General features: G+C 44.3%; 2 protein-coding genes across 3 annotated transcripts; both read right to left on the reverse strand.

The window, feature by feature from the left end:
* Positions 1 to 394: 394 nt before the first annotated feature.
* On the reverse strand, positions 395 to 67801 carry LOC134344617 (poly(U)-binding-splicing factor PUF60-like). Of its 2 annotated transcripts, none has more exons than XM_063044738.1 (11): positions 67724 to 67775; positions 51894 to 51980; positions 48061 to 48150; positions 41315 to 41380; positions 39962 to 40123; positions 31172 to 31264; positions 27466 to 27679; positions 14549 to 14739; positions 7568 to 7709; positions 2283 to 2521; positions 395 to 1255 (listed from the first exon to the last, which is right to left on the reverse strand). In XM_063044738.1, the coding sequence occupies exons 1-11, from the start codon at positions 67748 to 67750 to the stop codon at positions 956 to 958; spliced, it is 1611 nt and encodes a 536-aa protein (XP_062900808.1). In that variant the 5' UTR covers positions 67751 to 67775; the 3' UTR covers positions 395 to 955. The 2 variants fall into 2 exon arrangements, with proteins under 2 accessions (XP_062900808.1, XP_062900807.1); XM_063044737.1 differs by lacking the exon at positions 41315 to 41380 and adding an exon at positions 66600 to 66641 and having other exon boundaries at positions 396 to 1255; positions 67724 to 67801.
* Positions 67802 to 121237: 53436 nt separating this feature from the next.
* LOC134344619 (zona pellucida sperm-binding protein 4-like) lies at positions 121238 to 124116 on the reverse strand. Its single transcript, XM_063044740.1, has 9 exons — positions 123748 to 124116; positions 123387 to 123577; positions 123205 to 123302; positions 123001 to 123134; positions 122732 to 122921; positions 122514 to 122661; positions 122313 to 122385; positions 121520 to 121630; positions 121238 to 121447 (listed from the first exon to the last, which is right to left on the reverse strand). Exons 1-9 carry the CDS (start codon positions 123968 to 123970, stop codon positions 121296 to 121298), a joined length of 1320 nt encoding a protein of 439 aa, XP_062900810.1. The 5' UTR covers positions 123971 to 124116; the 3' UTR covers positions 121238 to 121295.
* Positions 124117 to 144179: the final 20063 nt, after the last annotated feature.

Raw genomic sequence — 144179 nt, forward strand, 5'->3', positions numbered from 1 at the left:
GGCCTGATCTGCACTGTTTGTAACAATAAAAACTTAACAATATTGTAACAATAAAAATTTTAACTCTCAATTATACCTGCTTCATCTACTTCCTCTGTCAGCTTATTCCACATAGCTCTCACCCTCCTAAGTTGCTCCTCGGGTCCCCTCACCTTCATCCTATGCCCTCATGTTTGCATTCCTTTCCTGGAGAAAAAGGCTGAGCGTATGCCCCTCGTGATTTTATATACCTCTAAGGCCATGCTCAGTCCTCCACACTCCAAGGAATAAAGTCCTAACCTGTCCAAACTCTCGCTGTACCTCAGTCCTGGCAAAATCTTCATAAATCTTCTTTCCATTCTTTCCAGTTACTGCCAGAACAGACAAGGCAATCACTGCAAGTGTTTTTATTCAATAATTTCTTTAATAGAAATGAAACAGTAACTTGCCTACAATGTCCACATCTTTGCAGCCAAAACAGAGTTTTAAAAAAAAAATACACTCATACTGAATTAACCACCTGGAGAGCAGTCTGTGAATCTAGGCCAAATCCACATGTTCTGTGCTGACGCCATGGACCTGAACTCTGCGTCAAAAATCACCAGAGAACCCAAGTCCATAGCTTCATCTAGGGCAACAAACCCTAAACATTCTGTGATTCTCACCCACTGAAATAATTCATCCAACCAGTGACACGTTCACCAGGATAAACTGGGTGGTCCGGGCTGAGCTCCACATTGTTACAAGTCTGCACCTTGGTCCACCGGGTTTTGAGGCTGAGTGGAGAAACAGCAGAGTGTAACAAGGAGGCAAACACAGCACTGTGTCAGTTGACGAAGTGGAAACGCATTGGGTCCATGTGCAGTAGCCCGAGGTCCCAGCTTCGAGTGGGTGATGGGACATCAGCTGCTGAATGTGGTCCCTGAACCACAGCTGAGCCCACATCTTTTCACCACAGTTCGCCATGCCCTCGAGTTCATGCAGACAGGTCACTGTTATCAAACCGATCCTGATCATAGATTTCTGCAACCACCTTCCGTCCTCCAAACCACCGCCCATTAAGAGCCTGGATGGCTTTGTGCATCTCCGTAGCCATGGAAAATTCCACAAAGATCTTAACAATCACCTCGGCATCCTCCTCCTCGCCCTGCTTCTCCTGGTAGATGATCACACGGTTCACAGCCCCGAATTTACCACATTCCTCCGTTACTTCGCCCTCCAGATCATCATCAATGTCCTCGGGACCCACCATATTCCGCAAGACCATCACTGTAGACTGAAACAAGAAGCACCAGTTATTGTAGGCTACAATGTCATGGCATGGACCTGACTGTACCCTCCAAGCCCAGCACCAGTACAGTAACACAAAAACAAGTTTCCTGGACCCCAACGCTACTTCTCAAGGTAACGGGTTATCTGCAAATAGATGAATTCCTCTTTAAACCCTCATTCCGTCTCATCCGGAAGACCACAATTACTGGTTGCATTACTGCCAAGCATGGATGTGCTGCACTGGATCACACGGGGCTACACTCAACCAGCTCCAGGATGGGTACAACATTCCTTACCAATGATCATCTTCAAAAGGTGGTGCCTCAAGGGAGACATCTATTGTAAAGAACTATCACCATCCAAGGAAAAGCCCTCTTCTTGTTGCTACCATCAGGGAGGTGGTACAGGAGCCTGAACACTTTAGAAACAGCTTCTTCCCAACCACCCCCACGGCATCAGATTTCTGAACTCCATAAACGCTACCTCGTTTTTCTTTCAGCACCATTTATTTTTGTGGTAATTTGTAGCAATGTGTTTGCACTGCACTGTTGCACCCAAAGCAACAAATTTCACATCATGTCAGTGATGACAAATGGGATGACAAGGATGGACAAGAGTTCCAGTTTCTGATTTCAAGATGATGCCTCCCCATTCTGAACTACCCAGAGAAATCCTCTTCATCTTCCCAATTTAAGTACTTTCCGCTCATAGACAAGGCCAGTTTGTGCACCCTCCAATTCAACCTTTCAATTCCTTCCAAGACCAATTTTCCTGCCTGGTACAGTATCAAGAACTGGGGTGTGGCTCCAAGCAGGGCCCAGTCAGAAATGAGGCACCACACTGTTTCCCTTGCATCCAAGCCTGCCTGACATCATGGCTAACATCTCTGTACTGCTCACCGGTTCTCACTGACAGTTACTTCAACCCCACTCTCTCCTTCCTACTTCTTATCTTACTAATATCTTCACACTGCTCACTGGCTCTTAATGCTCTAGATTTCGGTGACGTTACCTCCAGCCGATTTTGCTCACCTCCTGTTTGCGCAACAGCTTCTGCATCACCATGTGCCTGGCATTGCTGCCGGAAATGCTCATATGCTCCTGCTCACTCAACATTTCCAGCCGCTCAGTGTCCAGCAACTTCTCTTCATCTTCCTTCTTCACTTCTGCTGTACCAGTAGTTGCTGGAGGTGTGGCAAGGACAGGGTTAACCACCCCCACCTGCGGGATACTGACTGGCAAAGACACAGCTGGACGAGTTGGAGTCACACCTGCAAGAGACAATGGTCCTCACTGTTACACTGAAAAGTGAAAATCTGCCTGAGTGATATCATAACAACCACTTACTCAAATGTCAGCAAGACCAAGGAGCTGATTGTGGACTGCAGAAGGAAAGCAGAGGTCCATGAGCCAGTCCTCATTCGTGGATAACATTTGCAGAGGGTCAGTAACTTTAAAATTCCTAGTGTTATTATTTCTAAGGACCAGTCCTGTGTTCCTCAAGGGTCAGCATTGAACCACTACCTTTTCACAGTGTTTGTCAATGATTTAGATAATGGAACTGATGGCTTTGTGGCAATTTGCAGATGATATGAAGATAAGTGGAGGGGTAGGTAGTGCTGAGGAAGCAATGCCCGAATCCACAGAGCCCCAATCTCAACATCATAGAGGCTGTCTGGGTTTATCTGGAGAAACAAAAGCAGGCAAGACAGCCAAAGTCTACAAGTTCTCCAAGATGCTGGAGAGGTAGTAATGGGTGACAAAAAAATGACGGCAACTTAATAATTGTTTTGCACCTTCTCTGTGGAAGACACCTGCAGAATGCCAGAAATGCAAGAGTGGCAGGGGACAGATGTGAGTGTCATTGCTATTACTGAGAGGGTGCTTGGAAAGGTGAACAGTCTGAAGACTGAGGACACCCGGCCCAGCCTGTCTACACCCAAGGTTCTGAGAGAGGTGGCTAAAGAGATTATGAAGGCATTTTTCAAGAATCACTAGCTACTCGCATGGTTCCTGAGGAAAAGAAAATTGCAAATGTCACTCCATTCTTTAAGATGGGAGGGAGGCAGAAGAAAGAAAATTATAGGCCGGTTAGCCTTACCTCAATGGTTGGAAGGACGATGGAGTCCATTATTAAGGATGAGGTTTCAGGGTACATGGAGAAACATGCAAAATAGGCCAAACTCAGCATGGTTTCCTACAGGGAAAACCTTGCCTAACAAATCTGTTGGAATTCTTTGAGGAAAAAAACAGGCAGGATACACATTGGCAAGTCAGTGGATGTTGTTCACCTAGACTTTCAGACAGCTTTTCACAAGCCACTGTATGTGAAGCTGCTTAACAAGGCAAGTGTCCATGGTATTACAAGAAAGATGCTAGCATAGACAGAAGATTGGCTGACTGGCAGGAAGCAAAGAGTAGAAATAAAGGAGGCCTTTTCCGGTTGGCTACTGGCGACTCGTGATGTGCTGCAGGTATGCATTTAATATTTCAGTAATATTTAAGCATTCATGCTTTATTTTAATAATTCATAAACAGAGAACATAGAAAACCTATACCACAATACAGGCCCTTTGGCCCACAAAGCTGTGCCGAACATGTCCTCACCTTAGAAATTACCTAGGGTTACCCATAGCCCTCTATTTTTCGAAGCTCCATGTACCTATCCAGGAGTCTCTTCAAAGACCCTATCGTATCCACCTCCGCCACTGTCGCCGGCAGCCCATTCCACGTACTCACCACCTTCTGCGTAAAAAACTTAACTCTGACATCTCCTCTGTACCTAGTACCAAGCACCTTAACTGTGCCCTCTCGTGCTAGCCATTTTAGCCTGGAAAAATCCTGACTATCCACACGATCAATGCCTCTCATCATCATCTACCAGGTCACCTCTCATCCTCCGTCGCTCCAAGGAGAAAAGGCCAAGTTCACCCAACCTGTCTTCATAAGGCATGCTCCCCAATCCAGGCAACATCCTTGTAAAACTCCTATGCACCCTTTCTATGATTTCCACATCCTTCCTGTAGTGAGGTGACCAGAACTGAGCACAGTACTCCAAGTGGGGCCTGACCAGGGTCCTATATAGCTGCAACGTTACCTCTCGGCTTTTAAACTCAATCCCACAACTAATGAAGGCCAATGCACCGTATGCCTTCTTAACCACAGAGTCAACCTCGCAGCAGCCTTGAATATCCTATGGACTCGGACCCCAAGATCCCTCTGATCCTCCACACTGCCAAGAGTCTTACCATTAATACTATATTCTGTCATCATATTTGACCTACCAAAATGAACCACTTCACACTTATCTGGGTTGAACTCCATCTGCCACTTCTCAGCCTATTTTTGCATGCTATCAATGTCCCGCTATAACCTCTGACAGCCCTCCACACTATCCACAACATCTCCAACCTTTGTGTCATTAGCAAATTTACTAACCCATCCCTCCACTTCTTCATTCAGGTAATTTATAAAAATCACAAAGAATAGGGGTCCCAGGACAGATCCCTGAGGCACACCACCGGTGACCCGACCTCCATGCAGAATATGACCCATCTACAACCACTCTTTGCCTTCTGTGGGCAAGCCAGTTCATTATGGGTTATATGCAAAAATGAGAAATCCATACCACATGATGCACGCATGCCTTGCTTAAAGTAAAACAAAGTTAGAATCACACTTCGGACTCACTTGTTCTTCTTCCGAATAGTTCTATGATTCGGTGTTACAAGATGTAACAGCAGGGGTCAGTGTTGAGACCACTTTCATACGTCAATGATTTAGATGATGCTCTGTGGCCAACTTTGCCGATGACACAAAGATAGGTGGAGGGACAGGTAGTGTTGAGGAAACAAACTGAAGGAGGGCTTAGACAAATTGGGAGAACAGGCAAAATATCAGACGGACTATAGAATAGGGAAGTGCATGGTCACGTACTTTGGTAGTAGGAATAGGGTAATAAGCTATTTTCAAAATGGGGAGAAAACTCAGAAATCAGAAAAAAGAATGTAAGATTCTCTACAAGTTAACTTGCAGTTTGGGTCAGAAGAGAGGAAGGCAAATGCAATGTTAGTATTCAGTCCGGAGACAGATAAGTGGGTAGCAGTCAGGAGAGGGAAGGGCAAGAGTCAGATACTAGAGAGTAGCCCAATGGCTGCCCCCCCCCTTAAATATAAGTACTCCTGTTTGAGTACTATTGGGGGAGGGACGACCTACATGGGGGAAGTAACAGTGGCGCAGAGTCTGGCCCTGTGGCTCAGAAAGGTAGGGAAAGGAAGAGGATGGCAGCAGTGATATGGGACTCTGTAGTTAAGGGAGTCAGACAGGTGATTCTGTGGACGCAGGAAACAAACATGGATGGTAGTTTGCCTCCCAGGTGCCAGGGTCCGGGATGTTTTTAATCACATCTGCAATATCCTCAAGTGTGACGGTGAACTACCAAAGGTCGTGATACATATTGGTACCAACAACATAAGAAGGAAAAGGGAGGAGGTCCTGAAAACAGACTACAGACAGTTAGAAAAGAAGCTTGAGAAGCAGGATCTCAAAGGTAGTAATCTTAGGATTGTTGCCTGTGCCACGCGACAGTGAGTATTGGAATAGAGTGAGGTGGGGAATAAATGCATGGCTGAGGGATTGGAGCAGGGGGCAGAGATTCAGATTTCTGGATCATTGGGACCTCTTTCGGGGCAGGCATCACCTGTACAAAAAAAGACAGGTTGCACTTGAATCCCAAGGGAACCAATATCCTGGCAGGGAGGTTTGCTAAGGCTGTTGGGGAGAGTTTAAACTATAAATGCTGGGGGGGTGGGAACCGAACTGAAGAGACACAGGAAGGGGCAGTTGGCTAACAAATAGAGAGGGTTCAAAGCAGGTTCACAAAAATGATAGATAAGGGATACGCTCAGACTGATGGTCTGAGATGTGTTTATTTTAATGCAAGGTCAGGTGTCAGGTCTCTCAGTGGGAGAGCATTTTGGAGATAGTGCTCACAATTCTACCCCTATTACCACAGCATTGGAGAGGGATAGGAACAGACAAGTTGGGAAAGGAGTAAGGGGAAATATGAAGCTATCAGGCCGGAACTTCGAAGGACAAATTGGGAACAGATGTTCTCAGGGAAATGTATGGCAGAAATATGGCAAATGTTCAGGGGATATTTGCGTGATGTTCTGCATAGGTATGTTCCAATGAGACAGGGAAAGGATGGTAGGGTACAGGAACCGTAGTGTACAAAGGCAATTGAAAATCTAGTCAAGAACAAAAGCTTATGAAAGATTCAAAAAACTAGGTAATGATAGAGATCTAGAAAATTATACGGCTAGGAGGAAGGAGCTTGGAAGTAGGTACAGAGGAGATGTCAGGGGTAAGTGCTGCCAGCAGCTGTGGTGGAGGCGGATACGATAGGGTCTTTCAAGAGACTCCTGGGTAGGTACATGGAGCTTAGAAAAATAGAGAGCAATGGGTAACCCGAGGTAACTTCTAAAGTAAGGACATGTTCAGCACAGCATTGTGGGCCGAGGGGCCTGTATTGTGCTGTAGGTTTTCTATGTTTTCTACAACTAGAGTACAAAAGGATGTAACATTGAGGCTTTATAAAGCACTGCCTCACTTGAACTGCATGAGCAGTTTGGGGCTCCTCATCTAAGAAATGTTGTTCTCAAACTGGAGAGAGTTCAAAGCAGGTTCACAAAAATGATTCCAGGATTGAAGGGCTTGCCATATGAAAAGCATTTGTTGGCTCTGGGCCTGTATTCACTAGAATTCAAAAGAATGATGTGTGACTTCATTGAAACCTGTTGAATGGTGAAAGGACTTGGATGCAGAGAGGATATTTCCAATAGTGGGGAGAAAGACAGCTATTTAGATCAGAAATAAGGGAAAATTATTTAGCCAAAAGGTGGTGAATCTGGAATTCATTACCACAGACAGTTGTGCAGACTAAGTCATTTTGTATACTTAAGACAGAACTTGCAGGTTCTTGATCCTATGGTTTTTAACATGAGGGGCAGATTCAGGGCAGGTGGCCAATGTCTTTTCTGTAGGATAGAAACGTTAGACACTTCAAGGCATAGCTTCAAAATGAGAGGAAAGGTTTAAGATTTATGAGGCTTTTGCTTGGTTTTGATAGGTGCATGGAAAACACTGCCAGGGAAAGTGATGGAAGTAGAGATAATTAGGCATCTTATAAACTTCTTGTAAGATCTTATAAGATATAACCAACATCTTATTAAACAATAAAACATTTTATAAGATAAAATCAGCTCAGTAACCAGTTAAAAAATACCCCACAGCTGTAGTGAACATATGTTACTGACCTGTAATGACACCTGGGGCCTGGGCTGCCATGACCGCTTGTGGCAATGCACCCAGTGGTTGTGCAAGGGTAAGTGCTGGAGTAACCAGCCCTGGCGCTGAAAGACCACTAACACCGAGCACCGCTGCCCCAGCCACAGCCTCCTGCAGGCAAGACAAGACAAGACAGACATCACGAGAACAGCCCAAACTACTGCCTCAATTGGATTACTAAAATTGGCAGTTCAGTTAACATTGCCAGGTTACTGAAACATGCTGCAATCGGGCTGCGGCAGTAACTAAAGTATTTCTGACTATAACAATAACTGAAACATTGACACCAAAACAAACTGTCAGACATAACTGTCCCTTCAGGCTCAGCATCTAATCACCCGCCTGGGAAATGTCCAGAATCTTGTGTCTCTTGTAATAGCTCTGAAAAAGGATACAAGTAGTAATCCATCAGGCTCCACTATTTACAGCTAATTTTCTATGCTTGTACCACTTTCCTGCACCAACTCAATCTCCTGCCTGCCTTAACATCCCTCCTGTGAACATACTCACCGACAGCTGTCACAGCCCAAGTATAGTGCTTCACTCGCCTCAGTGCGGAACTCGCTTCCACAGTTGTCGATTCACTTTTGGGGACTCTGTGGTTCTTGTTCTGTGTATTTTTTGTTTGCATGATTTGTTTTTTTTCCCCCCCACACATTGGGTGTTTGACAGTCTTTGTCAAATGTTTTTTTTAAAAATGGGTTCTATTGTGTTTCTTTGTTTTGTGCCTGCCTGCAAATAAACAAGTCTAAAAGTTGTATATATACACCTGATATTAAATGTACTTTGCACTTTGAAGAAACCTCTTTGCATCCTTGTTCTGAATCAACAGTCTATGACTTAGAGAACTGATATCTAGAAACACACACACCAGCCAGGTGACATACAAATTCCACATCAAGCCTATCAGTCCCATTCTGTTTCACTGAGATCACATCTTACTCCTCTAAACTCACCATGACACAACAGCCTGCTTAACCTCGTTGAATATGACCAGTCCTAGCATCAGTCTGTTGAATCTCAGCTGCACCTGATCTTATGAAATCTTTACTAATCACAATCTGAAAACTTCCCCCAGTCTCATCTCAAACAAGAGAAAATCTGCAGATGCTGGAAATCCAAGCAACACACACACAAAAAGCTGGAGGAACCTAGCAGGCCAGGCAGCATCTATGGAAAAGAGTAGTCGACATTTTGGCCGAGACCCTTCGGCAGGACTGGGAAAACAAAAGATGAGGGGTAGAGTTAAAAGGTGAGGGGAGGGAAGAGAGAAACAAGGTGATAGGTGAAGCCAGGAGGGGGATAGGGAAGGAGAAGGAGGAGTGAAGGAAAGAGCTGGGAAGTTGATTAGTGAAAGAGATACAGGGCTGGAGAAGGAAGAATCTGATAGGAGAAGACAGAAGGCAACTGGAAGAATGAAAAGGGGTTGGAGCAGCAGAGGGAGGCGATGGGCAGGTAAGGCGATAAAGTGCGAGGAAAAAGAGGGATGGGGAATGGTGGAGGGAAGGGATGAGCCATTATCAGAAGTTCAAGAAATCAATGTTCGTGCTGTCAGGTTGGAGGCTACCCAGAGGGAATACAAGGCGTTGTAAAAACACGATCCCCTTCTCTCAACTCCTGCATCTCCATCACATCTGCTCTCAGGATGAGGCTTTTCATTCCAGAACGAAGGATATGTCCTCCTTCTTCAAAGAAAGGGGCTTCCCTTCCTCCACCATCAACAATACCCTCAACCGCAACTCTCATTTCACACACGTCTGCTCTCATCCCAACCTCCCAGGGACAGGGTTCCTCATCCTCACCTACCACCCCACCAGCCTGTGTCCAGCACATAGTTCTCCAAAACTTCCGCCATCTCCAAAGGGATCCCACCACCAAGCACAACTTTCTTCCCCCAGCCCCCCCCCACCACCACACACAATGTTTGCTTCCCGCGGAGACTGCTTCCCAACCCCCTTCCCACTGATCTCCCTCCTGGCACTTATCCCTGCAAGATGAACACTACCTCACTCACCACCATTCAGGACCCCAAAAAGTCCTTCCAGGTGAGGTGACACTTTACTTGAGTCTGTTGGGGTCATATACTGTGTCCGGTGCTCCTGATATGGCCGATATACAGGAGTATATCAATGAAACCAGATGTAGATTGAAAAACCGCTTCACCGAGAAAAAGCAGAGATCCCAGCAACCACCCATTTTAATTCCACTTCCCATACGTCTATCCATGGCCTCCCCCACTGTCACACTGTCACAATCAGGTCACATTCAGGTTGGAAGAACAACACTTATATTCCATCTGGGCGGCCTCCAACCTGATAGCATGAACATCGATTTCTCGAACTTCCGGTAATGGCCCATCCTCCACCATTCCCATCCCCTTTTCCCCCTCTCACCTCCATCACCCTTGCCTGTCCATCAGCTCCCTTGGTGCTGCTCTCCCCTTTTCTTCCACGGCTTTCTGTCCTCCCCTACAAGATTTCCCTTCTCTCTAGCCCTGTATCTCTTTCACCAATCAACTTCCCAGATCTTTACTTCAGCCCCCCCTCCCAGTTTCACTTATCACCTTGTGCTTTGCCCTCCCTCCCCTCCTCCCACCTTTTAACTCTAATCATTTTATTTTTCCTCCAGTCCTGTTGAAGGGCCTTGGCCCGCCTGGCCTGCTGAATTCCTCCAATATTTTGTGTGTATTGCTCCGTCTCAGCTCATTCATCGACAAGGATGCTGTTTCACCTATCACAGGGAGCACAAAGACCCCCTGCAGACTGATTCCAGTGAGTATTTGGCCAAATAGCAAGCCACCCTTGCCTAACAAGATGGGAAGGAGAAAAGAGCTTCCTCCTCCCCCATCCCCAGTGGGCAGAAGACACAAAAGCCTGAAAACACATACCAGTGGGCTCAAGGACAGCTTCTACCACTGTTACAAGACTATTGAACAGTCCCCTGGTATAAGATAGAGTCTTGACATCACAATATACATCATTATGGCCTTGCACCCTAGTGTCTCTCAGCACTGCACTTTCTCTGTAACACTTCATTGTTATTATACCTTATACTATCTCACTACACTGATGTGATGAGAAGATAAACACAAGAGATGCTGGAAATCCAGAGCAACACCCACCAAACACTGGAGGAACTTAGCAGGTCATGCAACATTGACTGAAATGAATAAACAGTTGACATTTCCGACAAGATGGCAGCATAACTGTTTGCAGTGGCTTCTACTGGTCAACAAAAGGTGCTACTGTTCTACTTAAACAGATTTCTAATGATCACAAGATCCTGCTATACAGTAAAAACTTAAAAGCGCTGCAGGTCCACACCATCAGGAAGTTGCTCGCTGGTGGAGCTAATCAAGGAGCTGTGCAACACGCTGCTGCCTGAGTCGATGGAGGCTTAAGGTCAAACAGTGAGTGGCTGTCATGATCGCAAGACCTCTTTGGACATTATCTGGTATGACACAAGTTCAATTCACTGATTTATTAGATGAGTGCAGGGTTGAAAGGAGGGAGTTTGGTCCTCGGTCATAGTGAGGACTAGGCCTGAAGCCGTTGCACTTCACCAGGAGTGGTGTGGCACGGTATGCAGAACAGAATCGGAGCTGCCTTCCCAGGGATTCACTTGGCAGAAGACAAGCTTTGTTGTTGCTGACTGCAGATTTTTCTTTTTTGGCTGCACTCAGTGGACTCCCGGCCTCAAGCTGCAGGGCCACATGCTTTTCAGCTGCCAGAGGAGAGGCGTCCAAACCAGCATGTTCTACTGGGGCAGCGTAGCGCAGTTATGGTGACTACAGACTTCAAATGGACCCAGTCCTCTGGACTATATACATATATATTTGTGTGGTTGCGTCTTTACTAATATTCTATACATGCCTGTATATGCAAGGACAAGGTCTCAAAGCCGCAGATCCACCTTGAGGGCGTCGGTGGCCGGTCAACAGATATTATCAGTGTGCTGGGTGATTTGGACTACGTATCCATATTCTGCATCGTAGATTTACTGAGATTCGATATAGGTTTGTTGACTTGTACGTGCAAGGACTGGGCATGAAGTCTAGGGTGGGGGGGTGTGGCATGCTCTTATTATGTGATGGGGATCTTGTGTGTGCTTATTGTTGGGTGTGTCTTTGCAACATGACTCCGTAATAACATCGACTTATTTGGCTTTATCCATGAGTATTCATGTACGGTTAAATAACAATTAAACTTCAATCGAATTTCAGGCCGAGATCCTTCATCAGGACTGGAAAGGAAGGGGGAAGATGCCAGAATGAGATGGGGGGAAGGGGGAAGATGCCAGAATGAGATGGGGGGAAGGGGGAAGGGGGAAGCCAGGTGGGTGGAAAAGGTCAACGGCTGAAGGAGGAGGAATCTGAGAGGAGAGAAGAGTGGATCACGGGAGAAAGGAAAAGAGGGGGAGGTGACTGGTAGGTCAGAAAAGGTAAAGGGGGGCACCCGAGTGGGGAAATGAAGAAAGGGAAGGGAGGGGAAAATTCTTTTTACTGGCAGTTGGAGAAATTTAGCATAGCTGTATGTGCAACGCTATTGCAGCTTAGGGCATCGAAGTCTGATTCCAGCATCCTCTGTGAGGAGTTTGCACATCCTCTCTGTGGAACAGGTTTCTTCCAGGTGTTGCTGTTTCCTCCCACAGTCGAATGCCATACTGAGTAGTAGGTTAATTTATCATGGTAAGTTGTCCCATACTGAGTAGTAGAAACATAGAAACATAGAAAATAGGTGCAGGAGTAGGCCATTCGGCCCTTCGAGCCTGCACCGCCATTTATTGTGATCATGGCTGATCATCCAACTCAGAACCCAGCCTTCCCTCCACACCCGCTGACCCCTGTAGCCACAAGGGCCATATCTAACTCCCTCTTAAGTATAGCCAATGAACTGGCCTCAACAGTTTGCTGTGGCAGAGAATTCCACAGATTCACCACTCTCTGTGTGAAGAAGTTTTTCCTAATCTCGGTCCTAAAAGGCTTCCCCTCTATCCTCAAACTGTGACCCCTCGTTCTGGACCTCCCCAACATCGGGAACAATCTTCCCGCATCTAGCCTGTCCAATCCCTTTAGGATCTTATACGTTTCAATCAGAACCCCCTCAATCTTCTAAATTCCAACGAGTACAAGCCCAGTTCATCCAGTCTTTCTTCATATGAAAGACCTGCCATCCCAGGAATCAATCTGGTGAACCTTCTTTGTACTCCCTCTATGGCAAAGATGTCTTTCCTCAGATTAGGGGACCAAAACTGCACACAATACTCCAGGTGTGGTCTCACCAAGGCCTTGTACAACTGCAGTAGTACCTCCCTGCTCCTGTACTCGAATCCTCTCGCTATAAATGCCAGCATACCATTCGCCTTTTTCACCGCCTGCTGTACCTGCATGCCCACTTTCAATGACTGGTGTATAATGACACCCAGGTCTCGTTGCACCTCCCCTTTTCCTAATCGGCCACCATTCAGATAATAATCTGTTTTCCTATTTTTGCCACCAAAGTGGATAACTTCACATTTATCCACATTAAATTGCATCTGCCATGAATTTGCCCACTCACCCAACCTATCCAAGTCACCCTGCATCCTCTTAGCATCCTCCTCACTGCTAACACTGCCACCCAGCTTCGTGTCATCCGCAAACTTGGAGATGCTGCATTTAATTCCCTCATCCAAGTCATTAATATATATTGTAAACAACTGGGGTCCCAGCACTGAGCCTTGCGGTACCCCACTAGTTACCGCCTGCCATTCTGAAAAGGTCCCGTTTATTCCCACTCTTTGCTTCCTGTCTGCTAACCAATTCTCCACCCACACCAATACCTTACCCCCAATACCGTGTGCTTTAAGTTTGCACACTAATCTCCTGTGTGGGACCTTGTCAAAAGCCTTTTGAAAATCCAAATATACCACATCCACTGGTTCTCCCCTATCCACTCTACTAGTTACATCCTCAAAAAATTCTATGAGATTCGTCAGACATGATTTTCCTTTCACAAATCCATGCTGACTTTGTTCGATCATTTCACCGCTTTCCAAATGTGCTGTTATCACATCCTTGATAACTGACTCCAGCAGTTTCCCCACCACCGACGTTAGGCTAACCGGCCTATAATTCCCCGGTTTCTCTCTCCCTCCTTTTTTAAAAAGTGGGGTTACATTAGCCACCCTCCAATCCTCAGGAACTAGTCCAGAATCTAACGAGTTTTGAAAAATTATCACTAATGCATCCACTATTTCTTGGGCTACTTCCTTAAACACTCTAGGATGCAGACCATCTGGCCCTGGGGATTTATCTGCCTTCAATCCCTTCAATTTACCTAACACCACTTCCCTACTAACATGTATTTCACTCAGTTCCTCCATCTCACTGGACCCTCTGTCCCTTACTATTTCTGGAAGATTATTTATGTCCTCCTTAATGAAGACAGAACCAAAGTAATTATTCAATTGGTCTGCCATGTCCTTGCTCCCCATAATTAATTCACCTGTTTCTGTCTGCAGGGGACCTACATTTGTCAGAAACAGGTGAATTGATTATGGGGAGCAAGGACATGGCAGACCAATTGAATAGGTTAATTTATCATGGTAAATTGTCCCATAATTAGGCTAGGGTTAAATCCGAGTTTGTTGGGGGTTGAAGGGCCACAAGGGTCTATTCTGCACTGCATCTCTAAATATAAACTTTTAAAAAATCAATCATGCCATCTATAAGGGTGTTTCTATAGATGTTGCCCAACTTGCTGAGCTCTGCCAATATTTTATATGTTGAAATGATCTGTATTGAAGGCACAGAGAACAAGGTTTATCCGGTACACTTCGGTATGTGTGACAGTAACAAACCGACGTTTTTACAAACAGCCCCGATGAGAGCTCTGCCACTGCCCAGCTCCAGCTCAGAAGCCTCTGAGCTAGAAAAGGAAGCCGACTACAGCTCACCCACCCTCACCAACCTGAGCTGTGATCTTGGCTGTTGCTGCGGCTGCTGCCACAGCTGCAGCAGGAGGCAATCCACCCGGCGCAGCAGGAGTCATCAATGGCATCGGAGGGGTCACCGCTTTCCCAACTCGTAGGAACTGTCCGCCAAGGTCAAAGAGGTTCATGGAGGAAACGGCATCCTGCGAGGACTGGGCCTTCTCGTATTCTGCACAAGGGAACAGGTTCAGTGTTCACGTACAGACAGGGCCCTCTGAGACAACACCCAGCACCTGCCATCACAAAGCCCAAGAATGGGCACCATGCTCTATCCCACAACACCCTGTCAGAGGTTCTCCATTCCCCACCCCTCTCAAGCCCACCCCTAACCATTCTCCATATATACTCCGTTATTACAGCTACTCCCCCCCCCCGCCAAACACTCTCCTCATCATCATCCTCCCAGCAGAGTCCCTGAACCTCTTCCCACCTCCACCCCCAGGCTCTCCCAATCCCCGCCACCACTATACACACCCATTTCAAGTGTGGCCACTAACATTCTCCTTGGCAGCCCTCTGCCCTTACGACACAACTCCAGGGCATTTACCCATCCACACAAAATGCAAGCCGGCCTCTCTTACCTTTGTCATGTCTCTTTCATTTCCAATGCGGTCCTCACACAGGTGGGAGTGTGAAATTCAGTTACTTGCGCCAGGCTGCACCTCTTTAGGCTGCAGTAGGCTTCTGCAAACGTGTATTGTTTTGTACAGACTTTGAAAGGTGCAGAGAGCTGATCCATGGGGACTGTATGTGGAGGCAGAAAGAAACTCTGCAGGAAGGTGGTGTCTGGCCCACCAGGACACCAAAAGGGTGGGACTCAAACAAGGATCAATGATGCATCCCCCTGTACCCATTGGTGTGAACTGCACACCGCACTGGCCGGCAGCCTGTTGCTGTGGGGTCTAGCAGCAGCTGTTTGTCCCAGATTAGGGGCCACAGTATTTTCCAACGCTGGCAAAGATTAGACACCAAGAACCTTAAACCTCCACCTGTCGATCACACTTCACTGGGCTTTGAGTATTGTCCATTGTGTTAAAAATTAACCGATTAAACTGTACTGTGGCAGAATACCACTCAGCATGTTTGTACTTCTTCCAGTAGTGGTGACATTAAAAACATTGCAATGAAGTCATTATCATTGTATGCCTACCGACCAAGCATGAAAACAAACTTGCACCAAACCAATTACTTGCACCAAACCAATTTTTACCTGTACGATCGAGTGCAAGGAGGACACTAACAAATCAAAAAGCCATTTCACCTCTGGGACCCAAGTTCAAATCCAGCCCAAACAAATAGCATGAAAACTTCCTTTCCAAATTTCAATCAAGGTGAAACAAGTACACTGGTTAGCTTTGGTCAAAGGTCTTCGCAACGCAGCAGGCATAGTTCGGCAGTGATTATGTTCGTCTGTCTCAATGAAAGAACTTGAGTTAGGGGTCAGGCAAATAACAAATATGCTGGCTCGCCACCAAGTGGCGAAACTCTATATTCAGCCTGTGCATTGCAAATACCAGATTTTAAATCCATACATGCACAGCTACACAGTGCTCCTCACTCAAGCAATTACTGCCATCAGAAGATACCAATCAGTCCCCCAACCATCTCCTAATCAGTCAGCTCTTCTGAAGGCAGATTAAAGCAATTAACATACTGTACCCACTAACCGAGTCAGAACCACTGAAATGAGGGTGATGGCAAAAGATCTAGAGATGACTGACACAAGAATCTAATAATAAACTCATCATCATTGGTACCCTGAAAGACTGACTGACATCTTTCAAAAGGGACAATGAAATAAACTGCACAGCTATGGAGTAAGAGTTGTGACAGAAAGATCACCAGCCTGAAACGTTAGTCATTTCTATGCAGATGCTGTCTGACCTGCTGAGTATTTGCAGACTACTCTTTAAATTCCAGAAGTTTTCATGTTTTATTGTTTTACAACACAACCACAGTAGATTTAATTTGGCTTTTTTTGACACTGATCAACAGAAAAAGACTCTTTCGTGTCTCAAAGTGAAAACAGATTTCTACAAAGTGATCCAAATTAATTATCAATACAAAGTAATTGATTACATTAAGTATTCACCCCACTAATACGACATACCAAATTATCACTGGTGTAGCCAATTGGATTTAGAAGTCACATAATTAGTTAAATGGAGATCACTGCGTGCAGTCAAGGTGTTTCAACTGGTTGTAGTAAAAACACACCTGTATCTGGAAAGTCTGGTGAGTAAGTATCCTGGCAAAAACTACTCCATGAAGACAAAAGTTCACTCCAAGCAACTCTGCAAAAAGGTTGTTGGAAAGCACTTCGGGAGATGGATACAAGAAAATTTCCAAATCATTGAATATCCATTGGAGTACAGTTAAGTCACTCAGCAAGAAGTGGAAAGAATATGGCACAAGCTTCAGCGGCTGAAATGGGAGAGACGGCATATACTTTGCAGAGACCTGCTTTCACATGAAAGAGTCTTTCTGTTAATCGATGCCAAAAAAACAAAATTAAATCCATCGTGATTCAATGTTGTAAAATAGTAAAACATGAAAACTTCCAAGGGAGGTGAATACTTTTTATAGGCACGGTAAATAAGTGATGGCTTGTGGAAAAATGTATCACTTCTTGCCTGAGAATCGACTCGGATCTGCTCCAATTTGCCTATCGTCTCCAGGTCAACAGCAGACTCCATTTCATTACCTCTCCACTCAAGCCTGGAACACCTGGTCTTCAAAGATACATACGTCAGGATGCTCTTCATTAACTAAAGCTCAGCATTCAATACAATCATACCCTCAAAACTAATCAATAAACCCCAAGATCTTGGCCTCAATACATCCTTCTGCAATTGGATCCTCAACATTGTCACTTGCAACCCCCAGTCAGTTCGGACTGGCAACATCTTTTGAAGACCCTGATCTGGAGTTACACGCAGACTTCGGCTCTTTGTGGGAACAGGACCCTTTCTCAGGGTTTCAGGCACACCAAGGTTCAGCCTGAGAGTCTGCCTTGTGTTTGGAAGCCTAAGATCTCAGAGCCCTGGAGACGGGCAGATCGAGGGTCACTGTCACAGCAGGAGACACGTCTGTCGTTGGGGAGGCTAGAAAATCTTTCACTGTTGGCCCGAAGGCCCTTGATCTTTGCGATCTTTGGGCATAGAGCTTGTGAAAAGTGACGAAATGGACTTTTTAACATCATAAACCAGCGGGTTGTTGTTAGGTCTCCTGCTCGCTGTGAAAATGGGGGACACCTCCCTCTTCTTTATTAGGGAGAGAGAGAACCTGTGGTTTGTCGAATGCCGGATGAAATGCAATAGTCTTTGGGATAACTGCAAGGTCTGTGTCTTTGCTATCGCCTAGCTCACGTTTGTTTGTGCTTGGTAGCGGGGAGCTGGGGGAGGGGACTTTGGGGTTCTCACGTTTAACTACCATTCATTCTTTGGGGCACGTCTCTGTTTTTGTGGATGTTTTGCAAAGAAAAAGCATTTCAGGGTGTCAGGGTGTATTTCGTAAACATTTGCCTGACACTAAATTGGACCTTTGAACCTCTGATCTTCACAATCAGCAGGTGCACCACAAGGCTGTGCGCTTAGCCCCATGCTCTACTCACTTATGACGTAGTTAAGAGCTTAAAGGATATACTTTGTATTGAAAGGATAGGACAGGCGGTGCCGTGACTGTTGGTAAGAGATGGAATTACATAGAAATAGAAACATAGAAACATAGAAAATAGGTGCAGGAGTAGGCCATTCGGCCCTTTGAGCCTGCACCGCCATTTATTATGATCATGGCTGATCATCCAACTCAGAACCCAGCCTTCCCTCCATACCCCCTGACCCCTGTAGCCACAAGGGCCATATCTAACTTCCTTTTAAACATAGCTAATGAACTGGCCTCAACAGTTTGCTGTGGCAGAGAATTCCACAGATTCACCACTCTCTGTGTGAAGAAGTTTTTCCTAATTTCGGTCCTAAAAGGCTTCCCCTCTATCCTCAAACTGTGACCCCTCGTTCTGGACCTCCCCAACATCGGGAACAATCTTCCCGCATCTAGCCTGTCCAATCCCTTTAGGATCTTATACGTTTCAATCAGATCCCCCCTCAATCTTCTAAATTCCAACGAGTACAAGCCCAGTTCATCCAGTCTTTCTTCATATGAAAGACCTGCCATCCCAGGAATCAATCTGGTGAACCTTCTTTGTACTCCCTCTATGGCAAAGATGTCTTTCCTCAGATTAGGGGACCAAAACTGCACACAATACTCCAGGTGTGGTCTCACCAAGGCCTTGTACAACTGCAGTAGTACCTCCCTGCTCCTGTACTCGAATCCTCTCGCTATAAATCTTTAGAAAGAGGTGACAAGAGTAAGAGAATGTTGAATCTTTGTGGGTGGAGTTAAGAAACTGCAAGGGTAAAAAAAAATATTATGGGAATCATATATAGGTCTCCAAATAGTAGCCAAGATGTGAGGTTGAGATTGCAAAGGAAACTGGAAAAGGTATGTAATAAGGGTAATGAGACAATTGTCATGGGGGACGTCAATATACAAGGGGATTGGCAAATCACAAGAGAGGGAATTTGTTTAATGCTTGTGAGATGACTTAAAGCAGCTTATGCTCGAGCCTGATATCTTAGATTGGGCATTGTATAATAACCCTGATCTTATTAGGACCTTAATGTAAAGGAACACTTAGGAGGCAGTGATCATAATATAATTGAATCTGTACTGCAATTTGAAAGAAAGAAGCACAAGTGGAACAAAGGGAATTGCCTGGGTGGATTGGAGGAGGACATTGGCGAGGATGATGGCAGAGCTGAGGTGGCTGAAGTTTCTGGGAATATTTCACAAGATGCAGGATAGGTATGTCCCACAGAAGTAGTTCTCAAATGTTAGGGGTAGGCAAACAAGGGAAGGTAAAGACTACATAAAAGCCAAGGAAAGGGCATATAAGGTAGCAGAGAAGTGAGTGGGAGGTTGGATGATTGGGAAGCTCTTAAAATCCACCAAAAGACAACTAAAAAAAGGTATAAAAAGGGAAAAGGTGAAATATGAGGGGAAACTAGCCAATAATATAAAGCAAGATACTAAAAGATTTTTTTTCCAGTTATATAAAGAGTAAAAGAGAGGTGAGAGTTCATATTGGACCACTGGAAAATAATGCTGGTAAGTTAGTAACAGGGGACAAAGAAATGGCAGATGAACCTAACGAGCACTCTGCATCAGTCTTCATTGCGGAAGATACTAGCAGTGTGCCAAAGGTCCGTGAGTGACAGGGAGCAGGAGCGCCATGGCTATTGCAAAGGAAAAAGTGCTAGGCAAGCTCAAAGGTCTTCAGGTGGATAAGTTATCTGGACCAGACGGACCACATCCTAGAGTCCTGAGAGAGGTTGCTGAAGACATAACAGATGCCATTGGTCATGATCTTTCAAGAATCAGTTGATTCTGACATGGTTCCCAAAGACTGGAAGATTGCAAATGTCACTCCACTCTTAGAAAGGAGTAAGGCAAAAGAAAGGAAATTATAGTCCAGTTAGCCTAACCTCAGTGGCTGGGGAAGTGTTGGAGTCTTTCATCAAGGATGAAGGTTTTTGGTAGTTAGAGACTAAGGATAAAATAAGTCAAAGTCAGCATAATTTCTGTCAAGGGAAATTTTGCATGACGAATCTAGTAGAGTTCTTTGAGAAAGTAACAAGCATAGTGGACAAAGCAGAGGCAATGCATGTCATTTACTTGGATTTTCAGAAGGCATTTGATAAGGTGCCACACGAGGCTACTTTACAAGATAAAATCCTATGGCATTACAGAAAAGATACTGGCATGAATAGAGGAATGGCTGACAGGCAGAAGGCAGCGAGTGGGAAAAGGGGTCCTTTTCTGGTTAGCTGCCAGTGACCAGTGTTTCTCAAGGGTCAGTATTGGGACCGCTACTTTACACATTGTTTGTCATTGATTTAGATAATGGAATTGACAGCTTTGTGGCAAAGTTTGTGAATGATACGAAGATAGGTAGAGGGATAGGTAGTGCTGAAGAAGCAATATGATTGCAGCAGGAATTAGACAAATTGGAATAATGGGCAAAAAAGTGGTAGGTGGAATAGTGTTGGGAAATGTATGATAATGCATTTTGGTAAAGGGAACAATAGCACAGGAAAGTAACATTCATCATCAAGGAACACTACCATCCAAGGCCATGCTCTCTTCTCGCTGCTGCCATAAGAAAGGTGGTACAGGAACCCGAGGACCCACACCAACAGCTTCAGAAACAGTTATCATCAACTACTAGTCTCTTAAACCAGAGGGGATAACTTCACTCGCCTCATCACTGAACTTTCCCCACAACCTATGGATTTATTTTTGAGGACTCTCCATCTTACCTTCTTGATATTTATTGCTTATTTATTATCATTATTTCTTTATCTTTGTATTTGCACAGTCCATTGTATTTTTTTTTGCAGTGGTTGTTATCAGTCCTATTGGGTGTAGTCTTTCATTAATTCTATTGTGTTTCTTGCATTTACCATGATTTCTTGCAAAAATATGAATCTCAGGGCTGTATATGGTGGCAAAATGTACTCTGATGATAAACTTACTATGAACTTTGAAAGTTTCATTCTTGTATTCAAAGCTTTGAAAGCCTAGCTTTCTCCAGTTCTTCCATCCCAACCTGTCATCTCATCTTGTCAATCTAAATTTCTTTTCAGTCCTCACATTGTGAGCCAGCAAGTAAAATTATAGTGCTGTTCATTTTTACATAGAAAGTGAACTGCACTGCGATAGTTCTGAGCCCACAGACACGTGGGGAGACACGTTGTCAGGATGGGATGTGTAATTCTGCAAAGCACAACCACCAGTCTAGCCCACTTTCTCACCTTTATTTACCTTCTGTACCGAGTTCACTTCTTTGCTGAGCTTTATCACTTCCAGACCCTCTCCCTCCAATAGTCGCTCTGCACACCACTCTATCACAGGCACTTCGTGAAGCAGGCCTTGCAGTCACTTCAACATTTGATCTCAACTTCCTCTGCAAATTCCACTGCTCAGCTAGAAGCTCAGGTGAGGTGAGGTGAGGTGGGGGTGAGAGTGGGAGCATCATACAGTTGTAATAATGCCGAAGATGAGGTAGTTGGTTAACAAACAGACAATGTGTACTGAGACTCCTAGCAAGGAGATCCTGATGATAGGACAAAACCGCAGTCAACAGGATGAGGTGCAATGTAAAAGGTGGACAATATTTTAAAGGGTGAATACAGATCTGAAGGTGTTATATTTGAATACACACAGTATACGGAATAAGGTATATGAACTTGTGGCACAGTTACAGATTGGCATGTATGATGTTGTAGGTATCACTGAATCGTGGCTGAAAGAAGATTATAGCTGGGAGCTTAATGTCTAAGGGGTACAATTGTATCAAAAGGACAGGCAGGAAGGCAAAGGGGGTGGTGTTGCTCTATTGGTAAAAATTGAAATCAAGTCATAAGAAAGAGGTGACACACAGTCAGAAGGTGCTGAATTGTTGTGGATAGAGCTAAGGAACTGCAAGGGTAAAAAGACCCTGGTGAGTGTTATATACAGAACCCCCAAACAGTAGTAAGGATGTGCGGGAGGAGAAGATAGCAGCGCGACGCACACGTGCAGCTCTCCAGTGAAAGTGATATCGTTTCTGTTAAATAGGTGCCATGGACAATTCTGATTTGATGGAGACAGACGTGAAAGCACAGTGGAACATCTGGAGAAATTTCTGAAACGCCGGTTCGCTGCCGCTGTTACTGGGCGATCGAGAAACTTCCGGAGGGAAGGCCTCAAAATCCCTGGCTTTGCCTGCTGCTGGCGACCGAGGCTGAGGTCGAATCGTTCGGATAGAGATGGTGCTCGGCACTCGGTGTCGGAGGGCTGATCGGAGGCTCGAAGTTTTCGGACGACTCAGAGTCGGACTGTGGTCGGGCATGGCAGGGAGAGTTTTCTTCCTTCTCCCGTCTGCGTGAGATGTGGGACATTGGAGAGACTTTGAACTCTTTTACTGTGCCATGGACTGTTCTTCATCAAGTTATGGTATTGTTGCACTGTTGTAACTATATGCTATAATTATGTGGTTTTGTTAGTTTTTCAGTCTTGGTCTGTCCTGTGTTTTTCTGCTATCACATGGAGAAATATTGTATCATTTCTTAATGCATACATTACTAAATGACAATAAAAGAGGACTGCGTATCTTCATAATCTAATCTAATGTGGTTTACAAATTAGAAAGGGATATAAAAAAATGCATGCCAAAAGCGCAATGTTACAATAGAAATGGGAGATTTCAATATGCAGGTAGATTGGGAAAATCAGGGTGGTTCTGGATTCCAGGAGGGAGAATTTCTAGAGTGCCTATGAGATGGTTTTTTAGATCAACTGTTCTGGATTGGGTGTTATGCAATGAACCAGAAGGAATTAGAAAGCTTAAGGTAAAATAACCCTTAGAGAAATAGGTAATATGATCAAATTCACCCTGAAATTTGAGAAGGAGAAGCTAAAGTCAGATGTATCAGTATTACAGTGGAGTAAAGGGAAATACAGAGGCATGAGAGGGGAGTTGGCCAGAATTGATTGGAAAAGAACACTGGCAGGGATGATGGTAGAGTAGCAATGGCTGGAATTTCTGGAAAGAATTTGGAAGGCAAACGAAATATACATCCCAAAGAGGAATAGGAAGAACTGTTCTAAAGGCAAGACAACCGTGGCTAACAACAGAAGTCAAAGCCAACATAAAAGCCAAAGAGAGGACATTTAATAGAGCAAAAATCAGAGGATACAGAAGCTTTCAAATACCAACAGAAGACAACTAAAGATGAAAGTAAGCAAGCCAATAATATTAAAGTGGATACCAAAAGTTTTTTCAGGTACATAAGTGTAAAAGAGATGCAAGAGTGGGTATCGGGCCATTGGAAAATTATGCTGGAGAGGTAGTAATGAGGGAAAAGGAAATGGCGGATGAATTGACTAAAGTATTTTGCATCAGTCATCTCTGTGGAAGACGCTAGCAGTATGGTGATAGTTCCAGGTGTCAGGGGTCATGAGGTGTGTGAAGTTACCATTACTAGGGAGAAGGTTCTTTGGAAACTGAAAAGTCAGAAAGTAGATAGCTCACCTGGACCAGATGGTGTACGCCCCAGAGTCCTGAAAGAGGTGGCTGAAGAGATTGTGGAGGCAATAGTAATGATCTTTCAAGAATGACTAGATTCTGGAATGATTCCGGAAGACTGGAAAATTGCAACTGTCACTCCACTCTTCAATAAGGGAGGGAGGCAGAAGAAAGTACATTTCTGACCAGTTAGTCTGACCTCAGTGGTTGGGAAGATGTTGGAGTTGATTGTTAAGGATGTAGTTTTGGGGTACTTGAATAGGCCATAGTCAGCATCGTTTCTTCAAGAGAAAATCCTGCCTGATAAATCTTTCAGAATTCTTTGAAGAAATAACAAGCGGGATAGACTAAAGAAAATCAGTTGATGTTGTGTATTGGGTTTTCAGAAGGCTTCTGACAAAGTGCCACATGAGGCTACTTAGCAAGCTACGAGCCCATGGTACTACAGGGAAAATTCTAGCATGGATAAAGCTGTGGCTGATTGGCAGGAGGCAAAAGAGTGGGAATAAAAGGAGCCTTTTCTAGTCAGCTGTCGGTGACTAGTGGTGTTCCACAGGGATCTGTGTTTTTGGATTGATTCTTTTTACGTTATATGTTAATGATTTGGATAATGGAACTGATGTAGGGGCAGGTGGTTTTGAGGAAGTGGAGAGGCTACAAGAAGACTTAGATTTGGAGAATGGACAAAGAAGTGGCAGACAGAATACAGTATTGGGAAGTGTATTGGTCAAACACTTTGGTAGAATAAATGAAAGGGTTGACTATTTTCTAAATGGAGAGAAAATATGAAAAACTGAGGCGCAAAGGGACTTGGGAGTCCTTCTGCAGGATTCGCTAAAGCCCGTTATCTTAAAAAGGATGTGCTGAACTAGAAACGGTTCAAAGAAGGTTCACGAAAATGATTCCAGGTTTAAACAGCTTGTCATATGAAGAGTGTACGATGGCTCTGTGCCTGTATTCACCGGAATTTAGAAGAATGAGGGGTGACCTCATTGAAACCTATCGAATGGTGAAAGGCCTCGATACAGTGGATGTGGAGAGGATGTTTCCTATGGTGGGAGAGTCTAAGACCAGAGGACACAGCCTCAGAATAGAGGGGCATCCTTTCAGGACAGAGGAATGGAGGAATTTCTGTAGCCAGAGTGGTGAATCTGTGAAATTCTTTGCCACTGGCAGCTGTGGAGGCAAAGTCTACATGTATATTTAAGGCAGAGGTTGATAGATGCTTAATTGGTCAGGTCATGAAGGGATATAGGAAGACGGTAGGAGATTGGGGTTGGAAAATGGAGCAACCATGATGAAATGGTAGAGCAGACTCAATGAGCCTAATGGCCTAATTCTGCTCCTATATCTTACAGTAATGGGTGAAACAGAACCATACTGTACTCATCCACAAAGCCTCCAGCTTGATATCAATGTGTAATGCCTAGGAGTCATAATTCATAGCAGGGAACAGTCTGTCTGAAACCAACTCACATGGCCAGACCAAAAATTGAAGCAGAAATCCACAGTTCACAGCCCAACACCAAGTCCAGAGGTGCTATCATCACCAGCCAGTTCTCAATGGTTAAATGTTTACTGCGTAGACTATGTGGTCTTGGGACTGCACCAATTCTGCAAGTTCAACTCAAGTTAGTACCCTCTCCCACATCCCACTGAATTCCTTCCTCCTAAAATCCTAATCCTTCCTCTTGAACAAGGAAATCTGACTCCACTACAGCCTTCCATAGTGCAGTTAACACTGAATCCACTCATCTATCATTCATCTTCATTCTCCGCCCCAGTCCTTGACCTCCACTGATAAGTTCCTCTCCCTCCTCACAACCTCATCTGTCCCAAGAGGGGATCTGAAGGCTAAATGATGCCACACATACGTAGTTGGTAACTGGAAGGAGATGCTGTTGGAGGCAGGAACAGCACCTTGAGAGTTATTTGAATGAGCGAGGCATAGAGGGATATGGAATTAAAGGCGACAATAAGGATTAGTTTAGATAAACATCAGAGGGTTTAAAATGACTGATCTACACTTACAGGTTTGTCACAGCTCTGCAGCATCCTTGCATTTTTAAGGCACCTAGCGCCCAGTCAATGGATTTTTAGGAGAGAATGGTCAGGCCTCAGTAGTGTCATAGTACAGTCCTCCCTTTGCTCCCTCAGAAATTAGGATGCATCTCATTCAGACCAGGTAACTGATTTCCTCTCTGCTAACTCATCCATAAAAGCATCACTTTGCGTGAGATAGAAGTCCATTTAGCCTAACAAGTCTAACTGTACAGTTAAAATAATCACAATTCCATCCACCAAATTCTCTTACCAACCCAAAATGGTGAGATCAGATAATCTTCCTGAAGCTGTAAAACATCGGAATCATCAATGCAAGCACCCAGCTTCACCATTCAGTATCCAGGGTATGATCAGTACTGCACATAAGTCATCTTGGTCAACCGATGCTGTTTTCTACTGACACTGCAGACAATACAGAAATTTTTAAATGGAACCAACTACTTAGTACATCCAGGCTAGAAGCGTTGGCATGGTCAACCTGCAACTGGATATAGTGCCCACTTTTGCAACACATTCATTTCATGCTCAACTCTCAAGTTTGGCTGACAACTTTTTCCCAGTTGCTGGTTCATTTTCCTTCTGAACTGCAACAGGAATTATCTGAAGTCAGGACACTGCAGGATATCAAATTGACCACTAGCATCCTGGTAGCTGTAAAGGTAGTAGTTGACTAATCACAACAATCAGTTCATCTACAACTGCTACAGAAAGACAAGGAAAGCTTGGAAAACTTAGGAACTACAAGCCCCCCTCCCCATTCACCCTGGATTCTAGGTTTCAAGACAAGTGCTGTGTTTAGACAGAACGTACAATACATATCTGTAGTTAGCTAGCAATAACTGATACATTATGTAACAGTCAAACAGGAATGGTCAACAGCAGTATCGAAGTGTCAGAGATTAAGGATTGCTTACATATCACTCTGTAGTGGCAGCACAGATGAAGAATGCCCGACTCCACAAGTTCCAGATAACAGAGCTGGCACAAGTCTTGGATTACAGTGACGACGAAAACCTGGATGTTAAAAATGCAGCATCCTTGCACAGTGGCTGTGCCCATGGCACAAAAGTGTCTGTGTGACCTATATCGACAAGTCAGCTTGCCAGCCTGCATACACGTGCATAAAGATCTATACTTTAAGCAGTACTAGTTGAAGCAGCATCAACTAATAGGAGGAAAGGAAAAGGGCTGATGGCACTAAGGAATAAATATGTTCCCACTGTTACCAGCTCTGGCAGTGGTTACGATGAAATGCACAGCTTGTCCTCTGTGATTCTAACAATCAGCCTTTTCTTCCAGGAGTTATTCCCACTCCATCAGACAACGCTTCCAATTCTGACGTACTATCCTGATGGCTTTTCAATGCTGAGTGACTGGCAGTCTGGTTAAATTTAGAGGTAGCATGGTGCTTTAGCATGGGGAAAAACAAGGTAGGAAGAAAATAAAATCAAACAGCAAAAGGAAATTAGATGGAGAGTGTTTAAACTTGATACAGAGGATCTGAAAGGAAGCAGAGAGCAGTCCTTCACACCATCTACTTGGGCTGCAAAGGTCGCGAAAGTCCCTGAGGTGAAAGGCTATTACTCTGTCCAACTCCACTTTACAAAAATGACAGGCCCTGTATTTTTTTAATTTTATAAATGTGTGTTCCTCTCTTTCTGCACAATACTGTCAAGAAACTAGTTTTACCAACAGAACACTCACCAATGAATCCATATCCTTTGTGCTTCCCCGTTGTGGGGTCTCGGGCCAAGGTGCAGGATTTAATCTTTCCAAAGGCCTCGAACACACTTTTAATGTCATCATCCGACAGATCCGGGTGAACGGACGCGACATAAATTCTGTTAAACGCCCTGGCTTCCTCTGCAAGCTGGTCTATGATTGGTTGAGCTTGTCCTATGTTACTCGGTCTGCCAACCTGTAACAAAAGAAACCCCCGCCAATTACAGACCAAGCTAGAAATTAATACGAACCATGCCACTTCTCCTGAAAAACACAGGCTAAGAACTGAGATGCTAACTGGAATCTTCCTAGGACATTGTAAGTGCCCCAGAAATATTTGCAAAAGGTGCCCATCAGTAATGGGAGTGAGTGGGTCTCTGAGTCTACTTCCATTGGGAAGAGACTTGCTTTCAAAGCTCATTTATTTTTCCAGACCACTCAAAGAACACTGGCCTCCAGTATTCACAAAGAAAACCATAGTGTTTTCCAGGAGAGTATGTAGCATGCTGGCACATCTAATTAAAGGGAAACTACACCTCATTTAAAAAACAGTAAATTTCCTGCTCCCACACACAATCCCCTGCCAAGTGCTCCGAGCCACACGTTGTGGTACTGCGGAGAAATCCACCCCGTCACCTCGCGTTTGTTCACCACCGGGAAAGGGCATGTATAGGGAGTGAGGGGGGGGAAGGAAGAGTTAGGCAGCCCACACACCTCCCTGGGGTGCATTCTGGGTAGAATGACATCACTGCAGCTGCACTGTACAAAACCTTCCACAGAAATCATTCAGCTGTGGATGATTTGTACAGGACAGCTACAGAACAAGCAGACCGGAGTGATGTCACCCCACCCAGAATACGCCACAGGTAGGAGCACAAGCAGCGACACCAGGCAGTGGGAGAAAAAGCAACGTCACGAGCTGGATTTCTCTCCAACACAGCAGCACGTGATTCGGAACTATTGGCAGAGGATTGTGCCTGACAGCAAGCTGTTGAAACTTACCACTTTTTAAATGGGCTGAAGGCCCCTTTAACAGATACCAAACACAAGCTGACATCTGAGTCTATGTTTACTGGGACGGCCCTGACTTGTCCCCCCAGCCAATCGCAGAACATAGAGGCATGACAATGTAAATCAGAAGCTAAGTGCAACCTGCTGTGGAGACAGGACAGAACCATTGCAGTAAACACGGAGGGTGGTTGGAAAGAAGAGATCGGAGACTGGTTTCAAAACTTATGCATTTATTATTTGGAAGTTGAATTACAAGCTGATTTGCTAGTAGGTGGGAAACTAAAACGATGCAGGTTCCTCATTGTCCAGTTGATGTAAAATGTCCAACACATTGAGGATGCACAGGGGAAGTGAGCAGAGAGTGCCTTCCTTCACAGTACAGGACGCACTGATATTTTAAATCAATAAAGATTTAAACTAGATCTGCAGCACGAAACAAGAAAAAAATACTTGAAGTGCAGGCTAGCAAGAGTTCCAACTAACTTTTTGTGCACATAACTATCAAGGGTCCAACTCCAAGCACAGCGTTGCCATTCTTTACAAGAAAAAAGCGAACATGGGATTGTGACCCCAATGAGCAGAACAATGAGAACATCCAGAGGTGCAGATGGCACAGTGAACAACAAGCAAAGTGTCAGCACACAGAATGGATGTCCAGAGATCACTGTAGTGTCTGGTTATAATTAAGGGTCCAGACAGAGTCGGTTAATGCCGCCCTTCTCTATGATCCAGTCAGTTCCGTGTATAATCTTCCAACTACTTTTACAAAAGGGATCTTTCACTTGATTGAAAACAGTCAAGCATTGTCAAGTGAAGCACAGCTCCACAGATTTCACTGGCAGGTAACTAAGCCAAACCCACAGTTCCTGCTCAAAGTCTCCCCTGTACTCCACACAAAACAAAGATATGGTCAGAGCCAGCTGCCAACAGGACAAGCCAAGAATAGATGCTATGTAATTTTTTTAAAACAAAACTCCAGTCTAATGTCCTGCAATTGCTTTTCATGAAAACATCACTAGAAAAAATATTGCAGAGGGAAGATAGGCAAAACCCAGCCCAGTCTGCCTGGCTCCCTCCCTCCAAACCCCAGGATGGTCCTGGGAGGTGCAGTCACTCAGAATGCCGTGTGCTCCTGGCTGTGGCACCTTAATGCTGGAATTTATAGCTGCTGCTTCTTCTGAACAGACAGGCTGCTTGGCTGGCGAGGAGGGCGCTCTGCAGCCGAATCCTGCTCTATATGAAAGCTTGGAAGAGACACAAAGAAAAGAGGTCGTTTCTAATCACATCATAGGAACCGTTATGGCAGCATTCATAAAAATTAGTAAAATCCTAGAGATTAAACATGGGCACAAAAACGCTGCTTTAATGAGGACTGGAGGAACTGAGGTTAAACTCGGGATCCATTGTAAAGTCACCAAGGTTTTTGCTCTCCACAAACCCAGCTCAGGAAGCTCAAACAGTTAACACTCACTATTCACTATTATCAATACCTTTCCACAAGACCAATCAGGACACTAAATATTGTGCACTCTGTCTGATGATCTTCTGTCCCAGAACATTTAACCTCATCTGCTCTCTCTCTCTCTACCTTGCATTATTATGTTCTTCACTCCATTCACATGTCTACCCTATCCCAAATCTCCCCCTCGCAACATCTTTAAACCATATTAATCTAGGAACAACTTGCAGCACTGCACCCACCGTCTGGAATACACATATTCAACATATTCACGGCACCCAACTACCCTAAACTCCTCACAGCTCAGCTATCCCTGCTTTCCACAATGCTATGATTTCAGTGACAGTCTTTAGCCTTCATGGTAGACACAAACAAGTGACCAAGCCCAATGTTTCGGATTTTCTTGCAATGAAACCTGTGCCCAAAACAGTTAGATCTCTAACCTTGTGTAAATCTAGCTCCCCTCAGAAGTCTACTTAAGCCATACAAGATGTGCAATTCTCTCAACGCTCAATAGCCAATTGTGCATCATCATTAGCACATCAGTTCCTCTATTTACCAGCTATCCCTAAATTTACTTACCAGTTGTTGGATGGTTAACAAGTTAGAGCAGTGACAAGTGTCTCAAATGGACGGTCCTATTGTCACATTTGATCATGTGTTGAAGCATATCCCTGATCAGTTGCTGAGGCATGCATTAATATACAGTATGCCTGTGACACCCCTTAACCAATGAATCCAGAACATCTCTGTCTACTATAAATAAACCTACAAGTCGAGACGTAACCTGTAATGTGAAAATTGCTACATCATACGGCACCTGAATATCTGCTGGGGTGCTTTGGTTGTTTGAGGGAAGGGGTTAGGGGTGGAGTGACCACCCAAATCACATCAAGATAAGTGAAGCAGCACTTGACCAGTGCACATTAATTATTAAAAATATAACTGAATCAAGTTGTGAATTGCAGAGGAACATCTAGCTGTCTACAACACTACCAAATAGATGACAACAAAATGAGCTTTTCCCATTACCACAGATAGCCACAGCCACTTACAACCACCAATTTCACAACCACAATCCATTTATCACCAACTACATCTGCTTCAATGCTTCATTTCTTTCATATACCACAGATACATTTCACATTGATGCAATCGAAAGGACCTTAGTCTGCTGTGGTCGCACAGCCCACACATTAATGTATTTGAGTGACTTACCTTGATATTTCTGCCTCCCAACATCACCGAGTTCATCTGCTCAAGGGCAAGTTGAGCTGCCTCTGGAACCTCGTACTCCACAAAGGCAAACCCCTGCGAGTAAAAGGAAGGGCCTCACTTTCTAGTCCACTAGAGCACAGTGCAATCTATAGCGCCAGTTAACCAGCAGCGGCCCCAGTCATCACAAAAACACACAATAAAACTTCAACGAACTGACAAACCTGTACAGCAGGTTGGAGGCTGCATAAGCTTTTCCCAATTAATCACTGCACTCTTCCACCTTTGTTTCTAAGGCAACCATTTAGGGAGGGTTGCTGCTCCTCATTATTGAGAAATTTGAAAGGACGTTGGTCTACCGTGGTGTTGCCACAGTTCCAATGCCCTGTCTCTCAATCTTAAAACAGCTTGTCTTCCCACCTCGACTTCAATGACTAGATGAAGCCATTCAATTTGTCCTTGGGTTAACCTAACACCCAAGGCACCTTTCTGAAATCATCCCACACATTACAACATGCAACCATTCTATAGTTAGAACACTTTTGGCCCCAGCTTCCCTCAGATAATTCTCCTGAAAAACAAATACATTTTGCAGTGCAGATTCTCACTGAGTAATCAAAATGACTCTCGGCTCCATGCAACTAAAACTGTACTTTTGAATTCAAACTCCCATGAAATTAAAAAGATTCTACTTATTCAATAATGCGCATCCCAGGTTAGCTTTTTGCTGCATTAGAAAGGATGCTAAAATTCCATGTCTCTGGCCAAATCCTCACCCAATTTGCCTCTCCATCGTAGTCACTCAAGTAGATAGGGCAGGGGGGTGGGAACCAGAGTGAAGGAACTCAGGATAGGACAGATGGTAAAAAATTAAAGATACTGTGCAGTCAGACTGTCAGAAAGGACAGGCAGTTGATGGGACTTAGTTGCAGCCAACAGGCTGAGTATCAAAACATTAGGGATGCAGAATCAGAAAGGAGAGCAAATACAGTAGTCAAGGTGTTTGGGTAGTCTCCAACCTGATGGCGTGACATCGATTTCTCAAACTTCCAGTAATGCCTCCACCCTTCCCCTCACCATTTCCCATTCCCTTGTCCCTCTCTCATGTTGCCCATCACCTTGGCTGCCCATCACCTCCCTCTGGTGCTCCTCTGCCCCCTTCCTTCTTTCTTCTCTCTTCCATGGCCTTCTCTTTCACCCATCAACTTCCTAGCTCTTTGCTTCATCCCACCCCAACCAAGTTTCACCCATCGTCTAGTGTTTTTCTCTTTGAAAAAGGAGGACATTGAGGCTTTGATCGTGTGGATAGTCAGAGGCTTTTTCCCAGGGCTGAAATGGCTAGCACAAGAAGGCACAGTTTTAAGGTGCTTAGAAGTAGGTACAGAGATGTCAGGGTAAGTTTTTTTTAAAAACGCAGAAAGTGGTGAGTGCGTGGAATGGGCTGCCGGCGACAGTGGTGGAGGCGGATACAATAGGATCTTTTAAGAGACTATTGGAAAGGTACTTGGAGCTTCAAAAAAAATAGAGGGCTATGGGTAACCATAGGTAATTTCTAAGACAGGGATTATGTTCAGCACAGCATTGTGGGCCGAAGAGTCTGTATTGTGCTGCAGATTTTCAATGTTTCTAGGTTTCTATCTCCTTCGCTCTAGAATGAAAAGCTTCATGCTGAGAGCAAATGTGGCAGAGATGGAGGAATTAAGCGAGGGAGATGGCATTTTGCTACACGGCAGGGTGGGATGAGGTATAGTCCAGGTAGCTGTGAGAGTCCATTGGTTTATCTTAGACATGCTTTCACCAATCAACTTCCTAGCTCTTTGCTTCATCCCTCACCTTCCAAGTTTCAGCTATTGCCTGGTGTTTCTCTCTTCCCTCCACCACCTTTCAAATCTACTCCTCAGCTTTTTTACTCCAGTCCTACCGAAGGGTTTCGGCCTGAAACATTGACTGTATTTTTTTTCCATAGATGCTGCCTGGCCGCTGAATTCCTCCAACATTTTGTGTACGTTGCTCAAATTTCCAGCACCTGCAGATTTTCTCTTGTTTGTGACATAAACCAATAGGGTGGTGGTGAAGTCATATTTATTATCATAGGTGAGGGCACAGAAAAATTGGGCTGCAATATTGCAAGTTTAAAAGACACTTTCAGAACTTAATAATTCTCCCTACAAAGCATAAATTTTGGAGAAATTCAGGAGGCTAAAGATGGACAAGTTATCAGGATCTGATGGATTGCGTGATAGGGATTTAAAGGAAATGGCTACAGATAGTGGACATGCTGGTTGACATTTTTTTTGTAGCTCTGAGAGGATACCAGATTGTAAACTAACCAAAGATTCCACTGTTGGAAAAAAAAGGGGAAAAAAGAAAATGGCAAGGACCTGCCATTAGTTTAATAGCTACTAATGGAAAAATGCTGGAGTCAATAATCAAAGAAAGTAGCTAATCATTTTGGGAAACTGAATATAAATTAAACCCAGTTAACAGCTTAATCAAAATAAATCATGCTTGACAACTCCGCTGAAACTGTTTTAAGGATGTAACAAGAGCAATTGACAAGAAGGGAACGGGAGTAAATTCAGATTTCCAAAAAGCATCCGACAAGGTGCCATGTAGAAGGCTGAAGTATAAATGTATCAGAAGAACTGTGTTAAGAGTGGATTGAGACATAAAACATGAATGAAATAAATGGCCCTTTACACACTCAGTGTAAGCAAAAAAGCACATATCATGATGACCTTGGGGCCCTAGCAGAGATATTCAAATCATCCTCAGTGACAGGAGAGGTAGCAGAGGATTCGAGGATAGTCAATGTTGTTCAACTGTTTAAGAAAGGCTCTAAAAACTAACCAGGAAGTAATACGCCAGTGAGTCAGTGGGAAAGTTATTGGAAGGTGTTCTAAGTGACCAGATACGAGTATTTGGATAGACATGGAATGATTAAGAATACTCAGCATGGCTTCATGCATGGTAAGTCATATCTAACCAATCTTATAGTTTTTCAAGGAAGTTACCAGGAAAGAGGACGAAGGCAGGCAGGGATGTTGTCTACATGGACCATCGCAAGGCATTTGACAAGGTATCGCATGGGAGGTTAGTCAAGAGGGTTCAGTCACTCGGCATTCACAATGAAGTAGTAAAGTGGATTAGACATTGGCTTTGTCAGAGAAGCCAGAGAGAGGTGGTAGAGGGTTGCCCTCTGACTGGAGGCCTGTGACTAGTGGTGTGCCCCAAGGATCAATCCTGGGTCCAATGTCTTTTGTCAACTCTAACAATGATTTGGATGATAATGTGGTTAACTGGATCAGCATGTTTGCAGATGACAGCAAGATTGGGGCTGTAGTCAACAGCAAGGAAGACTATCAAAGCCTGCATCAGGATCTGGACCAGCTGGACTGAAAAATGGCAGATGGAATTTAATGCAGACAAGTGCAAGGTGTTTCACTTCAGAAGGACCAACGAGGGCAAGCCTTACACAGTGAATGCTGAGTGTGGTAGAACAAAGGGATCTGGGAATACAGGACTATAGTTCATTGAAAGTGACAGCACAGGTAGATAGGGTTTAAAAGAAAGATTTTGGCACATTGGCCTTTATAAATCAATGTACTGAATACAGGAGATCGGATGTTATGTTGAAGTTATACAAGCCATTAGTGAGGCCCAATTTGGTGTATTGTGAGCAGTTTCAGTCACCTACTACAATAAAGATGTAAATAAGATTGAAAGAGAACAGAGAAAATTTACAAGGATGTCGTCAGCTCTGGAGGACCTGAGTTATAAGGAAAGATTGAACAGGTTAAGACTTTATTCCTTGGAACATACAAGATTGAGAGGAGATTCAATAGAGGTATACAGAATAATGAGGGGTATACATGGGGTAAACGCAAGCAGACTTTTTCCATTCAGTTTGGGTGGGACTACAGCCGAAGGTCATGGGTTAAAGGTGAAAGGTGAAAAGTTTAAGGGGAGCATGAGGGGAAACTTCACTCAGAGGGTCATGAGAGTGTGGAACAAGCTGCCAGCACAAATAGCAAGCTCAATTTCAACGTTCAAGTCTGGGTAGGTACACAGATGGTAGGAACATGGAAGGCAGGTCGATGGCAGTACTCAGTTTAAATAGTTCAGCACAGACTAGATGTGCCGAAAGTTTATGCTTCTGTGCTGTTCTTTTCTGATTATGAAATTATCTGAATTTTATAAACTGTATATAACAGAAAACGTGAATGAATGGACATTTAATACGAAGAGGTTTGAAGCCATGCAGCACTCCAGCCCTCCAGCCCATAGCAATTGCTGACTACAAAGCCATATGAAACTGACCCCATCTACACGCACAATTCATATCCCTCCATTCTCTACCCATCCACATGGTTGTCGAAATACATCTTAAATGCTGCTATCATTAAGTTATAATGAATGGGAACAGGCCCTTTGGCCCAACTGGTCCATACAACCACAGCAGCCTCCCTGCTAGCCCCAGTCACAAATCTTCAACCCATAACCCTCTAAGCCTGCCCCCCCCTATTTACCTATCCAAATGCCTCATGAAATCACAATTTGTACCAGTTAACCAGTTTCTCAGGCAGCTCATTCCCCACACTCACCACTCAGTGTAAACAGCTCTCTTGAATCCCTATCCTCTCACCTTGTATCCATGTCCTCTCATTTTGGACTCCCAACCCTGGGGGAGAAAACGATAGCCAACCACTTATCCATACCCTCATGAACTTCTGAGGTCACCCCTCAGTCTGCTATACTTCAAGGAACAAAGATCCAGCATGGCCAACCTCTCCCTGTAACTCGGGCCCTCTAATCCAGCTATCCTCAAAAAGCTCTTCTACACCCTCTCTCGCTTGACAATGCTTTATATAACAAGGTGACTAAAACTTTACAATACTCCAAGTGCAATCTCTCCAATGATTTATATAACTGCAACATAACATCCCTCCTCCTAAACTTGATATTTGTCTCCTGGCAAATTGAGGGGAAAGGTTTAGGATAAGAGGCAGTTTAGATGGCATCTAAATACTTCTTCACTGACAGAATGGTGGTAATTTGCAGTTCACTGGGTGGTGGCACCAATGACAAACACCTGAATCACCATGAAAAAGGCAATGTAGCAAGTGTTAGAACTGAAGGGGTTAGTGCGACTAAGCTCAAAGACAGGATATTCCTCAGGTCCGTTTCTGCACCATAAATATATAAAAATCACCAAGGAGAGTAGAGGATTTTAGCTACAAGGACAAGTTTCGCAAACATAGGATATTTTCTCTGGAGCTAAGACAAAGACCTGTTAGAAGCAAATAAAATTAGAGGCATGAATAGGATAGATAGTTGGAATCTTTCTTCCAGGAAGGATATATCAAATATTAGAGGAACACAAGGATATGCATTTAAGAATATGTTTTAGCAAAGATAGACAGGAAGGTGGGGGGGGGGGCGGGGAGGCAGTTTGAATGCAGCTATGATATTGTCCCTAATTCCGAGGAACATAATGGAGCGTTCATCCACTGAGTCTACATGGGTAGACCTCAAAAACGGAAATCACTGATGGGATTATACTACAGGAACCACCCCCAATAGCCACCAGGACTTGTGGGAAAAGTACACCAGCAGATTAAGGAGAGGTCTAAAAACAACAGGATTGCTGTCATGGGGGAAAGAGGGAACTTAAACTTTGTTAATATAAAAAGGGACCTTCTCAGCACACATGGGGGCAGAATATGTTAGGTCTATCCAGGAGGGTTTCTTAAATCAACTTGTAGACAGTCTAAGAGGGGCTGTACTGCATCTGGTGTTGGGTAATGAGCCTGCCAAGTGACCAACACTGACAATTCCTGAGGTGTTAAGATTACTAGAGATAAGGACACGCATGGACCTTATGGGAGTGTATTAAGTTGGAGCAGAGCAAATTACAAAAGCATTAGGCATGAATTAGGGAGAGTTAATTGGGAACAGCTGCTTTTGGGCAAGTTCACATCTGACATATGGAGGGCGTTTAAAGAGGAAGACTGCTGAGTACAGGACAAGCATGTTCCAGTCAGGAAGGACAAGGATGGCAAGGCAAGAGAATCTCAGATGTTGAGAAGTCATTGTTTTAGTGCGGAAGAAAAAGGTATATAAAGCTTAGGAAGTAAGAATCAAACAGAGTCCTTGAGGATTATAAAAAAGCCAAAGAGAATTAGGAAAGCCAGCAGAAAGGATGAAAAGTCCTTGCAAGTAGAATTAAAGAAAATCCCAAGACATTCCATATTTCCAACAGCAGTATAACCAGGGAGAAAGTGGGAACACTCAAGTATAAAGGGGGAACATTTGCTTCGATGGGAAGGATATGGGGGAGGCCTTGTCTTAAAGAACATTAACGTGGATGTCCCCAAGGCTGATGGAATATATCCCAGGTTATTCAGGAGACAAGTGAAGAAATTGCTGGGTCTTTGACCAATATATTCGTATCCTCTATAAACAAAGGTGAAGTCTCAAGAGAGCTGGCAAGTAGCTAATGTTGTTCCATTATTCAAGAAGGGAACCAGGAATAACCATGGAAACTATAGACCAGTGACTAGGGAAGTCAATGGTAGGGAAGTTACTGAAGAGAATACTTAGGGATAGAATCATTTGGAAAATCGTAGCCAGCATAGCTTTGTGTGAGGCAAGTCATGACCGACTAACTTGAGTGTTTTTTTGATGAGGTGATGAGGGTAATGAAGGCAGAGCTGTGGATGTTGTCTACATGGACCTTAAGACACTTGGCAAGGTCCCTCTGAGAGGCTCATCCATAAGATTAAGATGCACGGGATCCATGGTGAATTGGCTGTTTGGATTTAGAACTGACTTGCCCATATTAGACAGAGGGTTCTGATTGAAGGGTTGGAGAGGCCTAAGATTCGTGGTGTTCTGCAGGTACTGAGAACTCCACTGTTTGTGATAGATATTATATATATATTTATATATATATATATATACACACACACACACACACACATATACATATACACACATATACATATATACACATATACATATATACACATATACATATATACATTATACATATATACATATACATGTAGGTAACAGGCTGCATCACTGTCTGATATTGGGGGGGGGCTACTGCACACAACTGAAAGAAGCTGCAGAGGGTTGTAAATTTAGTCGGCTCCATCTTGGGTACTAGCCTACAAAGTACCAAGGACATCTTCAGGGAGCAGTGTCTCAGAAAGGCAGCGTCCATTATTAAGGATCTCCAGCACCCAGGGCATGCCCTTTTCTCACTATTACCATCAGGTAGGAGGTACAGAAGCCTGAAGGCACACACTCAGCAATTCAGGAACACCTTCTTCTCTTCTAAATGGACACTGAACACCCTTGGACACCACCTCACTTTTTTTTAATATACAGTATTTGTTTTTTTTTAATCTGTTCAATATACGTATTCTGTAATTGATTTACTTGTTATTACTTTTATTTCATTTATTTATTTTTTCTCTTTGTATTTCATTGAACTGCTGCTAAGTTAATAAATTTTACGTCACTTGAGGTGATAATAAACCTGATTCTGGTTCTGACTTAACTGCACATGGTATGCTTCCCTTTGCTCATCAAGGCCGAGTTCAAAAGTCAAGTTATAGCTTTATACAACTCCAGTTAGGCCGCATCTGGAGTATTGCATACATTTATGGTTGCTTCATTATTGGAAGGATGTTGGGGCTTTGGAGAGGGTACAGAAGAGGTTTAACATGATATCGTCTTGATTAGAGGCCACGTGCTGTAACTTGGGTGGTTCCCTCTGATAGAGGTTTAAGATTATGAGACACATAGACAGACAATATCTTTATTAAACAATGTCTAATATCAAATGGCATGCATTTAAGGGGAGAGAAGAGATGTGAGGGGGGATGCCTGGAAGGCACTGCCCAGGGTAGTGTAGAAGCAGATACATTAAGGGATGTGCAGATAGGCACATGAAAGTAAGTATATGGACATTAAGGGATTAATTTAGTTGGCTATTTGATTAGTAATTTATTTGGTACAGTGCAACATTGTGGGCTGAAGAGCCTGTTGCTGTGCTGTACTGTTCTTTGTTCTATTTGAGGGAGGGGGAGAGAAAAGAAAGAAGGTGCGTTGGGCAATATACTAGATATCAGCAGTAGTGATGGAAGTAGATACAATAGTGGGATTTTAGAGGCTTTAAACATACTGATGAATATGCAGGAAATGGAGAGATTTGGATCACGTGCAAGCAGACAAAATAATTAATTTGGCACCTTCAGGTCTTACTCTGTGCTGTACTGCTCTATGCACAGGAAAACTGCGCAAATGGTTCAAGGAATGAATTACATCAGCTGTTAGTTTAGACCGGAGAAGCTAGGGCTGCTTGGCTTACAGTAGAAATGTTGAAGATACAAAGGGAACTGAATCAGAAAGTGGCAGATTTTAATGGGGATATGTCAATATACAAGGTCCATTCGAGGAATAATAGCCAAAATCTCAAATTAATGATATCACATTCATCAGTAATTTGGTTATCGTGATCTCATCCAGGGCACTGTGACCTGTACAAGCACAAGTTGTACCTCCACAGAAGGGAGACTTATATCTTTGCAGACAAGGAGAGATGGGACCCAGAATGACAATGCACCGGTTGGGGAGGCAGAATCAAGTCCAGAGGGATTAGATGTCAGCATTAGCACATATTGTTTCACAGAGCATCCACTGGGACTATTAGCTGTTAACAGGGCTTAAAGTTACCCAAAAATACAACCCAATACATAGAAAGGTGATGGAAATTAGAACCTTGTGCTTCATCGTAACAGAGTCCCATGACATATCGATGCTTTTAATTGGTCCAAAGGGAGCAAAGGCCTGACGAATGGTATCTTCTCCCAGCTCATAGTAAATCGATCCAACGTAAACTCGGCACATAATCGCCAACGCCCGCTGCCTCTGTGCTGCCATCTGATCCAGACAGAGAGAAAAAAACCAGTAAGTACATACTATCAAATAACCCATACTATCACAACACCCTAACAGAGGCTCTGGACAACGAGACAAGTAACAGAGCATTATTGTATGCGGTTAAGTATCAGGCCACATCTTTCTGGCAACTCTACTGTATGCAGATCTCAGTAACAAGTGCAGTTTAAAAAGAGCTTAATGGAGGGAGAATATCTAGCACTTACTGTGGTTCATACTATCTGAAACAAGCAGAGGTTGGCTTGGAAGCCTTTTGAAGTTTGGCTTTAACTTTTTTTAATTATGCCTGGAATGTCAAACTACCCACTTATACAACAGTTGGGTGTCCTCATTAAAATGCAGAGTTTGTTCAGTGCATGCTCCAATAGGATGAAAGTGGAGGGGGGGGAGCGTGCTGCAGGAGATCTTAGCTGCAGTCCCACATCCAAATGTGCTGGTTAATGGGTAGTCTAACATCAATTTTACTCTCAGGCAGGAAGGGCATCCACAGCCACTCAATACCTGGAATCAAAATCTTCAGCTGCTGGTCAGGCTGGGGAAAGGAGAAAAAGAGGCAAACAACGTCCCAAGGACAATGTTCCCTTTATCAAGCAAAAAGTAACATCTTCAGAAACAGTTAATCAGACAACTTTGATGATCAATGAGAAAGCAGAGGCTAGGCCACTTCCCAGTGGTGGGAAGCAGGCAAAATTCGGAAAAGAAACAAGAGTAAAAGGAGCAACAAAGAAAGAACTAAAGGGGAAAAAGAATTAAAAACTTTCTCTCCACACACATCTCTACTTCCAGAGTGCTGCCAAAACAGCTATGGAAATTGTTCAGCAGATCAGATGTGATGAGAAGCACAAAGAGACATGGAAACATCGCCTATCATGGCAAGTTTCCTCAGATCAGCAGCTTCAGTTTCAAAATATACGCAACAGGCTGAACAACTTCCAAATAAAACGTTCAACAGGGAAAGGGCTGAAACTAGCTTTATAATGGATTTAAACTCCCACCTCTTTCTTCCACTCCATCTTAACATGACAGATCGGAATCTGCAATCAACTACCTGCACTGGTGTTTCTGCATCGCTCCTGCAGATGGGCTACCTTTGTGGGCTTTTAACCAGAACAAATCAAATAGCTCACAACATTTTCAAAACTCTGTCAGTGCTTTTGTGGTAAGAGTCCCTACCTGATCTTTGGAGTCGAGACAATCGCACAGTTCCCAGCATCCCCATTTCCGAAAGGAACCCAGTGTCTGATGAGAGGAAGTCACTTATGAAAAAAATCTAATAAAGGCTTCTTTTAAATTTGAGGTGACAGTGTTATGGATGTGGGTATGCCAGAGTTCCCTCCAAGATTTAAAAAGGTTAAGACCTCACTATTTGAAAATGTTTACAAGTGATATAAAACCACAGTGGATTTCTGTTTCAGGACATGAGCCCTAAGCAAAACCCGTGTATACTGAACTCACTGCATTGACTTTGTGTATCTGCCTACATACAATGAAGCCCCTTTATTGTTACTACTCCTACAAGCCGTACCTCCCACTAACAAGTTCTGCAGTTTACATCAGTGTATTTAATAATGTCACACTGTCTGACTTCATTCCCTCTCCATAAGCTACATCCCCTTCCCCAAGGCTACCTGAACATGCAAAAGGAAAAGACCGCACACAATGAAGATCGCAAAATTGGCCACAGAATTACAAACAGGACATGGGAGGAGAAGACTGAATGTATATCAAGATACCACAAGTAGAAGCAGCAAGAGGCCATTCAGGCTCTCATGCCTGCTCCATGATAAAAACCAAGGTTAAGCTCCCTCAACCCATTTTCCTGCACTGACTACATACCCCTCAATTCCCTTAACAGCTAAAAATCTATCAATGGCTGCCTGCTCCCTGACAGTCCAACCCCTGGATCTAGACACTGTAGGTAATGTAAGAACACTGCTCCAATCAACGAGATCACCTTTCATTCTACTAAACGTAGGACAGAATAGGTCCAGTCTACTTCATAAAACAACCTTCGTGGTCCTCACCCAATCTCCTGTACAAGCGTTCCCAGCTATCAATTCACTATATTCCCTCTGCTGCAAGAATTTGGCCAGTCCACAATATTCTACACTGCCTCATTAGGGCCTAAGCAGCAGTAGTACACCTAACTCTTACCCTTTGCGTTCTAATTGCTTGTTGTACAATCTTGAGTAATTTCTATACAAAAGATACCCAGGTCCCTCTGACAGCATCATCCATCCATTTCAGTTTTAAAAAGTATAGGCAACACATACAAAGTGCTGGAGGAACTCAGCAGGCCAAGCAACATGTATGGAAAGCGTACAATTGATGTTTCGGTCTGTGAAGTGTTGACTGTACTTTTTCATAGATGCTGCCTGGCCTGCTGAGTTCCTCCAGCATTTTGTGTGTGTTGCTTGGATTTCCAGCATCTGCAGATTTTCTCTTGTTTGTGATTTAAGCAGCACAGTCTTATTGCCAGTTTGCCACCAAAGGAAGACCTCAATTTTCTACATTACATTGAACCTGCCTACCACATTCCTGTCCACTCACTCTGCCTGTCTCTATCCCTCAAACTCCACTGGAACTCTTGGTCAATGGACCTGGCCCCATTCCAGATCACTGAACCCCACCATTCACATCCTCACAACCCATACTCAATCCACACCAGTATATTATTCACAATATAGTAATTTTCTGTTAAGTAACCTGGAGGTGAACAAAATGTGAAAGGACATATAAATCACAGAACAAAGATTCAGACTGGTGAGGTGAGGCCTCTGTCGGTCAGAGCTGAACACGGATATTGTGTCCTAGCTGTCTAGATGCACAAGCCTGAACAGTACAATATGGACAGCAAGCTGTTGCCCATGTAGCAAGCTCCCCCCTCCATGCACCTGATGAGCCCAAACATTAGAGACCAATAGAGTTTGGTACCAGCAGCATTGCAGGAGTTGCCAGCCAGCATTGAACTCAATATAGGACTGCCTTGGGGGCTCCAACTCCGGATTTTTCCTCAGGGGTTTACTCCTGAAGCCTTCCCCATGAGTGGGTATAGCCACAAGGCAGTGGAGGTTTGAGATGAGTTTTCCTTCTCCTAGATGATCTGCCCAAAAAGCAACTGGTGCCAGCAAGCCACCTTTGCCCCTTCTCCTGTCAGTACAAGCGGTTCCACCAGTATTAGTAGCTAAGCCACATGTGAAGGCCCGGAGCTAGACTTGGTTGTCAGAGGTTATTTGAGGCGCACGCCATTGGAAGCACTTAATAGGTAGTGGGAGTTTGTCCCCATTACCACCCCTGGCTATGACAACCTCCAGCCAGATGCAATCAAATCAGATCCAAGGCTGCTCCTTGCTGTACAATAAGCAGCCAACAATAAAAGGGCTTCCAAACAAAAGGTTTTCACTATGAGATCTCTTGGGATTTTGTTATGGTGCCACTCACCCCTTTTCAACTTTTAATCTAACCTATGATTAGGGGCAGAACAAAGTACACAAAATGTCAAATTAACTGGAGCCCTGACGTACATGCATACAGTTTCAAGTAAGCTCAATTTCTTTTTAAATAAAGGAACTCACTCTAATCAGAGACAGGCCTGATATTACTGATGCAACAAATAAGGATGTGTACATGTAAGGGAGAATTTCATGCAACTGAAAAGACCGAGAACCTAGTACTTCAATTAAGAGTAAAGTAACTTTAAACCAGAGGAAAATGGATGATGAACTGGCCAACCAGCTAACCACCCATCAAGCACTTAGATTCTGCTCTACAGTGTAGGTTTCAGTTTATTGCAGCCCAATCTGGAATCCAGTTCACAAAGCAACACTCCAATCTCTGAAATCACAACAGTTATTTGACTCAGATTCCAGCTGGCCTCCTGCACTACCAGCTTCCACCACCATCCTTGACAGCACATTCTGGACACCCAGCACCGTAAAAAAAAACGGTCTCGAATACCTCCTTTAAATTTTCTCCCACTTGCCATTAACTTAGTTCTAATATTTGACAATTCTATCCCAGGGAAGACTATGTCTCTCATTAATTTATATGTAGTTTAGTAAAACTCCCTTCAGCAACTTCCCCAGAAAAAAAACAAAAGAAATTAATCCTATCATGCTGGAAGAATTTAGCAGGTCAGGCAGTACCAATCGAAAAGAGTACAGTTGACATTTCAGGCAAAGACTCTTCATCTTTACAGGGCCTCAGCCTGAAACGTCGACAGTACTTTGTTCCAGAGATGTTGCCTGGCCTGCTGAGTTCCTCCAGCAGTTTGTGTGTGGCAGAAATTAATCTAATCTCTTTACAGTTTATCTTTAATCCAGGCAACACCGAGAATATTTTCTGCACCCTCTCCAAAGCCTCGAGAAAACAGAAGGGTCACCTGCCGTTTGCTTAAAATCTGTGGCCCTTGTTCCTGAAAAGTTATTGGGAACAGCTTTTCTCCACATTCCCTGAACCAGTCACGATCTTGCCCCCTTAACCAAATCAACTCTCAATTTTGCCCTCCTCTAGGTACACATCACTAGCTGTCCCAATCCAAGCACACACCTGAAATCTAGCATCCAAGTTATCCTAGGGCATCTCCCTCTACACTCTCTCTGACCTGCACATCCTAAATTGTGAATAGAAGCAAGCAATTTTCTGTACAGAAACAAGCAAGCTTCGTGGCTTTTGCCAATAACATTAAACCTAATTCTGGTTCAATAGTCTAGTCCTGATCTAAAGTGGCCAACACTAATTGTTAGTTACTGAGCAGTAATCTGAAAAGCATACAATGCAGCTCAGCAGCAAATATCCCAAGTGCATACTTAGACTCAGTGAATTAGTCCCAAGCAGCTACATTACAGTTCAAAGGGGAATTAATCCAGGATTCATAAATTTGGCACAGGGCTACACATATCAGCATCTATATACAGGAGAATGAACTGTTGGCCAAGGCTATGATGCTCAACTATCATGTTTTCTACTAATTTTTCCAATAAAATTTTCTTCCCACATTCCCATCAAATGGGGAGCGGAAGCCACATGGTCACAGGAAAACACTAGAACAGTACTATACAGGGAGCTATGAACTTGCATCCAAGTTCTCTTTGTATATCAACACCCCCAAGGTCCTACCCACAGATATTTGTCTTGCATTTGAACCCCTGAAGTGCAAGACTTCATGTCACCCATATTTAAATTATTATAACCTGCCCACACATCTGTTCCTCACCTCTCACTGGTAACTTGGAAGCTCACCCTACAATCCCATCACAGTGAATGAATATTATTACTCAGCTTTACTCAGTCACTCCACCAGCCTCTCATATTCAATAACCCATGCTGCTGCTTGGTAAGCCAATGGCTTTATTTTAAAATTTCCACTACATCTATATTTTTAAGCATCTCTCCATGGGCTGATGTGCATTCCCACTTGTACTTGCTACATTCTGCTTTCAGCTTCTATATCCTCAGTCCTGAAACTCATGACCTAATTCTTCTGATCAACCTCAGATGTTTTGCAAGTAAATTTCTGTCAATAAAACCAAGGCTTTGATCAACTGTTATAAAACTATGTGCCACAGTCAGCATTTGCTACTGCTCGTGAGATGCAGCCCAAGAACACACTAAACAGAACATTCTGATTTTCTAGTTCACTATGTGTGCAAGTTACATGTGCAAGAGTTGGTCCAGGAAGCTACTCTGCACTCACATACCCAGGATGCATAGACCTTACAAGTCAGATGTACCTCCAGCAGTCTGCACCATTATTACACTCCATTTTGATTCATCTTCCACTAAACCCAGTGAACTGTGCTCAATGCCACAGTGTAGCTGTTTAGAATACCCAGCATTCTAAGGATAGCAGCAATTCCAAAGTTATTATCCATAATTCTTTCAATCCCGAAGAGCTTGCTTTGGCAGTGTCTAGAACTCTTTAGCCTCAACATTATGCCACTACCTGGCAGCAGCTGAAGATGCTTCAAGCTAAAATCACAGTAATGCACCTTCAGAAGTCTTCATACATTTAGCTGGTAACGTTTCATTGGGAGGCTTTTGCTGACTGGCCCTTACCCTGTCGGGATATATTGCCAGCTGTCACAGGTGAGAAACAGACCAAGAACTTGAACATAGTATCCAAGTGGAAATCTCACTGTTTAAACTTTAAAGTTGAACCATTTGAAGTTACTGACAAAACACATCAATTATGAATGACAGACAGGTGTCCGGGAAGGGTGAAACACAGAAAATAAGTGGAAATCATAGTAGGAATGTACTGTCAAGCCAAAAATGGCAGGTACTTGCTTAATAATCTGCAACTCTAAGCCGATCCTTCATCATACAGTTTCAGGCAGGAATGAGCTCACATCAGATTCATACAGCATTGGAAAAGGCAATCTCTCAACTACCCAACACTACCAGCCTATAGCAAATGCTACCATCTAATCTAAATATGCCTCTGTGATGCAGCAGTGAATTCACATAATTGGAAAATACAGAAATGAAGAGGAGAAATCATAAAAATGTACAGAAGTCTATATAAATTTTCAGCATATGAAACACCAGTACAAACCATCTATGTATTGAGAGTATGTTCCTGATAAGACATATTCTAAAACCACAAGACATTTGGAAATTGTTTGGCGTCTTTATTTCAACCAGACACCATCATTGTTCAGAAAAGCAGTAACTACAACAAGAAAATATAATTGAAGTTTAACAGTGCATTATGAATGGTAATGAGAGTAGCTGAGTACTGAATGTTCTGCCATGAGGCATCTGTTGCACTGCCAATGAAACTGGAGAGCTCACCACAAACCTCCCGTTACAAATGTCCAGTAGTTCAAAACCAACTGACAAATCCAGGACTCACGCAGGATACACTGGAATTAGTGAAACAAAGTGTTAAATATGCTGAACTGCACACAAACAGGAATACCACCATCCATTGTTATAATCCACACGTGCTCATGGGTAATTCTCAGGCACAGAGGGCAGGTGACACCACTAATGTCACTGTTTCACAAGCACTCTGGCAAAAAATAATGGAGACACTCCAAAAGTAGCAAAATTGTAATTCTGGGCAGAGGAAAATATAAACCCCTCCCCTTCAACAAGAAATTAGTGCATCTTTCAGCAATCTACTTTTACAACACTCCACCAGTAAACAGCAAAGCCTAAAAATTGCTCAAGTCGCTCAGAACCTTAGAAAATCCATTCCCAGAGTAAGTATTTTAAAGGATGATGATGATAACAACAAATTGACATTTATAGCTAAAACAGAAACCCAATCACTCCCAGGGATCCAACCACACACTGTGGAAAACAGTGCTAAATGAAAACTATTAACAGATGAGGAACAATGTTATACACAGAATTTCACACCACAGAGGCGACAGTGGGCCAAAGAGACCGTTTCCTTGTCGTATAACTGCAACTGTCTCAGGTACTGTACAGGTACCCTTGCAATGCACTACAGCAGCCTCTGTCTGCATTTTCTACTCTCTAGCAATATGACGCCATTGCATGGCATTTGGGAACAGTGCACTGAACCTTCATTACAGGGGAGCAAGGATACACACACCAAACAAACAAAGTCTTAAAATGCTGGAAATGGTCAGCAGGTCAGGCCAGATCTGTGCGAAGATAAATCTTGTCAACATTTCTGGTCAGTAAACCCTTCATCAGTTCTGATGAACAGTCTCCAATCCTAAACATTAATTCTGCTTCTCCTCCCAGCAATGCTGCCTCTCTGAGTATATCCAGCATTTTATTATTATTCTAGATTTCCATCATCTGCTGTTTTATTTTGATTTAGACTCGCATATCAACATGATCCACAATGTACATACAGTAGGTTACAGGTGGTATCCACTGGGGACACAGCACTGACTGGTACTGCCATGGTAGCACAGTGGGGCCCACCTGGAACTCACCTGCAGGTTAGTGAGCTGTTGCTGCTGGTGGGCGATCGTCTGCTTCACTAACACACTCTTGATGCTTTGTTCCATTGCATACTTCTTGGCCTGGAAAAGAAAAGAAACTAGAATAAAGGTTTTGTCTGTCATATGCTATGGTTCCATGCTTGCTGGATACAGAACAAACAACAGTGAAGGCTCACAGAATAGGGCTGATATGTGGCATTGGCACCATAATTCATATGGGCAAATGTGGGCTGCATGGGCAGAATGAATGATTTCACTCTTTACCAGAAGGAATGTGGTGTCACCGTAAGGAGTTTGTACACTCGCCCTGTGACCGTGTGAGTTTCCTCTGGGTGCTCCGGTTTCCTCCCACAGTCCAAAGGTGTACAGGTTAGTAGGTTAATTAGTCACATGGGTGTAATTGGATAGTACATTTCCACTGGGCCTTAAGCAGCTGCTACCACGCTGCATCTCAAAAAATTTGTTAGCCTCCTGCACAATACTTGCATCCTTCACGTTCACTACTTCAGTATACATGCTCCAGTTGTGATTCAACAATACTCTTAACTAAGAGGCAAAACACTACAGATCTGAGATGAAATGTGCCTGATACTAAACAAGACAGACACCACCTATTTGTCTAAAACACAGGCCTAAAATGATGAGAGGTTTAAAGGAGATTGGAGGAGTAAATTTTTCCCCACGCAAAAGCAGTCAGCATCTGGGATAAACTGCTAGAGGAGGTGATGGTAACCAAACTTAAGTAACTTCTAGACAGATACCTGAATGAACAGCTCAAAGGATATGGAATTAATACAGGCATGGGGTTAACATAAATAGACATGATAATCATCACACGAGATGGGCCAAAGCACCTATTTCTACGCAGCAGAAGTCTTAAGAATCTATGCCCCCATCTATTTTTTCTAATTGGCAAGTCTCAAATAAGTGGGATATAGTCATGGGATAAGGGGGTGGGTATTTAAAGTAGAGGCACGCAGGAAGTTCTACTCCCAGAGTGATGAATCTCTGGAATTCACTGCCCCAGACAGATACAAGTCAATAGAAATATTTACTGCAAAAATAGATAAATATTTTAGACAGGTCAGCGTATCATTTTATAGCGTTTGCGGTCCAGGTTCAATTCCCACAAGTGTAAGGAGTTTATACCTTCTCCATAACCGTGTACTGGTTTGGTCTCCGGTTTCCTCACAGTCCAAAGACTACAGATTAACAGGTTAGTTGGGCACATGGGTATAATTGGGCAATGCCCCTATTGGGCCAGAAGATCCTATTACTGTGCTGTATCTCCCCAAATAAAAATAAAATAATTTTAAGGTGATTTGAGGTAAGTGTGGGGGAAACGCCAGAGGCAAGTATTCTTTTTACAGAGTGGTGAGTGCGTGAAACGCTCTGCCAGCAGCGATGAAAGAGGCAGATAGATATATTAGGAGCATTTAAGACACTCTTTGATAGGCACATGGATGAGAGAAAAATAGAGGGATATGCATGAGGAAAGGGTTAGAATGATCCCAGAGTAGGTTAAAAGGGCCTATACTATGTTGTAATGTTCTCTTGGTGTATGTTTTTCTTTGTTCAATCAAGTTATTTTGCGACATCAGGGCCTTGCCACCACTACCCCTCCAAACCCAATATGCCAAGGAAAACACTGAAGTCCATCTCTGCTGCTAACCATCATTCTCCAGCCTTGGTTCCATTCTTGTGCATCTCTCGTTAACCTGTATAGTCCAGTGTTATACAACAATCACATCACATTTACAAACAGTACTCCAGTTGTGGCAAAATCTTTTAAAGCTAACCACTCGTAATCTTGTGATCGTTTCTTTCTTTTCATTTCTCAGAGCTGCTTCAGAGGACAAACACTAAATGCTGGTATGCAGGTCCATGATTCAGAAAACTAATGAACTTCACTGCAATCAGCCTGAAGTAAACTGGCAGGGAGACTTCTCCGCAACTTCACAGGGAGCTGATTGGGCCACACTTAGGGAACTGCGTATCGGTTGGTCTCCATAGTGAAAGAATGGCATACATTAGAGGCAATGCACAGCAGCTTCACTGGGTTGATTCTTGAAGGTTTAATAGGTTGGGTCAACTTCTTCTCTGAGCAGTAAACCTGTGGAATACACTACCACAATAAGCATTTAAAATAAAGTCATTAAATAAAATCAAGTTAAGTTTTATTCTGATGGCTAGATGAATCAAGGGAGATTGGAGGAAAATTCGAACAGGGATTGATTTGGTTGATCAGTCATTATTATATTGAATGTAAGGTAGTTTTGAACAGCTGAATAGTTCATTTCTGCTCCTGTTTTCTATGTTTCTAAGCCGAGACCCACTGATTTTTATTTTTTTTATTTACAGACAACAGCAGTGGTCTCTGTTGCTGTGCCCTTTCTGAGCTGAACCCATCAAACATACAAAGAGCAAGCAGCCCTAAGAATCCCTGCACAGAACCTGCAGTCAGTGATCACCCAGTTGACCACTATCACTCATTTTGCACGATTAAAATCTTGCCACAATCTTTGCAAACATTACTTTCCCATCAAGCTTCCTTTCTCCCTTCAAAACCTCATTTTACGTCAGTCAGGTACAACGATGCTTACCAAATACTGATTGGTACACAATCTTTAACTTTTCTCAAACACTGAAAAGTATTATGAGGGGCTGAGAGAAATTATGGAGAAACAGACTACACATGCTGGAATGTAGAGCAAAACAAAAAATCATGCCTGGAAGAAGTTGCAGGGCAGGGATCATCTGTGGAGGTACAGGTGATGTGTTAACATCTGAGCTCAAGACACTGCATATGGAGAGGGTGTTTCCTGTGGTGAGGATATCCAGAACTAGAGGGCACAGCCTCAAAATTGAGTTGCAACCCTTTAGAACCAATGTTAGGAGGTATTATTTTACCCAGACAGTTGCAAATCTGTGGAATGATCTGCCACACAATGCTGTGGCGGCCAAATCTGTGGGTATATTTAAGAAGGAAGCTGTTTGATTCCTGATTGATCAGGGTATCAAAGGATATAGCGAGAGGCAGGTGAATGGGGTTGAGTGGGATCTGGGATCAGCCATGATCGAGTAGTGGAGCAAACTTGATGGACTGAATGGCCTAATTCTGCTCCTATGTCTTATGGTCCTGTGCATCGAGATAGTCAAGTGTTTTTCCATGGTAAATAAGAAAGCATAGGTTTAAGCTGAGGGGAAAGAGTTTTAAAGGGGAAAGTTGTTTAATTTTTTTTTTGAGGTCAAATCCTGTAACATGGTGCCAGAGGAGCTGAAGGAATGTTTCTGATTTTCACATTTCTGCATTTAAGAGGCATTTAAACAGTTACGTAGGAAAGACATATAGGGATATTTCATGCAAATAGTTAATGTGGATGAGCAAGATTGGCGTGGACGTGGTTGGCTGAAGAGCTTGTTTTTTCAGTCTATGATATTTGCCTTTTGCTGATATTAGCCTAAGTTTCTTGATCACATCCTTCAGCCTAAAAACACCACGCCGCAATTTAAAAAGTAATGTATGATAGCACAATGTACCAGTGGTACAGAAGCAGAAGATCAGTGCTTAGCTCCCTATAACCAAAGTAGTTGAAGCTTCCCTGCCCCACTCCATGTAAATTTCTGTGCCCCCCCATACACACTGTCTGAATGCACTGACGCACCTCCCCCACTCTCAGACATTCCTGCTCATTGACCTTACCTCCAAATCGCTGTGGCCCTGCTCTCTTAGCATTGTAAAAATTACCTTTCCAAAGACAGCATGGATACAGGCTTTTGGATCCACTAAGTTGAGGGTCACGACCTTTCAGCTCTTTGCTTACCTTCTGCAGTGCCTCCTGCTGCTCTGGGTTGAGTGGTGGCAAGCCCAGCTTTGTCTGCCCATTTTCCAGCTTCATAATGTCACCACCCTGTATGGAAGCAGAGGGAGTTTAGTTTGCTACAGAATCAGACCCATCGAAACGGACCAAAACATGTAAGTGAATACCAAGTAGTCATATGGATCTTTTATGCCTTTTACCTTATCTGCTGAAGATATCCAACTGTGGAATAAGGCCAGCAATGATCACTTTGAATGGCAGAGTTGCACCCAAGAGCCTGATGGACTAACCTGCTACTAATTTCCTGTGCTCTTGTGAATCTTCAAGATTAAGGCTATGATGCAAATACTGGAAATTAGGACTAAAGCATCAAAAGAGAAATCTTTCTGAATTTTGGGAGCCCTGTGACCCCCAACCCTAATCAAAGGGCCCGATATGCCAGGCTGTGACAGAAAACACAGCCGGTGTTTGCTGGATCTGGAGATTATTAAAGGGCAAATGGAAACAATCACAGATCAAAGTGACTCCCTGAGTTAGTCCTATTTCCCTGTATTTGTCTCTTATCCTTAAACTTATGCAAACGTCTTAACTGCTGTAGAGGTCAGTAAAGTTACAACTTCCTCTAGCAACTCGTTCACAGACTCACTATCTTGTAACATAACTTGCCCCTCAGCTCCCTTTTAAATCTTTTCCCTCTCACCTTAAAACTATGCTCTGTAGTTACTGATTCCTCTACCCCAAGATACAAAAGGCATAGATAGGGTAGACAGTTGGTGTCCGAGGGTAGGGAAGTCTAAAACTAGAACAGAACAGCACAGCTCAGGAACAGGCCCTTCAGCCCACAATGTTTGTGCCAACTACAATGCTAACTTTAGCTATACACCTACCTTCACATTGCCTGCTCTTACCATTGTCATATCTGCTTCCACCATTCCCCCAGAACCAGTAACAAAAACACTGACTTATAAATCTCCTTTCAACATCCTCCTTCTCACCTTAAAGCTCTAACCTCTAGAGTTTCACACTTCACTTTGGGGAGAAGATGTCATTTACCCTATGACTTCCAATTATAATAAACTTTAAAGTTGTGTTTTTTTTACAAAGTGTTGGATCTTTGCAACATCCTACATGTAGTGGAGGTAGAGGCAGATACAGTTGCAAGAAAAAGTTTGTGAACCCTTTGCAATTACCTGGTTTTCTACGATATTTATTCATAAAATGTGGTCTGATCTTCATCTCAGTCACAAGAACACAATCTGTCTAAACTAATGACACACACACACAACTGTACCTTTCAAGTCTTTTTTGAACACATTGTTTCATCATTAACAACCCAGGCTGGAAAAAGTATATGAACTCCTGCATTTAATATCTGGTGGAACCTCCTCTAGCAGCAATAACCTCTACCAATTCCTGGGGCTACTGATTAGATTTGCACAACAGTGAGGAGGAATTTTAGACCATTCCTCCAGACAAAACTGTTTCAGTTCATCAACATTTCAGTGATACCTAACACAAACAGCCCTCTTCAGGTCATGCATCAGAATCTCAATTGGGTTAAGGTCAGGACTCAGACTTGGCCATTCCAAACCATGAATTTTCTTCCTTTTAAACCATTGTTGATTTACTCATGTTTTGGATCATTGTCTTGTTGCATTATCCAACTGCTATTAAGCTTCAGGTGACAGACCACTACCCTGACATTCTCCTGCAAAAAGCCTTGATTCATTTTTAAATTCATTGTTCCCTCAATCAATGATTGGAAGCTGTCCAGGCTCTGAGGCAGCAAAGCAGCCCAAACCATGATGCTCCTTCCATCGTGCTTCATAGTTAGGATGAGGTTTTGGTGTTGTTGTGCAGTGCCCTTGTGTATTTCTGCCAAAGAGTTCAACTTTTGCCTTATCTTTCCACACAACACTGTCCAGAAGCATTGTGGAACATCCAGGTGGTGCTTTGCAAACTTGAGACATGCAGCATCTGTTAGAGAGCAGTGGCTTCCTCCATGGTGTCCTTCCATTAACACTATTCTTGTTCAGTGTTTTTCTTAGAGTGGACACACGAACGGAGACTTTAGCAAGCTGTGGAGATTTCTGCATGTCTTTTGCTGTTACCCTTGGGTTCTTTTTCACCTCCTTCAGCATTACTCTTGGTTTGATCTTTCCAGGACACCCACTCCTAGGGAGAGTAGCAACAGTACTGAATTTCTTCCTTATAGACAATTTCTCTTGCCGTAGACTGATGAACACTCAGCTCTTTAGAAATGCTTTCGTAGCCTTTTCCAGCTTCATGCATCTCTACAATTCTTCTTCTAAGGCCCTCTGAAAGTTGTTTTGATCGAGGCATGGTGCACATAAACAAATCTTAAGAGCAATCTCCGTCAGTAATTTTTTTTATTATTATTATATAGAGCAGGGCATCTCTACAAACCACACCTCCAATCTCAGCTCATTGACTGAAACACCCGACTCCAAATAGCTTTAGTGAAACGGCATTACACCAGAGGTTCAGAGACTTTTTTGAACCAAGACTGTGATTGTTTAAATAGTATACGCAGTATTGACAAGTAGTACAATGGTCTGTGTGTTATTTGTTTAGATCAGACCACATATTGTGAATAATTAATGCAGAAAACCAGGTTCACAAACCTCTCCTTGCAACTGTACATTAGGGGAATTTAAGATAAAGTGCAATACTTGTCAAGAGTAAACTCCATCTGCCATTAGAGGTTCATCATGGTACACATCAATTCCAACCTCCTAAACAAACTCAAACTGCAATTCTCCTACAGCAAAAACAGGTCCACCTCCCTGCACGCATCCCCGAAGCATCCGAGACACCCATGTCGGACCACAAGACCATCAGATATAGGAGCAGAATCAGGCCGTTTTGCCATCGAGTCTACTCCAACATGGCTGAACCAATTTTCTTCACAACCCTAATCTCCTGCCTTCTCCCTTCATGCCAACTAAACAAATAGACCCAATAACCTGGCCTCCAAAGCCACCTGTGGCACCAAATTCCAGATTCTCACCACTCTCTGGCTAAAGAAATTCCTCATCTCAGTTGAAAAAGGCCCTTCTATTCTGAGGCTGCCCTCTGGTCTTAGACTCTCCCACCATAGAAAGCATATTCTCCACATCCACTTTATCAAGGGTTTTCAACATTTGATAGGTTTCAATGAGGACACCCCTCATTTTTCTGAATTTGACTTATAAACTATCATTTATTGACAACTCTGCCTTCAATATTAGAATTCCAAGCAAACATCTCCAAATTTCTAGATCTGGGACTCAACAGCTTTTTTTTTTGCAGATGGACCTGTGACTTCCCGACTAACAAACTGCAAACAGGATCAGCAGCAACACCACAACTATCCTCTACGCTATTCTCTCAAAATACTGAGTCCTCAGCTCTCCACTCCAATCCCTACAAGGATGCTCACAACTGCATAGCCAAATTCTCCTCTCAGTTTGCAGATGACACCACCAAATCTCAGCTAACAATGAGTCAGTATACAGGACAGAAATAGAGAGCACAGTAGCATGGTGCCATGGCAATGTTTCCCTCAATTATTAAGAAACCAAGAGCTTGTCATTGATTTCAGGAAAGGTGGTGGTTTACACTTATGGTACTGAGGTTGATCAGATTGCGAGCTTCACATTCTTGGGAATGAACACCACATCCAACCACCACACATGTGCTGGCAAAGGCGGCACAGTAGCTCTGGTACTGCCTCAGGTGGCTTAACAAATTTGGATTGCCCTCTTTTATGCTCAAGTCATATCCCTTTATCATAGGAAGAGTCCTTTATGAATGCATCACAGCTTGGTATGACAACTGCACTTCCCAAGACCACAAGAAATTGCAGTTGTAGGCACAGCTCAGAACAACATTAAAATCAGCTGCCCCCTCCATGGACTCTGTCTATATTTCTCCTTGCCTCAATAAACCAGCGAACATAATCAAAGATCACACCCACACTGAACATTCTCTCTTCTGCCCCCTTCCCATCTGGCAGAAAGATGCAAAAACCTGAAAGCACATACCACCAAGCTAAAGGACAGCTTCTAGTCCACTCATGTAAGAGTCTTGAATGAGCCCTTCATGGCTACCAAGTGTATCTGCCATAGTCACTGATCCCATTTTTTAACCTCTGACTCTATATTTCTAAAATATTGAAATCCTAGAACATTAAGGATGTTTTTTTTTCTCCCTCTCTGTAATGGCCACCCTTACCTTTAACACTTCTAGCATTAAAATACAGTTGAATCTGCTCAATCCATCATTGTCTAGCTCCTGCTTGTCCTTCCTTCCAGAATTGCTGGTCATAGAAACATAGGAAGCCTACAACACAATACAAGCCCTTCGGCCCACAAAGCTGTGCTGCACATGTCCTTACCTTGCAATTTACCTAGGGTTACCCATAGCCCTCCATTCTTCTAAGCTCCATATACCTACCCAGAAGTCTCTTAAACCACCCTATCGTATCCGCCTCCACCACTGTCGCCGGTAGCCCATTCCACGTATTCACTGCTCTCTGCGTAAAAAACATCTCCTCTGTAGATGTCTCCTCTGTACCTACTTCCAAGCACCTTAAAACTGTGCCCTCTCGTGTTAGACATTTCAGCCCTGGGAAAAAGCCTCTGACTATCCACACGATCAATGCCTCTCATCATCTTATACACCTCTATCAGGCCACCTCTCATCCTCCATCGCTCCAAGGAGAAAAGGCCGAGTTCACTCAACCTATTCTCATAAGGCATGCTCCCCAATCCAGGCAACATCCTTGTAAATCTCCTCTGCACCCTTTCTATGGCTTCCACATCCTTCCTATAGGGAGGCGACCAGAACTGCACAGTGGGGTCTGACCAGGGTCCTATATCGCTACCTCTCGGCTCCTAAACTCAATCCCATGATTGATGAAGGCCAATGCACCGTATGCCTTCTTAACCACAGAGTCAACCTGCATAGCAGCTTTGAGTGTCCAATGTTCAGACCCCAAGATCCCTCTGATCCTCCACACTGCCAAGAGTCTTACCATTAGTACTAAATACTGCCATCATATTTGATCTACCAAAATGAACCACCTCACACTTATCTGGGATGAACTCCACCTGCCCTTTTTCAGCCCAGTTTTACTTCCTATCAATGTCCCGCCGTAACCTCTGACAGACCTCCACACTATCGACAACACCCCCAACCTTTGGGCCATCAGCAAGTTTACTAACCCATCCAGGTCATTAATAAAAATCATTAAGAGTAAGGGTCCCAGAACATATCCCTGTGACACACCACTGGTTACCTGCCTCCATGTAGAATAAGACCGTCTACAACCACTCTTTGCCTTCTGTGGGCAAGACAATTCTGGATCCACAAAACAATGTCCCCTTAGATCCCATGCCTCCTTACTTTCTCAATAAGCCTTGCATGGGGTACCTTATCAAATGCCTTGCTGAAATCCATATACATCTACTGCCCAACCTTCATCAACGTGTTTAGTCACATCCTCAAAAAATTCAGTCAGGTTCATAAGGCACAACCTGCCTTTGGCAAAGCCATGCTGACTATTCCTAATCATATTATACGTCTCCAAATGTTCATAAATCCTGCCTCTCAGGATCTTTTCCATCAACTTGCCAACCACTGAAGTAAAACTTACTGGTCTATAATTTCCTGGGCTATCTCTACTCCCTTTCTTGAATAAGGGGACAACATCCACAACCCTCCAATCTTCCGGAACCTCTCCTGTCCCCACTGATGATGCAAAAATGTCATGACATCAACGTTCCTGATGTGCTCTAGTTCCCATAGCCTTCAAATCGAAGTTGCTCAAGGCTCACCCTGAAGTTCGGTCTGTTCGCCAGGAGAGTGCAGTTGTGGGGCAGTGTTATTCTGAGTGGAGCTCTCTGAACACTGATGTTCTGTGCTGGGGCCTCTAATTTGTGATTATGAATGATTTGGACAAAAATCTCAGTCGGCTATGTAAGTTTGCAGACAACAAAGATTGTCAGTTGCAGACAATGAAAGTTGATGAAGAAAACAGCAGGTTATAGCTGAGCTGGAATGTGGTGATTTGTCTATTAGTCACACAAGTACTTATGTGCAGTGAAAATCTTTGTTTTGCATGACATTTTATTGCTGTTAGTGCAATGAGGTGGAACAAGGGAGAGTGATAAAAGAATGCAAATTAAAGGGTCACTGTTACAGAGAAATCACAGAGCAGACAGACAAGGTGCAAGGCCAAAATGGAGAACTTGAAGAAAAGTATCAAACTGGAGTGACACAGATTAAAGATATTACGCAGGTACTAAGGGAGAGTTAATTGGAAACAGTTGCCTTTGGGCAAGTTCCCATCAGCATATAGAGGTTGTTAAAAGACTAAATGCAGAGCATAGGACAGGTCCTCAACTGAATTTAGTCCTCAACTGAATTTACAAGGATGGAAAGCTAAGAGAACACTGGATGTTGAAAGTGGTGGTGACTTTAGTCAAGATAACAGTGTACACAAGGTTCAGGGAACTAAAAATCAATCTAGCCCTTGAGGACTATAAAGAAGCCAGGAAAGAACTTAAGGAAAGAATTAGGAAAGCCAGGGGGGCATGAAAAGTCCTTGACAGGTGTGATTAAAGAGAATTCCACAGCACTATATACATAAATCCAAGATCAAGGATAACTACTGAGAGGGAAAAACCTCACAAGGATAAAAGAGGAGGGGGAGGATGTTAGTGAGGTCTTAAATAAGTACTTTGCTTAGGTATTTATCAAGGTTAGTGAAGGACAGCAAGAGATCAATGTAGAGCATGCTAATACGTCAAGGCATATTGAGATAAAGAAAGATGTGATGTTGAGTCTCTTAAAGAATAAGCGGATGTCCCTACAGCCTAAGGGGATGGATATATCTCTCGTTGTTGAGGCAAGTTAGAATGCTGGAGCCCTGACCAAATTCTTTGCATCACATCTAGTTACAAGCAAAGTCCCAAGTAACTGATGTTGTTCTGTTGGTCAAGGAGGAAAATAGCGACAATCCTGGAAACTAAAGACCGCTGAGTCTCACGTCAGTTATAGGAAAGCTATTGGAAAGGATTCTTTGGGAATAGGATTGATAAGCATTTGGAAAACCATGGCCTATTTAGAGAGAGCTGTGAATACTGGCTACATAAATAGTAGAAAGGCATTTGACATGGTCCCTGATGAAAGGCTCATCAGAAGATTAAGGCACATGGTGAGTTGGGAGTTACCATTTTGGATTTAGAATTGGATTGCCCATAGATGACAAAGGGTAGTAATTGAAAGGACTCATTCTGGTTGGAGGTCAATAACAAGCGGTGTTCCACTGGGATCCGTACTGAGACTTCTGCTGTTTGGGATATAAATATCTTGATAAACAAAAATGACCTGGATGAAAATGTGGATGGGTGAGATAGTTCGGTTCAGACAATACAAATATCAGAGGATACAGCAGAATATTGATCTGTTAGAGACGAGTGAAAAATGGCAAACAGTGGCCAAATTTATGTTGCACTTTGGAACATCAAATGTAAAGAGACAGCACACTGTTAATAAGAGACACTTAAGTTTTGATGCAGAGCTGGATCTTGGAGTCCAAGTCTACAGCTCCCTGAAGATAGCTGCAGATGTTGATAAAGTAATAAAAGCTTCCATCTGGAGTTCAAAAATCAAGAAGTTATGTTGCAGCTTTATAACACTGTTTGATCAAACCTGGAGTGTTGCATTCAGTTCTGGTTGCCGCATTATAGGATGGATATGGAGGCATTGAAGAGGTTGCAGAAGAGGTTTATCAGGATGTTTTCTGGATTAAAGAGCAAATACCACAAGGAGGTTGGACAAACAGTTTGTTTTCTCCAGAGCAGCAGAGACTGAGAGGAGATCTGACAGAAGTTTCTAAGATTATGAGAGGCATAGATATTAGACAGCTGACATCTTTATCCCTAGAGTGTCTAAAGCTAGAAGGCATGCATTTCAAGTGAGCCTAAGTTCAAAGGGAATGTACAAAGCAATTTCCACCCACACACATGCACAGACGGGATGGTGGTAGAGGCAAATACTAAAGTGGCATTCGGGAGGCTTAGATAGGCGCATGAATGCATACAGAATGGAGGGTTATGGACAGAGTGCAGACAGAAGGAATTAGCTTCGTTAGTCAATTAATTACTACAATTAGTAGTCCAGCACAACACTACGGGTTGAATGGCCTGTTCCGGTTCTGAGTAGTTGTGTATCCCATGTTCTTTGATTCCACACATGCCTTCAATACCATACATTCCTCATGGCTGGGGGGAGGGGGGGAGAATCCATTCCATGTAGGATGGCACTTCCATTGTATCCTGGATAATGGACTATCTGACTGGCAGACCAGAGTATGTGCAGCTTCAGAGCTGTGTGTCAGACATGCAGCACTGGAACTCCACAGGGGACCGTACTGGCTCCCTTCCTGTTTACCCTGTATACCTCGGGCCTCAGATACACCACTGAGTCACGCCATCTGCAGAAACTCTCTGATGACTCAATAATACTTGGGTGTATAAAGGGAGGATGAACACAGGGCCCTGGTCAAATGGTACAAGCTAAATCATCAACAGCTCTATCAGATCCTGACAGACTTTAAGGAGATTAAGCCTGCATTGTTCCCTGTTATTATTGATGATGAGGACCTACAAGTAATTGGATGACAGTCTTGAGTGCAACAGCAACAGAGGCTGTGTACAAGGAGGACCAGAGTCACCTCTACTTCTTGAGGAGACTGAGGTCCTTTGGAGTATGCAGGTCTCTCCTTCACATGTTCTACCAGTCTGTTGTCACCTGTACAACTTTCTATGCAGTAGTGGGCCGGGGCAATGGCATCAACACAGGTGATGCCAACAGGTTCAATAAACTGACTAGAAAGGCTGGCACGAGGAATTCTGCAGGTGCTGGAAATTCAAGCAACACACATCAAGGTTGCTGGTGAACGCAGCAGGCCAGGCAGCATCTCTAGGAAGAGGAAAGCAACACATCATCAAAAGTTCTGACAAAGGGTCTCGGCCTGAAACGTCGACTGTACCTCTTCCTAGACATGCTGCCTGGCCTGCTGCGTTCACCAGCAACTTACGTGTGTTGCTAGAAATGCTGGCTCTGTTATTGGAGTCAAATTGGAAACACTGGAGGATGTGGTAGAACAAAGAACCCTACGGAAAATCCTGGCAATACTGGACAATGCTTCTCATCCTCTTCATGCTGCCTTGACTGAACAGAGGAGCACTTTTAGTAATAGACCAAGACAACTGCGCTACCCCAAAGAGCGATATGTGAGGTCATTCTTGTCCTCGGCCATTAGGCTCTATCATGAGTCAACCTATAGCTGGGGAAGTGACGACCCCCTCCTGTTAGACTGTTGAGGATCACTTTTTTTTATTCCTTCTTACTTCTCTTCTAATATTTGTATTTCTTTGCACTTAGACTATAAGACGCAGGAGCAGAATTCGGCCATTCAGTCCATCGAGTCTGCTCCACCATTTCACCACAGCTGTTCCCGGATATCACTCAACCCCATAGACCTGCCTTCTCGCCATATCCTTTGATGCCCTGACCAATCAGGAAAACGATCAACTTCCTCCTTAAATATACTCATGGACTTGGCCTCCACTGCAATCTGTGGCAGTGCATTCCATCCTCCTTGTTACTTCCTCGAAGAACTAAGATTTGTGAGGCACGATTTCCCTTCACAGAAACCATGCTGACTTCCACTTATTTCATCATTAGTCTCCAAGTATCTAAATTTCATCCTTAATAATAGACCTCACTTTCCCAACCTGAGGGTAGGCTAACTAGCCTGTAATTTCTTTTCCTTGGCCTTCTTCCCTTCTTGAAGAGTGGAGTGCCATTTGTAATTTTCCAGTCCTCCAGGGCCACACCAAAAATCAAGTGTTTCTTGAAAGATCATTACCAATGCACAAGTTATCTCTTCAGCAACCTCTCTCAGAACTCTGGGATATAGTCCATCTGGGCCAGGTGACTTATCCATCTTCAGAACTTTGAGTTTGCATAGCCCTTTTTCCTTTGTAATAGCAATGCCACTTACAGACCTCTGACAACCTGTTAGTGTATTCACAGTGAAGGCTGATGCAAAGTACCCATTAAGATCATCTGCCATTTCTTTGTCCCCCATTACTACCTCACCAGCATCATTTTCCAGTGGTCCAATATCAGCTCTTTACATAACTGAAAAAACTTTTGATATCCTGCTTTATATTATTGTCTAGTTAGCCCTCATTATCAGTGAGGTATATCCTTATCAGACCTCATATTTCATGTTTTCCCTTGTGATGGCTTTTCTCATTGCCTTGTTGGACTTGACAAGCTTCCCAATCATCGAACTTACCACTCACTTTTGACACCTTGTGTCCCCTTTCCTTGGCTTTTATACAGTCCTTAACTTCCCTTGTCAGCCACAGTTGCCCACCCCTGCCATGTTGAGAACTACTACTTCTATGAGACACACCTATCCTGTGCCTTGTGAACTATTCCCAGAAACTTCAGCCATCTCTGCTCTGTCATCATTCCCACCAGTGTCCTCCTCCAATCCACCTGGGAAGCTCCCCTCCTGTGCCTCTGTAATTCCCTTTATTCCATTGTGATACTGATACGTGTGACTTACAAATTGCAGTATGAATTCAATCATTTTATGATCACTGCCTTATAAGGCTCCTTTACATTAAGCTCCATAATAAGATCTGGGTTATTACACAACACCCAATTCAAGACAGCCTTCCCCCGAGTAGGCTCAAGCACAAGCTGCTCTTAAAGGCCATCTCGTAGGCATTCAACAAATTCCCTCTCTTGCGATCCGACACCAACCTAATTTTCCCAATCCCCTTGCATATTGAACTCCCCCCCCCCCATTACAATTGTGTCATTACCCTTATTACTTGCCTTTTCCAGCTCCCTTTGCAATCTCAACCTCACATCTTGGCTACTATTAAGACCTATATATGATTCCCATAATAGATTCTTTTCTCCTTGCAGTTTCTTAACTCCACCCACAAAGATTCAACATTCTATGACCTCTTTCTAAAGATGTAATTCCATTTCTAACCAACAGAGCCACACTACCTCCTTTGCCTTCCTGCCTGTCCTTCCAATACAAAGTATATCCTTTGATGTTAAGCACCCAACTATGGTCTTCTTTCAGTCGCAACTCTGAAGCCCAGAATGTCATAATGACCAATCTTCAACAGCGCCACTAGTTCGTCCACCTTATTGCAAATGCTATGTGCATTTAAATACAGCACCTTCAGTCCTGCATTCTTTGCCCTTTTGAATTTTGCCTGTGGTACAATTTAACTCTTTGCTGTCTGCATTTGTACCCAATCATTGGCTTGTCCTTCCTTACATTCATGTTACATCCATCACCTACTTGTAAACCTCCTCGCTCATCCTCAGCTGGTTTCCATCCCACTGCCACGTTATCTTACACCACTCCCAACAGCTCTAGTAAACCAGCCCACAAGAATATTGGTCCTCAAGTGCAACCCGTCTCTTTTGTACAGGTTCCACTTACCCCAGAAGAGGCTCCAATTAGTCAGAAATCTGAATCACTCCCCCCCGCTCCAATTCTTCAGCCACGCATTTATCTGCCACCTCAATCTATTCCTATCCTCACTGTCGCGTGGCACAGGCAGCAATCCCGAGATTACTACCCTTGAGATCCTGCTTCTCAGCTTTCTTCCCAACTCCCTTTATTCTTTTTTCAGGACCTCCTTCCTTTTTCTACCCCTATCGTTGGTATTAGTATGTACCACGATATCTGGCTGCTTACCCTACCTTTTCAGGAAACATCGCAGAGCTTGGCACCCAGGAGGCAAACTACCATCCATGTCTCTTTTTGGATCCACAGAATCGCCTACCTGTCCCCCTAACTATAGAGTCCCCTAGTACTGCTGCCATCCTCTCCAGTTCCCTACCCTTCTGAGCCACAGGGCCAGACTCAGTGCCAGAAGCATGGCCGCTGTTCCTTCCGCCAGATAAGTCATTCTCCACACACCCACCCCTGTGGGGAGCTTTCCACTATCTAACATTCTCCCTTCCCTTTCCTGACAGTCATCCATTTATCTGATACTTGTAGCCTTGGGGTGACTACCTCACTGTAGCTCCTGGCTATCACCTCTTCACTTTCTCTAACAAGCCAAAGATTGAGCCGCAGGTCCAGTTCTATAACAGTTAGTCTCTAAGGAGCTGAATCTCAATGCACCTGGTGCAGATAAGGCCAGAGAGGCTGGTAGTCTCCTGGAAATCCCACATCTCACACACAGAACAGAACACTGGCCATGTAGACATACCCCCTATTCTCTCGTGTTAACTAAGCAAGTAATAAGAAACAAGAAATTAACTTACCCACTTACCTTGCCTCAGCTGAAGCCCTTGTACTGCTACTGTGACACTATAATTTCCTTTGGGATCAATAAAGTATCTACTTATCTGGATAGCTTCTAAGATATCAACTCAAGAGTCAGGCTTCCTTTAAAAGCCTTTGCCCTGGTCATTCTTTCTTAGATTCCAGTTCTGGCCCCAACATTGTATCAGCATCCTAAACAATGCCAACTGCAATTGGCTTACAAAATCTGCAGATGACAAGGCAAGCCCTAAAAAAAAATCATGTGATTCAAGACCACAATTGCTGCCTACACCTCAGAGATTCATTTGCAGGAATTCAAGACCAGGACAGAGACCAGAGATGGGCATGGGCAGGAGTAAGGAACTGATCAATATAAACACAGCACTCTGCACACAAATTAACAGTGATACATTGTCTTAAGCAAAGATTTAGAATGCAGCTTGTAATATGAGCAGTATTTTTCTAGGGTTAAATTCTATGCAAATATACACATTTGGTCACTTCTCATGAGGTTCATGCTTAGACATGGTGGTCATCTTGAGGAAGGTCGAAACAGATTGGATGAACATCAGAATAGGGCATCGTATTAAATCACAAACTGTGACAAGGTAGATGCAGATAAGTCATTGTTCTGCCAAGGAAAAATTGTATACCCAAAGGCACAGAAAAAATCTCATGAGCCAGAGTGTATTTGAATCTTTGTAATTACAGAACCACTCACTTGATGCCAAGAAATTTATTTGTACCAATATCAAAGCAGACAAGCCATCGATCAGACCAAGACTCCAAAGTTGAACAAGTCACTCCCAGTGCAGGCAAGCTTGTAAAACTCTCAATTTTTACTGAGTTTTTTTAAAACTCTCATCGGAACTGGAGTTTCAAATAGAAGGGGGAAATTGAGAGGAATAATAGATCAATACCCTCAATCTTCACACATCTGTCATGGAGAAAATAAACTATCTGTCCCCATTATAATTCTGCATAACTCAACTCTAAACCTCCCCAACTCCAAGAAAAATAAACCCAGTCTAGCCAGCGCCTCCTCATAAGTGAAATGCTCCATTTTAAGAAACATCCTGATGAATCTCTTGGGAGTCCTCAACATTGACTCTAGATTCCATGAAGTCTCCACGGCATTCAAATAGACACAGGCAAAGAAAATTCTTCATCACCACCAGTTCTTCCTCAATTAAACAGAACATTATACAATAGTACAGCCCCTTCGGCCCACAATGTTGGGCCAACCTTATAACCTATTCTAAAAATCTATCTAATGCTACCCTCCTCATAGGCACCTGGATGATAGAAAACTGGAGAGCAATCTAATAACACACATCAAAGTTGCCGGTGAACGCAGCAGGCCAAGCAGCATCTATAGGAAGAGGCGCAGTCGACGTTTCAGGCCGAGACCCTTCGTCAGGACTAACTGAAGGAAGAGTGAGTAAGGGATTTGAAAAAGCATCTGCAGAATTCCTGTTGTTTGAGCAATCTAATAAGAGTTTCTAACACACCCACCCCTAATGCATCTCTCCCTCTACCACCACCAGCAGCACAATCTGCAGACCAACCACTATAAAAACTTACCTCTGATAACCCTCAATACTTCCCTCCAATCATCTTACATTTATGCCCATTTCCATTCTGGGAAAACATCTCTGGCTATCCACTCATGCCTCATCACCTTGTACACCTCAATCAAGTCACCTCTCATCCTCCTTCGCTCCAAAGAGAAAAGCCCTAACTCACTCAATCGTAAGACATACTCGCGAATCCATGCCTGGTAAATATCCTCCGCACACTAAAGCTTCTACACCCTTCCTACAATGAGCTGACCAGAATTGAACACAATATTCCATGTCTAACCTGGGTTTTATAGCACTGTAACATCACCTCATGGCCCCTGAACTCCATCCACCAACTAATGAAGGACAACGCACCATACACTCTATCAACCTGCATGGCAAATTTGAAGATAAGATGTTAAATGATACCACACTATCACTGCAGATTTTAATCCTGGAACTGTCTGCCAAGCAACTGTGTCAAGGTAACTTCAACAGAAGGACCACAGCTGTTCAAGGCTCACCACCAACTTGGTATTTAAAGAGGAGTAAGAAATAATGGCTATGCCAGCAATATCCACACTCTAGGAATTAAATGCAGCAGTAGCAGAGTATACCAGCTTCCTCCATCAGCAATACAGCCTATAAAAGGTAGACCAGGGTCCTCAATCCTCAAGATACCTCGATCTCTTACACAGATTCCCTACTGGCAAAATGAACATAGCATGCAGCAATGAAGCATCTTCAAAAACCTACCAGCATCATCTGTAACGTGGGGCTTCCCAAGGGTTCCAGCATCTATTGGATTGAACAAAGAGCACCATGACTGTAAAGGGCAATAAATGGCCTCACTCACCTACCTGCATAAGACATACTGTACAAGCCATCGAGTCAAGACCAAGAACTCCTTTCAATCAATCAAGCTCCAATCAATGCCCTTACTAAAGATGCCACAAAGTTAACACCTTCACCATCGTTTATATAGTGAATTCAAATCGAGCTGAATAATAGACCCAAAACTGAATTGCAATGTCACACAAACAGGTTTAGAGCAGACCCATTTGTAAAGCAAAAGCCAGTATCCTCCCCAAGATCAATTGTCAGCGCGCTGTACACCACTCATAAACATCAGCAAGCCCAGCTTCTTCCTGCTGCTCTCCAGCAGATCTCCCTCTCCCGTCCATCCACTTCACCCTTCCCAATCTTTCATCTCTATTCTGAGTCAACCCCACAGAACACATAAAGGTACAGGCCCTCCAGTCCGTGACGTTGTGTAAACCTTTTAACTTACTCTAACATCAATTTAACCCTCCCTCCCCAGTAACCCTTTATTTTTCTATCATCCATGCACCTATCTAAGAGCCTCTTAAATGGCCCGAATAACTCCCCACCTTCCGCCCCTCCCCCACCCCTCAATCCCGCTGCCCCCTCCCTCCTTGCCCCAACCCTCTCCCCTCGATCCCGCTCCTCTCCCTTCCCACCCCACCCCTCGATCCCGCTGCCCCCTCCCCACCCCTCTCCTTGATCACACTCCCCACTCCTTACCTCCCCCAACCCTCTCCCCTCCCCTCGATCACACTCCCTCCTCCCAACCCTCTCCATCTCCCCGTCGCCCTCCACCCTCTATTGTCTACCTCCTCCCAGTGCCCCCCTACCTCCCTACCCCCTCCCCAGGTCCCACTGCCCTATTCCGCCCACACTCCCCCCCCCCGGCCGACTTCAGGCGGAGACAGAGGCGCCGACCTCGTGGTTGCACACGAGCTATACGAGGGTCTCGTGTTTGACACCACATTTTTCCGCTCCCGCTACCACCCTGTTCAGGACAGGCCCGGCGCCTCGATCCGCCCCAGAAGCCGACTACCGACCGCGGCCGCCGTTACCTGAGGAAAGCTAGCCAGCGACGCCATCCACCCGCCGAGCCCACTATCGCGAGACTCATGCATCCCACTCCCGCGAGATATCGACCGTACACCGGCATAGCGGAGCAAAGGATCTCGCGAGAGGTGTGCCGTGCCGTTCACTCACGTGGGACGAAGCCCCGCTCTCCGCCATCTTGTGGGGCTCCGGGCAGGGCTGCAGTCAGACGGCCGCTGTGCCTTCTCAAAATTCATTAATCAGTTAATATCAAGATAGCTAACATCATATATTTTGAAATAAATTGTGTCATTTGTCATAAATTCAGGAGACTCTACATGAGTACTTTTGCTATTTTCTAGCTGCCACGTTTGCAATTGTTTGTCAACAGATTTTTAAACTATTAATGGCAGACTAACAAGCCTATGCTTCTCTCTTTCCTTCCAGAACAAAATAAGTTTGCCCTGATTGAATGGTCAAATAGGCACGGTGGGCCAATTGGGCAAGTTCTGCGTTTAAATCTTTTGATCATAGAGCGTGGGGTTGTAAAGCTTTCTTACATCTGTGAGAATCATTTGGTGTTCCTGATACAGCAGTTGAGCAGTTCTCTTTTCTTCATTATTCATATTCAGGTTTAACATATGTATGGTGAATGATGCAGTGAAATGTGCCAATTACATCAATGAACAGCAGACTATGCTGAGCAGCCCGTAAGTGTCACCACACCTTCTGGCTCCAGCATTGTACACACACGCGATCCTTCGCAAAACATAACGAGCAACTAAACAACGTCAAAACAAGCTGCCTCCTGCATGTCCTGACTGTCATGACGAAGGCTCTCAGCTCAAAACATCAAACTGTTCACTACTCTCCCTAGATGCTGCCTGAACTGCTGAATTCCTTCAGCATTCCGTGGGTATCACTCGTCAAAATAGCACTTGTGATACACAGCAATATTTTTTAGTACAACGCTACTGAAACTTCTACATATGCTGCCAACTGTACTCTTTTCCATTGATGATGCCTGGCCTGATGAGTTCTTTCAGCATTTTGTATGTGTTGCTCGGATTTCCAGCATCTGAAGGTTTTCTTTTGTTAGAAATTCTACAAATATATTTCTTCTGAACTACGAATACTGCTTGTAATTTCCCATTAAGTAGTATACCATTGAACTACACAAACCAGCCATTTTATGATCTGAAGGAAAATGGATGAAGGCAGGGCAGTGGATGTTGTTTAAAGGGACTTTAGAAAGGCATTTGGTGAGGTCCCAAAAGGTCAAGAAAGTTCAGTCGCTCAGCATTTAGGGTGACATACAAAATTGGATTAGTCATTGGCTTTGCAGGTGAAGCCAGAGCATGGGAGCAGAGGGTTGCCTCAGTGACTGGTGGTGCCCCACAGAGATCGGTGGTGGGTGCTTTGTTGTTTGTCATCTACATCAGCCTGAGAGGCGGACAGGTCTGCGAGTCAAAAATTGGCGCTGAAGCAAAGCCGAGGAGACAGACTTCAGGCAGAGCCATGATAGTAGGGGACTCCATAGTGGGAGGTACAGAAAGGGGTTTCTGCAGCAACAGGCGAGATTTAAGGATGGTGTGTTGCCTCCCTGGTGCCAGGATCCAGGACATCATAGTCATAGTCATAGTCATACTTTATTGATCCTGGGGGAAATTGGTTTTCGTTATGGTTGCACCATAAATAATAAATAGTAATAAAACCATAAATAGTTAAATAGTAATACGTAAATTATGCCAGGAAATAAGTCCAGGACCAGCCTATTGGCTCAGGGTGTCACGGACTGCGTGCAGGGAATCCTCAAGGGTGAAGGTGAACATCCGGAACTGGTGGTGCATGTCGGCACAAATGACGTGGGGAAGAAGAGGAAAGACATTCTACAGAGTGACTTCAGAGAACTCAGAAGAAGGATGAAAAGCAGGACCTCCAGGGTGGTATCTCCGGTTTGCTTCCAGTTCCTCGTGCTGGAGAGGGCAGGAAGAGGGAGATGTGTGGCTGAGGAACTGGTGCAGGAAGCAAGGATTTACATTCTTGGACCACTGGGGTATGTTTCGGGGTAAGGATGAAGTGTACAAAAGGGATGGGTTGCACCTCAATAGGCGGGGCACCAGCATTCTGGCAGGCAGGTTTGCCACTGCAACATGGGGTGTGTTTAAACCAAGTAGTGGGGGGAGGGGACGAACTGGAAACATAAGGATGGAGATAAAGGGAAAATGAGAATAAGAAAAGTTAAGAAAGACAACAGAATCAACGGAGCAGAAAGCTCAAGAAGGGATCGTACAGTATGGCCAAGTGAAATGGGAATTGATATGAAAGGTGAGGGGAGTAATGAATTAAAAGTATTATATATAAGGGAGGGGAGGAGAAGGTGGCAGCGTGACGCAGCGCGCGCGGCCGCTCCGAAATGATATTATTTGTAAGTAGGTACCATGCACAATCCTGATTTGATGGAGACGGACGTGAGTAGCACGGAGGAACACCTGGAGAAACTTCTGAAATGCCCGCTTCGCTGCCGCTGCTACTGTGCAATCGAGAATCTCCGGAGGGGAGGACCCCAAATCCTTGGCTTTGCCTATGCCCTGTTGCCGGGGCTGGGGTTGAAACGCTCAGCAGAGATGGTGCTCGGTGTCGGAGGCTCAAAGTTTTTGGATGGACTCAAGAGTCGGCTGTAGTTGGGTGCTTCCAGGGTGCTGCATCAGCAAGTTTGCGGTGCTGGAAGCTCATGGCATGAAGAGTTTTTCTTCCTTCTACCGTCTGTGTGAGATGATGGGACTTTCGAGAGACCTTGAGACTTCTTTTTATTGTGCCCATGGTCTGATCTTTATCAAATTACGGCATTGCTTTGCACTGTTGTAACTATATGTTATAATTATGTGGTTTTTGTCAGTTTTTCAGTCTTGGTTTGTCTTGTGTTTCTGTGATATCATTCTGGAGGAACATTGTATCATTTCTTAATGCATGCATTACTAAATGACAATAAAAGAGGACTGCGTGCCCACATAATCTAATCTAATGAATGCACGGAGTATAAGAAATAAAGTGGATGTGCTTGAGGCTCAGTTGGAAATTGGTAAGTATGATGCTGTGGGAATAACAGAGACATGGCTTCAAGTGGACAGGGCCTGGGAAATGAATATTCAAGTGTATACGTCCTATCGAAAGGACAGACTGATGGGCAGAGGGGGTGGGGTGGCTCTGTTGGTGAGGAATGATATTCAGTCCCTTGCGAGATGGGACATAGAATCAGGAGACGTAGAGTCAGTATGGATAGAACTGAGAAATTCTAAGGGTAGAAAGACCCTAATGGGAGTTATCTACAGGACCCCAAACAGTAGTCTGGATGTAGGGTGTAAGTTGAATCAAGAGTTAAAATTGGCATGTCGCAAAGGTAATGCTACGGTTGTTATGGGGTTTTAACATGCAGGTAGACTGGAAGAATCAGGTTGGGACTGGATCCCAAGAAAGGGAGTCTGTGGAGTCCCCCTCAGATGGATTCTTAGAGCAGCTTGTACTGGAGCCTATCAGAGAGAACGCAATTCTAGATTTAGTGTTGTGCAATGAACCGGATTTTATCAGGGACCTCGAGGTAAAGGAGCCATCAGGAGGTAGTGACCATAATATGATAAAATTTAATCTACACACGTTTGTACAAATTGAGAGGGAGAAGGGAAAATCGGAAGTATCAGTATTACAGTTGAACAAAGGGAACTATGGTGCTATGAGGGAGGAGCTGGCCAAAGTTCAATGGAACAATACCCTAGCAGGGATGACAGTGGAACAACAATGGCAAGTGTTTCTGGGAATAATGCGGAAGGTGCAGGATCAGTTCATTCCAAAGAGGAAGAAAGATCCTAAGGGGAGTAAGGGGAGGCCATAGCTGACAAGGGAAGTAATGGACAGAATAAAAATAAAAGAGAAGTATAACATAGCAAAGACGAGTGGGAAGCCGGAGGATTGGAAAACTTTTAAAGAGCAACAGAAGATAACTAAAAAGGCAATATGCGGAGAAAAAAATGAGGTACGAAGGTAAACTAGCCAAGAATGTAAAGGAGGATAGTAAAAGCCTTTTTAGATATGAGAAAAGGAAAAAAATAGTTAAGACCAAAATTGGGCCCTTGAAGACAGAAGCGGGTGAATTCATTATGGGGAACAAGGAAATGGCAGATGAGTTGAACAGGTACTTTGGATCTGTCTTCACTAGAGAAGACACAAACAATCTCCCAGATATAATAGTGGCCAAAGGACTTAGGGTAATGGATGAACTGAAGGAAATTTATATTAGGCAGGAAATGGTGTTAGATAGACTGTTGGGTCTGAAGGCTGATAAGTCCCCGGGACCTGATGGTCTGCATGCCAGGGTACTTAAGGAGGTGGCTTTAGAAATTGTGGACGCATTGGTAATCATTTTCCAATGTTCTATAGATTCAGGATCAGTTCCTGTGGATTGGAGGGTGGCTAATGTTGTCCCACTTTCAAGAAGGGAGGAAGAGAGAAAACAGGGAATTATAGACCAGTTAGCCTGACGTCGGTGGTGGGAAAGATGCTGGAGTCAATTATAAAAGATGAAATTACGACACATCTGGATAGCAGTAACAGGATCGGTCCGAGTCAGCATGGATTTACGAAGGGGAAATCGTGCTTGACTAATCTTCTGGAATTTTTTGAGGATATAACTTTGAAAATGGACAAGGGAGAGCCAGTGGATGTAGTGTACCTGGACTTTCAGAAAGCCTTTGATAAAGTCCCACATAGGAAATTAGTGGGCAAAATTAGGGCACATGGTATTGGGGGCAGAGTACTGACATGGATTGAAAATTGGCTGGCTGACAGGAAACAAAGAGTAGCGATTCATGGGTCCCTTTCGGAATGGCAGGCGGTGACCAGTGGGGTACCGCAGGGTTCAGTGCTGGGACGGCAGCTGTTTACAATATACGTTAATGATTTAGATGAAGGGATTAAATGTAACATTAGCAAATTTGCAGATGATACAAAACTGGGTGGCAGTGTAAAATCTGAGGAGGATGTTATGAGAATGCAGGGTGACTTGGACAGGCTGGGTGAGTGGGCGGATGCATGGCAGATGCAGTTTAATGTGGATAAATGTGAGGTTATCCACCTTGGTGGTAAGAACAGGAAGGCAAATTATTATCTAAATGGAGTCAAGTTAGGAAAAGGGGAAGTACAACGAGATCTAGGTGTTCTTGTACACCAGTCACTGAAAGCAAGCATGCAAGTACAGCAGGCAGTAAAGAAAGCTAATGGAATGCTGGCCTTCATAACAAGGGGAATTGAGTATAAGAGCAAAGAGGTCCTTCTGCAGCTGTACAGGGCCCTGGTGAGACCACACCTGGAGTACTGTGTGCAGTTTTGGTCTCCAAATTTGAGGAAGGACATTCTTGCTATTGAGGGAGTGCAGCGTAGGTTCACAAGGTTAATTCCTGGGATGGCGGGACTGTCATATGTTGAAAGATTGGAGCGACTGGGCTTGTATACATTGGAATTTAGAAGGATGAGAGGGGATCTGATTGTAACATATAAGATTATTAAGCGATTGGACACGCTGGAGGCAGGAAGCATGCTCCCGCTGATGGATGAGTCCAGAACCAGAGGCCACAGTTTAAGAATAAGGGGTAGGCCATTTAGAACAGAGTTAAGGAAAAGCTTTTTCACCCAGAGAGTAGTAGATATGTGGAATGCTCTGCCCCAGAAGGCTGTGGAGGCCACGAATCTGGATGTTTTCAAGAAAGAGATGGATAGAGCTCTTAATAGTCATAGTCATAGTCATAGTCATACTTTATTGATCCCGGGGGAAATTGGTTTTCGTTACAGTTGCACCATAAATAATAAATAGTAATAGAACCATAAATAGTTAAATAGTAATATGTAAATTATGCCAGTAAATTATGAAATAAGTCCAGGACCAGCCTATTGGCTCAGGGTGTCTGACACTCCAAGGGAGGAGTTGTAAAGTTTGATGGCCACAGGCAGGAATGACTTCCTATGACGCTCTGTGTTGCATCTCGGTGGAATGAGTCTCTGGCTGAATGTACTCCTGTGCCCACCCAGTACATTATGTAGTGGATGGGAGACATTGTCCAAGATGGCATGCAACTTGGACAGCATCCTCTTTTCAGACACCACCGTCAGAGAGTCCAGTTCCATCCCCACAACATCACTGGCCTTACGAATGAGCTTGTTGATTCTGTTGGTGTCTGCTACCCTCAGCCTGCTGCCCCAGCACACAACAGCAAACATGATAGCACTGGTCACCACAGACTTGTAGAACATCCTCAGCATCGTCCAGCAGATGTTAAAGGACCTCAGTCTCCTCAGGAAATAGAGACGGCTCTGACCCTTCTTGTAGACAGCTCAGTGTTCTTTGACCAGTCCAGTTTATTGTCAATTCGTATCCCCAGGTATTTGTAATCCTCCACTATGTCCACACTGACCCCCTGGATGGAAACAGGGGTCACCGGTACCTTAGCTCTCCTCAGGTCTACCACCAGCTCCTTAGTCTCTTTCACATTAAGCTGCAGATAATTCTGCTCACACCATGTGACAAAGTTTCCTACCGTAGCCCTGTACTCAGCCTTATCTCCCTTGCTGATGCATCCAAATATGGCAGAGTCATCCGAAAACTTCTGAAGATGACAAGACTCTGTGCAGTAGTTGAAGTCCGAGGTGTAAATGGTGAAGAGAAAGGGAGACAAGACAGTCCCCTGTGGAGCCCCAGTGCTGCTGATCACTCTGTCGAACACACAGTGTTGCAAGCACACGTACTGTGGTCTGCCAGTCAGGTAATCAAGAATCCATGATACCAGGGAAGCATCCACCTGCATTGCTGTCAGCTTCTCCCCCAGCAGAGCAGGGCGGATGGTGTTGAACGCACTGGAGAAGTCAAAAAACATGACCCTCACAGTGCTGGCTGGCTTGTCCAGGTGGGTGTAGACACGGTTCAGCAGGTAGATGATGGCATCCTCAACTCCTAGTCGGGGCTGGTAGGCGAACTGGAGGGGATCTAAGTGTGACCTGACCATAGGCCGGAGCAGCTCCAGAACAAGTCTCTCCAGGGTCTTCATGATGTGGGAGGTCAATGCCACCGGTCTGTAGTCATTGAGGCCGCTGGGGCACGGCGTCTTCGGCACAGGGACGAGGCAGGATGTCTTCCACAGTACAGGAACCCTCCGGAGCCTCAGGCTCATGTTGAATACATGGCGAAGTACTCCACATAGCTGAGGGGCACAGGCTTTGAGCACCCTGGTACTGACACCATCCGGTCTTGCAGCCTTGCTTGAGTTGAGACGTTTCAACTGTCTTCTCAAATGTTCAACCGTGAAGCCCACCATGGTGGTTTGGTGTAGGGGAGGGGTATAGTCATGAGAGCAGGGTGGGGGACTGTGTGGAGGGTTAGAAGGAGAGAGTGGAATATGTGTTGGTTGGGGGACGACAACAGATGGCTCATGTGGGGGATGGGCAGGGGCCACAATGTCAGATCTGTTAAAGAACAGGTTAAGTTCATTGGCCCTGTCCACACTGCCTTCAGCTCCTCTGTTGCTAGTTCGCCGGAACCCAGTGATGGTCCTCATCCCCCTCCAGACCTCTCTCATGTTGTTCTGCTGGAGTTTCCACTCAAGCTTCCTCCTGTACCTGTCTTTAGCCTTCCTGATCCTGGCTTTCAGGTCCCTCTGTATTGCCCTCAGCTCCTCCCTATTTCCATCTCTAAACGCCCTCTTTTTAGCGTTCAGGATGTCCTTAATGTCCTTCGTCACCCATGGCTTGTTATTTGAATAACAAAGGACAGTTCTTGTCGGAACATTGCAGTCCACACAGAAGTTGATGTAATCAGTGATGCATTCTGTGAGCCCATCAATATCCTCTCCATGTGGCTCACAGACTGCCTGCCAGTCTGTCACCTCAAAACAACCATAAGCCTCCTCCGACCATTTTCTCACTGTCCTCGAGGTTGCAGGTTTACTCTTCACCAGAGACACGTCGCAGGGTTTTAGATGCACCAGGTTGTGATCTGACCTTCCCAGTAGTGGGAGGGGAGAGGAGCTGTATGCATCCTTAATGTTAGCGTACATCAAATCCAGAGTCCTCTCCCCTCTGGTTGTACAGCTCACATACTGCATGAAGTTGGGCAGTGTTCTAGCCATGGTAACCTGGTTGAAGTCACCCGAGATGGTAATGAGGGCACTCGGGTGCTCGGGCACTGACAGATTCTTCATCGTCAGTACGTGAAGGGATTTGGGGAGAAGGCAGGAGATTGGGACTGAGAAGGAAATTGGATCAGCCATGATGAAATGGCGTAGCAGGTTCGACGGGCCAAATGGCCTTATTCTGTTCTATATCTTATGGTCGTTCTGTTCCACATGCAGTGTCGTCATCCTTCCAGCAGATGGAGAAGCTACCTCAGCCTGCTCAAATCAATGAGCTTGGGATGGGGGTTGGTGGCAGATCTGACTGAAACCTGTCAGAAGTGGTGGTTTACGCCTGAACCGGAAGGGGACTAATATCCTAGTGGGAAGGTTTCTTCATGCTGTACAGGGGGGTTGGGGGGCTGATGTTAGGTGGGATGGGAACCAGACTGCTAGAACAGATAGCGGAGTGGTTGTGAAGACAGATTTTAAGACGTCAGACAAAGTCGGGAATCAAAAGGTTGAACCTGGTGTGACTAATATCCTGAGATGTGTATATTTCAATGCAAGAAGTATCATAGGAAAGGCAGATAGGCTCAGGGCGTGGTCAACACCTGGAATTATAATATTGTGGCCATTAGTGAGACTTGGTTGCACGGGGGGCAGGACTGGCAGATCAATATTCCAACGTTCCATTGTTTTAGATGCAACAGAGCACGAGAGTGAGGGGAGGGATTAAAGGGGGAGAGGTAGCATTACTAGTCAAGGAAAACATCACAGCAGTGTTCGGTCAGGATAGAGTGGAGAACTCATCTAATGAGGCATTATGGGTGGAACTGAGAAATAAGAAAGGTATGACCATGTTTATGGTGCTGTATTACAGACCATCCAACAGTCAGAGGGGTTTAGAGGAAGAAATTTGCAGAGAGATCGCAGACCGTTGCAAGAAACATAAGGTTGTTCTAGTCGGTGATCTTAACTTTCCACATATTGACTGTGACCCCCCCCCCCCATACTGTAAAAGGACTAGATGGGACAGAGCTTGTCAAATGTGTTCAGGAAAGTTTTCTTCATCAGTACGAAGAAGTCCTAATGAAAGAATGTGCAATATTGGATCTGGTATTAGGGAATGAGACAGTGCAGATGACAGAACTTTGTGAAGGAGAACACTTTGCGTCTGGTGATCACAATACCATTTATTTCAAAGTAAGTATGCAAAAAGATAGGTCTGGTCCATGGGTTGAGATTCTAAATTGATGAAAGGCTAATTTTGATGGTATCAGAAATGATCTGGCAAGTGTGGATTGGGACAGGCTGCTTTCTGGCAAAGGTGTAATTGGTTAGTGGGAGGCTTTCCAAAGTGAAATTTTGAGTCTACAAAGCACGTATGTGCCTGTCAGAATAAAAGGTAAAGATAACAGGTGTAGGACCCTTGGTTTTCAAGTGATAGCGAAACCCTGGTTAAGTTAAAAAAGGAGGCACATTGCAGATACAGGCAGGTGGGAACAAATGAGCTAGTTAAGAAATGCAAGAGGACACTTATGAAAGAAATCAGGAGCGCTAAAAGAAGGCGTTGTGGCGACCCATTTTCTAGCACCCACGAACTGGCTCACGAAACAGCGCGCGCAGGCAGAGGGCCGGCCCCAAAAAGGGCGCCAGGCCATCTTCACCAGCAGGGGGAAAATCCTGCGCGCGGAAAGGGTCTGGGAATATACATTCCCCACGGCAGTCCCGCCCCAGGGAGGGCGGGAACGGGAAGGCTTTAAAGCAGGCCGTGAAGTTTGAATAAATCGCAACTCCAACTCACCGACTCCGTGTGGTTATTCTAGCGCTGTTTGTAGCACACCGCTACAGAGTGACTTTGCCTTAGCAGACAAGGTGAAGGAGAATCCGAAGGGATATGACGGATATGTTAAGAGCAAAAGGATTGCCAGGGACAAAATTGATCCTCTGGAAGATCAGAGTGGTAATCCATGAGTAAAGCCAAAACAGATGGGGGAGATTTTAAATGCATTTTTTTTTGCATCTGTATTTACTCAGGAGACAGAGGCAGTGTCTATAGGAGTAAAACAAACCAGCATCAACCATGGATTCTATACAGATTACAGATCAGGATGCGTAGGCTGTTTTGAGGCAAATCAGGGTGGATAAATCTCAGGGTTTGATAAGGTGTTCCCTCGGACCCTGTGAGGCAAATTTCCAGTGATCTAGCCGGGATATTTATATCATCTTCTGAGGTACCAGAAGATTTGAGGATTGGTCATGTTGTTCTGCTGTTTGAGAAAGGCTCTAAATATAAACCCGGAAATTATGGGCCAGTGAGCCTGACATCAGTCGTAAGAAGGTTATTGGGAGGTATTCTAAGGGACCAGGTATGTAAGTGTTTGCAAACAACAGGAATTCTGTAGATGCTGGAAATTCAAGCAACACACATCAAAGTTGCTGGTGAATGCAGCAGGCCAGGCAGCACCTCTAGGAAGAGGTACAGTCGATGTTTCAGGCCGAGACCCTTCGTCCTGAAACGTCGACTGTTCCTCTTCCTAGAGATGCTGCCTGGCCTGCTGTGTTCACCAGCAACTTCTATGTAAGTATTTGGATAGATGTGGACTGATTAAGAATGCTCGGCATGGCTTTGTGCGCGGTTGGTCATGTCAAACCAATTTTATACAGTTTTTCAAGAAAGTTACCAAGAAAATGGATGAAAGAAAGGCAGAGGATGTTGTTTACATGGATTTTAGCCAGGCATTTCACAAGGTCCCGCATGGGAGGTTGGTCAAGAAAGTTCACTTGCTGGGCATTCAAGATGAGGTAGTAAATTGGATCAGACATTGGCTTTGTGGGAGATGCCAGAGAGTGGGGTCCTGTGACTAGTGGTGTGCCATAGGGATTAGTGCTGGTCTGTTGTTGTTTGTCATCTATATCAATGATCTAGATGACAATGTGATTAACTGGATCAGAAAACTTGCAGATGATGCCAAGATAGGGGGTGTAGTAAACAGCGAGGAAGACTATCAAGGCTTGGATCAGGATCTGGACCAGCTGGAAAAATGGCTGAAAAATTGCAGATTAAGTTAACGCAGACAAGTGCAAGATGTTGCACTTCAGTAGGACCAACCAAGGTAGATCTGGCACAGCAAATTTTAGGGCACTGAGGAGTGTGGTAAAACAAGGGTATCTGGGAATACAGGTCCACAATTGACAGTGGTGCCAAAGGTAAATAGGGTCATAAGACAGCTTTTGGCACATTGGCCTTTATAAATCAACTAGACAATGGGGTGACCCATTGGGGAACCCTTTGAGAGAAGGGTAGTGCAGTCTGATGTGACCAGAATGAACATTAAATTTTCCTGACTGCTATTGGTATCGCTTTGCTTTGGAAACTGAAGTAGAAAACCTCAGTTTATTGAAGAAGAACGACATGTAGCGAAGCAAATATGGCTCCTCCTCATTTAATGAAGGACAGTTTTAGATGGGATCATTTTTGGTTTATCTGCCACCCTCGTGCCTCTCGTTGTCATTCTGGAGACGTGCAGTCCTTTCATCGCCCGTCTTTTCATCTCTTCTGCTGTTTGTTCTTTGTCTGTGATCCTGGAGACGTGCATTTCTCAGCTCCTTTGTCTCTTCCTCTCTCCTCCTTCTGTGCCTGTTTTTGTCATTCTGGAGACTTGCAGCACTTTCATCCCCCGTCTCTTCATCTTTTCTGCTGTTTGTTCTTTGTCTCTGATCCTGGAGACGTGCATGCCTCTCCTCTTCTGTCTCTTCTTCCCTCATCTTTTTTTGTCCTGACCCTTTGATCCTGGAGTCGTGCAGCCCTGGCCTCATCCGATTTTTGTTCTCTCCCTCTCCTTGCCGCTTCCCGACGATGTTTGGCGTCATCTCTTGACCATAATGTCCCCCTTCTCTTTCCACGCAGCATAATTAGGCTGACCTTTTTTTTTACCCTAATGCTGGATAGAAGATATGCAGCACTAACACCAAAGGATGCTGATTATTCTTGATGAAGTGGTTGGCGCTCTCCTAACTGGACATGATATAGTCACCGCTGCCCTTTGACTGCAGCAAAGGGTTTTATGGGTGTCTCAAAGTACAAACGTAGGTCATTACAATAAGATTTATTTATCTCTTATTGATGGGTGGCAGTTAGATCTGTCCCAATCCTACAAATGCTGATGGTGATTAGCAGAATGTGACCCCTCGAAATAGAGCTGCCCTGCCCTTTTGCTCCAGTAGGAGTCGCTGCTGAGGCTGGCCATGCACATGCGTCAGCTGTTGCGTCCTGATTTCCATCATGGCGGATTGGCTCTGGGGTTAAAAGGGAGCCTGTTGATTTTGGCGAATGAGCGATTTTATACGAATATATAACCCTGAACTTTGCCCGCATTCTGTAGGTTAGTGTATTTTAATTCGATTTAGCCAAAAAAAGTGCCGCTGTAATGCACCGTTTGCACTAATTGGAGGTCACAAACAGACAGACAGACAGAGCATGAGAGTTTTAGTAGTATATAGATGTATAGAGTACAGGAGATGGGATGTTATGTTAAAGTTGTATAAGATGATGAGAGGCATTGATAATGTGGATAGACATAGGCTTTTTCCCAGGGTTGAAATGGTTATCACAAAAGGGCACAGTTTTAAGGTGCTTGGAAGCAGGTACAGAGGAGATGTCAGGGGTGAATTTTTTACGCAGAGAGTGGTGAGTGCGTGGAATGGGCTGTCAGCAATGGTGGTGGAGGCGTAGAGGAACACCTGGAGAAACTTCTGAAATGTCCGCTTCGCTGCCGCTGCTACTGTGCGATCGAGAATCTCCAGAGGGGAGGGCCCTAAATCCTCGACTTTGCCTACTGCCTGTTGCTGGGGATGGGGTCGAGGCGCTCGGCAGAGATGGTGCTCGGTGCTCGGCGTCGCAGGGCTGGTTGGAGGCTTGAAGTTTTCAGACGGACTCGAGAGTCGGCTGTGGTCGGGTGCTTCCAGGGTGCTGCATCGGCAAGTTTGCAGCGCTGGACGTTCATGGCAGAAAGAGTTTGTTTTCTTCCTTCTACTGTCTGCGTGAGATGATGGGACTTTCGAGAGACTTTAAGACTTTTTTTTACCGTGCCCATGGTCTGTTCTTTATCAAATTACAGTATTGCTTTGCACTGTTGTAACTATATGTTATAATTATGTGGTTTTTGTCAGTTTTTCAGTCTTGGTTTGTCTTGTGTTTCTGTGATATCATTCTGGAGGAACATTGTATCATTTCTTAATGCATACACTACTAAATGACAATAAAAGAGGACTGCGTGTTCTCATAATCTAATCTAATTTCTAAAGTAAGTACATGTTCGGCACAGCGTTGTGGGCCGAAGGGCCTGTATTGTGCTGTAGATTTTCTATCTTTCTATGTTCTATGTTCCAAGCCATTGGTGAGGCCTAATTTGGAGTATTGTGTGCAGTTTTAGTGTCCTCCCTATAGGAAAGATGTAAAAAAGGTTGAAAGAGTGCAGAGAAAATTTACAAGGATGTTGCTGGGTCTGGAGGACCCGAGTTATATGGAAGGATTAAATAGATTGGGACTTTATTGCTGGAAAGTAAAAGATTGAGAGGAGATTTGATAGAAGTACACAAAATTATGAGGACTATGGATAGGGTAGATGCAAGCAAGTTTTTTCCACTGAGATTGGGTGAGACTACAACTAGAGGTCATGCGTTAAGGGTGAAAGGTGAGAAATTTAAGAGGAACATGAGGGGAAACTTTTTCAGTAAGAGGGTCGTGAGAGTGTGGAAAAAGCTGCTAGTGCAAAATTGCAGCCAGCAAGGTGAGTATCAGTGCATTAGGGATGCAGAATCAAAAACTGTAGGAAATACAGTACTCAAAGTGTTGTATCTCAATGCACAGAGTATAAGGAATAAGATGGATGATCTTGTTGCTAAGGGTAGCAACATGGAACATCCGTACACTTCACCAGAAAGGAAAGTTGGACAACATATTACATGAAATGAAAAGGTTGGGAGTTGATCTCTTAGGCCTGTCAGAAATTAGATGGACTGACAGTGGCAAATTCACTAAGAATAGTTCTCTGATAATGTATTCTGAAGGTCAACAGCATATGTATGGAGTTGGAACTATTTTAAACAAACAAGTATCAAAATGTCTATTGTGATATTGGGTGATATCTGACCGGCTGCTTTTAGTTAAATTAAGGGGTAACCCTTTTAACATTAGCATAATTCAAGCCTATGCACCAACAAATGATGCAGATGAAGAAGATATCAACAAGTTTTATGAAAATTTCGACAGTGCTTATGAGCAACGTAAATCTCAGGATATAAAACATGTCATGGGAGATTTTAACTCCAAAGTTGGACAGGAAAGGGTTGATAACATCATAGGGCCTTTTGGATTGGGGAGAAAAGAGAAAATTTTGAAAGGTTTACTGATTGGTGTATCAGAAACAACCAAGTGATCAACAATACTTGTTATAAAAACCATCCACGTAGATTGTGTACTTGGATTAGCCCTGGAGATAGAACAAAGAATCAAATAGATTTCATTTCCATCAATGAATGCTTTAGAAATAATATCACAAATTCTAAAGCCTACCCAGGAGCAGACTGTGGTTCAGATTACCATCCAGTAATAGCTAGCATTAAAACAAAATTAAAGAAACTGAAACATGGAAAGAAGTATATGTTGGGAGAACTTAAAAAATAATAGCATACTTAAGCAACCATTCAAGACAGCTGTAGAAGAACACCTCAATGAAAACGAAACACCTAATTGGGACAGATTTAAAAATGCTATACAGCAATCAGCAGAGGAGATAATCCCAGTACAAAAAATCCAACACACCAACAAGGGGTGGATAACCCAAGAAATTCTGGATCTGATGGAACAAAGAAGGTTAGTGAAGAATAACCACGTGCAATACAGAGAGCTAGACAGACAGATCAGACAATTGTGCAATATTGCAAAGGAAGAATGGCTGAATCAAAAATGCAATGAAGTAGAAGGCCATATTAACAACAGCAAAGACGTGCACAAGAAAATTAAGGAAATTACTGGAATGAAGGAAACCTCCTCAACAGGATGCATAAGATCAGCAGACGGATCCATATTAACAGATCCAGATAAAGTATGTGAGAGGTGGATTCAGTATATAGAGCAGCTTTTTGAAGATAATAGAGGGGAACCCCCAGATATTATACATGCTAATTCTGGCCCACCTATTACCAGAGAAGAAATAACTAAAGCAATTGTTACGTACCCCGTAACTGGGTTGCCAAACCAGCAGAAATGGATCACTCAGTTGGAGTCTGGAGTACTAGAACTAAGAAAGTTTTATTAAAGAAACAAGCAACACAGTAATCGAAAGGATAATAAATGCAACAGTTCAGCGATGATAAACACACATGTGCACAGAATTAAGATAACAGCATCAATCAAGCTCTATCGTTGTCTAGGGGTAAATGACCAAATTTCAAAATGACTCAAAGTTCAGTCCAGTTAGTAGTTCAGTTCGCAGTAATCGTTGCCATGGCGATGGACAACGTGGGAGAAGAGAGAGATAGAACAGGAACAACTGATCATTCAGAACGGCTTCACTCACAGACCGGCGATATTGCTCACAAGCAACTTTTGGGCGGGTCCTTGGTGATGTCACCTGAGGTCACCGACTGTGACCCCTCCTCCAGATGCGGTCGATCCTCTGCAGTGAACCCGGCACCCAGGCAAGGGCGGACACACACCGGGTTCCCGCTGATCGTACCTTTCCACCCTGGTCGTTGTCTGGTACTTCTCACCCACTCGTGAGAGGCGCACCGCTTCCAGGGTCTCGTTACCTCGGGTGGCGTGTGTGTGTCTGTCTTAGCGAACCTGTCCCTTTTTATCCCCCTGCTGGGGCATCGCCTGTCCACCACTTCAAACAGTTCAGGGTTCAAAGGGGGAGCCGCTCCAGACAGCTCTCTCTCCCCCACGTCCCTTCATTACACATCTCCAGACGCTGCTCCATTGTTCCTTATCTCTCCTTCCCCTGAGGGCAGGTGGCAGACCAACTGCTGATGCCACTGATGCTAGCCCAGGCCAGCAAACATCTTAATTTTATGTGTATTCTCGTAACACAATGAAAAGCATGAAACATGGTAAAGCCACTGGACCTACTAACCGGTACATCTTTGGACTGTGCGAGGAAACCAGAACGCCCATAGGCGACCTATGCAGTTCACAGGGAGAAAGGAGAAACTGCATACAGACGGTGCCGGAATTGAACTTTCAAGATGTCATAGTGTTGTGCTAAGTGCTACATATGCTGGTGCCCTTTTTATATAATGGTTTATTCTTTATAATTGGTGAATGTTGTTGTTTATTTCTGTATGTCACACCCTGACCAACATGCTACTGCAAATTCCTGAGACATGCAAATGTATAAGGTGAGTAGAGTTGATCCTTGATCCTCCATATTAACCTTAGCTCCCTGCACACAGTCTTTCAAACCTTGAATGCACTTTAATGTGGAATACTGTGTGTCCAAGTCACTTGTTCATTGGGGAGACCAACAGCGATGTGGTTGTGTGGCCTCAGTTGTGGTGTGGACCAGGTGTCATTCACATTGTGGGGTAGACCATTGCTGCCACTGGGGAAGGAGACGCTGGAGCTGACTGTGAGTGCTGGGTTCTGCGCTGGGTTGGGAGCTGCCCTCCAGTGTTCACTCTGTGGAAAACAGGTTGGATTGCCTTCCTCACCAGCTGCACTTGCGTGAAATGAGGAATTGCTTCAGGCTTGTTCTTACCAAAACGTGGCTCCAGGATAACGTCCCATGCACCGTCAATCTATAGAACATAACTCAGGGAACTGGGCTATATTATTATTTTAAGATATTATTATTATTTTCATAACTATGTTTTTGTCTTATCATAGTTATGTATGCTCTATAAGTTGTGTGCTGTGTATTACTGTTGATTCTGTGCATTGCATCTTGGCCGCAGAGGAACGCTGTTTCGTTTGGCTGTATTCATGGGTATTCATGTATGGTTGAATGGCAATTAAACTTGAACTTGAACAACACACTGGCAATTCTACTTCCTCAGAAGGGAATGATATATTTATTATTTAGAAAATTTATTATTATTTTCATTAACACAATTAATTACAGGGTATTTCACAATTATATTAACATAGATTTCAATATTATATTAACATAATTTGAAAATTATACTGGCATTATGTAATAGAAAACTCCAGCTGAGTGGCAACAAAGTCTATGTGCATGGGTGCATTTCAGTTACTGTGCTGCCACATACCTGCACAGCTCAGAGCTCAGAGGGAACAGTGCTCCAGGTAATTGAGATAGACAGGAGATGAGACTGCTGGGAGTATGAGCAATATCTTTGTGTTCTCTCTCACCCAGACAAATGCTGAGTAGCTAATGTTGTTCCATCAGTCAAGAAGAACAAGAAGAACTTCTCGCTCCATACCCCATCTCCTTCTCTGGGCCCCCTCTTAGGCAGCAACCAAACCCTGCAAAGCAGGAATAGGAATGAAGACCTGCATCACTTTTTCATCAGTGGCGGCCTTTTTTAGCCGCTGTATCAGTGGCCTCGTTATCCTGTGCTATGGTGTGAGTTTCACATTTAATGACAACAGTTTGTTTTGCTAACTGCACTGCTTGCAATAAATTCTTAATCAAGTGCACGTGTTGTATTGGCTTCCCGATGATGTAATAAACCCCCGAAGCGACACACACACAAAACGCTGGAGGAGCTTGGCAGGTCAGGCAGCATCTTGTGGTTGGGGTGACTCGGGTCCCCAGTGATCCTTCAGGCCCTTTTTACACACCTGTCTTTGTAAATGTCCTGAATCATGGGAAGTTCACATCTAGGGATGAGCTGGGCTGTCCGCACCACTCTCTGCAGAGTCCTGTGATTGAGGGAAATACAGTTCCCATACCAGGCAGTGATGCAGTCAGTCAGGATGCTCTCAGTTCTGCCCCTATAGAAAGTCTTTAGGATTTGGGGACCCATGCCAAACTTCTTCTGAGGTGAAAGAGGTGCTGTTGTGCCTTTTTCACCACACAGCTGGTATGTAGAGACCACAAGAGATCCTCAGTGATGTTTGTGCCAAGGAACTTAAAGCTGTTCACCCTCACAGCCCCAGATCCATTGATGTCTGTAGGGGTTAGCTTGTCTCCATTCCTCCCGTAGTCCACAACCAGCTCCTTTGTTTTTGCGACATTGAGGGAGAGGTTGTTTTCTTGACCCCACTGTGTCAGGGTGATGACTTTTCTGTAGGCCACCTCATCTGAGATTAGGTCAGTCAGTGTAGTGTTGTCAGCAAATTTAATTAGCAGATTGGAGCTGTGGAATACAGAGAGTAAAGGAGGGGGCTTAGTACACAGCCTTGAGGGGCTCCTGCGTTGAGGGTCAGAGGGGCAGAGGTGAGGGAGCCCATTCTTACCATCTGTTGGCAATCTGACAGGAAGTCCAGGATCCAGCTGCACAAAGCAGGGTCAAGGCCGAGGTCTCTGAGCTTCTTGTCGAGCCTGGATGGAGTTATGGTGTTGAATGCTGAACTGTAGTCCAAGAACAGCATTCTCACATAAGCATCCTTCTTCTCCAAGTGCGTAAGGACGATGTGTAGATCTGTGGCTATTTCATCATCTGTCGATCGGTTGTGTTGGTAGGTGAATTGTGGGGGGTCCAGTGTGGGTGGTAGCAAGTTGCAGATGTAATCCTTGACCAGCCTCTCAAAGCATTTGCTTGTTATGGAGGTGAGTGCGACAGGACACCAGTAGCTCAGACATGTTACCTTGGTGTTTTGAGGTACAGGAACAATGGTAGATGTTTTGAAACAGGAGGGCACTCTACACCGGGAGAGGGAGAGATTAAAAATGTCTGTAAACACACCTGCCAGTTGTGCCACGCACATCCTGAGTGCAGCGGAACTGAAGGTTCTCGGTCCGAAATGTCGACTGTTCTCTTTTCCATAGATGCTGCCTGGTCTCCTGAGTGTGTGTTGCTTGGATTTCCAGCATCTGCAGATTTTCTCTTGTTTGTAATAAACCCTCTCTGTTGCCAGAGTGAGCCAAAGTCATGCACCACCCCAGTCCATATAAATATTTACTGTGTATCCCTCTGTTAGAATACGGGCTCGTGTCAGGGCAAAGAGTTCAGCCGTCTGAGTGGACATTCCTTGGGGGAGGGTCCCCATCTCTAATGTCTCAGGAGTCACTGCTGCATAACCTGCCGGTATCGTGTGGTCATTAGGCTTACAAAGGAGCTGGCCATAAAGAATATTAAGTCCGGGACAAGGGGCATTGTGGATAATCGGGTCGGGGTTACACAGATTATTCTGAATGCTATATGCAATTAAATACAGCACTCTCAGTCCTGCATTATTTGCCCTTTTGAGTTTTCCCTTCATGGTGCAATTTGGACCATAAAACCATAAGACCCATAAAATATAGGAGCAGAATTGGGCCATCTGACCTACTGATTCGGCTCTGCCATTCAATCATGGCTGACCTTTTCTCCCCTCCTCAGCCCCACTCCCCAGCCTTCTCCCCGTAACCTTTGATGCCGTACCCAATCAAGAACCTATCAGGCTCTGCCTTAAATAAACCCAACGAACTGCCTTCCACAGCTGCCCATGGCAACAAAGTCCACAAATTTACCACCCTCTGGCTAAAGAAATTCCTCCACATCTCTGTTTCAAATGGACGTCCCTCTATCCTGAAGCTGTGCACTAGATTCCCCGAGCATGGGAAACATCCTTTCCACATCGATTCTGTCTATGCTTTTCAACATTTGAAAGGTTTCAATAAGATCCCCCCTCATCTTTCTAAATTTCAGCGAGTACAGACCCAGAGCCATCAAACTTTCCTCATATGATAACCCTTGCATTCCTGGAGTCATCCTTGTGAACCTCCTCTGAACCCTCTCCAATTCCAGCACATCTTTTCATAGATGAGGAGCCCAAAACTGTTCACATTGCTCAGGGTGAGGTCTCACCAGTGCCTCATAAAGCCTCAGTATCACATCCCTGCTCATGTATTCTAAACCAGTTGAAATGAATGCTAACATTGCATTTGCCTTCCTCACCACTGACTCAGCCTGTAAGTTAACCTTTAGGGTGTTCTACACAAGGTCTCCCAAGTCCCTTTGTGTCTCAGATTTTTGGATTTTCTCTATGTTTAGAAATAGTCCACATTTTTAATTTTTCTACCAAAGTGCATGACCATGCAAACTTGGCAACAAAACGATCTATTTCATCATCTAAATCATTGATATACAGCATAAAAAGGAGTGGTCCCAACACTGACCCCTGTGGAACACCACTAGTCACTGGCAGCCAACCAGAAAAGGATCCTTTTATTCCCACTCACTGCCTCCTACCAATCAGCCAATGCTCTAACCGTGCCAGTGACTTTCCCCTAATACCATGGGCTCCGAACTTGGTAAGCAGCCTCATGTGTGGCACCTTGTCAGAGGCCTTCTGAACTGAATTGAATTGAATTCATTACTTACATCCTTCATATACATGAGGAGTAAAAATCTTTACATTATGTCTCCATCTAAATGTGCAAGGTGCAAGTTAGATAGATAGATAAATAGATAAATATACTTTATTAATCCCGAGGGAAATTTGGTTTCGTTACAGCCGCACCAACCAAGAATAGAGCATAAATATAGCAATACAAAAAACCCCCAACAAATAAACAACAAAATGCAAACTATGCCAGATGGAAAATAAGTCCAGGACCAGTCTATTGGCTCAGGGTGTCTGACCCTCCACGGGAGGAGCTGCACATTCGATGGCCACAGGCAGAAACGACCTCCCGTGCCGCCAAGTGTTGTATCACGGTGGAATGTGGCCGAAGTCCAACAGTAAAAAGTTCAATATCCAGTCTGCAAACACGTTCCTCGATCATAATATGCCCCGGATTGCACCATCCGTTGTTAGCCGGAACAGTAAGCACCCAACTCCTTTACGCTTACTGCTCTCAGTGCACTTCCAGTCAGCCTGAACAGTATTACCCACCGAACTCCTCTTCTCCATAAGTCTCTGTTGTCTCGACCCGGTCTTCTTTCCTCAGCTTTGTGACCCCCCTCTGTGTGTTTCCCTCCGGATTTCAGCAGGGGTGTCTGCCGCTCTGTTCACTAAGCCGGCCGGTCTTTGCTGGTCCGTGGAATACACAATGCGACCTTGCTTCTGTCCCGCGTGTCGGGATGTAACCATTTCCAGCGCTAAAGAAAACCCAAATAAAACTCTCTCTACCAGCATGTTAGAGAGGGTGCAGCTTCAACGTGTTACCGTGAGAAAAAAAATACAAAAAATAACGTAAATTAAAAAGTAAGAAGAAGAAAGTAATAATAGATCGGAACGGCTGTACCAGGCTGCATGCATGACCAGCGCATGCGCGCTCAGCATTACAAGTTATAGTAATTTGTAATAAATAGCATGTACAACAGGACAGTCAGTATAACAAAGAAATACAAATGTATCTGCATGAATTAATCAGTCTGCTGGCCTGGCGGAAGAAGCTCTCCTGGAGCCTGTCGGTCCTGGCTTTTATGCTGCAATATTGTTTCTCGGATGGTAGCAGCTGGAACAGTTTGTGGTTGGGGTGACTCGGGTCCCCAATGATCCTTCAGGCCCTTTATACACACCTGTCTCTGTAAATGTCCTGAATAGTGGGAAGTTCACATCTAGAGATGCGCTGGGCTGTCGGCTCCACTCTCTGCAGAGTCCTGTGATTGAGGGAAATACAGTTCCCATGCCAGGCAGTGATGCAGCCAGTCAGGATGCTCTCACTCGTGCCCCTGTAGATACTCCTTAGGATTTGGGAACTTATGCCAACCTTCTTCAGCCGTCTGAGGTGAAAGAGGTGCTGTTGTGCCTTTCTCACCACACAAGCCAGTATGTAGAGACCACGTGAGATCCTTGGTGATGTTTATGCCAAGGAACTTAAAGCTGTTCACCCCCTCAGCCCCAGATCCATTGATGTCTGTAGGGGTTAGCCCGTCTCCATTCCTCCTGTAGTCCACAACCAGCTCCTTTGTTTTCGTGACATTGAGGGAGAGGTTGTTTTCTTGACACCACTGTGTCAGGGTGATGACCTCTCTGTAGGCTGCCTCATTATTATCTGAGATTAGGCCATTCAGTGTAGTGTCGTCAGCAAATTTAATTAGCAGATTGGAGCTATGGATGGCGACACAGTCATGGGTATACAGAGAGTAAAGGAGGGGGCTCAGTACCCAGCTCTGAGAGACACCTGACAGGAAGTCCAGGATCTAGCTACACAAGGCAGGGTGAAGGCCGAGGTCTCTGAGCTTCTTGTCGAGCCTGGAGGGAATTATGGCGTTGAATTACCCCGTGGTGGTTGATGTGCCAGAGCAAAATCCTGGCGATATGGGAGGAACCATGAGGCTTGGCAAGAGAACCACAATGTTCAAGATAACAATTCAGTACTCGGGAAGTTGTACAAGGATTTTGCCTCCATTGAGGAACGATCCAGGCATCGATAAGAGGTCAATCCAATTGTGTTCACATTTCCATTTCTACTGGCAGTCACCCAGCTACTCGCCTTCTGCAACTTCGGAGTGACTACTTCCCGAAACTCTGATCGATTGTCTCCTCACTCTCCTATATAGGCTGAAGGTCATCCAGATCCCCATCGTGGTCTTCAAGGAGCTGCAGATGGATGCACTTCACGCACATGTAGTTCCCTGGGAGCCTCTGGGTCTTTCTGGACTCCAACATCTGGGATGAAGAACACACAACCACCATTTACTACACTAGGTAGAGTAAGAGAAAACAAAAAGGGAACATTAACAGAAACTTTCCCAGAGCCAACGCCTCTTTTCAGCTGAAGCCTCCTTTGAGCCAAAGCCTGACACTCCTACTCTCACCACTGGCCAACTCCCAAAAATGGCCGGCCCGCTTGGCACCCATCATCTACCTGTAAACCTGCTGGTTCGTCCTCAGCTCTATCATCCTGGTTCCCATCCCCTGGCCATATTAGCTTAAACCACTCTCACCAGCTCTAGTAAACCTGCCCAGAAGAATGTTGGTCGTCCTTAGATTCCAGTGCAACCCATCCCTTTTGTACAAGTCCCATCTGCCCCAGAAGAGGTCCCAATTATCCAGAAATCTGAATCCCTGCCCCCTGATCCAATACTTCAGCCACACATTTATCTGCCACCTCATTCTATTCCAATCCTCACTGTTGCGTGGCACAGGCAGCAACCCTGAGATTACTACCCTTGAAATCCTGCTTCTCAGCTCCCTTCCTAACTCCCTGTAGTCTGTTTTCAGGACCTTCTCCCTTTTCCTACCTATGTCATTGGTACTAATATGTATCACGACATCTGGCTGCTCACCCACCCTTTTCAGGATATTGTGGATGCGTTGAGAAACACCCCGGACCCTGGCATCTGGGAGGCAAACTACCATCCATGTTTCTATTTTGCATCCACAGAATCACCTGTCTGTCCCCCAAACTATAGAGTCCCCTATCACTGCTACCATCCTATTCAGTTCCCTACCCTGTTCAGAGGCTTCCCCCAGGTATGTCATACTCCCCCTCCCCCAAGCAGTACTCAAAATGGAGTTATTCTCGTTGAGGGGGAAGGCCACAGGGGTGTTCTCCACCATCTGACGTTCTCCCTTGCTTCTCCTGACAGTCACCCATTTATTTGTCTCCTGTAGCCTTGGGGTGACTACCTTACTGCAGCTCCTGTCTGCCACCAACAAGCCAAAGGTCATTGAACTGCAGCTCCAATTCCTCAACACTGTCTGTAAGGATCTGCATCTCGATGCACTTGGTACAGATCGGGGATGCTGGTAGTCTCATGGAAATCCCATATCTGACAGCCAGAACAAAACAGTGGTTCTGTAGACATGTCCCTATTCTTACAAGAGTTAAATATGAAAGAAAAAGAAATAAGAAATAAGGAATGAACTTACCTAATTACCTTGCCTCCACCTTTTCTTGCCGAAGTCCTGTTGAGCCAAAGCCTTACCACTCTGACTCACACCACTCCACAATGACCACCCCGCTAAACAGTACCCCTCAGTTACGGAGACTGGGTTTTTAAAGCTCTTCTCCAGACTTGTGCAGGAATGCTTCTATTGCATCTACACAGTACTCCAATCAACAATGCCCATTGATAAAAACTTCCTGCTTTTTAAAGTTCTTTACCAGATTTGTGTGGGAACGTCCTCCCTGTATTCAGTCTATCTCGGCTTTTCAATATTCGATAGCTTTCAGTGAGATTCCTCCTCATCTCTCTCTGGCGAGTACAGACCCAGAGCCATCTAATCCTCTTCATATGTTAATCCTTTCATCCTTGTGAACCTCCTCTATATTCTCTCCAAAGCCAGAACATCTGTTCTTCAATAAGGGGCCCAAAATTGCTCACAATACTCCCAGTGCCGTCTAACCAATGCCTTATAAAGCCTCAGCAATACATCCTTGCTTTTATATTTTAGTCCTCTCAAAATGAATGCTAACATTGCATTTGCATTCCCTACTACTGAGTCAACATGCCAGTTAAACTTTAGGGAATCCTGCACTGGGACTCCCAAGTCTTTTTGCACCTCTTATTTTAAATTTTCTCCCCATTTCAAAAATATTCTAAGCCATTATTCCTTTTACCAAAGTTCACGACCATAATTTCCCTACACTATATTTCATCTGTCACTTCTTTGGCCATTCTCTCAATCAGACTAGGTCCTGCAGGCTCCCTGCTTACTCAACACTACCTAACCCACCATCTACCTTTGTATCACCTGCAAACTTGGCCAGAAAACCATCAATTCCATCATCCAACTCATGGACATATAACATGAAAAGAAGTGGTTCCAATACCGACACATGCAGAAACCACTAGTCACCGACAGCCAACCAGAAAAGGTACTCTTTATTTCCACACTTTTGTCTATCCTGCTTGTTATTTCTTCAAAGAATTCCAAGAGATTTGTCAGGTAAGACTTCCTCTTAAGGAAAACCATGCTGACGTTGGACCATTGCATCATGTGTCTCCAAGCACCCCAAAACCTCATCTGTAATGATGAACACCAACATCTTCCCAAGTCTAACAGGTCTATAGTTTCCTTTCTTCTGCTCCCCGTGCCTTCCTAAAGAGTGGAGTGTCATTTGTAAATCTCCTGTTCACTGGAACCATTCCAGAATCTAGTGATCCATGAAAGATCATTAAACATAGAAAACCTACAGCACAATACAGGCCCATCGGCCCACAAAGTTGTGCTGAACATGTCCCTACCTTAGAAATTACTAGGGTTACCCATAGCCCTCTATTTTTCTAAGCTCCATGTACCTATCCAGGAGCCTCTTAAAAGACCCCGTCGTATCCACCTCCACCACTGTTGCTGGTAGCCCATTCCACGCACTCACCACCCTCTGTGTTAAAAAACTTACCCCTGACATTTCCTCTGTACCTACTCCCCAGCACCTTAAACCTATGCCCTCTTGTGGCAGCCATTTCAGCCCTGGGAAAAAGCCTCTGTCTATCCACACGATCAATGCCTCTCATCATCTTATATATCTCTATCAGGTCACCTCTTATCCTCCATTGCTCCAAGGAGAAAAGGCCGAGTTCACTCAACCTGTTTTCATAAGGCATGCTCCCCAATCCAGGCAACATCTTTGTAAATCTCCACTGCACCTTTCCTATGGTTTCCACATCCTTCCTGTAGTAAGGCGACCAGAACTGAGCACAGTACTCCTAGTGGGGTCTGACCAGGGTCCTATATAGCTGCAACATTATCTCTCGGTTCCTAAATTCAGATCCACGATTGATGAAAGCCGATACACCGTATGCCTTCTTAACCACAGAGTGGAAGGCTTTGAGCATCCTATGGACTCGGACCCCAAGATCCGTCTGATCCTCCACACTGCCAAGAGTCTTACCATTAATACTATATTCTGCCATCATATTTGACCTACCAAAATGAACCACTTCACACTTATCTGGGTTGAACTCCATTTCCCACTTCTCAGCCCACTTTTGCATCCTATCAATGTCCTGCTGTAAACTCTGGCAGCCCTCCAAACTATCCACAACACCCCCAACCTTTGTGTCATCAGCAAACTTACTAACCCATCCCTCCATTTCCTCATCCAGGTCATTTATAAAAATCACCAAGAGTAAGGGTCCCAGAACAGATCCCTGAGGCACACCACTGGTCACTGACCTCCATGCAGAATATGACCGGTCTACAACCACTCTTTGCCTTCTGTAGGCAAGCCAGTCCTGGATCTACAAAGCAAGGTCCCCTTGGATCCCATGCCTCCTTATTTTCTCAATAAGCCTTGCATGGGGTACCTTATCAAATGCCTTGTTGAAATCCATATACACTACATCTACTGCTCTTCCTTCATCAATGTGTTTATCACATCCTCAGAAAATTCAATCAGGCTCGTAAGGCATGACCTGCCCTTGACAAAGCCATGCTAACTATTCCTAATAATAAGGTTCATGAATTCTGCCTCTCAGAATCTTCTTCATCAACTTACCAACTACTGAAGTAAGACTCATTGGTCTATAATTTCCTGGGCTATCTCTACTCCCTTTCTTGAATAAAGGAACAACAGCTGTAACCCTCCAATCCTCTGGAACCTCTCCCATCCCCATTGATGATGCAAAGATCATCGCCAGAGGCTCAGCAATCTCCTCCCTCGCCTCCCACAGTAGCCTGGGGTACATCTCATCCGGTCCCGACGACTTATGCAACTTGATGCTTTCCAAAAGCTCCAGCACTTCCTCTTTCTTAATATCTACATGCTCAAGCTTTTCAGTCTGCTGCAAGTCATCACTACAATCACCAAGATCCTTTTCCATAGTGAATACTGAAGTAAAGTATTCATTAAGTACCTCTGCTATTTCCTCTGTTTCCATACACACTTCTTCACTGTCACAGTTGATCGGTCCTATTCTTTCACGTCTTATCCTCTTGCTCTTCATATACTTGTAGAAAGCCATGGGGTTTTCCTTAATCCTGCCCACCAAGGCCTTCTCATGGCCCCTTCTGGCTCTCCTAATTTCCTTCTTAAGCTCCTTCCTGTTAGCCTTATAATCTTCTAGATCTCTAACATTACCTAGCTCTCTGAACATTTTGTAAGCTTTCCTTTTCTTCTTGACTAGATTTGCTACAGCCTTTGTATACCACGGTTCCTGTACCCTACCATAACTCCCCTGTCTCATTGCAGAACTCCATACAAATATCCCCTGAACATTTGCCACATTTCTTCCGTACCTTTCCCTGAGAACATCTGTTCCCAATTTAAGCTTCCAAGTTCCTGTCTGATAGCCTCATAATTCCCCTTACTCCAATTAAATGCTTTTCTAACTTGTCTGTTCCTGTCTCTCTCCAATGCTATTGTAAAGGAGATAGAACTATGATCATTATCTCTAAAATGCTCTCCCACTGAGAGATCTGACACCCGACCAGGTTCTTTTCCCAATACCAAATCAAGCACAGTCTCTCCTCTTGTAGGCTTATCTTGTGTCTTGTGTCAAGAAACCTTCCTGAACACACCTAACAAACTCCACCCCATCTAAACCCCTTGCTCTAGGGAGATGCCAATCGATATTTGGGAAATCAAAATCTCCCATCACGACAATTCTGTTATTATTGCACCTTTCCAGGATCTGTTTCCCTATCTACTCCTTTATATCCCTGTTACTATTGGGCGGCCTATAAAAACACCCAGTAAGGTTATTGACCCCTTGCTGTTCCTAACCTCCACCCACAGAGACTCTGTAGACAATCCCTCCATGATGTCCACCTTTTCTGTAGCCGTGACACTATCTCTGATCAGCAGTACCACACCCCCATTGTTATTAATAATCCACAATCTCTTCAGCTACCACTTTGAGAACCCTGGGGTGTAGACCATCTGATCCAGGTGATTTATCTATGTTCAGACCTTTCAGCACCTTCTTCTTAGTAATAGCAGCAACACTCACTTCTTCCCCCCGACACTCTTGAATTTCATCCACAGTGAAGACTGATGCAAAATACTTACTAAATTCATCTGCAATTTCTTTGTCCCCATTGCTATTCCTAAAGCGTCATTTTCTAGCAGTCCAATATCCACCCACCTCTATTTTATTCTTTATATAGCTGAAAAATCCTTTTTATTCTCTTTTATATTATTTGCTAACTTACCTTCATATTTCATCTTGTCTGTTTGTGGTTTTTTAGTTGCTCTCTGTTGGTTTGTAAAAGCTTCCCAATCCTCTGACTTCCCATTATTTTTTGATCTATTATATGATCTCTCCTTTGCTTTCATGTTACATTTGACTTTCCTTGTTAGCCACAGTTGCGTCATCTTGCCTTTAGAATATTTCTTCTTTGGGATGTATCTATCCTACACCTTCTGAATTGCTCCCAGAAGCTCCAGCCATTGCTGTTCGGCTTCATCCTTGCTAGTGTCTCCTTTCGATCAACTCTGTCCAGCTCTTCTCTCATGCCTCTGTAATTCCCTTTACCCCACAGTAATACTGATACATCTGACTCTAGCTTCTCTCTCTCTTTCAAAGTGCAGGGTGAATTCCATCATATGATCACTGTCTCCTAAGTGTTCTTTTGCCTTAAGCTCCCTAATCATAGAAACATAGAAAACTAGTTCTAATCAAATCTAGTTCATTACACAACACCCAATTCAGAATTGCCTTTCCCCTAGTGGGTTCAACCACAAGCTGCTCTAAAAGCCATCTCAGAGGTCTTCTACAAATTCTCTCTCTTGAGATCCAGCATCAACTCAGTTTTCCTGATCTACCTGCATATTGAAATCTCCCATGACTATTGTAATATTGGTCTTTTTACATGAATTTTCTATCTTCCTATGTAATTTATATCCCACTTCCTGGCTACTGTACGGAGGCCTGTATGTAACTCCCATCAGGGTCTTTTTGCCCTTGTAGTTCAATTTTTTTTTGCCGACAATGTCCCTCTGTCGACCTACTTGCCCTTTTGGTACAATGTGTATCCTTGGAAGTTAAGCTGAGCTCCCAACTGGATGGGAGCTACAAGAAGATAGTCACCCCAAAGCTGAAGCAGTCTGGATGTCAGGAAGGGGAAAGAGAACAGGTAACCAGTGGCTATTGCCCTCAGTAATAAGAATGAATACTGTTGCTGGGGGTGGCGGGTGGAGGGAGATACAGCAAGAGGGCCTCTGGCACTGAGTCTGTGTCTGTGGCTCAAAAGGGCAGGGCAGAAAAGGGGACTGCAGTAGACATGAGATTGTATGGACGCAATAGAGACACCCAGATGGTATGTTGCCTCCCCATTGCCAAGGCCAGGGAAGTCTCGGATCAGGTCCACATCATTCTAAAGGGGGATGTTGAGCAGCCAGAAGTCGTGGTGCATATTGGCACCAATGACATAGGTAGGAAAAGGGAGGAGGTCCTGAAGAGAGAATTAGGGTGTTATTGTCAACAGCTTTGGGCCCCATATCTCAGGAGGATGTGTTGTCATTGGAGAGTGTTCAGAGGAGGTTCACGAGGATGATTCCGGGAATGAAGGGGTTAACATATGATGAGCGTTTGGCAGCTTTGGGCCTGTACTCACCGGAATTTAGAAGAATTGAAACCTACCGAATGTTGAAAGGACTACATAAGGTGGAGGTGGAGAGGATGTTTCCTATGGTTGGGTTATCCAGTACTGGAGGGCACAGCCTCAAAATTGAGGGGTGACCCTTCAGAGCAGAGGTAAGGAAGAATTTTTTTAGCCAGAGAGAATCTGTGGAATGCATCTGCCACAGACTGAGGTGGAGACCAAGTCTGTGGGATATTTAAGGCAGAAGTTGATAAGTTGATCGTTTCCTGATCGGTCAGGGCATTAAAGGATTTGGTGAGAAGGCAGGTGTATGGAGATGAGTGGGATCCAGGATCAGCTATGATAGAATGGTAGACCAGACTCGATGGGCTGAATGGCCTAATTCTGCTCCTATGTCTTATGGTCTTATAGGTACAAAGCTGAAAAGCAGAATCTCCAGTATAGTCATCTCTTGATCGTTACCTGTACTTTGGGCCAGTGAGGGTAAGGACAGAATGATTGGGCAGATGAATGCATGACTGAGGAACTGCTGCAGGGGCAGGGATTCAGATTTCTAGATCATTGGGATCTCTTCTGGGGAAGGTATGACCTGTACAAGAAGGATTGGTTACACCTGAACCAGAGGGGGAGCAATATCTTTGCGGGCAGGTTAGTAGGAGCTGTTAGGGAAGATTTAAACTAATTTGATAGCAGGATAGGAACTGTGATGTGGCTGAGGAATGGGCAGTTGGTATCCGAGCGAATGCAATGTGTGGTGAGACTGCGAAGAAGGACAGGCAGATGAAAGGGCAAAATTGCAGTCTGCAGGATGGGTGAATGTAACATGGGGGCAAAATCGAAAAGGGTAATGAATATGGGACTGAAGGTGTTATATTTGGATGCACGCAGTATTAGAAATAAGGTAGTTGATGTAGTACAGTTACAGATTGGCAGGTATGATGTTGTGGACATCTCTGAGTCATGGCTCAAAGAAGCTGAAAGTCGGGAGCTTAATGTCCAAGGATACAACTTGTATCGAGAGCTACCACAAATAGGCAGAGGCTCTGTAAAAGATGAAATCAAGTCCTTAGAAAGAGGTATCATAGAATCAGAAGATGCAGAATTCTTGTGGGTCAAGTTAAGGAACTGGAAATGTGAAAAGACCCTGATGGGAGTTATATACAGGACACTGAACAATTCAATCATTTTGTTGTTTTTCAAGTTGTTAAAGAGCAGTTTTCACAGCATCTTAATAAAGCCGTGTCTTTATAACCATCAACACATGAAGAGTACCTCCTTTGTTTGCAAATACCTCTGCTTGGTGAATCAGAAGGATCAAGGGGGAAATATTTAGGATATTTTCACTCCAGGTTTCAGCAGAACATTTCATAAGTGAAAGGAGTTACCTGCAGAGTTCCGAATTCTGGAGTGGACAAACATTGAACTTGCATTGAAAAATACAGCACAGGAACAAGCCCTTTGGCCCACAATGTTGTGCCCAACCAATTAAATCATTAATCAAATGGGCAGCTAAATTAATTCCTTCTGCCCGCACAATGTCCATATCCTTCCATTTTGCTCACATTCACGTGCCTATCTAAACCTCTCCAAAGTCTGTAATGTCTCTGCCTGACCACAAACAAAAGAAAATCTGCAGATGCTGCAAATCCGAGCAACACACACTGGAGGAACTCAGCAGGCCAGGCAGCATCTGTGGAAAAGAGTACAGTTGACGTTTCGGGCCGAGACCCTTCGGCAGGACGGTCTGTCTGTATCACCTTCACTCGCAGAGCAATCCAGACACTCAGCACTCTCTGTAAAAAACTTGCCCCTCACATCTCATTTGAAATTACTCCCTCTCATCTTGGTATGAGTCATTGGTCATAGCCCTTGGTATTAGATACCCTTGGAAAAAGATACTCTACCTATGCCTCTCTTCATCTAATAAACCTCTTTCAAATCTCCTGCCAGCCTCTGCCACTCCAGAGGAAACAACCTCAGCTTGCCAAACCTCTCAGTACGGCACGTGCCCTCTAACCCAGGCGGCATCCTGGTAAACCTCCTCTGCACCCCCTCCAAAGCCTTCATGTAATGGGGAACCAGACCTTCATGCAACACTCCAGATGTGGCCTGACTAGAGTTTTAGAAGTTGCTGACTTTTGAACTCAACCCTCATGGCTTTGGACGAGTGGCCAACTAATCATTTGCATATTGCCACGCTCCACCCCAGTGCCCTACACCCCCACCCCGCTGAGAGCATTGGACAGCTGCAGTAGTGGTGACCTCCCGGACCTACCAGAGGTAGTCACTCCGATAGTGAGGAATGGCGTCCCAAACAACAGGAGGCTTAGGCTCTGGGCTTCTAGATCTTTCTGTTCTCCAAGAGAAAGGCACATGACATGTACCAGGCAGTGGAGCGAGTGGCCACCCTGACAGAGAGAAAGGAAAACTGAGAACTGGATTAAGCAGCTGTGTTTGCTTGTCCTGGCTGGTGGTATGTAGCTGGCCAGTCTGTACTGTCTGTGTGCCCTGTGGCCATTTCCTTCCCACTCCCTCCCCCTGCCCTGCTGTGAGCTTCCTTTAGAAATTTACTGTTTGTAAGGACAAATTGGCTGCCTGATAACGGAGGAAATTGTGTTTTCCCCCAAGTGTCTTAGTTTGTATTTAAGTTGTGTCTATCCCAAAATGGCCTGCTGATAAGCAAGTAGCACTTGGTAGCACAGGAAAGTCACAGGATGAGGAGAATAAAAGGGCCAGGGCTACTCTGGTCTCAGGCGAGAGTCACTCCAGACCCAAGGGGCAGATCCGGATAGAGGGGGGGGGAGAGGGAAAGAGGGATAGAGGGGGAGTGAGATGGAGAGAGTGAGAGGGCAGAGGGAGAGGGAGAAAGGGGGAGAGACAGAGGGAGGCAGAGGGAGGGGGGGAGAGAGAGGAGGGGTGACAGAGGAGGAGAGCAGTTTAAACAGTTTTCGGATATCTAGGGATCCCCTCTGGTACTGAGTAGATCAGTTCACTGTGGTTGATCAGAATTCTTGTATTCTATGATTCTGGAGGTTTTTGAAATAGTTAATGAATCCATTTCCTTTCATCATAGCATTGTCTTTTACACGAGTTTCCAGCCTCCTTTGTTTGTGAATACCTTTTGTTGCTGAAGCAGAGGAACAAGGAACAAATGTTAAGATATTTTCATTCCACAGCTGGCATCGTTGGCTGGATTTGGCACAACATTTTGCAAGTGAAACGAGTGACATGCAGGCAGGACTAAGTTCACAGTACTGGGATGGAGAGACAACAGCTGTGGTTTTGGAGTCGTGGCCAACACATTGTCCACATGTTGCCCCTGCCCGTTGTATTGTGGAACTGTGAAGGAAAGCAGTGGTGACAGCCCAGGTAAAGTAGTCACTCGATAGACAAGGCAGGGTCCCCAAACTAAAGGAAAGTAACGACATGGCCTTCTGAAACTTTCTGTGTGCCTGTAGGAAGGCACATGACATGCATCAGACAGTGGGATGAATGGACACTGCTCAGCAGGACGAGCGGGCACACCCTCTGAGAAAGTGGTTAACATGGAAGAGCAAAATGTCACTTCACTTGAATTGAGAGGGGAGAGAGGGGCGAGAGGAGAGGAGGGGAGGGGAGGTGAGGGAGCCTACAAACAGCTGGTGAAGCTGAACCCAAAAAATCTCCTTTGCCTGTAATCTAATTAAATCCCGCTGGGCAGGTCTGGACCTGGTCAGAGTAAGGGCATTAACGGCTGAGGGTTAGGATCCTGATAGCTGGGATGATCTTGCTGTCCGACATGCTGATGTCCCGAAGGTCTCCCACTGAGGCATGAGCCGGACCCAAAACATCAGAACACAATCGGACACAGTTCGGCATGGACAAGATGGGCCGAACAGCCTGATCTCTGCTGTAGTGTCTATGACTACGCACCTGTCCAGTGATAGAGGTAGACAAAATTATCGGTGGTATAGATGGGTAAATGCAAGTAGGCTTTTTCCATTGAGGTTGGGTGGGACTGCAACTAGAGGTCATGGGTTAAAGGTGAAATGTGAAAGGGGATCATGGGGGAAACTTACTCAGAAGTGGTGTATGTAAGTTTGATTTCAACATTTAAGAGAAGTTTGGTAGGTACATGGGTAGTAGACATATGGAGGGCTGTGGTCGATGGGAATAGGCAGATTAAATGGCTTTGCTGAAGGGCCCGTTTATGTGCTATACTTTTCTGTGAATCTGTAACAGTGCAAAGTCATAAGACCAGGATCCAAATGAGACAAACAGATGAGTCGGGAAGAAAAAGGGTGTGAAAGGCCAAGGGAAAGAGAATATGTGGCAGGAATTTATGCCAAAGACTGGGGAGTGCCTGGTGGCTAACTCGGCTCTTGGAGACTAGTGCTGGCACGGTGTATTCAACTGCCCAGGACACTAATAACCTGCACCCTCTCTCCAAACGGTAAGGAGAGGTGCCAAGTAATTAGTTGTTCTTGTAAATGCCTTCCCTCCCCTCCCCTCCCCTCCCCTGTTGTGTGCTTGCTTAAGAAACCTACAATTTGTAAGGGCGAATTGGCTGCCTGATAACAGTGGAGATTGTGTTTTAGTTTGTTTTTTTAAGTTGTGTCTATTCTGAAAGGGCCGATAGCAAAGCAGGTTACACCTGGTAGCGTGGGAAAGTAGCAGGGATAAGGGGTTTGAAGGATATAAAAGGGGCAACAGTAATCTGGATTTAGGCTGGAGGGAGGGAGGGAGGAGGGAGTGGGAGAGGGGAAGGGGTGAGGGGGAGGGGAAGGGGGAGAGGGAGGAGGAGAGGAGGAGAAGGGAGAAGGGAGGGAGGGAGGGGGTGGGGAGGGGGAGAAGGGAGGGAGGGAGGGGGTGGGGAGGGGGAGGGGGAGAGGGAGAGGAGATCCCCCTCATGCTCCCCTTAAATATTTCACCTGTTACCATCAACTCATGACCTCTGGTTGTAGTCTCACCCAGACTCAGTTGAAAAAGCTTACTTGCATTTACCCTATCTGTACACCTCATAATTTTGAAGTCATCAAATCTCCCCTCATTCTTTGACATTACATGGAATTAAGTCCTGAACTATTCAATGTTTCTCTATAACTCAGTTCCTCAAAGACACAGCTACATCCTTGTAAACTTTCTTTGCACTGTTTCAATCTCATTTACTTTTTTCCTGTAGGTACGTGACCAAAACTGGATACAATACTTCAGACTACGCCTCACCAACGTCTAATACAACTTCAACATAACATCCCATCTCCTGTACTCAATACACTGATTTATGAAGGCCAATGTGCCAAAAGCTTTCTTTACGATCCCATCTACCTGTGACACCACTTTCAATGAACTACGGACCTGCATTCCCAGATCCTTTTGCCCTACCACACTCCTCCGTGCCTCACTGCTCAGGAGGGGTAATTTCTAGAGTGCCTACGAGATGGCCTTTTAGAGCAGCTCAAGGTTGAGCCCACTAGAGAATTGGCTATTCTGGATTGAATTGAAACATAGAAAATAGGTGCAGGAGTAGGCCATTCGGCTCTTCGAGCCTGCACCGCCATTCAGTATGATCGTGGCTGATCATCCAACTCAGAACCCTGTACCAGCCTTCCCTCCATACCCCCTGATCCCTTTAGCCACAAAGGCCATATCTAACTCCCTCTTAAATACAGCCAATGAACTGGCCTCAACTGTTTCCTGTGGCAGAGAATTCCACAGATTCACCACTCTCTGTGTGAAGAAGTTTTTCCTCATCTCGGTCCTAAAAGGCTTCCCCTTTATCCTCAAACTGTGACCCCTCATTCTGGACTTCCCCAACATCGGGAACAATCTTCCTACATCTAGCCTGTCCAATCCTTTTAGGATTTTATACGTTTCAATAAGATCCCCCCTCAATCTTCTAAATTCCAACGAGTATAACCCTAGTTGATCCAGTCTTTCATTATATGAAAATCCTGCCATCCCAGGAATCAATCTGGTGAACCTTCTTCGTACTCCCTCTATGGCAAGGATGTCTTTCCTCAGTTTAGGGGACCAAAACTGCACACAATACTCCAGGTGTGGTCTCACCAAGGCCTTGTACAACTGCAGTAGTACCTCCCTGCTCCTGTACTCGAATCCAATGCTGTGCAATGAAACAGAATTAATTAGAGAGCTGATGGTAAAAGAACCCTGAGGTGCAAGTGATCATAATATGCTCAAATTCACTTTGAAATCTGAGAAGGATAAGACCACTCCAGCCTGTTCTGTGTATGTGAGCCATTATACCTATTCTGTAATTTGTCTCTCTGTACTGTCATGTACATAGATAAGTCTGGCTCCAGATTGTCTTGTGTGGGGTATCTGAACGACTATATCTATTATGTAAGGGGAACTGGCAGTTAGTTGGTGGACCCAGCAGAAACAGTCACAGACTGTTCCTGTTTGAGTAACTAACTGAAGTGCCCCAGAGGCTTTGAATAAAGAGCTTGTACTTATACGGTCTCTGAGTGACTTTATCCGGATTCAACTTCCACACCAAGGGTTCGTAGCTTGTTAAGCAGCCTCATGTGTGGCACTTTTCCAAAGGCCTTCTGAAAATCCAAGTGCACAACACCAACTAATTCCCCTTTGTCTTTTCTGCTTATTATTTCTTCAAAGAATTCCAACAGATTTGTCAGGCAAGATTTCCCTTTGAGGAAACCATGCTGACTATGGCCTATTTTATAATGTGCCTCCAAGTACCCCAAAACCACATCCTTAACAATCAACTCTAACATCTTCCCAACCACTGAAGTCAGACTAAAAAGCCTATCGTTTCCTTTCTTCTGCCTCTCTCCCTTCTTGAAGAGTGGAGTAACATTTTCAATTTTCTAGTCTGGCAGAACCATTCTAGAATCTAGTGATTCTTAAAAGATCATCACTAATGCCTCCACAATCTCTTCAGCCACCTCTTTCAGAACCCCGGGATGTATAGCATCAGGTCCGGGTGACTTATCTTCCTTCAGATCTTTCAGATTCCCAAGAACCTTCTCTCTAGTAATGGTAACTTCACACACTTCATGCTCCCGACACCTAGAACTTCCACCTTACTGCTGGTGTCTTCCACAGTGATGACTGATGCCAAATATTTATTCAGATTGTCTGCCATTTCTTTGTCAACCATTACTACCTGTCCAGGATATTTGTCATGTTCCAGCCACCCAATATCCACTCTCACCTTTCTGGTACTCATTATATATCTGGAAAATATCATTATATATCCTCATCTATATCATCTATATTATTGGAAGTAAACTCCACCCCTCTGCTGACATGAAGTCCAGACTTGACCACGCCTGAGGGTCCCCAACCCATTCCTCACCCGCCCCCCACTCTGCCACTGGGGTCAGAATGCTTAACCCTATCTACCTCTGTTAGCCTGTAAGGATAGAGTTAAATTGCCTGCTCTCCTGGGTGTGTGTACCACAACCTGGTGGTTGTGAGGGTAAACAGAATTAGTTTGGGACATGGGGACAGAGTTCCAGTCCACAGCATTGAGAGCAGATAATGATGGGAAGCATGCTGATCTGGGGAAGGAAAATACATTGCAGGTAACCTGGCAACCTACTGGGGTAAGATGTGGGTGGGGATTCGGGGTATAAATAGGGACTGCCTTTTGTTCAGAAATGTTGTCACTTTGTCAGGACCCATGAACAGAGCATAGGGGGCAGACAGAGAGAGTATGCACATGATTGGGGTCACTCCACCATCAATGTGTAGATCAAATCACTCATTAAGTTCCAATTCTGTCATTTCAAGCCCTTAGTGGGCAGTTTTCACCACATCCCAGTAAAGTCATGTCTTTACAACTGTAGCCCCCTCTCAGGCACGCTCAACTCGCTTTCGTCTAGGGGGAGCAGCCTTTGGCCCCGCCAAGCTGGGTAATCAAGTTTGTGTGGATGCTGTGTGATGTACCTCACCCCGCCAAATAAGACAATACACCATATACAATTAATTGATTACAATTTACAGATATTACTGGAAATATATAATTAATAGAGATAAAATATAAAAGGAAAATAAAAGGCACCAAACTTATCAAAGTTCAATCTCTTCGTGCACAAACAGTTGGAGCTCTAGTAACGATCCTCTCTCCCCCAATCAATCCCCTCTGACTGCCTCGACCCGCCGCCTGGGACCAACCACGGTGGTCGACCAGGCGCTCCACACGAGTCTGTCTTCATCTCCTCTCCTCGCAGAAGATCCTGGACCTCGGACTCCCGCTAGGGTCCACCCCATCGGCCAGCTCACAGCATCCCGTCCGCGCTCTCTCTCCCCATCTTGCCTTCTCCCCAAAAACCCACGCATCACAACTTACAGATACACTAGAAAGAATAACATCTATCACAATTGGTTCGTTCGCTCTCTTATCAATAATATAACCCAAACAACCTACTAGCGGGAGAACTTCCTCAGCAGTTAACATAACAAAGAAGCCATTTTAATTAGCCTACGCAGTGAAACCCCTTACATAACCATCACAGAAATGGGAAGGACTAAGGAACACATATTTAAGATATTTTCACTCCACATCTGGTGTAGTCAGCAGGAATCGGCCCAATGTTTCACATCTGAAAGGAGTTACTGCAGTTGGGACCAAGTGTAGGGGAGAGTAGCGCTTCGCTATTACAGCTCAGGGTGTCAGAGTTCAATCCCGGCCTCCTCGGTACGGAGTCTCTATACCCCCTTCCCACGGCATGCCTAGGGTTTCTCCAGGTACTCCAGTTCCCTCTCAGAGCAAAGCTCTACCAGGCGGGTTAATTGGTCATTGTAAATTGTCCCATGATTAGGTTAGGGTGAATTGGGGGTTGTCGGGCATTATGGGCTGGTGCAGCACAGAATCAGATTTATTATCACTGGGATGTGTGGTGACATTTGTTAACTTAGCAGCAGCCGTTTAGTGTAATACCTGATAATATACGAGGGGTGATTGATAAGCTTGTGGCCTAAGGTAGAAGGAGATGAGTTATACAGCTCTCGTTACATGCACATGCAGTTCATCTCTTTGAGTGATTATGCAGAAAGTTTGAAGTTAATAACCTCAAACTTTCTGCATAATCACTCAGAGTTGAACTGCATGTGCATGTAATGAGAGCTGTATAACTCATCTCCTTCTACCTTAGGCCACAAACTTATCAATCACCCCTGCTGTGGACACTTTCTGGAAGTCCAAGATCCGTATGCTCCATGACTGCTGGACTAAGTGTGCAAATGTAGGAGGGGACTATGTTGAAAAATAAATGTGTTAGGTTTTCTAAAATTGACTCCTTCTACCTTAGGCCATGAACTTATCAATCCCTGCTTGTAGAAAGAAAAAAATTAATCAGTAAATCAATTACAGTGAGCATATAAGTATATTAAACAGATCAAAAATAGTGCAAAACAGTATATAAAAAAGTGAGTTAGTACTCATGGGTTCAATTTCCATTTAGGAGTCGGATGGCAGAGGGGAAGAAGCTGTTCCTGAATTGCTGAGTGTGCACCTTTAGGCTTCTGTATCTCCTTTCTAACAGTAACAATGCCTTCGGTGATGAGGGTACACCACCTTCCTGAGGCACTGCTCCTTGGAGATGTCTTGGATACTATGAAGGCTAGACCCAAGATGGAGCTGACTAGATTTACAACCTTCTGCAGCTTCTTTCAGTCCTGTGCAGTAGCCCCTCCATACCAGACAGTGATGCAGCCTGTCAGAATACTCTCCACGGTATATGTATAGAGGTTTTTGACTGTTTTAGGTGACAAACCAAGACTCTTCAAACTCTGAATGAAATATAGACACATCAATATGTTGGGACCAGGTTAGATCTGACCCCCAGGAACTTAAAATTGCTCACTTTTCCCACTTCTGATCCCTCTATGAGGATTGGTATGTGTTCCTTTGTCTTACCCTTCCTGAAGTGCACAATCAGCTCTTTCTTCTTACTGACATTGAGTGCCGGGTTGTTACTGTGACACCACTCCACTATTTGGCGTATCTCACTCCTGTACACCCTCTCAACTTCATCTCAGATTCTACCAACATTGATTGTATCATCAGCAAATTTAGAGAGGGTATTTGAGCTACACCTAGCCACACAGTCATGGGTATAGAGAGAGTAGAGCAGTGGGTTAAGCACACACCCGAGGTGCACGAGTGTTGATCATCAGCGAGGAGAAGATATTATCACCAATCCACACAGATTGTAGTATTCTGGTTAGGAAATAGAGGATCCAATTGCAAAGGAGGTACAGAGGCCCAGGATCCGCTGCTTGTTGATCAGGACTCCTTAAAGGATATGACATAATGACAACTATTTCCCTCTAAGATCCGAGAAATAAAAGTTAAAAATTCAAGGTTTAAACTGGGGAAAAGGAGGAATTAAAGGCAGCCGTAAAATTTATGTATTACTCCATCGATGCGCAGGAAGTTGCCTTTTGAACCCAGCAATGGAAAGGGAAAAACTTTGAAAGCAAAATCAGAAGATATGCCTGTCTGGGCTGAGCGTTTGGAACGTGCGTTGATGGGTCTCGACAACAAAATAACACCTGAGTTGAAGTTATTCCGACAGAGTTTTCAGACTATTGAGGACAATATTATTTCCTTGAATACTGAGTTTAAAGAATCGAAACATCGGACTGTGGATATTTCAACCCACTTGGAACAGGCTCAACACAAAATTGTCAATTCAGAGGCGAAGTCTTGTCGGAATAATATACGAATCATCGGACTCAAGGAAGGTTCTGAGAGTGGGAATTTATTGGACTATTTTGCCAATTTGTCTCAATCTTTGTTTCCGGATATTCTACCTCAACCTCCCAATATTGAAAGAGCTCATAGAATTTTCATATCGAATTCTCAGACCTCAGATAAACCTCGGCCTATTTTGGTCAACTTTCTTCGCTGTAAAGTTAAAGACCAAATCATAAAATGTGTAAGGAAACAAAGAGTTTTTAAATTTACCGGTTCCGAGATCCGTTTTTACGAAGATTATCCACCGGAAATTATGGAACAGCGTATCAAATTTGCCCCAGCGATGAAAACTGCTTATGAAAAGGGACTTTTCCCATCGCTCCTCTACCCTGCTCCATTAAAATTATTTCCTAAAGATCCTACACCTTGTGTGTTTTCGGATTCCCAAGCAGCATTGGACTTTGTGAAATCTATCGTGGAGTGGGCTGATGCATGAAGGATATCTGGGTTGCTGAATAATTTTCTGAAAGAAAACAGGCTTTGAAGATTTTTGATATGCTGAAGATTTCCTTTGATCGATGCACTATTTAAAGAAGAGGTGAACTTCTTGGTTTGACTAATGAATGACTTTTCTGAAGTCTGTTTGGTATATGGAGTGAACTAACACAGTGGACTGGTTTGATTATCTGCTTCTTTCTTCCTTTTCTTTTATTAATTAACTGATAGCTTTCACAGTTTATATAGACTCTTTCTTATATAGTGAGGAGTGTTTAGAATAGATACAAACAACAGGAATTCTGCAGATGCTGGAAATTCAAGCAACACACATCAAAGTTGCTGGTGAACGCAGCAGGCCAAGCAGCATCTGTAGGAAGAGGTGCAGTCGACGTTTCAGGCCGACACCCTTCGTCAGGACTAACTGAAGGAAGAGTGAGTAAGGGATTTGAAAGTGGGAGGGGGAGGGGGAGATCCAAAATGATAGGAGAAGACAGGAGGGGGAGGGATAGAGCCAAGAGCTGGACAGGTGATAGGCAAAAGGGATACGAGAGGATCATGGGACAGGAGGTCCGGGAAGAAAGACAAGGGGGGGGGACCCACAGGATGGGCAAGAGGTATATTCAGAGGGACAGAGGGAGAAAAAGGAGAGTGAGAGAAAGAATGTGTACATAAAAATAAGTAACAGATGGGGTACGAGGGGAAGGTGGGGCCTAGCGGAAGTTAGAGAAGTCGATGTTCATGCCATCAGGTTGGAGGCTACCCATTAGAGAAGTCGATGCCACACTCAGGTTGGAGGAACAACACCTTATATTCCGTCTGGGTAGCCTCCAACCTGATGGCATGAACATCGACTTCTCTAACTTCCGCTAGGCCCCACCTTCCCCTCGTACCCATCTGTTACTTATTTTTATGCACACATTCTTTCTCTCACTCTCCTTTTTCTCCCTCTGTCCCTCTGAATATACCTCTTGCCCATCCTCTGGGTCCCCCCCCCACCTCCTTGTCTTTCTTCCCGGACCTCCTGTCCCATGATCCTCTTGTATCCCCTTTTGCCTATCACCTGTCCAGCTCTTGGCTCTATCCCTCCCCCTCCCGTCTTCTCCTATCATTTTGGATCTCCCCCTCCCCCTCCCACTTTCAAATCTCGTACTAGCTCTTCCTTCAGTTAGTCCTGACGAAGGGTCTCGGCCTGAAACGTCGACTGCACCTCTTCCTACAGATGCTGCTCGGCCTGCTGCGTTCACCAGCAACTTTGATGTGTGTTGTTTAGAATAGATAATTAGCTTTAGTTTTAAGCTAAAGGAATAATGGTGTCATGAGGAATTCTGCAGATGATGGAAATTCAAGCAACACACATCAAAGTTGCTGGTGAATGCAGCAGGCCAGGCAGCATCTCTAGGAAGAGGCACAGTCGACGTTTCAGACCGAGACCCTTCGTCAGGACTAATAATGGTGTCTTTTTCTTGTTTGAGAATGTATTGTTTAGGTTTAATAGCATTGTTTTGATACCTCCGGAGACTGTTTTTGCATTCCTAGTTTATTTTCAATGATTAACTATAAGCATCTTTTTTCTGCTTCTCTGCTGGGCTTTTCTTATCTCAGGGTCACGTGATTTCTTTGTAAAGGGGAGGGGGGAATTGGGAGAAAAGCTTCTAAATCACTATTTATATTGAGCTGCACGTGGAGTTCTGCTTTTCTCTTTTCTTTGGGGAGGCATTCCGGCTTTTCCTTCCTTTTTGCCGGATTTCTACCTTTTGGGATGGGGGGAAGATTTGGGGTTTTTTTGCATTTTGGGGTTTATTACAGGATTTTTTTTCAGGTTTTTCCCCATTATGGAGCTCCGGAGCATGCGTGTTTTCTATATGGTTATATTCATCACCGCCATCTTTGATTAGCCCACGATGGTATGTGTGTATTTTCGTGTTTAAAACAATATCCTATGCTTATTAAGCAGATAAACATTATTAGTTGGAACGTATGTGGCTGGAATCACCCTATTAAGTGAAAGAAGACTTTATTATTAACTGATTCCAGCCCGATATAATTTTTGTTCAAGAAACGTATATCAGAATGGGCGATCAGAATAGATTTTTTAAAACGTGGAAGGGCCTGCAATATCATGCTACTTGTCTGAATAAAACAAAGGAGTATATATTTTTATTAAAGCTAATATTTTATTTATCCAAGAAGATATCATCTCAGATATCAATGGTAGATTTTAATTATTAAAGGAACAATTTGTAATAGAAAAATTGTCTTGGTTAATCTATATGGACCTAATGTAGATGATCCTTTTTTAAAAATGTATTTGGTTTATTACCAGACTTAAATGAATACATGCTGCTGATGGGAGGTGACTTCAACTGTTGTTTAAATCCTTTGATTGATAAGAGTTCAACCAATCAGCAGCTTCCGAGTTGTTCGGCAACACTTATTAATTCCTTTTTAATTGATTATGGTTTGATAGAAATCTGGGGAGATCTACATCCTAATGATAGAGATTATTCTTTTTATTCACATGTCCATAAAATTACTCGCGAATTGATTATTTTATAGCTGATTTCCGATTTTTGTCCGAAGTCCAGAAATGTGAATATGATGCTATTGCTGTCTCGGATCATGCACCTTTAAGCTTAACTTTTGAATTGAATGATGTTAGCAATGTAAACTTGCCTTGGCATTTTCCAGAAAACTTATTACAAAATTTGGGCTTTGCCAAATTTATAGGGATTCAAATAAAAGATTCTTTTTCTTTTTAATAATACAGAAGATATGTTACAATTGATTATATGGGATATATTTAAAACGTATTTGTGAGGTCAGATAATCTCCTATTTGGCTAAGCTTAAGAAACAGACAAAAATAGAGTTAGATAAGATTTCAAAACAAATTAAAGACTTGGATAACACTTATGCAGTTTCTCCTACTATTGATTTATTTAAACAAAGGGTTGAACTTCAATCACAATATAATTTATTATTAACTTATCCTATTGAGGGAAAGTTGCTTATATTAAAAAGTCAATTTTATGTGTTTGGAGATAAAAATAATAAGCTACTAGCATCCCAACTAAAAGCAGTTAGAGCTAAAAGACAAATTTTAAAAATTTGTAAGGGAGATTGTAGTTTAGCTTGTAACTATGAAGATATTAATAAAATTTTTCAAGACTATTACAGTGAACTCTATAAATCTCAATTTCCAGCTGATCCTTCTAAAATGAATGCCTTTTTACAAAAGATTGATTTTCCTAGAATATCTGTTGAAGATCAACAAATTCTTGATACTCCTTTTACTGAAAGAGAAATTCAGAAAGCTATTCTTTCAATGCAATCTGGTAAAGCTTCTGGACTAGATGGTTTTTTCTGTAGGATTTTATAAAAAATTTGAAAAATTGCTTACTCCTTATATGTTGGAAATGTGTAAAGATTCTTTTTTTTGTTTGGAGAGTTACCTTTTACATTTTATGAAGCTTCTATTTCTTTAATTCTTAAGGAAAATAAAGACACTACAGATTGTGCTTCATACAGACCTATCTCATTATTAAATGTAGATTCCAAAATTCTTTCAAAAATAATGGTTAATTGGTTGGAGAATATACTAGCTAAAATTATTTCTCAGGACCAAACAGGTTTTATAAAAGGCCGTTATTCCTTCTCTAATACTCGGAGACTGTTAAATATTATATACTCATCCCTGTCTAAGACTCCCCAATGTGTTGTTTCTCTTGATGCTGAAAAGGCATTTGATAGAGTTGAATGGAAATATTTATTTAACGTTTTAGAGAAATTTAGCTTTGGTACTAATTTTAATAAGTGGATTAGAATGATATATAATTAAAAGCCCTATTGCCACTGTGATTACTAATAACTGTAGATCCCCCTTTTCTCAACTTTTGCGGGGTACGAGACAAGGATGTCCGTTAAGTCCTTTGCTATTTAATTTGGTGCTGGAACCTTTGGCTATTGCACTTCGTGAAGCCAAGGATATTCAAGGTATTTCCATAAATGAAATTATTTGAAAGATTTCCCTTTATGCTGATGATCTCTTAGTTTATATTTCGAATCCTGAAGAATCTATTCCTAGTTTATTGAAATTATTAAATGAATTTGGAAAGTTTTCAGGATATAACTTAAACCTGCATAAAAGTGAATTATTTCCTTTAAATGATTCTGCTTTATACATGATGATATTCCTTTTAAAGTTATGGATTCTTTTAAATATTTAGGTATTATCATCACTAAAAATTATGGAGACCTTTATAAAGCTAATTTAGTTCCCTTAGTGGATCTTATGAAGCAATTATTTTCTAGATGGAATCTTCTTATACTTTTGTTAGTTGATCGAATTCATGCAGTTAAAATGATGATCTTAAAATTTTTATCTGCATTTCAAAATATTTCTTTTTTTAAACTAAGAAGATTTTTGATCAGGTTGACTCTATTATTTCATCTTTTGTTTGGAATAATAAAAGACCAAGAATTGGAAAATATCATTTACAAAAATTAAAAATGTATTATTGGGCAGTTAATATATGCTATGCGTGTTCTTGGTTATATTGGACCGATAAAAAGGAACCACCACCATGGGTTGATCTGGAATTGAAAGCTGTGATACAATTTTATTTAACTTTGTTATTAGGAGCTTCTTTACCTGTACAATTAGCCAAAATTTATATCTTAAATATTACTCCTATGATTAAGCAGTCATTACAAATTTGGTACCAGTTTCGTAAATTTTCTCATCTTAAAAAATTTAGCCTTCTTAGTTTAATTTATCAAAACTATTTATTTAAAGCTTCACTTAGTGATCCTACCTTTTCTCTTTGGAGGAATAAAGGAATTTATTCCTTTATGGACTTGTTTCAAGAAGGCTCATTGACGTCCTTTGAGAAATTAGTAACTAAATACTCTCTGTCATACTCACACTTTTTGCAATATCTTCAGGTCAGCCATTTTTTACAAGAATATTTAAGTAATTTTCCATACATACAAGATTCTGACCTGTTAGACACTATTTTAAAAATTAACCCTTTAATGAAAGGTTTTATTGTGAAAATTTATAATTTACTATTACAACAGGATAATTATCCTCTATTTAAGATTAAGCAAGATTGGGAAAGAGAGCTTAACATGACCTTGATAACAGAGGATTGGTTGCGAATTTTGAAGTTGGTTAACTCTTCTTCGATTTGCACCAGTCATTCTTTGATTCAATTTAAAATTGTACATTATTATTTGACAAAGGAGAGACTGTCTAAAATATTTCCTAATGTTAATAGTGTGATAGATGTAAAACTGAGATAGTTACATTGACATATATGTTTTGGTCATGTTCTGTACTGAAACAGTTTTGGAAATCTATTTTTTCTACAATTTCTAAAGCTTTAAAAATTAATTTACAACCTAATAAATTGACAGTTTTGTTTGGTATAATTCCTCAATATATTCACGGTATTTCTATATCAGACCAATATACAATTACATTTATAACATTATTGGCTCGAAGGGCTATTTTATTAAAATGGAAAGATGCTTCTACTCCCACTGTGATACAATGGTTCTCTCAGGTGATGCTATGTCTTAGTTTGGAAAAAAATCAGGTCAAACTTTTGATCCTCGATTTGACTTTGAGAAAAGGTGGGGCTCTTTTGCCTGCTACTATCATTTGATTTGAGTTAATTAAGATGGTTCCCTTCTGATTCTTGGGTAAATGGATTTGGTTGGTGGATTGGTGTCTTTTTGTTTTAAATATAGAAGCTTGTATGGTGTATAGCTCCGGGTTTGTGCTCCAAGTGGTTTCTTTCCCCCCTCGTTTTTTTTTGTTTGTTAGCTGTTTTTTTTTGTTTTAGTTAGTAGGGGTTCTTTTTTCCTTCTTTCTTTAAAAAGAAAGTTTTAACATTTTTAAAAATTATTATTGATATATTGTTTAGCTTGGTTAATAGTTTGACTCATCATACATATTGATATATTGACCTGATTATTTTAATGTATTTTTTTTGTTGTCAATTTTCAATAATTATTAATGGAAAGATTTAAAAATGAAAATGATCAGGACTCTGAATGATGGTGTGAAATGCTGAACTATAGCCAATGAACAGCATCCTGACATAGGTGTTTGTATTGTCCAGGTGGTCTAAGGCCATGTGAAGAGCCATGGAGATTGTGTGTCATCAACCCATTATGGTGATAGGCAAATTGCAGTGGGTCCAGGTCCTTGCTGAGGCAGGAGTTTACTCTAGTTATGACCAACTCCTCAAAGCATTTCATCACCATAGATGTGAGTGCTACTAGACTATAGTCATTAAGGTAGCTCACACTATTTTTCTTAGGCACTGGTATATTGTTGCCTTTTTGAAACAGATGGGAACTTCCATCAACAGCAGTGAGAAGTTGAAAATGCTCTTGAATACACCTATCAGTTGATTGGCATAAGTTTTCAGAGCCTTACCAGGTACTCCATTGGGGCCTTCTGCCTTGCGAGGGTTCACTCTCTTTAAAGACAGCCTAACATCAGCCTCTGAGACAGATCACAGGGTCACTGGGTACAGCAGGCATTTTCACAGCTGTAGTTATGTTCTCCCTTTCAAAGCAGGCACAGAAGACATTGAGTTCATCTGGTAGTGAAGCATCACTGCCATTCATGCTATGGGTTTTGCTTGCAGGAAGTAATGTTCTGCAGACCCTGCCAGAGTTGACTTGCATCCAATGTTGCTTCCAACCACTCGGAGTTGTTTCTTTGCTTTTGGAACAGCCCTCAGCAAGTTGTACCTGGTTTTCTTGTATAGACCTGTGTCACCAGACTTAAATGCCACAGGCCTCTCTCTCAGCAGATGAACCTTCTGGTTCATCCATGTTATTTAGTTTGGGAGTGTACAGCAAGTTTTCATAGGCACTCACTCATCCACACAGGTTGTAATGAAGTCAATGACAGCTGTAACACACTCATCCACATTTTTAGTTACCAGGAACACCGATGAAGACAAGACAGTAGATATTGTCTACATGGATTTTAGCAAGGCACTTCACAAGGTCCCATATGGGAGGTTGGTCAAGAAGGTTAAATTGCTTGGCATTCAAGATGTAGTGAATTGGATAAGACATTGGCTTTGTGGGAGAAGCCAGAGAGCATTAGTAGATGTTTGCTACTCTGACTGGAAGGCTGTGACTACTGGTGGGTGCTGGGTCTGCTATTGTATATCATTTACATCAACCATCTGGGTAATAATGGTTTATGCTGTATGGGATGTTGATGTATATTTGGAGTATTGTGTAAATCTGGTCACCCACCTACAGGAAAAAGATCAATACTGTTGAAAGCGTGAAATTAACATTTATAATATTGTTGCCAGCACTTGAGAACCCAAATTCATGTAGAAAGATCGAATAAGTTAGGAGAATGCAGGAAGATTTGATAGAGGTGTACAAAATTTATGAACAGTTTTGATAGGGTTAATGCAAGCAGTGTTTTTCATTGAGTTTGGGTGAGTCTAAAACCAAAGGTCATATTTTAAGTTTGAAAAGGGAAATATTTCAGGGGAGCCCAAGAGAATATCCTCACTTGGAGGATAGTTCGAGTGTGGAATGAGCTGCCAGTGGAAGTGGTGTATGTAGGATCACTTTCAACATTGAAGGCAAATTTGGGTAAGTACAGTGAAGGGAATGTTATGGAGGGTGATGGTCCTGGTGCACAAAGGGACTAACAAGAATAGTAATTTGTCATGAACTAGATGGGTCAGTTTCTGTGCAAAGAGCTCTATTACTATGCTCTGAGTACGGCTACAAAATATAGAAACATAGAAAACCCACAGCACTATACAGGCCCTTCAGCCCAGAAAGCTGTGCTGAACATGTCCTTACCTTCAAACTACCTAGGCTTACCCATATCCCTCTATTTTTCTAAGCTCCATATACCTGTCCAGGAGTCTCTTAAAAGACCCCATCATATCCACCTCCACCGCTGGTAGCCCATTCCTCACACTCATCACTCTCTGCGTAAAAAACTTACCCCGACATCTCTGAATCTACTTCCAAGCACCTTAAAACTATGCCCTCTCGTGTTAGCCATTTCAGCCCTGGGGAAAAGCCTCTGACTATCCACATGATCAATGCCTCTCATCTTATACACCTCTATCAGGTCACCTCTCATCCTCTGTCGCTCCAAGGAGAAAAGGCTGAATTCACTCAACCTATTCTCATAAGGCATGCTCCCCAATCCAGGCAACATCCTTGTAAATCTCCTCTGCACCCTTTCTACAGTTTCCACATCCTTCCTGTAGTGAGGTGACCAGAATTGAGCACAGTACTCCAAATGGGGTCTGACCAGGGACCTATATAGCTGCAACATTACCTCTCAGTTCCTAAACTCAGTCCCACAATTGAGGTCCAATGCACCGTATACCTTTTTAAGCAGAGTCAACCTGCACAGCAGATTTGAGTATCCTATGGACTCATACCCCAAGATCCCTCCGATCCTCCACACTGCCAAGAGTCTAGCCATAAATGCTATATTCTGCCATTATATCTGACCTACCAAAATTAACCACCTCACACTTATCTGGGTTGAAACCAACTGCCACTTATCAGCCCAGTTTTGCATCCTATCAATGTCCTGCTGTAACCTCTGAGAGCCCTCCACATTATCCACAACACCCCTAATCTTTGAGTCATCAGCAAATTTACTAACCCATCCCTCCACTTCCTCATCTAGGTCATTTATAAAAAAAAAAATCACAAAGAGTAAGGGTCCCAGACCAGATCCCTGAGGCACACCACTGGTCACCAACCTCCATGTAGAATATGAGCCATCTCCAACCACTCTTTGCTTTCTGTGGGCAAGCCAGTTCTGGATCCACAAAGCAATGTCCCCTTGGATCTCATGCCTCCTTACTTTCTCAATAAGCCTTGCATGAGGTACCATATCAAATGCCTTGCTAAAATCCATATACACTACATCTACTGCTCTACCTTCATCAATGCATTTAGTCACATCCTCAAACATATAGGAGCAATATTCAGGCAATCATGATTCGATGAGCCTCTTCCCAACTATCCAACTATCCCCCCACCTCCACTCCATCATCCTGTCTTCACTCCTTACACTTGACATGCTCTATAACTGACTAACTCAAACTAACCTTTTGGCAACACAGTCTCTGCCAACAAAGTGCCTATTTATGCTAATCCTATTTTCTTGCACTCAGACTGCAACTCTCTGCCTAGGCTGCAGTTGTCAGAGGTTCTGGTTCCACCACACTTGGGGGGAATAGTTCACTTAATCATCTCCCACCACTTGGCATGAGGGCCTTTGCTCACGTTGGGGCAAGTTCCTTTCTGACCCTTCGCCATCTTTTAGATTCTACATACCTTAGTTTCACACTGTCAATCTCATATCCAATGAAGGCAGATTCCTAAACGTCTAACTGAAGCATTCCTTCTGTGGCGACATTCAGTGAATTTCCTCTGCACCCTCTCCAGTGATAGGCCTGTGACAGTGTGGTGACCGGAAACCGTGCTCTCAGCTGGTGGTTATATAATTGAACTATAATCTCACTGTTCATATCCTTTATGCCTGGCTGAAGTACTCTTGCTCCTGAATCACCAACTGTACCAAACATAACCACTTTTAGACCAATGTCTTCTCTAGGAATAATCTTGCTATTAGTCCTCCTAAAGTACATTGGCTTTCACCAGGTTGAATTTCATTGGCTGATCTTACCAATGAGCCGCCAAATCAACACTCCTTGCTCTCAACACTTTATATGAGATCCGACAAACGAGCACACATGCCAAACTGACTCGAACGTAGCAGGCAATAATGATCCATAAGGTACAGCACTAATCACAGGCTACCAAACAAACCTCCAGGAAAGCAGGAAGAAGCCAAAGTAACAAGGTGGGGGGGGGGGAGAGGAGAGTAGAACAAGGTGGTGGGTGCAAGGTGGGCAACACACAAAATGCCGGAGGAACTCAGCAGGCCAGGCAGAATCTATGGGGGGGGGGGGAGAAGTACAGTTGACATTTTGGACCAAACCCTCAGCAGTCCTGCCAAAGGGTTTCTCCAGCATTTTGTGCGCATTGCTTGGAGTTCCAGCATCTCCAGATTTTCCACTTGTTTGGGGTACTAGGTAAGGTGGTGGTGGGTAGGGGAAATGAAGTGAAAAGCTGGAAGAGGTAAAGGGGTGAAGTGGAAATCTGATAGGAGGGGACACTGGACCTTGGAGGAATGGGAGGAGGAGCCCCATAGGAAAATGATGGGCAGGTGAGTAGATGAGGGGTGACAGGGGGAGAAGCAGAATAGGGAATGAATGGGGGGGGGGCAGCAGAAGAAAGACAATATCAGAAGTTAGAGAAATTGACATTCACAAAATCAGGCTGGAGGACTAAGTTTTTGACCAGACTGGTTCCTGATGGCAGAGCCAATCTCCCTTTGCTGCAACAATGGACGAGGAAACATTGCTGAAGCCCAGCCCCTACTGCACTGGGATGTCTGGCATCAGCTCTCCTGGCCCAGTTACTTTCACTAACATCTGGATCCTGTCTGACCTCCCCATTATACTGCAATGTCAACCAATCCACAGGGTCACTAGGGTGGGAGATTGTAGACTGAGAAACACACATAACCCTCCCCACCACACGGACCTATTCAAGTTTGTCCATATTCAGACACTACTGACAAAAGCTTTCCTTACAGTCATCACACTCCTAGATGATCGATTCAAAGCACACTTTTCCTGGGTGAAAAGGGAAAGCCAGATTGTATAGGTTTAGAGCAAGAGAGGAGAAAATTAAAAAGAACTGAAGGGCAATGTCTTCACATGGAGGGCAATGCATGAATAGAACAAGCTCCAAGTGTTAAAAGCAGATACAAGGCATGAAGCTTTGGTACCATAGCAGATTCTGGAATTAATACAGTTCCTTCTGGTGACCACCTATCTCTTGCTGTACTGTCATTACTTGTAACCACATCAAACACCATGTGATCACAGCCACAGTGCATGTAGCTGGATACAATTGATCTACATCCAATACAAACAGCCTCATTCCGGAAACTTGTCAGGGAATAGTCTGCTTCCCCTTCATGGGTACATCAATTTGGGGAAGGAAATGGAGTCTGTGCAACACTCCAGGAGCAATCAAGGACTAGAGTTAAAAGCAAGGACAGTAAAGGTAGGGAGAGCCAGCCTTGGATAACCAAGGAAATAAAAGGAATCAAAAACTAAAAGCTTGTGTGTACAAAGTCACTAAGAGTAATGGGAAACTTTAAAAAGCAACAAAGAAACACCAAGTGAGCAACAGAAGATTGATTATGAAAATAAACTAACAAAATATAAAAATTGATAAGAAGCTTTTATAATTATATAAAGCAGAAAAGAGTGGCTAAATTGAATGTAGGCCCCTTGGAGGACAAGGGGAAATTGATATTGGGTAATGAGGAAATGGCAGAGGCTTTGAATGACTATCTTCTGTTGGAAGACAGTGAATGTCATGCCAATGTTTGAAAAAGGATGTAGGCAAAAGGCAGGTAACTATAGGCCAGTTAGTACAACACCTGTAGTTGGAAAATGCTTGAAGCTGTCATTAAAGAAATAGCAAGGCATCTGGAAAGAAATTGATCCATGAGGCAGATGCTGTACAAATTCAGCAAAGGTAGGCCCTGTTTGACAACCTTACTGGAGTTCTTTGAGAATACAATGAGCACAGTGGATCGAGGGGAACAGATGGACAGCATTTAACTTGGATTCCCAAGTCCCTCTGCATGGCAGCATGCAGCAATTTTTTAAAAAATCTTTTAAATAATCTGCTCCATTTTTTTCCTTCTGAAGTGGATGGCCTTGCATTTACCAACCTACTTTCCCACTCAATTTAGTATCATCAAACTGGGATATACATTAAACATCTGGAAGAGGTACTGAGTAGTATATGCGAGTTTGCTGATACTAAAATCGAGTGGAAAAGCAAATTGTGCAGAAGATACAGAGAGTCTGCAGAGAGACATAGATAGGTTAAGCAAATGGGCAAGGGTCTGGCAGATGGAATAGAATATTGGTAAATGCAAGGCTATCCACTTTGGAAGGAGAAAATAGAGGAGCAGATTATTTAAATGGTAAAAAACTGCAGCATGCTGCCATGCAGAGGGACTTGGGAATCACTGCCCAGTGAAGCAGTGGAGGCTATGTCAGTAAATGTATTTAAGAGAGGGTTGGATAGATTTTTGCATAGTAGGGGAATTGAGGGTTACGGGGAAAGGCAGGTAGATGGAGACGAGTCCATGGCTAGTTCAGTTATGATCTTATCAAATGGCAGAGCAGGCTCGATGGGCCAGATGGCTTACTCCTGCTCCCACTTCTCAGCTGTAGATCACCATTACGGCTCCGGAGCTGAGTTTTCATATAGGGCTTGGACCTAATAGTTCGGCCATTGGATCTACAGATGGTAGACCTGCTGAGTTCACCCAGCCGTTTCTTCATTCCTTCAGTTCAGTGCAAATTACCATTCAGAGTTACATAGGCAGTCTGGTTCCCAGCTACTGCTCTACAGAACACTCCCGTTGCTGCCACGCTGCATGCCAGCTACTAATAGACCACTAATGACTTTGAGCTTACTCTATTCCAAACCCCAACAACCCTATTACCCTTTGGGAAAGGGAGAGAGCCCAGGGGCAATAAAGAGCCACTGGAGAGGCAGCATCAGTCACAACATCAGTTTATTCACCAACGCAAACATCTACAGTTCAATGGATTTGCCTACAGGGCCCGCCCTGTCACCCGTCTCCTGATACCACAAAGCCACAGTGCCGATCAACAGGGACACGGAGAGCAGCGCTGCCCCGGCCGCCACTCCAGGAATGACCCAGGACGGGGAATCAACGGCAGCATCTGTGGGAACAAGACAGGGTTAGAGCGGCACTGGATATCGACGCACCCGCCAGTTACAGGCACCCCCTTTACCTCCATCCCCTTGGCGGTGTTCCGTAGACAAGCGTTCCTCATCTTGCAGAATGATGGGTCCAGCAGCTGCCATCAAGACCCCAGCCCGCTCATAGGCGCTTCTTCGCTTCTCTGGAAAGGGGAAAAGAGATAATGGTTTCCAATGGTCGACCAGTCTGACCTTCGAGTGAGGGTGGGGTGGGGCCCGTTTATCGCCAAAGATTACAGGCTGTGGGTGGAAGTTCGAGGTGTTTAGGTCATCGCCAGCACACGATAAAGTGACATCAGGAGTCAGGATGAAGGCGACGCTCATTTCATTCACACTGGACCAGTACAGAGTTAGGACGAGATGAACAGCACTAGTCACTGCGAGACCGACACCACGCCAGTAATGTGTACAGTTCTGGTCGCCTGTTACAGCAAAGACATCAATGAGCTGGAACAGATACCGAGCATCAACGGCAATGAGAGCTTGTTATAGGAGAGGCTGGAACACGTGAGTTGGGATCATAGGAGCCGAGTGGCGGCCTCGGATGCGTATAGAACTACAGCACCGCATTGAGAACAGAACAGTTCGGTGATCAGCCTGCAGCCCAGGGCAGGACTGATTAAAGCGAGGCGACACCGTGTGGGGACTAGTGGAATTACACCGTCAGCTGGCAAATTGGTTTCGTTCATTAACTCATCCAGTGGTCTCTGTGATTACCGTCACCACGCGAACCGCGGACGGTCATTGATGTCTAGGCCACATGGTAAAGGAAAATAAAGGGGATCTGGTCAGCGACCCCAGCCCGCGGAATCCCGGAGTACTTACTGTGACCACAGGGCGCCATGCAGTTCTCCGGAGCAGGGGGCGAACAAACCTCAGCGCTGCAGTGGAAATAAACCTGCAAACGGGGCGGGACAGGACGATCAGTGCCTCGGCACCAGGCAGGAGAATGTTTCTCTGGTCCGTGGGACACACGGGCAAGCAGCCGAGACCCCGGGAGCGCCGGAGAAACTACAGGAAACTCACCTCCCCGCTCAGGGCGCGGGTCGAAAGCCGGTCCCAGAAAGCGAAAGTGTTGACGACGAACCGCTGATGGTGCGTTGGAAAGCGCAAATGGGAAGCCGCGTCCACCGGGACTAGGCGGGTTTTGTAGTTGTCACCAGCGAATGGGCATCTGGAACAGAAAGGGTGGGATCAATGCGCCAGGAGGGTCACAGCAGCTCCCTCCCCAGTCCGATCCTCACCTGTCCACCAGAAGGTCCCAGCGGAGATCCGAATGCGGCTCCGGCCCAGGGGTCGCCCAGCACTCATTGAGAACCAGCACAAGGGACGGGTCGTTGCGGTTCAGGACACGAACCTCTACAAACACAGGGTCTCGCAGCACACTCACGATCGGGTAGTCACGGGCCGCATACCACCTCCTATAGCCGCCATCTGTGGAGAGAAAGATGAGCAGCCACTACTTGCGGGGCAGCCGACATTCGGACACGATTTATCGGGGAGCACTTAATACCTCGCGCTATTCTCAGCTCCAGCAGCAGGGGCCCGATCGCAGTGGCCGGCGGTGGCGGAGAAAGGGTATAAACACGGGGCGTCACCTCGAGGTCGGACTTTTGATCCCCCTGGTAACTGCACCGCACATGGAGCCTGCAAGACAACACAGGTTGCAGTCCCGCTCCTCGCCTCCGCTCACCACTGAAGGTGTTCCCACACTCACCTGAAGGTACTGTCCCGACTCACCGAGCCAAAAGCTCCACCCAAGATCTCAAACTGTCCCAACACGTCCGTTTCGTACACAACCTTTCCTCCGTCCACCTACAGGAGATAGCAGACCATGAGCAGCCGGCTGAGCACCACGCATTCCCCATCCCACCCGACCGGCCCCGGCCCAATACCTACCCGCTGAGTGGTACCACACTTGGTCAGCGCGAACTGGAAGAGTACAGCGTGGGCAGAAACCGCGGTAGGGCGGCACTCGGCCTCGGCCCCCGTCCCGGTCCCACTCGTAACATACACCGTGCTCAGGTTCACAGGAGGCAGCGTCAGATCCTTGGAGATGGCGACCAACACCCGCCCGTCCTCGGTGCATTCTAAGGGAGGGGAAATGAGTTGCGGCACATGTTAAGAGGAGCGAGGGCCCGCGATGGAAGCAACAGAAACCCGCGCGTTGCAGCTGCGATCTCGCAGCAACCTCTCCCGGGGTTAGAAACTCCAACACGGAGAGCGGACCCCAACTGTAGCTGACATGGCTGATACTTACTGGGAATATTGTCCAGGGAATGAAAACACGCTGGTACATCAATATTCCCCTCTTCAAAGCAGCAGCCTCTTAAAACACACTGGCGTCCGGAGATTCCCTCAAATCCGCAGACTTTGCGGAAGCGGGGAGACAGCCAGCATTTATTGGCGGGAAGAGCAACGGAGGGCGGCTGTACGGAGCAGAACGCAAAAAGACTCAAACCCAGAACCCACAGTCCACTCATCACGCCAAGTCTAACCTTCCGGGTGAGTGAGGTCGGAGAGCCGCCTCACCGCGGTGTTCGACTCGCAGTCAGCGAGGGTGGGTTAGCGGCCGTGGAAACCCCGCCCGTGGCCTCGTGCATTCCCACGAGACCCCTGGGATCAGCCCGTCGTCCAACAACCAGCTGTCTCCGGCAAGCGACCAGGAAGGCGATTGGCTGGGCGGGAGAGAGCGGGAGTCGGCGGGGTGGGGCTCGCCGGAAAATGGCGGAGAGAGAGAGCGTCAAGGAAAGAGCCAAGCTGATGAAGGAAGTTTTTGGCGAGAGTGGAAGTGAACTGGAGATGGAGGTCGGCGGGAAAGAGGAACAGAATGGAAAGAGGAAGAAAAGAAAGCAGAGGTACGGGATATCAAACTCTGAGTCAGCGGATGATCAAAACAGGACAGCAAAACAATGGAAAGAAGATGAGATTAAAGCAATTATAAAATTAAGCGACTGTACCTCTTCCTAGAGATGCTGCCTGGCCTGCTGCGTTCACCAGCAATTTTGATAAAGTGTGTTGTTTGAATTTCCAGCATCTGCAGAATTCCTCGTGTTTACGTTTTTAAATAAAACTAAGCGAGACGGGGCGTCTTTCGGTAATTGCAACCCGATTCGTTTGACGAAGATGCTCAACAATAATATAGGCGAGATTAAAGGAGAAAAGATTTTACGAAATTGATCGTTATTAGTGATTTGTCAGGATAGTGCTCAGCAAGGCAAAGTGATAAGATTAAGTAAAATAGAGGGCAAAGAAGTAGAAAGTTCAACACCGAACAACAGAAAGTGGACTAGAAGAGTTATTTCGGGGATACCAACAAAAGTTACTATGGGTGAGATTAAACAACATAAAAGGAGCAAAAATTATTGAGGTCAAACGTTTGAAAGTTACAAGAAACGGCAAAAGTGTGATAGTGAATTCTGCAGATGCTGGAAATTCAAGCAACACACATCAAAGTTGCTGGTGAACGCCGCAGGCCAGGCAGCATCTCTAGGAAGAGGTACGGTCGACGTTTCAGGCCGAGACCCTTCGTCAGGACTGAATGAAGGGTTTCGGCCCGAAACGTCGACTGTACCTCTTCAAAGTGTGATAGTGTATCGGTAATGATTAACTGATGAAGAGAGATCGCCGACTAACGTTTATTTAGGCTATATGTGTTATGCGTTAGAATATATATACCACCGCCTTTAAGATGCTATAAATGTCAGAAATTCGGGCACATTGCGGCGGTCTGCAGAGGAAAACAAAGATGTGGGAGATGCGCTGGAGAACATGAATATGGGAAATGCGAAGCGGGAGCTGTTGAAATGCTGCAATTGTGGCGAGGAACAACAGTGCAGCTTATCAAGGGTGCATTTATAGCAAGAAGGCAGCTGAGATACAATATGTAAAAGTAACTCAAGGAATTAGTTATACAGAGGTAGTGAAAGAATTTGCTTTAAAAAAAGGCTGACAAGCAAATACAGAATAATAAACTGGTGAATTGTGAGAGCTGTAATATGAAAAATAAGGATACACTATTAATGAGCAGAAAGGATTTCGTACTTTTTATGGTGGATGCAATTAATTGTTCAGCGCAAACAAGCAAAAGAACTGAGAAAATTAAAATTATCGTCAAGTCTGCAGAAAAGTATCTTGGTGTTAAAGGGATTAGGTGGGAAGAAGTCAAAGAAACGCTGAATGGAGGATCCAACAGTTCACAGGCAGGGGAGATGGAATCTTAATGGCTGTATATTTATCGCAAATGGTCAAGAATTTAAGAAATATGTTTCAGAAGTTAAGGAAAATCCTCAGATTTCATGGTTGAAGCCCAGGGTAAATGTGCAGAACTCCAACAACAAATAAAATTACCCGACAAGAACTGACCTCTACCTTGCCGAGGCACAGCGACAACTCGCGGATACCTCCTCTTATTTACCCCTCGATCGTGACCCCACTAAGGAGCACCAGGCCATTGTCTCCCACACTATCAACGACTTTATCCGCTCAGGGGATCTCCCATCCACTGCTACCAACCTTATAGTTCCCACACCCCGCACTTCCCGTTTCTACCTCCTACCCAAGATCCACAAACCTGCCTGTCCTGGCCGACCTATTGTCTCAGCTTGCTCCTGCCCCACCGAACTCGTTTCTGCATACCTCGACACTGTTTTATCACCCCTTGTTCAATCCCTTCCGACCTATGTTCGTGACACTTCTCACGCTCTTAAACTTTTCGATGATTTTAAGTTCCCTGGCCCCCACCGCTTTATTTTCACCATGGATGTCCAGTCCCTATATACTTCCATCCCCCATCAGGAAGGTCTCAAAGCTCTACGCTTCTTTTTGGATTCCAGACTTAATCAGTTCCCCTCTACCACCACTCTGCTCCGTCTAGCAGAATTAGTCCTTACTCTTAATAATTTCTCCTTTTGCTCCTCCCATTTCCTCCAAACTAAAGGTGTAGCTATGGGCACCCGTATGGGTCCCAGCTATGCCTGCCTTTTTGTTGGGTTTGTGGAACAATCTATGTTCCGTGCCTATTCTGGTATCTGTCCCCCACTTTTCCTTTGCTACATCGACGACTGCATTGGCGCTGCTTCCTGCACGCATGCAGAACTCGTTGACTTTATTAACTTTGCCTCCAACTTTCACCCTGCCCTCAAGTTTACCTGGTCCATTTCCGACACCTCCCTCCCCTTTATTGATCTTTCTGTCTCTGTCTCTGGAGACAGCTTATCCACTGATGTCTACTATAAGCCTACCGACTCCCACAGCTATCTGGACTATTCCTCTTCTCACCCTGTCTCTTGCAAAAACGCCATCCCCTTCTCGCAATTCCTCCGTCTCCGCCGCATCTGCTCTCAGGATGAGGCTTTTCATTCCAGGATGAGGGAGATGTCCTCCTTTTTTAAAGAAAGGGGCTTCCCTTCCTCCACTATCAACTCTGCTCTTAAACGCATCTCCCCCATTTCACGTACATCTGCTCTCACTCCATCCTCCCACCACCCCACTAGGAATAGGGTTCCCCTGGTCCTCACCTACCACCCCACCAGCCTCCGGGTCCAACATATTATTCTCCGTAACTTCCGCCACCTCCAACGGGATCCCACCACTAAGCATATCTTTCCCTCCCCCCCTCTCTCTGCATTCCGCAGGGATCGCTCCCTACACAACTCCCTTGTCCATTCGTCCCCCCCATCCCTCCCCACTGATCTCCCTCCTGGCACTTATCCATGTAAGCGGAACAAGTGCTACACATGCCCTTACACTTCCTCCCTTACCATCATTCAGGGCCCCAAACAGTCCTTCCAGGTGAGGCATCACTTCACCTGTGAGTCGACTGGGGTGATATACTGCGTCCGGTGCTCCCGATGTGGCCTTTGGTGAGACCCGACGCAGACTGGGAGACCGCTTTGCTGAACATCTACGCTCTGTCCGCCAGAGAAAGCAGGATCTCCCAGTGGCCACACATTTTAATTCCACATCCCATTCCCATTCTGACATGTCTATCCACGGCCTCCTCTACTGTAAAGATGAAGCCACACTCAGGTTGGAGGAACAACACCTTATATTCCGTCTGGGTAGCCTCCAACCTGATGGCATGAACATTGACTTCTCTAACTTCCGCTAGGCCCCACCTCCCCCTCGTACCCCATCTGTTACTCTTTTTTATGCACACATTCTTTCTCTCACTCTCCTTTTTCTCCCTCTGTCCCTCTGAATATACCTCTTGCCCATCCTCTGGGTCAACCCCCCCCCGTCTTTCTTCCCGGACCTCCTGTCCCATGATCCTCTCGTATCTCCTTCTGCCTATCACCTGTCCAGCTCTCGGCTCTATCCCTCCCCCTCCTGTCTTCTCCTATCATTTTGCATCTCCCCCTCCCCCTCCAGCTTTCAAATCCCTTACTCACTCTTCCTTCAGTTAGTCCTGACGAAGGGTCTCGGCCTGAAACGTCGACTGCACCTCTTCCTATAGATGCTGCCTGGCCTGCTGCGTTCACCAGCAACTTTGATGTGTGTTGCGACAAGAACAACTGTGAGTTGGAAAGAGATTGGAAAATGGAGGAAATTATTACAAGGATACAAAAGGAAAAGGAATTGGTTGCAAAGTGAATTATCTACATTCAGATTATAAAATGACAACATGGAAGCAAATGAAGAAGAACTCCAAGGTCTCAGTAAACAACTGCAGACTGCGATCCAAGAAAAGGGAAAACCTGGAAAAGCAGATAGACTTGGAAAAACAAGAAGTTTAAAAGTATAACGTGCGATAATTATTCTTTAACAAGACGATTTTAGTCTTGCAAGTGATGTAGATGAAATCAATGTAACTGAGGTAATGCAACTACACGAAAACGTGACAAAATTAGGGAAGAATAGCAGTTTGAGGCATTATCTAATGAGCGCAGTAAGCATTCACGAGGAATTACAACTACAGAGTGAAGCTAATAGAGAACTGCAGGCTGAACTAGATTGTCTAAAGTAGAGAACTCCAGGACATATTTGGCTGGAACACCACAAGTCTAGCAGGTGGCAGTAATGCACTGAAAACTGGTTGCCAACCGCCAGGAAACAAAGAAGAAGAAGTGACTAGGAAGGTTGGTGCGAACTGCGGTTGACGTTGGCTGGTTGCTGGGGGAGACTGAGGCACTGGAACTGCTGGGGTGTTGTGGGGGACATTCTGTGGGAATATTGACCGACGGCCTGTATAGGTCCCGAACGATATTCGTACACGGTTCCTTGCAAACTCTGATAGGATGGCAGGGAGAGAGACTGATGGTGACAGCAATAGCACGGAGTGTGAGTGGGGAGAGAAACTAAGAACAGGAAGATGATGGGTCGGAAGAGAAAGAAAGGAGGTGGGTCTACTGTAGGAGGACTGGAAAGTGAGGGAAGAGAAGTTGAGGAGAAGGGCCTGAGGGCAAAATTGCTAAATGTAGTGGTAAGGTTTGAGGGGGGAAGGGGGAGTAAAGAAAATCGATCCGCTAAAGCTAACAAATATCATCAGATGGCAAGTAGGGGAAGTGAGCCATGGAAAACTGCTGATAGGATGTAAAACCGAAGAGCAGATGGAGAAGGCAATGAAGGTGACTAATGTTGGGAAAGTCAAAGTGTCCAGGGTTGTAAGAGTTGGAGCACAAAGTTGCAAGGGGGTGATCGCTGTGGTTCCCCTCAGTGTTAATATGAAGGAGCTAGTGGAGAACTTGAGGGTGAGGAATAGTTCAGTGAAGAGTGTGAAAAGAATGACAAGGGGAGCAGAGAAAAGGGAGACTGAAACCGTTCTGGTAGAATTTGAGGATAAGGTGCCTCCAAAGGAGTTATATTTTGGATTTCTAAGATACAGTGTCAGAGAATATATACCAAAACCTGTGAGGTGTTTCAATTGCCAGGAGTTTGGGCATGTGGCCAGAGTGTGCAAAGGAAAGAGAAGATGTGCAGGGTGTGGTGGGGAGCATGAATATGGAAAATGTGGAGAGGGAGTGAGACCAAAGTGCTGTAATTGTGGAGGAATCCATAGTGTTGTGTACTGGGGATGTGAAGTGTTGAAAAAAGAGGTGAAGGTGCAGCAGATAAGGATGAAGGAAAAAGTCTTGTATGCTGAGGCAGTCAAGTTGGCAGGACAGAAGAAAATGAATGAGGGAGGATGTAGCAAAGAGCAAGCGGCAGCTAAAGAAAGGCAAGATAAGAATGCATGGATAGAGAAGAAGAAATTGGTGACCTTATAGTGGGAGCGGTAAACGCAACTTATGAGATCGAATCTAAAACGGAAAGGATTCAGATTGTTGTGAAAACTGCAGAGCACCATTTGGGTATGATGGGATTAAAATGGGAAGAAGTAAACGATGAACTTGGTACAGTCAAGTCAAGAGGCAGTATGTGTGGGTTGATATTATTAATAATTTTACTTCAATGGAATGCAAGAAGCCTGGTTGCTAAAGGACAAGATTTCAAGCAGTTTATAGCTGGTAGGAGAGAAAAGCCAGATGTTGAGTGTATTCGGGAGACCTGGTTAAAACCTAATTTAGATTTTGTTTTGTATGGTTATGAGGCAGTAAGGTGAGACAGGAGAGAGGGAGGAGGAGGAGGATGTGCAACTTATGTAAAGCAAGGTATTCCTTATAGAATACTAGGTATAGGAAGTGAACAAGAGTATGTGGTAGTAAAAGTATGGGCTGAAAGGAAAGAGTTGGTGATTGTGCATTATTATAATCCATGCAAAAGACAAGAGTTAAACAAGCTTGAGGAGACAGAAGGGCAGAATAGTAGTAATGTTGTTTGGTGTGGTGATTTTAATGGACATAATGTACTATAGGAGTTGCTAGATGAGAAATATTTAGTGTGCCTAAATGATGGCAGTAGTACTAGAATTGATGTTAATACAGGTAAAGAATCTGTGCTTGATCTTACATTAGTATCAAACTCTATTGCATCAGTGTGTGATTGGTCAGTGTACCAAGAAGGAACTGTAGGGAGTGATCACTACCCAATCTGGTGCAAGATAAATATTTCTGCTTCATTGGTCACAGAGAATACAGCTGGGAAATGGATCCTTGAGAAAGCCAATTGGGAGAAATTTCTGGAAAAAAGTGATAGATATCTAAGTCAGGTCAGTGATGGAATGGACATAGAAACACTTGACAGCAAATTAAAACAAGGTATAATATAGAACATAGAATAGTACAGCACAGTACAGGCCCTTCAGCCCACAATGTTGTGCCGACCCTCAAACCCTGCCTCCCATATAAGCCCCCAACTTAAATTCCTCCATATACCTGTCTAGTAGTCTCTTAAACTTCACTAGTGTATCTGCCTCCACCACTGACTCAGGCAGTGCATTCCATGCACCAACCACTCTCTGAGTAAAAAAAAACCTTCCTCTAACATCCCTCTTGAACTTCCTACCCCTTACCTTAAAGCCATGTCCTCTTGTATTGAGCAGTGGTGCCCTGGGGAAGAGGCGCTGGCTATCCACTCTGTCTATTCCTCTTATTATCTTGTACACCTCTATCATGTCTCCTCTCATCCTCCTCCTCTCCAAAGAGTAAAGCCCTAGCTCCCTTAATCTCTGATCATAATGCATACTCTCTAAACCAGGCAGCATCCTGGTAAATCTCCTCTGTACCCTTTCCAATGCTTCCACATCCTTCCTATAGTGAGGTGACCAGAACTGGACACAGTACTCCAAGTGTGGCCTAACCAGAGTTTTATAGAGCTGCATCATTACATCGCGACTCTTAAACTCTGTCCCTCGACTTAAGAAAGCTAACACCCCATAAGCTTTCTTAACTACCTTATCCACCTGTGAGACAACTTTCAGGGATCTGTGGACATGTACCCCGAGATCCCTCTGCTCCTCCACACTACCAAGTATCCTGCCATTTACTTTGTACTCTGCCTTGGAGTTTGTCCTTCCAAAGTGTACCACCTCACACTTCTCTGTGTTGAACTCAATCTGCCACTTCTCAGCCCACTTCCGCATCCTATCAATGTCTTTCTGCAATCTTTGACAATCCTCTACACTATCTACAACACCACCAACCTTTGTGTCATCTGCAAACTTGCCAACCCACCCCTCTACCCTGACATCCAGGTCGTTAATAAAAATCACGAAAAGTAGAGGTCCCAGAACAGATCCTTGTGGGGCACCACTAGTCACAACCCTCCAATCTGAATGTACTCCCTCCACCACGAACCTCTGCCTTCTGCAGGCAAGCCAATTCTGAATCCACCTGGCCAAACTTCCCTGGATCAACTTCCCTGGATCCCATGCCTTCTGACTTTCTGAATAAGCCTAACATGTGGAACCTTGTCAAATGCCTTACTAAAATCCATATAGATACATCCACTGCACTACCCTCATCTATGTGCCTGGTCACCTCCTCAGAGAACTCTATCACTCTATCACTCGATCTGCCCCTCACAAAGCCATGCTGACTGTCCCTGATCAGACCATGATTCTCTAAATGCCCAGAGATCCTATCTCTAAGAATCTTTTCCAACAGCTTTCCCACCACAGACGTAAGGCTCACTGGTCTATAATTACCCGGACTATCCCTACTACCTTTTTTGAACAAGGGGACAACATTCGCCTCCCTCCAATCCTCCGGTACCATTCCCGTGGACAACGAGGACATAAAGATCCGAGCCAGAGGCTCAGCAATCTCTTCCCTTGCCTCGTGGAGCAGCCTGGGGAATATTCCATCAGGCCCCGGGGACTTATCCGTCCTAATGTATTTTAACAACTCCAACACCTCCTCTCCCTTAATATCAACATGCTCCAGAACATCAACCTCACTCATATTGTCCTCACCATCATCAAGTTCCCTCTCATTGGTGAATACCGAAGAGAAGTATTCATTGAGGACCTCGCTCACTTCCACAGCCTCCAGGCACATCTTCCCACCTTTATCTCTAATCGGTCCTACCTTCACTCCTGTCATCCTTTTTTTCTTCACATAACTGAAGAATGCCTTGGGATTTTCCTTTACCCTACTCGCCAAGGCCTTCTCATGCCCCCTTCTTGCTCTTCTCAGCCCTTTCTTAAGCTCCTTTCTTGCTTCCCTATATTCCTCAATAGACCCATCTGATCCTTGCTTCCTAAACCTCATGTAGGCTGCCTTCTTCCACCTGACTAGATTTTCCACCTCACTTGTCACCCATGGTTCCTTCACCCTACCATTCTTTATCTTCCTCACCGGGACAAATTTATCCCTAACATCCTGCAAGAGATCTCTAAACATCGACTACATGTCCATAGTACATTTCCCTGCAAAAATATCATCCCAATTCACACTTGCAAGTTCTAGCCTTATAGCCTCATAATTTGCCCTTCCCCAATTAAAAATTTTCCTGTCCTCTCTGATTCTATCCTTTTCCATGATAATGCTAAAGGCTAGGGAGTGGTGGTCACTGTTCCCCAGATGCTCACCCACTGAGAGATCTGTGACCTGACCCGGTTCATTACCTAGTACTAGATCTGGTATGGCATTCCCCCTGGTCGGCCTGTCCACATACTGTGACAGGAATCCATCCTGGACACACTTAACAAACTCTGCCCCATCTGAACCCTTGGAACTAATCAGGTGCGAATCAATATTAGGGAAATTAAAGTCACCCATGATAACAACCCTGTTGTTTTTGCACCTTTCCAAAATCTGCCTCCAATTTGCTCCTCTGTATCTCTACTGCTACCAGGGGGCCTATAGAATACCCTGAATAGAGTAACTGCTCCCTTCTTGTTCCTGACTTCCACCCATACGGACTCAAAAGAGGATCCTGCTACATTACCCACCCTTTCTGTAGCTGTAATGGTATCCCTGATCAGTAATGCCACCCCCCCCCCTTTTCCACCCTCTCTATCCCTTTTAAAGCAGTGGTCCCCAACCACCGGGCCACGAGGAAACGATATGATCTGGCGATATGAGTCAGCTGCACCTTTCCTCATTCCCTGTCACGCACTGTTGAGTTTGAACACACGCGAGGTCATTACCCGCGCGTCATCCATGTCAGCGCGAGAAGGAGATCAACTCCTCCAGCTTGCAAATGACGGCGGGCTGAAAAGTATGTTTGACATAACATCTCTGCCGGCATTCTGGATCAAAGTCAAGGCTGAATATCCTGAGATAGCCACGAAAGCACTGAAAACGTTGCTTCCATTTCCAACATATCTCTGCAAAGAATGCAACGAAAACTATACTGCGGAATAGACTGGACATAAGGAACTCCCTTCGAGTATCGATGTCTCCCCTCACCCCTCGATGTTGCAGGGAAACAAGCCCAGGGCTCCCACTGATTCAGCGATATTGGTGTGTTGCAATGATTTTATATGTTCATATGGGGAAAATATGTGCTGTGTGTTTAATATCCAAACATTACTTAAAATGTTATGATGCTATTGACTTATAAGTGACTTATATAACCATATAACAATTACATCACGGAAACAGGCCATCTCTGCCCTTCTAGTCCGTGCCGAACGCTACACTCACCTCGTCCCACTGACCTGCACTCAGCCCATAACCCTCCATTCCTTTCCTGTCCATATACCTATCCAATTTTTCTCTAAATGATAATATCGAACCTGCCTCTACCACTTCTACTGGAAGTTCGTTCAACACTTACTTCAAGCTCCCCTTATAATTGACTTATCACTATATTCATACGAGGAAAATATGCGCTGTGTTTAATATTAAATTCATTAGATAAACCCTTTTATAAACAAAATTCAGTGTATTAACCAGTTAATCACCTATATTCCGGTCATGATTAAGACCCTCCCCCCCCCGCCACCTGAACAGAATCGCCAAAAAACAATTTATAGAAAAAAATTGGCATGCACACACGCAAGTCACGTATGCGCACTGGTGCCCGCGCAAGGCTTCATGGTCATGGTAGTCTTTTTCAGGGTAAACAACGTATTTGAATGCAACTCTTGTCCTTTCGCAACCTTTCATCCCCCGGGTCAGCCGGTCTGCAAGAATATTGTCAATATTAAACCGGTCCGCAATGCAAGAAAGGTTGGGGACCCCTGTTTTAAAGCACTGTAATCCAGGAATATTGAGAATCCATTCCTGCCCTGGTGCCAGCCAAGTCTCTGTAATGGCCGCTACATCATAATTCAATGTATGTATCCAAGCTCTCAGTTCATCACCTTTGTTCCTGATGCTTCTTGCATTGAGGTACACACATTTCAGCCCTTCTACCTTACTGTCTTTACACCATTTATTCTGCTTCTCTTTCCTCAAAGCCTCTCTGTATGTTAGATCTGGCTTTACTCCATGCACTTCTTTCACTGCTCTATCGCTCTGGGTCCCATCCCCCTCGCAAGTTAGTTTAAACCCTCCCGAACCATGCTAGCAAAGCTACCTGCAAGGATATTGCTCCCCCTCGAGTTCAGGTGCAACCCATCCAATCTGTACAGGTCCCACCTTCCCCAGAAGAGATCCCAATGATCTAAAAATCTAAAACCCTGCTCCCTGTGCCAACTCCTCAGCCACACATTCAACTGCCATCTCCTCCAATTCTTACCATCTCTGTCACGTAGCACTGGCAGCAACCCTGAGAACGCCACCCTTGAGGTCCTGTTCTTCAGCCTTCTGCCTCGTTCCCGAAGCTCTCACTTCAGGACCTCATCCCTCTTCCCGCCTATGTTGTTGGTATCAGCTGCATTAGAATCCATTCCTAAAAGTAAATAATACCATGGTGGGATGATAATTGTAAGGAAGCAGTGAGAAAAAGAAATAAGGCATTTAAACTGGTTAAAAGAACTCATAACTTCCAACATATGATTCAGTACAAACAAGCTCAGGCAGTAGTAAGGAGGACAATAAGACAAGCTAAAAGGATGCACTGGAGAAAGTATTGTGATTCAATCAGAAACACAACTTAAGTAGGAGAGGTGTGGGGGATGATAAAAAGGATGGGAGGGAACAAGAGAGAGTGGAGGTATCCAGTTCTGGTTGATGGAAATGTGACTGCAGTAACAAATAAGGAAAAGGCAGAGTTGTTGGCAAACACTTTTGTTATGGTACACGGTTCTGATAATTTGTCTGAGAAGGGTAGAGAGAGAACAAAAGCTGAAAATATGGAGGCTTCACGTAGGAAAACTAACCTTGATGGTGTACAAAATGTCCCTTTCAGCATGGGAGAATTAAGAAAGGCACTAGATAAAACAGGAAAGACTGTGCCAGGTAAAGATGAAACATGTTATAGTATGATAAAGAAAGTCTGGAGAAACTACTGCTTCTGTATAACAAAGTCTGGGATGAAGGGAGATTACCAGGGAGCTAGAAAGAGGCAATAATTATTCCAATAAGGAAACCTGGGAAAGATGCCAGCAGGCCAGGAAACTGCAGGCCAATTGCCTCGACGTCACATGTATGTAAACTTATGGAACGTATGATAAATGCGAGGTTAGCGTACTTCTTGGAAAGTAGAGGTATGATGGCTACGTATCAAAGCGGGTTCAGGAAAGGAAGGAATACTATGGATCCAGTGTTGTGTCGAGAGGATGAAATAAGAAAAGCTCAAGTAAATAAAGAGACAGTGGTTGCAGTTTTTTTTGATGGTGAGAAAGCTTCTGATATGTTATGGAAAGAGGGGCTCCTAATCAAGCTACATTTAATGGGAATGGGGGGGGATGTTCAATTGGGTTAAGGACTTTTTAAACAGGAGAACTATTCAGGTGAAGATAGGATCAGAGTTATCAAGCAAGTATGTTGTAGAAAACGGGAGCCTCAGGGGAGTGCAGTGAGTCCAACTTTATTCTCTATTTTGATAAATGATATATTCAGAAATATTCCAATGGAAATGGGGAGGTCATTGTTTGCAGATGACAGGGCTTTGTGGAAGAGAGGGAGAAATATTGAAGATATAGTTATGAAAATGCAAGCTGAAGAGTAGAGGACAAAGTGGGGTGTTAAGTTTTCAGTGGAGAAGACAAAAGCCATATTCTTTATAAGGAAAAAGCTTCAGGGGACTTAATTTGAATCTGTATGGAAGTAGCCTGGAGAGAGTTGAAAGTTTTCAGTTTTTGGGAGTGCACTTTGATTTGAGATTAACATGGAGAGAACATGTTAGATATGTAGTTACCAAATGTAAAACTGTGATAAATGTCATGAGGTGTCTTGCTGGATTGGAATGGGGTGCTGATTTTGCATCACTGAAGTATATTTATGTAGCATTAATAAGATCAAGATTAGACTATGGAAGTATTGTATACGGGTCAGCAGCAAAGTCTGTGCTGGCAGAACTGGATATCGTGCAAGCTCGGGCTCTCAGGGTGTGCTTGGGAGCGGTTAGAACTTCCCCAGTGTGTGCACTCCAAGTTGAGGCAAATGAAATGCCATTGGGGCTGCGGTGTGAACAGCTGGAGGCCAATTACTGGATTAATTTAAGGGGGCATGGTGATAGCCATCCTACAAAAAGGGTGTTGCAGACATGCTGGGAGAAGGAGAGGACACAAAGTGAAAGTTTTGGCTGGACAGGAGAGCAAACAGCAAAAGATATGGGTGTATACAATAAAGAGTTTTGTCCAAGTGTGGTGTGGCCTGAAAGACCTTTCTGGGTATTAGAAAATCCCTCTGTAGATTTGGAATTGCTTAAGATTAAACACAGTAACAAGACAGCTGATATACTCTGAATATCATAGTTATAGGGAATGTGAATATAAAGGCATACAGATTTTTACGGATGGATCAAAGGATCCAGAAACAGGTGCAACAGGGTCTGCAATTGTTGTACCAAGTTATCGAGTGGAAATGAGCAAGAGAACACATAGAAACATAGAAACATAGGTGCAGGAGTAGGCCATTCGGCCCTTCGAGCCTGCACCGCCATTTATTATGATCATGGCTGATCATCCAACTCAGAACCCCACCCCAGCCTTCCCTCCATACCCTCTGATCCCCCTAGCCACAAGGGCCATATCTAACCCTCTTAAATATAGCCAATGAACTGGCCTCAACTGTTTCCTGTGGCAGAGAATTCCACAGATTCACCACTCTCTGTGTGAAGAAGTTTTTCCTAATCTCAGTCCTAAAAGGCTTCGCCTTTATCCTCAATCTTCCCCAACATCGGGAACAATCTTCCTGCATCTAGCCTGTCCAATCCCTTTAGGATTTTATATGTTTCAATCAGATCCCCCCTCAATCTTCTAAATTCCAACGAGTACAAGCATAGTTCATCCAGTCTTTCTTCATATGAAAGTCCTGCCATCCCAGGACTCAATCTGGTGAACCTTCTTTGTACTCCCTCTATGGCAAGGATGTCTTTCCTCAGATTAGGGGACCAAAACTGCACACAATACTCCAGGTGTGATCTCACCAAGGCCTTGTACAACTGCAGTAGTACCTCCCTGCTCCTGTACTCGAATCCTCTTGCTATAAATGCCAGCATACCATTCGCCTTTTTCACCGCCTGCTGTACCTGCATGCCCACTTTCAATGACTGGTGTATAATGACACCCAGCTCTCGTTGCACCTCCCGTTTTCCTAATCGGCCACCATTCAGATAATCTGTTTTCCTATTTTTGCCACCAAAGTGGATAACTTCACATCTTTCCACATTAAATTGCATCTGCCATGAATTTGCCCACTCACCCAACCTATCCAAGTCACCCTGCATCCTCTTAGCATCCTCCTCACAGCTAACACCGCCACCCAGCTTTGTGTCATCCGCAAACTTGGAGATGCTGCATTTAATTCCCTCATCCAAGTCATTAATATATATTATAAACAACTGGGGTCCCAGCACTGAGCCTTGCGGTACCCCACTAGTCACTGCCTACCATTCTGAAAAGGTCCCGTTTGTTCCCACTCTTTGCTTCCTGTCTGCTAACCAATTCTCTATCCACATCAATACCTTACCCCCAATACCGTGTGCTTTAGGTTTGCACACTAATCTCCTGTGTGGGACCTTGTCAGAAGCCTTTTGAAAATCCAAATATACCACATCCACTGGTTCTCCCCTATCCACTCTACTAGTTACATCCTTAAAAAATTCTATGAGATTCGTCAGACATGATTTTCCTTTCACAAATCCATGCTGACTTTGTCCGATGATTTCACTGCTTTCCAAATGTGCTGTTATCACATCTTTGATAACTGACTCCAGCAGTTTCCCCACCATTGACGTTAGGCTAACCGGTCTATAATTCCCTGGTTTCTCTCTCCCTCCTTTTTTAAAAAGTGGGGTTACATTAGCCACCCTCGAATCCTCAGGAACTAGTCCAGAATCTAACGAGTTTTGAAAAATTATCACTAATGCATCCACTATTTCTTGGGCTACTTCCTTAAGCACTCTGGGATGCAGACCATCTGGCACTGGTGATTTATCTGCCTTTAATCCCTTCAATTTACCTAACACCACTTCCCTACTAACATGTATTTCGCTCAGTTCCTCCATCTCACTGGACCCTCTGTCCCCTACTATTTCCAGAAGATTATTTATGTCCTCCTTAGTGAAGACAGAACCAAAGTAATTATTCAATTGGTCTGCCATGTCCTTGCTCCCCATAATGAATTCACCTGTTTCTGTCTGTAGGGGACCTACATTTGTCTTTACCAGTCTTTTCCTTTTTACATATCTGTAAAAGCTTTTACAGTCAGTTTTTATGTTCCCTGCCAGTTTTCTCTCATAATCTTTTTTCCCCTTCCTAATTAAGCCCTTTGTCCTCCTCTGCTGAACTCTGAATTTCTCCCAGTCCTCAGGTGAGCCACTTTTTCTGGCTAATTTGTATTACGGGCTTCATAGCCCGGCGAGACAGGGACACGCCTGTCGTAGGAAGTGAAGTATGGCGCGATGAAATAGGTGGATGAAATCAACTGCCAGACAAGCGGTTCTGCAACGCTTCGTGAAGAGGGAAGGGCACAACGAAGTAGTGTCAGGAAAGGCCCTAGTTTGTAACGACTGCTCATTCCACTGGACCCGGAAATCCAAGGTTCAGTGGAACTGTCCTAGTACCACGGATTTTCCTGTCATCAGTAGATATGACTGGCAACCAACAATAAATTTGCGATCCCTTTAAGAGAGGAGTTTCCTAGTCACTTCTTCGAGATTTTACAGCAGTTGGCATCCACACTGTTGCATTACTGCCATCTACAGGATTTATTGTTCCTCATTGCCCATTCCCTTTAAAGTTGTCTTTCCACTCCTGTCACCCTTAAAAAAACTAAGCAACCATTTTCTCCCCTGATCACTCTCCCCACATTCCAATAAACCTTTAACACTGTTCTCTACCAGTCCTATTTTGCGTAATTGCTGTAACATTTGATGCCTTTCCTGTGCAAATTTCCGGCATGAAATAAGGATATGCTCTACTGTTTCAGTCTCCTGACGCAGATCGCAAAAACCTGTTGGATGTTTATTTATGATGGCCAGAGACCCATTAAGGTTGCTATGCCCAATTCTCAGTCTACCTATAATTACTTGCTCCTTCCACTTTACCCCTCTACTTCTTCCCATATCTACTCTGTTCTGAATTGAATGTAAATGTCTTCCTTTTATTGCTCTATCCCAATGCTGCTGCCACTGTTGATTTATCCTTCTCCACACTATGCTCTTCCCCTCTGATTTTGATAGTTTAATATTGACCTCTAGAGATCCTTTTTTGACTGCTGCTTTTGCTAGTTTATCTGCTGTCTCATTTCCCATAATACCCGCATGTGCTGGAACCCACATGAATGCGATATTTTTACCTTGTCTAGCCAGTCTTGAATTTGCAAACAGGATTTCATAAAGCAGAGATCCTGGTGACCTCTCGCTGTGCCCACCTTAATGCTTGCAAGGGCCGCCACAGAATCACTACATATCACAATATTATTACAATCAACCTGCTCACTCCATTCTAGTGCTAACAATATGGCAAACATTTCAACTGCATATACACTCAAGCAATCAGGTGGGAATAAACGGGACCTTTTCAGAATGGCAGGCAGTGACTAGTGGGGTACAGCAAGGCTCAGTGCTGGGACCCCAGTTGTTTACAATATATATTAATGACTTGGATGAGGGAATTAAATGCGGCATCTCCAAGTTTGCGGATGACACGAAGCTGGGTGGCAGTGTTAGCTGTGAGGAGGATGCTAAGAGGATGCAGGGTGACTTGGATAGGTTGGGTGAGTGGGCAAATTCATAGCAGATGCAATTTAATGTGGATAAATGTGAAATTATCCACTTTGGTGGCAAAAATAGGAAAACAGATTATTATCTGAATGGTGGCCGATTAGGAAAAGGGGAGGTGCAACGAGACCTGGGTGTCATTATACACCAGTCATTGAAAGTGGGCATGCAGGTACAGCAGGCGGTGAAAAAGGCGAATGGTATGCTGGCATTTATAGCAAGAGGATTCGAGTACAGGAGCAGGGAGGTACTGCTGCAGTTGTACAAGGCCTTGGTGAGACCACACCTGGAGTATTGTGTGCAGTTTTGGTCCCCTAATCTGAGGAAAGACATCCTTGCCATAGAGGGAGTACAAAGAAGGTTCACCAGATTGAGTCCTGGGATGGCAGGACTTTCATATGAAGAAAGACTGGATGAACTATGCTTGTACTCGTTGGAATTTAGAAGATTGAGGGGGGATCTGATTGAAACATATAAAATCCTAAAGGGATTGGACAGGCTAGATGCAGGAAGATTGTTCCTGATGTTGGGGAAGTCAAGAACGAGGGGACACAGTTTGAGGATAGAGGGGAAGCCTTTTAGGACTGAGATTAGGAAAAACTTTTTCACACAGAGAGTGGTGAATCTGTGGAATTCTCTGCCACAGGAAACAGTTGAGACCGGTTCATTGGCTATATTTAAGAGGGAGTTAGATATGGCCCTTGTGGCTACGGGGGTCAGGGGGTATGGAGGGAAGGCTGGTGCAGGGTTCTGAGTTGGATGATCAGCCATGATCATAATAAATGGTGGTGCAGGCTCGAAGGGCCGAATGGCCTACTCCTGCACCTATTTTCTATGTTTTCTATGTAAATACCCTCACCCGTTTTAGCCCGCCTGTCGGAGCGGTGGACCGGGGTGTGGCCACTGTCAGACGCAAACAGCTACTTGGATCCACAGGGGGAGCGAAGTGAAGTGAAGTGTGCAGTGCAGTGGGGACTACAGGTGAAGGAAAGGTCCCAGCATGGACATGAGGAGACCCTTCACCGGAGGAGCCACCCATTACTGCACATCCCACACATCCCTAAATACTGCGCATTTATTGTTTTCTCATTATTCCGGGCAGTGAATTATGCCCTGCTGGCAAGATTTTGGTGAATTACTTTTACGTGGTTTTTTGGTACAACTCATCCGCTATGGATGTAATAGAACAACACTGAAAACAGCACCTGCTTTCAGTAGGGGAAAGCACTGGAAAAAATGGAAGAATGATAAGGCACTGAACGGTTTATTCTTGCAAATATTTTTGTATTAAAAAATCTCGCCCGAGAAAGGTGTCTACCCATATTAGTCTCTTTGCTTGTTTTTTTGTGTGCCATACTCTGCCAGAGCCTTGAAGACTTGGTGAGAAAATGGTCCTCTTGGAGGAAAGATTCTGTGAATGGTCCCCCATGTCCTTCTCACAAGCAGTCTTTTTTTGTCGAGGTCAAGTTGCGAACTCGACACTCAAGCAGGGATGGGAAGCATGCCCTGAAGTGGCCTGCCTGGGTTCGAACTCGGGAACTTGAGAGGAGTTTCACCGAGCCACCAGTCGGCATTCTTTGCTTTAGGTCTTGTAAAAGGACTAAGTGGGAAAGAGATTGTCAAATGTATTCAGGAAAGTTTCCTTAATCAGTATGTAGACAGTATTAGGGAAGTTTGTGTCGAGTAGACTTAAGCATCTTGTGATCACAATGCCGTGAATTTCAAAGTAAACATGCAAAAGGGTAGTTCAGGTCCGTGGGTTGAAATTCTAGATTGGAGAAAGGCCAAATTTGATGGTATCAGAAATGATCTGGTAAGTGTGGATTGGGACAGGCTGCTTTCTGGCAAAGGTGTACTTGGTAAGTGGGAGGCTTTCCAAAGTGAAGGTTTGAGTCTACAAAGCATGTATGTGCCTGTCAGAATAAAAGGTAAAGATAACAGGTGTAGGGAAACTTGGATTTCAAGTGATATGGAGGCCCTGGTTAAGAGGGAAAAAAGGAGGTGCATTGCAGGTAAAGGCAGGGAGGAACAAATGAGGTGCTTATGGACTATAAGAAATGCCAGGGAACACTTGGGAAACAAATCAGGAGGGCTAAAAGATGACATGAGGTTGCCCTAGCAGACGAGGTGAAGGAGAATCCTAAGGGATTCTGCAGATATGTCAAGAGAAAAAGGATTGCAAAGGATAAAAATGGTCCTCTAAGTCCAGAATAGTAATCCATGTGTGGAGGGAAAACAAACTGGGGATCTTAAATGTTTTTTTGCATCTGTATTTGCTCAGGAGACGGACACAGTCTATAGAAGTCAGGCAAAGTGGCAACAAATTTATCGATTCTAGAGAGCTTACAGAGGAGACGTTTGCTGTCCTGAGGACAATCAGGGAGGGTACATCCCCAGGGCTCTGACAATGTGTTCCCTTGGACTCTGTGGGAGGCGTGTGCAGCAATTGCAGGGGCCCTAGCCGAGGTATTTCAATTGTCTTTTGTGACAGGAGATGTATCCCAGGATTGGAGGGTAGCTAATGTAGTTCTGCTGTTCAGGAAAGGCTCTAAACATAAACCAGGAAATTATAGACCTGACAGGGGTGTATAAGATGATGAGAGGCATTGATCGTGTGAATAGTCAGAGGCTTTTCCCCAGGGCTGAAATGGCTAGCATGAGAGGGCATGGTTTTAATGTGCTTGGAAGTAGGTACAGAGGAGATTTCAGGGGTAAGTTTTTTTTTAACGCAGAGAGTGGTGAGTGCCTGGAATGGGCTGCTGGCAGCGGTGGTGGAGGCGGATACGACAGGGTCTTTTAAGAGACTCCTGGACAGGTATATGTAGCTTAGAAAAATCGAGGGCTATGGGTAATCCTAGGTAACTTCTCAGGTAAGGACGTGTTCGGCACAGCTTTGTGGCCATACGGCCTGTGTTGTGCTGCAGGTTTTCTGTTTCTATCTATGACATGGACTGGATTAAGGATAGTCAACAGGGCTTTGTATATATTAGGTCGTGTCTAAACAATATTGTAGATTTTTCGAGGAAGTTACCAGGAAAGTGGAGGCTGGTCAAGAAGGTTCAGTTGCTCGGCATTCACAATGAGGTAGTAAATTGGATTAGACATTTGTGGCTATGTGGGAGAAGCCAGAGGGAAGTGGTAGACGGCTGCCCCTCAGACTGAAGGCCTGTGACTAGTGGTGTGTCACAGGATTCGGCCTGGGGCCTGTTGTCGTTTTGACATCTCTATCAACAATCTGGATCAGCACGTTTGCAGATGACACCAAGATTGGGGGAGTAGTGAACAGCAAGGAAGACTATCATAGCTTGCAGTGGGATCTGGACTACCTGGAAAAAAGGCCTGAAAAACAGCAGATAAAATTTATTGCCGACAAGTGTGAGGTGTTGTACTTCAGTAGGACCAACCACGGTAATTCTTACACAGTGAATGCTAAGGCACTGAGGAGTATGGTAGCATGAAGAAATCTGGGAATACGGGTCTATAATTCATTCAAAGTGGCATCACAGGTAGGTATGTTTGTAAAGAAAGCTTTGGGCACTTGGCCTTCAAATATCAATGTACTTAGTACAGGAGAAGGGACATTATGTTGAA

The sequence above is a fragment of the Mobula hypostoma genome, chromosome 3 (genome assembly GCF_963921235.1).
Source record: "Mobula hypostoma chromosome 3, sMobHyp1.1, whole genome shotgun sequence".
Taxonomy (NCBI): domain Eukaryota; kingdom Metazoa; phylum Chordata; class Chondrichthyes; order Myliobatiformes; family Myliobatidae; genus Mobula; species Mobula hypostoma.

Coding starts and splice junctions, on each gene's coding strand:
- LOC134344617 (XM_063044737.1), bottom strand. CDS start 67,786: ATGCATGAGTCTCGCGATAGTGGGCTCGGCGGGTGGATGGCGTCGCTG. Junction 51,981..66,599: donor CCACGTTACAGATGATGCTG/GTAGGTTTTTGA, acceptor GCTTCCATACAG/GGTGGTGACATTATGAAGCT. Junction 1,256..2,282: donor AGCTGTTGCGCAAACAGGAG/GTGAGCAAAATC, acceptor TTCTTGTTTCAG/TCTACAGTGATGGTCTTGCG.
- LOC134344619 (XM_063044740.1), bottom strand. CDS start 123,970: ATGAGTGGACTGTGGGTTCTGGGTTTGAGTCTTTTTGCGTTCTGCTCC. Junction 123,135..123,204: donor AGTCGGGACAGTACCTTCAG/GTGAGTGTGGGA, acceptor GTTGTCTTGCAG/GCTCCATGTGCGGTGCAGTT. Junction 122,386..122,513: donor CCCGCGCCCTGAGCGGGGAG/GTGAGTTTCCTG, acceptor CCCCGTTTGCAG/GTTTATTTCCACTGCAGCGC.